Source organism: Castanea sativa, chromosome 8 (genome assembly GCF_040712315.1).
Source record: "Castanea sativa cultivar Marrone di Chiusa Pesio chromosome 8, ASM4071231v1".
NCBI classification, from domain to species: Eukaryota; Viridiplantae; Streptophyta; class Magnoliopsida; order Fagales; family Fagaceae; genus Castanea; species Castanea sativa.
Window position 1 is genome coordinate 43104485 of NC_134020.1, and position 108445 is coordinate 43212929.

General features: G+C 38.1%; 3 protein-coding genes across 5 annotated transcripts; 1 reads left to right on the forward strand and 2 right to left on the reverse strand.

The window, feature by feature from the left end:
- Positions 1-30190: 30190 nt before the first annotated feature.
- Positions 30191-30832, reverse strand: LOC142606369 (uncharacterized). Its single transcript, XM_075777733.1, has one exon. It carries the CDS (start codon positions 30830-30832, stop codon positions 30191-30193), a length of 642 nt encoding a protein of 213 aa, XP_075633848.1.
- An 8817-nt stretch (positions 30833-39649) lies between these two features.
- On the forward strand, positions 39650-46221 carry LOC142605601 (serine carboxypeptidase-like 51). The gene is made up of 13 exons (XM_075777021.1): positions 39650-39898; positions 40027-40121; positions 40270-40377; positions 40472-40712; positions 40911-40954; positions 41070-41137; positions 41232-41337; positions 41448-41644; positions 41729-41798; positions 42487-42537; positions 42799-42851; positions 43030-43165; positions 45876-46221. Exons 1-13 carry the CDS (start codon positions 39772-39774, stop codon positions 45948-45950), a joined length of 1371 nt encoding a protein of 456 aa, XP_075633136.1. The 5' UTR covers positions 39650-39771; the 3' UTR covers positions 45951-46221.
- A 950-nt stretch (positions 46222-47171) lies between these two features.
- On the reverse strand, positions 47172-103422 carry LOC142605602 (uncharacterized). 3 transcript variants are annotated; one of them, XM_075777023.1, is made up of 25 exons: positions 102884-103422; positions 92569-92739; positions 90824-90898; positions 90416-90494; positions 87773-87837; positions 87543-87632; positions 70699-70788; positions 70495-70581; positions 70160-70243; positions 60889-61008; positions 60363-60391; positions 60096-60228; positions 59336-59911; positions 56346-56893; positions 56162-56225; positions 55932-56034; positions 55572-55744; positions 53952-54077; positions 53114-53184; positions 50781-50843; positions 49007-49079; positions 48191-48310; positions 47998-48075; positions 47767-47817; positions 47172-47634 (listed from the first exon to the last, which is right to left on the reverse strand). In XM_075777023.1, exons 1-25 carry the CDS (start codon positions 103106-103108, stop codon positions 47533-47535), a joined length of 3396 nt encoding a protein of 1131 aa, XP_075633138.1. In that variant the 5' UTR covers positions 103109-103422; the 3' UTR covers positions 47172-47532. The 3 variants fall into 3 exon arrangements, with proteins under 3 accessions (XP_075633138.1, XP_075633140.1, XP_075633139.1); XM_075777025.1 differs by lacking the exons at positions 92569-92739; positions 102884-103422 and having other exon boundaries at positions 87773-87832; positions 90824-90841; XM_075777024.1 differs by lacking the exons at positions 47172-47634; positions 47767-47817; positions 47998-48075; positions 48191-48310 and adding an exon at positions 48470-48826.
- Between the last annotated feature and the right edge of the window lie 5023 nt (positions 103423-108445).

Sequence of the window (108445 nt, forward strand, 5' to 3'; positions counted from 1 at the left end):
AAACCTTATATTTTCAAAAATAACAAATTAAATCCTTTTTTTTTAAGTAACAAATTAATACATGTAGTTTAAATATTAAGAAATTAAATACTAAAATTAAAAAAGTAATAAATTAAACATCAACTCATTTAAATGGAATGATATTGTGTTGGGATTTTTTTTATGAGATAATAAATAGCCAGTTTGTGAAAAGATTTGTAAGAACAGTTGGGTCTCTTTGTAAACCGTAACGACAATTTGTAACACTGATTTTGAAATTTCTTGATTTAATTTATCACCTTCAAAACGAAAGGGTTTGATTGGTTACACCAAAAATTATAAAGAAATTAAAATCTAATTTTCCTAAGAGAAAATCTCCAACATAAAATAAGCACTTTTCAATGCAAGTCTCCATTTCAAAAAATAAATGTAAAGGATCATTTTACTAGCAATAATATATATGCATGCCCTGGACCAACACTGAGGCAACAAAGGGCTCACAATCTATTTGTTAGTGGGTATTATGCTCAATCCTACTAAGTAAGGCCCCAAACCAGTGATTGTATTCTCCCTCGCTTCCCCTGAACACCGCAATGTGGCACTCCTCACTCTTCCTTTCTGTGTTTCTCCTCTCTTCCCCTCTATATTTTTCTTCTCCCCCTTTCCCCCCAAAAGACCAACCCCCTTTAACCTTTGCTTAGGCCTCCTTTTATAACCCTTCAGTAAGTGGAGTGCCCATCATTTTTATTCCCCGTCACACACATATTTCCACATCTCTGAGAATCCCAAGGGATCACCACAAATTCAAAGGATTCCCTTAGAATCTGTTTCAGACACCAGATAGGGCTCGGTGGTGGATTCCTTTCATAATCGTTAACTCTCAGTTACCGACCTCTTAGGGACTGTATACAGACTTCTTTCATGATCGGTTTAGACCCCTTCCTTCTAAAGGACCCTTCGAGAAGAGCCGCACTAACTCCCGGTACCTGGCCAGTGATCGAGTCCATTATGATGAAACCCTAGGGTAACCTTTCCATTGTGTATTAGGCCCACATCACTTAATGGGCCTTGGGTTTTGTGTTGGGCTTTGCCTCGACGGTCGGTTTGGTTCATCAGACCCAATTCACCCATAATAGCCCCCCACGATCTTATTCTTGCGAAGTAGGGATAGGATCAGGGCTTAGTTGCTTCATGGTCGGTGCGCTAGCTCCCGTTCAATCCCTAGGGAAGGGGCGTGTGCATCTCGAGAAGTCCAATGAACCATCTTTTAATGCGATGAATTGGACAACCTGTCCCGTTTGGAAAAGATGTGGCAGGGCTTGGCACATCCAACGACCCAGATGATCTGACGCTTTGTTTACCGAAGTGCGCATGATGTGTAATTATGGCATGCATTTATTGCCATGTGACAGTTACCATTAATGGCTCTCCTGCCTCTATAAATACTGCTCCATAACTACTGTGTTCTTTTCTTCTCTCTTTCCCTTCTTCTTCTGTTTACTCTAGTGCTGTCATCTTCCCTACGTTCTCGAGCCCTCATCTTCCTTAAGAGACCTCACTCCTTCCTTCTCAAGAAAAAATTCTATAAATCTCTCTCTCTTCTCCCATTTCAACTTATATTTCAACAACATGCTTTTTTCTTATCTTTTAGAAACTAGGGAAAACGTGGCATCATTTAAGGCTAGGTTTAACATCCCTCAAGATGTAGAAATCTCATATTATGATGAGGGTGACATAGAAGACCAAAGGCGTCCACACATAGTGTTCTTCCCCCTCTATTCTAGAGGGTGGGTTTAGGTTCCCAGTAAACTCTTTATTACTTAGGACTCTTAGTTTCTACGGTTTAAGCCCCGACTAGTGCTTGCCTAACTTTTATAGGGTAGTGAACTGCATGGAGCGTCTTAACCATTTGTACGGCCTGAGCCTTACCCATCACGATATTAACTTCATGTACTCCATTCGGGGGAGTTTAGGCCTTGGGTATTACCTCCAAACCCGAAGCACCATGGTTCGACTGATATCTTGCCTCCTCGATTCCAATAGGAACTCGACATGGGAATTTGTGAAGGTAAGCGGCAATTGGCTAAACGGAGAGCTGACTTGCTCGACTTCACCCCCGCTAAATAGGTCGGTTTCTCCTTCTCTCGACTCCCGACCCTATTGTAACTTGCTCCCCTCCCGTAACTTGTATATTTAAACAGCATCGAACAATATCTTTTTTTTATACGTTCTGGCCAGATTTCAACGTCGTGCAGGTCAAAGAGCTTAACTTCATCCTCCACTCCGAGATATTCGTGCACTATGATGGGTAGTTGAGGGCTTCCCACCTGATTCTGGGCTGTGTACCCTCCTACACGAGCTACTAGGATTCGTCAAGCGCCTTCACGGTCGGTAGCCCATTACCGTCAAACTTAGATGTTCGGCTACCAGGTTTTTTGCCTCAAGGACTCACTTCTGGGGAAGCCAGGCAATCAGGTCCCCGACTAGTCAGATACAAATCTCTTGAACCCCGTCAAGATGATTCAAGAGACACCGTCTTTCAAGGTCGGGTAGACACATTCCTATAGAGGCCCCTCCCCGAGAAGATCCTAATGAAAAGGGTCCAACTACCGAAGAAACTGATCATGTACTCCCAGACCCTAGCAGTAGAAATGGTGAAAAAGCGGACAATGGCCTTAGACCGTTGGTTCCCGGCCACACCAACCTCAAGGGGCCCAACTTCCTCCAGTCTACCCTCCAGCAAACCACTCCCCCCACACCCAAACAACAAAGGAAACGCCACAAAGGTGCGGGCGGTGCTGTAACCCAAAAAAGTACCTCCCCGGCTGCTCATTTACCAATTCCTATTTAGGGTAGGTCGACAATTCCGCCGGCCAGTAAGACTCCCCAAGAGACATAGCCCCTGAACCAACTAGTCATAATCAGTTTGCAAGTCACGGCATCCTTCTCGGGCTCGGCTGCCCCATGGGAGTGCACCTTCCAACTGGGAGACAAAAGCACTACCCTCCAGCTCTTATATCTGAACCTGGAGAAGTGGGGAGGGGGGTCAAGTATTCAACAGTATAAGGCATGCCCTTCTGCTCCCAGCCAACATGGAGCACTACGCTAGTTGCCTAGATGATGACTTGGTGCTTAAGTTGAAGTGGCACACCATCGTGGTGAGTTCTATTTCCTCTCGAGCCTTTGTCAATATCATAAAAATTTGCAAATGTTACTAGTCCGTTCGGAATCATCTTAACTTTGTTTTTCGATCATTCAGGCTACCCAATTGACCCATATAGTGGAGGGTCAACTAAAGTATGCCCAAGAGGAGGTCGACAAGGAAAAAGCCCTCAAGCAGGTAGTCGAGGCAAGCCTCAAGGATGAATGTAGTGGAACGACATGCAACAACTGCCAAGAAAGTGCTGGAGTAAGCCAATGAAGCCCTCAGCAAGCTCGGGGAGGCCGAGTTTAAGCTTGCCGAAACCACCAGCGTCCTCTCCGCCCAGGATAAGGAATTTACTGATTATAAGGGGGGAGAAAAAGCTCTGAAGCAAACCTACTACAACATGGGCTTCAAGCATGCTGAGGACTCGGCGGGCCTTGTGATCTTTCAGGCCCGAAATTTCGAGTTTATGGAGGGATGAATGGTGGCAATTAATGCCATTCGACTCCCCAAAGAATCCCCGTTCAGGAAGGCCGACCAAGTGCCTTTGCCCGAGGACCCCGCAGTAGGAGTTTAAACTGAAGAGTAGGAGGAGGACAGTAGTGACGATATGAAGGCGGCGAGAGCCCAAATCCCGAGAGCTATCGTGGCAGATTGACTCTCACATTGTGGTACTCGATGATGAGCAGCTAAGAATCAGGGTTTCCATGTCCAAACAGACAGCTTAACCAATGGTGACCTCTGATCCCACGCCTAGCAACCCCCCGATTGACTAGGAAGCCCCTGTTGTGAATCCCGCAGCCACTATGACCCCAGCAGTTTAGCCTCGGAGATGTTTGGACTGTTTTTGTTTTGTTTTTTTTTTTTTGTTCTTTTTTTTTTTTTTAATATGTATAAGACCAACATCTTCAACTTTTCTATTTAATGTATTAAGTTTATGTGGTAAAAGACGAAGCTTTCCATTTATCTTCATCATGCTTCCATTGTTTAAGTGTAAACATTCGGTAACAGCTTGCGTATTCGGTAACTATACCAAACTTAAAATTTGCAATAAGAGTTTCGTTTAAGTTTTTTCATTCGGCAATATTTCATTACTGCTTAAGCAATATTTTCCGGGGTGTTTTCATTCGGTGTTAAGTTTTGAGATACTATCTAGGTGCATGCTATTTAACAGAAATTTAGGGTATTCCCCCATCATTCTTCAAAACATAATGTCACAGTAATTAAAGAAAAAATGCGAACTATTGCTTATATTCAATATTGAGCGTGGTCAGAACGCATCCTCATAGAAAGACTAAGATTTCCATTTGCCCTAAGGAGAAGAATAAGGTTTCTGTCTGGTTAGTGATTGGGGTTAGGCTGAGGCCAGAAGTCTGTCCTTAGAAAGTGCATAAGGTTTTCATCTGGTCTGTGACCGGGGTCAAGTCGAGGCCATATTTCTGTCCTTAGGAAAATTGACACAATAAATGCCCGGATGTTCCATCATTAACCACTACTTCACACAAGATCGGTTAGCTAGAATTTACTCAACTCCCTTGTTCTTGTTATCTCATAACTTATATCAGTCAATTCTTACAACAAATTACATTTACTGATAAAACTTCTTCAAATTGTAAACATTCCATGGTCGGGGCAAAGGTCTTTCCTCTAGGTCCTCTAGGTAATAAGCTCATGTCCCGGCCGCCGCAATAACTCGGTAGGGACCTTCCCAGTTTGGAGCCAGTTGCCGGCGCTGTGATCCTTTGCGCTTCCAACAACCTTCTGTAGAACAAGATCCCCGAGCATAAATTCTCAAGGCTTGACCTTCCTGTTGTATCCTCGCGCCAATCTCTGTTGATAATCAGCAAGTAGCACAACTATCGTGCTCCCTCGTTCTTCCATATCATCTAAGCTTCTAACCATGTGTTGCTCGTTCTCTCCCTGTCCGAAACTGGCAACCCTAGAGCTCATCAAACTGATGTCTACTGGTGCAATCGCTTCAACCCCGTAGGTCATGGAAAAGGGGGTCTCGCCTGTTGACCTTCTAGGCCTTGTTCGGTAAGCCCACAGTACATTTGGCAGCTCTTCAACCCAATTTCCCCATGCACCTTCAAGTCGTGTCTTGAGGCCGTTCACAATAGTCTTATTCGTCTCCTTGGTTTGGCCATTACTTTGCGAGTAGGCGGGGAATGAGTACTTGCTAATTATGCCAAGGTCGGCACAGTATTCTTGGAAAACCTTACTATCAAACTATAACTCATTATCAGATACTAGCGTCTGGGGGACCCCAAACCTCGTGACAATGTTCTTCCAAACAAACTTTTACACGTCGACATCCCTGATATTTGCCAAAGTCTTCGCTTCTACCCATTTAGTAAAATAATCTATGGCCACTATTACATATCTTTAGTTTCCCGAGGCCCGAGGAAAGGGTACGATTATGTCAATCCCCCACTATGCGAAAGGCCAGAGACTGAGAATAGGGTTAAGATTTCCTCCCGAAAGGTGGAGCATGGGCGCGTGTTTTTGACACCAATCACATCTTTTGACATACTCAACTACTTCTCGTTGCATACTTAGCCACTAAAATCCTAAGGTCATGGCCCAGTGCATGAGTGATCGGCCCCCTGTGTGGCCGCCACACAATCCCTCATGAAGCTCAACCAAAAGCTCGGCAGTTTTGCTGGGGTGAAGGCACAAGAGATACGGCCCACCGTACAAGCGCTCGAATAGCCTCCAAGTATCGAACAACCAAAAATATGCCGTCGTCCTTCACACCTTCTTGGCTTCTTTTACGTCATTTGAAAGGGTCTCATGTAATAGGAACACTATATAAGGTTCCATCCAGCTCGACTCCAATTCCGACAAAGCGACCACCATCAATTGCGATTTTATGATCGGTTGCTCCAGCATTTCTATGGTGATCATTCGGGGTATACAGTTGTCAAAGGAAGATGCCAAGGTGGCCAGGGAATCGGCGTGACTATTATGATTCCTGGGCACCCTTATCACTTTGACCTTTTGGAAACTCGCCCACAAGCTCTCAAACATCCACAAGTACTACGACATGCGGTGGTCCCTTGCCTCAAAGCTTCCCTCAATCTGACTCACCACAAACCTCGAATTCGAGTACAACTCCACATCTTGGGCCTTGAGGCTCTTTATTGCCCTGAGCCCCACAATAAGGACTTTATACTCCGCTTCGTTGTTTGATGTTCGGAAGTCTAATCTGAGGGACTTCTCCAGCTTAATGCCCTCGGGCGATATCATCACATTTCCAACCCCTAACCCCCTTACATCGGATGCTCCATCGACGAACACTTTCCATTGCCCTGTTTGGATCTGACACACTCCCACTACTCCCTAGGGAGGAGGGGTGAACTCGGCCACAAAGTCTGCAAGTACCTGTCCCTTAATAGAGTTCCTCAGCCTGTAACGTATGTCAAACACCCCCAACCTCGCACCCCATTTCACTATTCTTCCTGTGAAGTCTGATCTTCTCAACAAAGCTTGTAAAGGGTACTCGGTCGAAACCCACACTATGTGTGCTTAGAAGTCATAGGGCAGTTTTCTCGTGGCGTGCACCAGGGCCAGGGCCATTTTTTCCAATGGCAAGTACCGAGTTTTTGCATCCACCAGGGTCTTACTAAGTTAATACACGAGCCTTTGGACCCCCTCACACTGTTTGATTAACACCAAACTAATGGTGTGGTCAGACACCGCTAGGTATATGTACAAATCCTCCCTAGGATCGGGCCTAGTCATAACAGAAAGGCTGGCCATATAGGACTTCAGGTCCTTAAATGCCGAATCACATTCTTCAGTCCAACGAAATCCTTCCACTTCTTCAACAGCTAGTAGAACAGTCAGCACCTGTCCACAAATCTTGATACAAACCTCTCCAGTGCGACAATCATGCCCATGAGCTCTTGAATTTCCTTCGAGTTGCCAGGTAGGCGCAGCTATTGGATGGCTGTTATCTAATCGGGGTTTACTTCTATGCCTCGAGTAGTAATCATGTACCCTAAGAATTTGCCTAATCCCACCCCAAAGGCACACTTCTCGGCATTGAGGCATAACTTATGTTGCTTTAAGATATCGAACACACTCTGCAAGTCACATGCATGCTTCCCTTCCTCCTTAGTCTTTACCACCATGTCATCAATACAAACCTCCATTATCTTACTAATCAATTCACTAAACATACGTATCACCATCCGCTAGTACATGTCCCCCGCATTCTTCAATCCGAAAGGCATGATTGTGTAGTGATAATTCTCCTTGGGCGTTATAAAGGATGTCTTCTCTTGGTCCTTGAGGGCTAGGGTTATTTGGTGATAGCCTTGAAATGCATCCAGAAAGCTTAAGTATCAGTGCCCGACTATGGCGTCCACCAACTAATCAATCTTCGACACCGAGAAGGGGTTTTTCGGACATGCCCGATTCAAATCTGTAAAATCGACATAGAACCTCCAATTTCCATTCTTCTTTTTCACTACCACTATGTTAGCCAGTCATTCTGGAAAGAACACCTCTCTTATGGCTCCCAACCGATTCAACTTTTCCACCTCTTCTCTTATGGCATCCTCATGCGGTCTTGTAGACCTTCTCGGCCTCTGCTTCTTTGGCACAATTTTAGGGTCTACGTTAACTTGTGCATTATAAAATTCAGGTCTACCCCAAGTACGTCATACAAAATCCACGCGAACACATCCATGTTTTGTACTAATGCCAACAAAATCTCCACACAGTTTTCATCGGGCAGGCTTTTCCCAACCTGGAACCATTTGTCAGTGTATGGAAAGACGGGTACTTTAATTAGTTCTTCGGCGCTATCCACCGCAGCTGACCTGTCGAGCTCCAGTAATTGCTATAATGGCTTACAATCAATCTGTTCCTTCTGCTAAATTTCGCGGTTGATGGCTGCCACCAGGTACTGTCTGGCCATCTTCTGGTCAGCTCGGACTATTGCGACACCGTCTTCGGTGGGAAATTTAATCTTCTGATGTAGTGTCGACAAAACCGCCCCCATGGTGTGGAACCAAGGCCTCCCTAGGATAGCTGTGTAAGGTAAGAAGACATTGACCACAATAAAATTGACTTCCACTTCCTTCCCTTCGGTTACCACCAAAAGCTTTATCTGCCCCTTAGGCGTCACAACCTTCCCATCAAATCTCACTAATGGGGTATCATACCTGCTCAGGTCCTTGGGTTTCAGCCTCAATCCCTTATAAAGATCGGGGTACATTACTTCTACTCCACTCTCTTGATCTACTATTACCCTTTTCACAAGGAACCCCCTATTCTGCAGGTTACGACTAACACATCATCGTGCGGCTGAGACATTCCTTCCAAGTCTGTCTCCCAGAAAGTGATCAGTACGGTGGCCCTTCGAGGCCTTTTATCTGGTCGGTTTGCAGTCTCCACCTCAAATGGGGACGTCATGCTAAGTATTCCTTTCCAAGCACTATAGTTCACCCCCCGTAACGTTGCATGAATGACTTCGATAATCCCCAAAGAAGGGTGGGAGGCCTCAAACGTTTCTGCCTCTTAATCCTTGTCCCCCGTTGCCCCCTTCCTGATCGGCTAAAAATTCTTTAAGGTGCCCTGCCTTTACCAACTACTCCAAGTGATCCTTTAGCACCCGACACTACTCAGTAGTGTGCCCTTTCTAACTGTGGTACGTACAATATAAACTTTGATTTCTCTAGGTCGAATCTCCACCCATCTTCCCCGACCATCAAAAATAGGGCTCACTTTTTATGCGCTCGAGAATCTTGTACACTGGCTCCTTAAAGGTAACATTAACTCCCTTGGGGCCCCTTGGTTCTCTCGGACTCCTCTGCTGGAATTTTTCTAGGCAGAAATCCTTGTGGTACTGCGATAAGGTCGGGGCCTTGCCCTTGCCCTGTAAATGGTCATCCTCCAACCTCTTATATTCCTCAATCCTCCTCATTAATTGGTGCATGTCTTCAGGGGGCCACATGGTTAACGAATCCCTCAGCGCCGATTCTTCGGGAAGGCCTATTCGGAAAGTGCTAGCAACCACCTACTCATTCCCCCCTTTGACCTCATTGTACAACTCCTAGTACCGGTTCGTGTAGGCCCGGAGGGTTTCCCCGCTTCTCATCCTTATGAACAACAAGGAACCAATCAGTTAGGGGACTTTGCTGTATGTCATGAATCGGGCCTCGAACAATTGTATCAATTCTCTAAAATTACGAATAGATCCCTTTCTCAGACCATTAAACCAGCTCATGGCTATTGGCCCGAGACTCGATGGGAACACCTTTCACATTAACCAATCATTGTGTGAATACAGGGACATCATATGTATGTAATGGCTGACATGCTCTATTGGATCCGTTTTCTCGTCGTAAATGGTGAATGGCGGCCGTGTGAACCTTCTTGGCATTTCGATGCGCTCGATTTCATCGATGAAAGGTGAGCAGGAGGCCTTTCTCAATGCCAGGCTCATGGCATCCAGAGCGACGTCGCGATACTCGTGCCTTTCGTGAGGAGGGGATTCCCAATAACGACCTCTAGTCTCCTGCGATCGGTCTCTTGATCAACGCGACCCACTATCTCAGGATGATTCGTATGGGTCGTAATCCATGTCATTAGACGAGCCCTCCCGAACTATCCTACGATCTCGGCCTTTGAGCTCAATCTCCAAATCATTAACCTGCTTCCGAAGGTTCTCAAGTTCCCTCAAACAGTCACTGCGATGGGGACGCTTGGGAACGTACGACACGGTTCATTCCCCATGGGATGACCTTTCATCAGAATCTACTTTAGTCTCTTGGCCCTCCTGCATATGTTGTTGCTCCCTCCTACACTCTCTCTCACGCCTCTTATGACACCTAGAGGAGGCCCTTAACTAATTTCCAGCTGCAGATCCCTTTCCTTGATGTGGATCTTCCATGCTCAAGAGGCACCAAAAACATGTTCAAAGCCTCTGGTGGAGTAAGATTCCCATAGACGACGCCAATTGTACGTGCCCTAGGCCAACACTGAGGCAACAAAGGGCTCACAATCTATTTGTTAGTGGGTGTTGTGCTTAATCCTACTAAGCGAGGCCCCAAACCAGTGACTGTACTCTCCTTCGCTTCCCTTAAATACCCCAATGTGGTACTCCCCACTCTTCCTCTCAATGTTTCTCCTCTCTTCCCCTCTATTTTTTTCTTCTCCCCTTTTTCCGCCAAAGATCAACCCCCTTTAACCTTTGATTAGGCCTCCTTTTATAACCCTTTCGTGAGTGGAGTGCCCATCATTTTTATTCTCATTCACACACATATTCCCACATCTTTGAGAATCCCAAAGGATCCACACGAATTCAGATGATTCTCTTGGAACTTGTTTCAAATGCCGAATAAGGCTCGGTAGTGGATTCCTTTCATAATCGTTAACTCTCAGTTACTGACCTCTTAGGGACTGCATACAGACTTCTTTCATGATCGGTTCAAACCCCCTCCTTCTAAAGGACCCCTCAAGAAGGGCCACATTAACTCCCGGTACTCAGCCAGTGATCGGGTCCATTATGATGAAGCCTCGGGGTAACCTTTCCGTTGTGTATCGGGCCCACATCACCTAATAGGCCTTAGGCTTCGTGTTAGGCTTTGCCTCGAAGGTCGGTCTGGTTCGTCAGGCCCAATTCACCCACAATATACATTATCACTGATCAATGCATACCACGTCAATAGTTTCATATTATATGTGTGGTAGGTAAAAATAAGTCAAACTTGCTTTTTGACTCACACAATTAATTTATATAAATGGGATGCTAATCAACCTTTGATACCCTTGTTTAAACATGTTTGATTAACCAGAACTGAAAGGGTCAATATTAAGCATAAGAGAATAAGATAAAAATTGGTCAAAAATGATTTTGGAAGACTAATATTATGTTCCTCGGGTTTGATCCGAGGTATTGGTTACACTTGTTCTTGGCTTACAATTACACTTATAAATTCTTCTTTTTTCTCTAATTTTCCATCCCCTATTTTCTAAGGTCTTTCTGCCTTATATATAGCCTTCCAGATTGTATCTCAACCTTCCACTTAGAGAGTTTAGGTTTGTTTCCCTTGATACTTGTCCCATCAAGGCTGTAAGCTATGAGGACACTGTTCAGGGGTTATTTTCTCATTAATGCGGCCAGTTAAGTAAATTCGGAGTATTGAATGCGGAGGTGACGGATGCTTTATCTCTTCTCTTCTTTGCTCACCGATAAATCTTCCTCTTCCTTGGTTTGTGCTTGATGGTCTTTAGAACTAGTCCTTGACACTCCCGATAATATAAGAGTATCTTTGGGGTCCTCAGGCATTGTAGTCTCCCTAGACTTGTGACGAGTTGCTCATGTTTTTCCTGAGGACTCGCTATTAGTGCCTTCTGAGGTTTGTTCTTTTGACATCGGACTTCTCACTTCTGACCCTGTCCTCGGATTCTCATCCTCCCACAATATGTGATCAAGTATTTTATGAAACCAATAGGTTTTACATGAAACTTTTTTTATTTTTTATAATTTAATGATTATAATAGGAAAATGAGAGTTTGAATCCAGGTTTCTGTTGAAAACACCAAAAGATGTTAACTTATTAAGCTCCAAGGCTCTTGGCTACATTACACTTCTTGGTTTATAATCAAAACTACCCCTAAGTGCGGCATCTCCAGCATTTTTATAACGAATTATAAGAGTCTTACAAGTTACAACAATGTTGAGAGCAACAATTCTCATTTTCTGGGGGAAAAAAATCCCACTTATTTTTATGTATGTGTGCGTATATATATTAATATATATTCTTAATTAGACCCATTAATGTGTGTGAAGGTAATTATGAAACTACAGGAATTTGTTAGTTTTTCCGAGCTGTCGTTTAGGGTTGTTTAAAAAGTTTAGAATAATCTTGTCCCCTTGCATCAATGATTTGGTCTATCCTGTTAAATAGCTCATTGCTCCAAATATTCTCCATTGAAGAGTGTTTATAAATACTATTAGTATATAAAAAAGAGTAATGTGTTGTAATCTTGTTGTTTAATTACACATAAGGTTTAACGAAACATAGAGAGGGTTTGGATAGCGCGTCTGCGTCCAGCCCTCTACGTTTTTTTTTTTTTTTTTTTAAGACCAGCGCTTAGTGCACTGTTCATGGGACATGAACAGTGCACTAAGGCATATGAACAGTAAAAAAATAGTAAACAGTGTTTTTTTACACATTAAAAAATTATTTTGCTACAGTGTTTTCAGTTTTCAGTTTTCAGTTTTCAGCAATAAGTTCTATCCAAACAGACCCATAGTCTCGCAAGTTTCTTGGTTTGAGAAGTAATTTGCAAATGATGAATAGCTTAAATTCCCACGAGTCCCATGAGCATTGTTAATATACATTAATTATCAAGGAGAATAATATATGTTAGCTTAAATTCCCACGAGTCCCTAGAACTTGTTTTTTTCTTCTTTTTTAAAAAAAATGCAATGCTTGGGGTGTCTCATAACTGTTTGTGAATCAAATGATATTAAAAAAAAAATCTAAGAAAATCTTCGATAAGTTTTTAAGATGGAAGAGAAAGAAAGAGGAAAAGATCTAGATAACAAAACTTAATGGCGTGGTTAAGTGTTAACATGCTTTTGCTTTGCTTGTTTTACTTATGTTTGATAGATCCTTTATGCGAGGAAGATGCATATATGTGTGTAAAGCTAAGGACAGGGAATGGTATAAACTTTAAGATTAGAAATTCACATCAATTATATCATGCCCATTAGTCTCTTTGATTGAGATTGTACGGCTAATATAATCACATTTGTAATTTATTTATTTCTATCAATTTATATTTTAGCCCGGATTGACTATTACAAATTTACAATCAAATTTCTCACAAATCACAATGCTTTACAAATTTACAAATTTGCAATGCAGTTATTCCAGAAGGAATTCTCTATCAAATAGGCCCAAAGTCTCGGCCCAATATTCTGAAAATTGGGCTTACAAGATGCAGATACATACTAGCCACTAGGCATTGGGAGCTTATGGTAAACAACAGTGATGGCTGTTCTTCAGCGACTGTTGGTGAAAACCCAAAATTGGGCTGGTTTCAGAATTTTAGCAAGCCTTGAACTGAACTTTTTGGAACTTATTGGGCCATATTTTCTTTGGGATGGTTTTATTTTAGGGTTTAACTGTTTAAGAAGTAATTTCCTAACGTTGGATGGTGTGAGGCTCAAAACTACCTTTATTTCATTAATGCATTCCAGTTAACTTAATTGATAAAGTCTCTTATCTTTGAATAAAAGATTTGTAGTTCAATCCCGCCTACACCAAAAATCAAATTCAATAATTTTAAGAATTGACCATGTGATACATGTGATGAATTTATTCGTCTTGTAGGTTCTAGTTAGCTCAATTGGTAAAATTGCTGACAATTGTATAAGAGATCTGGGGTTTAATTTTCTACACCAAAAACTGATTGGTATCTTGATTTGATGATAAAGAGTTATTATTAGGAACGAATATCATAGGTTAAATCTCTCTCTAAAAAAAATATCTGTTCGACATAATCATCTAATATGATTATTGTACATTAATAAAGTAGTAAAATATGATTTTTTTTTTATTATTCACAAAGTTGGCCTTTATTTGTGATTAATTATGAAGTTGTCTACTTGTCTATCAGAGGCTACGAGACCCATAAATTATTGTGAACAACTAGGTCCACAATTATCATTTATAAAATAAAAAATTAAGAGTGACAGCTAATTGTGGGCAAAAAATGCTTCTTTGACCTTTGTACTTATAAGCCAAACCACAAGAATTTTTGCACAGCTGGGTTTTAATACTATGTAGGCCAATTGCATTGTAACGCATGTGTGTGAATTTTAATTTTTTTTTTTTTTTTGAAAATCTTGTTTAGCACAAGACTACAATGAGAATGATATCACTTTCATAGTTCCATTATATATTTATATGAAGTTTACGGCACGTCTTGGCAATTTAGAGAACTTAATTCTTGTAAGGATAATTGGATTTATTGTCTCAGACTAGATATATTCTCAATTTCTCAACAAAAACAAAAAAACAAAAACAAAACAAAACAAGAAACAAATACACTAACACCCACTGGTACACATGCAGTTGAGAAAGAAAGTGTTCAGTGTTCACATTGCATTATCCTTAAATTGATTTGTACTAGTTTATTTCGACGATGAAAGTATATTTAATAACAATTTGGGTTTCAGAAATAGTTTATATCATGTAAATAAAGTATGAAAATGACCATAAAAAAATTTCATACAATTTTTTTAATGAATAAATTCATTAATAGATTTAAATCTTACAAATCCCAAAAATTTTAAAATAATTAGGTTTTAAGGACTTAAATGTCATTTCAAATTCATAATATAAGTATTTTTGTTGGATCAAAAGTATTAAAACTTCAATTGATTATATATCCAACAAAATCATTAAAACTCAATTTATTATATTATTATTATTATATTATGTTGTTAAATTTATATTCGAACTTACTCTTCAAAACCCAGGATTAATTTAATTCCTCAAATCCAAAACATTATTGGTAATAATGGTTTATAATTCTGTAAGGCTTATAAATCTTTTTGTGTCAACTTTATCAACATTCCGACCATATCATAGCCTTATGGACCTTGTGATACTTTTCTTCCTTTTGAAATAGAACTGTAAAAATGAGATGCTTTATAAGAATATAGTGAAATAGACTTCTAGATACAAAACAATAATTGATGATGAGTATAGCTGGACCTACCCCTCGTTCTCATAATTTCCTCTCATGAAAATGTGGCTCATATAATTTATATAAGTAATAATATTTGTTGGATTCTAGTTATGAATCACATTTTAAGGGCACAGGCACTCTATGGTTGGTGGAGCCTAAAGCTGCATGACTTTGGAAATTTGTATTGATCATGTGTTAAGGCATGGGGAATAAAATTGCTTTCTTGGTTGTCCAGACTCCAAGTCTCCAAAAGCCCAAATAGAATGCCTAAAAAGTTTGAGAGTAACATTCCCCTAAAAAGATGTTCCCTAACAAGTCATGGAAATCTTGCTTCACTATCGGCTCTACAAAATACAAGGATGAAAAAATATTACTTTATTTGGTTGCTCAAACCGACACACCAAAAGAAAAAGAAAAAGAAAAAGAAAAGCATTCAGATCTTAATTATAATGGCGGCTGTACCCACCATGTTAAATACCTCTGGTATTATTGGAAGCCAATAATTTATGTTTGGAGAACAAAAAAACCACAGCAATAATTTTTTTTTTTTTCGTCCATATCATTATCTTCTTCCTCTTGTCTTTCTTTTTGCACTATACTTCCAAGCCTCCATCATCTCTCATCATCTAACAAGGGCCAGATTTTTGTAGTCAAACACTTCAGTGTTAACGTGTTTTAGTGTTGTGGCCTTTAGGCCCACCTAGATTACTTATATAGCAATACACTCTTACTTGTATTGCACATCTCTGCCTCCTATATAAAGGCACTCACTCATGTATATTCTTTTACTGTGATATACAATACTATTGAATTCAACATTTCTAACATGGTATCAGAGTCATTGCTCTGACATTTTCTTAACAGTGTTGTCTTTATTGGTGTTACTCCATTCTCAACATCGCTTCCGCCGTCACAGCAGCTGCAGCAGCCTTTTGTCGTTGAACCTCCGACGTCTTTCAGCTATCGTCCTTGGATTCCGGACCTGCAGCCGTCGCCGTTGAGGAGTTCCACACCGCAAAGAACACTACTCTTTTCATCACCGCCGCAAATATTGCTCTGATTAATCTTCTATAGGTACCACTGAGATTGTCTTGCGCCGATCTACACACTCGTGGAAGCCTTGAAGCCATCAGAGACCACATGCGCCCCACGCACCGTCAACTACTCCAGGCTGACGTCATTGGTGACGTCAGCTGTGCCACGTCAGCCCTAGCTTACGTCAGCATCCAGTCACCTACTGACGTCATTGCCTTTGACTGTTGACCGAGTGGACCATTGACTTTAACCGTTGACTTTTCTCCAGAGTTGACTTTTTGCAGTCCAAGTTCTCCTTACTCAATTTTTCGCGTAGATTTCCTCGCCCCATCAATACTATATTGGAGGGGAATAAGAATTACTTATCTTGGTCTCAAGCTATGCGCAGTTTTCTTAAGGGTTGCATGCTCTAGCAATATTGTACTGGTGCAATCACTATTCCTGTCACGGGGGCAAGTGAAGAAGATGCTGCCGTCCTCAGTCGCATGATTGAACGAGATAGTCACAACTACATGGTTCTCACATGGATTCGGAATACTTCCATTTCCTCCATCTCCAATCTGTTGGGCAACTTTGATGATGCAAAATCAGCATGGGATATGTTGGCCAAAAGATGCTCCACTACTCACAGATCCATGAAATATCAGTTAGTGGTTGAATTGCATCAACTCAAGCAAGAACCAGGGCAATCCATCAATGACTACTATGATCAGCTTCACTTCATTTGGGACCAAATTGACCTTTCTGATCCAACTTGGGCATGCTCAAAAGATGCTCAGCAATATGCTACCGTTAGAGATGAATTTCGTCTCTATCAATTCCTAATGTCACTTCACAGGGACTATGAGCCCATCCGAGGTCAGCTTCTTAATCGCAACCCTCCTCCCTCTCTTGATACTGTTGTAAATGAGTTGGTTGGAGAAGAAGCTCGTCTTGCAACCCTTCAAGCCCAGAATAAGCTTAATGTTTTGGCCATTGCTCCTTTTGCTCCACCCATAGAGCAACCTCCGCAATCAGGGTTTGATTCCTCTAGCTCTAGTAATCATCACAAGCAGACCAATAAAAAGTTTTGCAACTATTGCAAGCATCCTAGCCACACTATTGAGACTTATTACCATCGCAACAAATCTACCGGTGTTGTTACTAATACAGAGTCTACTCCGCCAATGCCTTCCATTTCAGCTGAGTCCTAATCTTCTAGATCCACTATCAACCTTTCCCCCACTAAACTACAGGACATCATAATTCAGGTTGTTCGTATGGCTGGTAATGCATCTCTTTCCACTGCTCTCTCAGTTTTACCTGGTAAGTCTCACACTTGATTTTTTTGATTCTACCTATTGCAATCACATGACACCTCACTCGTCCTTATTCTCCAAGCTTGACCCTGCACCACATCCTCTTAATATTCATATAGCCGATGGTTCCACATGCATGGAAATAGTCTAGGTTTTTTTTCTCAACCTCCAACCTCTCTGTTCCTGGGGTCTTCCAGGTACCTGACCTATCCTATAACTTATGCTCTGTGGGACAATTAGCTGAACTAGGATATCGCCTTATTTTTTACTATTCTGGGTGTATTGTGCAGGATCCGAGGACGAGGCAAGAGCTTGGGATCGGTCCTACAGTTGGGCATATGTTTCCCGTGGACAATCTTCATCTTCCACCAATTGTTCGTGTTTCTGTTGCTCCTGCAGTTGCTGCGGTTTCCTCTTTACCTACTCTCGCTCTTTGGCATTCTCGTCTTCGTCATGCACCCTCTTCTCGAGTACAACAGTTAGCTTCTAAAGGTCTATTAGGTTCTGTGTCCAAAGACAATTTTGATTGTACTTCATGCCAAGTAGGAAAACAACCAGCTTTGCCTTTCAATAATAGTGAATCTATCTCTAATAATATTTTTGAGTTAATTCATTCTGATGTTTTGGGTCCTTCTCCTGTTGCTAGTATTAGTGGATCTCGATATTTTTTTTTTTTTTTATTGATGATTATTCTCGTTATGGTTGGATTTTTCTTATGAAATCTCGTTCTAAAATTTTACCAATCTACAATGACTTTGCAAAAATGGTTGAAACACAATTCTCTAAACGTATCAAAAAATTTTGATCTAATAATACTCTTGAATATACTCAATATGCTTTTCAAGCTCTGTTGCATTCCTATGGAACTATACATCATCTAACTTGTCCAAGTATCTTTCAGCAAAATGGTCGAATCGAACGAAAACTTCGTCATATTCTTGACATTATTTATGCTCTTCTTCTCTCTGCCAAAGTTCCTACCCCATTTTGGGGTAAAGCTGCTCTTCATGCTATTAATCACATTCCGAGCACTGTCATCCATAATCAAACTCCATATGAACGCCTTTTTGGGTCACTCCCTGACTATTATCACATTCGCTCCTTCAGACCTGCTTGTTTCGTTCTTCTTTAGCCTCATGAGCACAACAAACTTGAGTCTCGATCTAGACTTTGTTGTTTCCTTGGCTATGGCAAAACTCAAAAGGGGTATCGATGTTATGATCTTGTTTCTCATCGTCTTCGTGTTTCTCATAATGTTGTCTTCTGGTAACACTGCTTGTTTGTTGAACTCTCTCACTTTGACTCTTCCCTGACTACCTCCTCTATTTTAGAAATATTTCCAGATGAGTCTCATGTTCCTTCTACAAATACTCTTGATCCTCCTTTGAACTTCTCTATCCAACCTCCAGATATTTTTTATGCTTGTCCTGGACAAGTGGAAGATGAACCAATTGATGACGAAATACCCCATTTTTAGTCTGGGTCCCCTGCTCCTGCTCCTCCTGAAGATCTTCCACAAAACATTCTACCTCGTCACTCAACCCGGGTAAGATCCATTCCTGCACATTTACTTGACTATCATTGTTACACTGCCCCTTACTACACTCCATGAGCCTCACACCTATCGTGAGACCTCCACTGACCCTTTATGGCAGATTGCAATGAAAGATGAACTTGATGCATTATCCAAAAACCATACTTGGGATTTGGTTACTCTCCCTTCTAGACAATCTGTGGTTGGTTGTAAGTGGATCTACAAGATCAAGACTCGCTCTGATGGGTCCATTAAGCGTTATAAGGCTCGTCTCGTTGCAAAAGGCTTTACACAGGAGTATGAGATTGATTATGAAGAGACATTTGCTCTGGTTGCTCATATCTCATCTGTTCGTGCCCTCTTAGCTGTTGCCGCTGCTAGTAAATGGTACCTTTTTCAAATGGATGTAAAAAATGTCTTCCTTAATGGGGATTTAAGTGAAGAAGTTTATATGCAACCTCCTTCTAGTCTCTCTATTGAATCAAACAAGGTTTGTCGCCTTCGACGTACACTTTATAGCCCTAAACAAGCTCCATCAGCTTGGTTTGCTAAGTTCAACTCCACCATTTTTCGCTTGGGTCACACTACCAGTCCTTATGATTCCACCTTATTTCTTCGTCGCACAAACAAAGGCACCATTTTGCTTCTCCTATATGTGGATGATATGATCATAACTGGTGATGATCTTAATGGCATTCAAGAACTCAAGGATTTTCTCAGTCAGCAATTTGAGATGAAAGATATTGGACATCTCAACTATTTCTTGGGTCTTGAAATCACTCATTCCACAGATGGTCTTTATATTACTCAAGCCAAGTATGCTTTTAAACTTTTGTCTCGAGCTGGATTCATTAACAGCAAGACTGTTGACACTCTAGTTAAACTTAATGCACATCTAACTCCCTCGGAGGTGAAACCATTGTCTAATCCCTCTCTTTATAGATGATTGGTTGGCAGCCTAGTTTATCTCACTGTTACTCATCCAGACATTTCCTATGTTGTTTATCAGGTGAGTCAGTATCTGTCTGCTCCACGATCGACTCACTATGCTGTTGTTCTGCACATTCTTCGATACTTGAAGGGCACACTCTTCCATGGCTTTTTCTACTTAGCTCAGCCTCCTCTTGTTCTCCGCGCATTCTCTGATGCTGATTGGGCAAGAGATCCCACTAATCACAGGTCCATTACTGGTTATTTCTTTCTCCTTAGTTCTTCTTTGATTTCTTGGCAAAGCAAGAAATAAACCCTTGTGGCCCGCTCCAGTACTGAAACAGAATATCATGCCTTTGTTGATACCACATCTGAGCTCCTTTGGCTACGATGGCTCCTTAAGGACTTAGGTGTGTCCACATCCTCTACTACTCCTCTTTATTGTGACAACCGGAGTTCCATTCATGTTGCTCACAATGATGTCTTCCATGAACGTACTAAACACATCGAGATTTCTTGTCATTTTATCCATTATAATCTTGTCCATAATGCTCTGAAGCTCTTCTCAGTCTCCTCCAAAGATCAACTTGCAAATATCTTCACCAAGTCACATCCTAAGGGATGCCTTCGTGCTTTGGTTAACAACTTCAAGTTGGCTTCACACCCACCTTGAGTTTGAGGGGGCTATTAACGTATTTTAGTGTTGTGGGCTTTAAGCACACCTAGATTACTTGTATAGCACTACACTCTTACTTGTAGTGCACACATCTGCCTCATATATAAAGGCACTGACTCATGCATATTCTTTTACTGTGAAATACAATACTATTGAATTTAGTATTTCTAACATTCAGATTTCTTGTATGTAGTGTGGAAAGTTCTCATCACGATTTAGCAAGCTTCTTTGCATAAGATATTTTGCAATTATTTAGTGGCATTTCACAGGAGATCAATTAGATTAGCTTGGGTCTCTTTTAGCCTTCTCTTGTGCAAAGAACTTATTTTGAATTTTTTTTCCCTACTTTGTAGTTCATAACCATGTAAAATCTTAGGGAAACTCTAGGGTTGTAGATCATATAGTTCCAATTGACATCAGTACAATGTCTAATGTTTGTTGATTTGAAAAAAAAATGGTTTAATTCAACAGATACTTGAAAAAAAAAAACTAATTAATACACCAGATGATTATTAAATGACTTCTAGGAAAATTTTAGAATAAGAAATACAAGAAAGAATCACAATGTACACCGCCTAAAGTTGAAGCACACAACTAGTCCCACAATGAACATAAGAAAATGGTTATAAGAGTCACATTTAGTTATTTGAGGGTTGAATGTGATATTATTTCTTTACCATCATATTGGCTACATAATACAAAGATGGACAAATAAATGAATTCCCAAAATAGTAATCATGTTTATTTAAACAAAATAAAGATAGCTTGTATTTACAATTTTATCTTGAGAATTTTATGAATGGTGGAGGCCTAAAAGTGTAGTGCAAAAAGAAAGACAAGAGGAAGAAGATGATAATATGAACGAAAAAAAAATAGTTAATGTTGTGGTTTTTTTTTTATTTAATAAGAAGAGTTAATGTCTAAATCACTAATTTATAGAGAGTAATAATAATACTACTATAAGTGTTTTTTGACCCTTAGATCTAATAGCAATCAATGGTTCACAAAAGGTATAACTCTTTTATATATATTAGTGTAAAAAAATCACAAATGGGTGGTTTAATTTAGTGGTTTCCAATGCTTTATGAGATCCATAATATCCTAAGTTAAAAAAAATAAATAAATAAAATTTGAGAAAATAAGTTCAAAAAATTTTAACTATTATTTTGGGGCCACTTCAAAGGATTTATTCTTCAATTATTTGGCCTATGTGAGCAAGGGGATTGTGCACAATTGGAAGAATCATAAGGGCTTTTGGACACCCACGTTAACAATAAAATAAAATAGTAGTGTAAAAAATTATAATCATTTCCAACTTGCTACTATTAAAAAAATTATAACAAAAAGTGTGTATCAAATCTAATAAATATGCGCTAAGATTTTAAAAAAAAACACTATTTACCAATCCTTGTTCCAATGAAAAGTATAAAATTAAAAATGAACTATCCTGCCTTAATTACCTAAGCGTAGTGTAAATAAAAAATGTGAATTTATTCAATTTTTTTGTTAAGTCATGAGAGAACTAGGTCATTTTAGTCTTATGTTATTTTAACTGGTTGAAAAGTTAAGAGTTTGAACAAGATTATAAGTTATAAACCATTATAAAAGAAAATTTAAAGAAATTGTAAGGACAAAAAATCATGCACAAGCCCAACAATATTAACGTTTAATAATTCAAGGTCCAAAACAATAAATTTGTAGAGAATGTATCAACAACAAAGTTCATGGCGTTCTGATTATATGCCTTTCTGATTATATGCCTTTGTCACCTTACTTTTTCCATCCCCATTCTCTTGCCCCTCCTCTCTTATTTATACTCCTTGCCCTTGTTATATCAGCCCTACCTTTCTCACCTAATCAACCTCATTTACTGACACTTGTTCATTCCCTTATAGTCGGTAATGGAGAAAAGCTCTTGCTCTATGCCTTGTACTATTCAGGTCATTTCCACATTAATGCAACGGATAAAACTGGTACTCCCTTCAATGCAGCCAGAAAGCTTGGTGCAGAACATTTAATGCAGCGTTCATAGTTATCTATCACAACCCAGATATTTGCAATATATCTCATACATCACAAATCTACCTTTCGTACTTTTTCGGACCATCCCACTTCATCCTCGGGCTCTTGACTTTTACTCTCCTTTATTCCTTATGCTTCACAGTATGTCTTCAGGTCTTTAAGTCTTCGGCTCCTCGGGTCCTCACAATAGCCCCTTAAAACTTAGGCTATTAACCACAGATTAATAGCCAAGTTTTAACTCCTCGGATAAACTTCTTACGTGCATTTTGCTTTCACACGTACAAACGTCTTTTCGCTGCCTGTGACACGCTCCTGACGCCTCGCAATCCATGATGGATCATTTATGGTGTCAGGCGGCTCCTTATCTCCGCATGTTCTACTGCTGGATCAACATCGTACGGTTCAGATTGCTCTCTCATTTATGAGAGGGAAAATTACCGCGCCTTTTTTACCCTTATGAAAGAAAAACTTGGGGCTGGCTAAGGTTCATTTTGGCGTTTTGAAGGATTAAAGGAAAATGACCTCCCGAGGAGCAGTTTCAAGCATTCTTCAGAGGTGTGTCAGTTCTCCTATTGCTTCTCCTTCATTGTTTATTTTTTCTTCTTCTTGTCATAAAGTTTAATGGGTAGATACACTAAATTAGTGAAAACGGATGAGGCAAAGGCCACTTTTAAGGCCCAATATAGGATTCCTGACGATGTTGATATTCAACATTGTGAGGAAGGAGATTGGCTAGTTTTACCCCGGCCACCCGAGTCAGTTATAATTCTCATGATCGCTTTTATTGAAGGCGGAATGGAAATTCCCATGGGTAGGGTGACCCGGGATTTTCTTATAAACTATAGACTTACCTCAGCCCAATGTTCCCCCAATGTCCTTAGGACCCTAGGATGTGTAGATGCCCTAAATCGAAAAATAGGGACTAACTTAACCTGGCATGATGTAAATTGGGTGTACAATTGCCAAAAAGGGGAAAAAACCAAATACTATATGAAGTGTAGGATCCCAACCGTTAGGCTGATCTCCTGCTTGCCTAACTCAAGCAAAGGCATGGACGAGGATTACCTCATCGTCTCGGGGAACTAGCACGACGGATTACACTACCCTACCCAAGATGGGGTGCCAGGTAGGGTTCCTAAGGACTGACGTGCTACTTAGGAATATCAATTATCTTCTTTTATAATCTTATATTGATTAACTCTTCCTAACAGTATTTATCCCTTATTGCAAACGACCACCACACCGCTCCAAAAAAACCCTCTGTAAACCGTTAGGACCTGAACAGAATTCTTAGGTCAGAAATATTTTTGCACAGGGACGGGCAACTTAGAGCGGCCCACGTCATTCTCGGTTACACCCCTTCCACCAAACATTTTCAAAGTCCAAAAAACGTAATCCGGGCCAGGGATCTTTGTTTAGCTTGTATTGACGTAGCGGTGCCTGGCTTTTTACTACCTATGCCCCCGCCAGCAGGAACACAGGACGCACAACTCCCAACCCCTCTTGCAACCAGACTAATTTACTCCCAAGAGCAATCCACTGATCCTGCGAACGAGGGAAAAAATTCAGCTTCCGAACCGTGTCGTCCTGAGGTAACGGATAAGGACTTTGAAGTCTTTTATCGTGAAGACGCCCCTCACAACTCACAAATTCCTTCAACAAGTAACATGGGCTTCCAAGAGAAAGAACCTAATCTCCTGGCTTTGCTACAAGCCCATGCCAGAAGTTCTTCCCCTGCTGTAACCATACCTCCTCGTCCTATCACCCCAGTAGTGACACGTACCCCTCCCCCCGAGGCCGTGGACAAACAAAGGAAAAGGTGTCAAGGTGGTAAGAATATCATAGAGATCGAGGAAGGAGAGAACCTCGACCCCCCTTCTAAGGATACTTGGGCGGGAAAAAACCACTCCAAGAAGCCCGTTCATGCTGGGTCTTCCAAGGAGACCAGTGGTGATCAATCAAGGAAAGTCTCCGTTTGGTGCCCCAACTTTACTTTAAGTTCAGGCAGCCCCGTATTTGATGATGCCAATCTAAGAGATTCAAAGAAGGGGAGCTCAAGTTTGGTGGCTGAGTGTTTGGAGAAGGCCCTATGCCTCCCCGAGGACATGGCTGAGCTGCGGTCTTTCCGCAAAAGAGAAGTCTTCTTGTCTTTGAAACAAGACTTAGCTAAGGTATCTTTCACAATTCTATATCATCTTATCTTTATTACTATTATATTAAAAGCGTTACTCATATGGCTTTTGTAATTGATGTACATTATAGGCTGTCCAGGCTTCTTTCATGGCTGAAGAATGGGTGGATCATTCCTTAGATTTGGCCAGAAAAGCTGAAAACAACGTAGAAGTTGCTGTGAGGGCTCAAAATGAAGTAGAACACAATCTGAAGGAGACCCTCCTTCGACTGGCCGAAGTGGAAAAAGCTCACAAGAATGCAGAATCTGCCTTGCAAAGGTATGAAACACAGACAAACATTGCCCTTGAAGCCCGGAAGCAAGCCCAAAACCAACTAGCCCTCACTGTGGTGGAGCTCAAGCAGGTGCAAAAGCAATTAGCATCTAAGGAGCAGGAAAAAGCTAATGCCGAGCAAGCAGCATATGACGCCGGCATGAAGAAAGCTGCTGACAGCCTTACAGCTCAACTCAAGGGTGTCGCCCGTGCATTCTGTCTGGAAGTTTGGGGTTGGGCCTTAGACGCTACGGGAGTATCCGCCGAATCTGAGCTCCGAAATCCAGACAGCGTGTATTACCCCTCTACTTTACAGCTGGCACCTGCTCCTCCCAAACCAACTAGTGACTCCAGTTCCATTCCTCCCTCATCTACAACCACTCCAGATCCAAACCCTTCCTCTATTCACTCCAAGGACAAAGAAATAGCTGAGAACCCTTCCCCCAGCACCGAATTGGTAAACGTAGAAAATGAAGCCGATACGAAGGAGGTGGGGCAGACAAAAAAGAAAAAGAAAGAGAAGGAACCAGAGAAAAGGAACACAAAAGAGAAATAAACAAATACTTGACATATAAGCTCAAGAGTTTGTTAAAAGTTGTTTAGAGTTTAGTACTGTTGTTTTTCTCTTTTTTTTTTTTTTTTTTGTTAAATTGATTTCAAGGAATTAATAGTAGTGTAAATGGTGCATGTTGTTTATTGCTAACATATCGCGAGATTCAAATATCAAATTTTTTTGCTCATTGTCGATAACAATTCTTCAATGCTAAAAATAATAACTTTCATATACACATAAAACACAACACGATCATCAACTTTGCAATCGTAAGCTAGAATAATACCTATGGTACACCTATTTGTTACCTTGACACATGGAATGCCTTATGTATGGTGTTAATTTCTCCTAGTCTTATGGCCCGAGAAGCCGGACAAGGACTAAGCTTGGTTCAACATTTTTCTTTTTTTACGATGTTAATTTTTCTTAGACTTGTGACCCGAGAAGCCGAACAAGAACTAAGGTCAGTTTAACACTTGACTTTTCCTTAGGGTATTAATTTTTCTTAGACTTGTGGCCCGAGGAGCCGAACAAGAACTAAGGTCAGTTTAACACTTGAATTTTCCTTAGGGTGTTAATTTTTTTTTGACTTGTGGCCCAAGGAGCCAAACAAGAACTAAGCTCAGTTAACACTTAGATTTTCCTTAGGGTGTTAATTTTTCTTAGACTTGTGGCCCAAGGAGCCAAACAAGAATTAAGGTCAGTTTAACACTTAGATTTTCCTTAGGGTGTTAATTTTTCTTAGACTTGTGGCTCGAGAAGCTGGACAAGAACTAAGGTCAGTTTAACACTTAGATTTTCCTTAGGGTGTTAATTTTTCTTAGACTTGTGGCCCGAGGAGCCGGACAAGAACTAAGGTCAGTTTAACACTTGGAAATAAGTTATTCCAATAAAGAAGCACAGACTAATAAAACAAAATAGGCCTACAACTTATACAAAAGAAGGCTCTTCTTTTAATAGTAATAACGTCGTAAATTGCTTACATTCCAGGGGCGATGGACTAATTTTCCATCTAAATCTTCTAAACGATAGGCCCCCACACCTACTACAAACATGATTCTATATGGTCCTTCCTAATTGGGCCCTAACTTACCCCAGGCAGAATACTTTGCTGTCCCCACCACTTTTATTAAAACCAAATCTCCTGGCACTAAAGGTCTCAGCTTCACTCCTTTGTCATATGTTTGCTTGAGTTTCTGTTGATAGCTACCCATCTACACACTAGCTACTTCTCTTCTTTCTTCAATAGTATCTAAACTATCGCATAGCATGTCATGATTGCCCTCAACATTATACTGGTCAGATCTCAAGGTGGGGAAGCTTGACTCCAACGGGATTACCACCTTCATTCCATATGTCATTGAAAAGGATGTCTCGCCCGTTGATCTTCGGGGGGTGGTGCGATAAGTCCACAACACATGAGGCAACTCCTCTACCCATCTTCCTTTAGCATCGTCTAATCGCTTCTTTAACCCCGTCAAAATGACCTTGTTTGTAGCCTCAGCTTGACCATTTTCTTGAGGGTAAGCCGGTGTTGAGTATCCATTCCTTATTCCCAGATCCCCAAAATATCTACGAAAAGCCTTGCTGTCAAACTGAAGTCCATTGTCGGAAATCAGAGTATGTGGGACTCCAAAGCGAGTTACAATATTCTTCCAAATAAACTTCTTAGCATCTGCATCCCTGATGTTAGCTAGTGGTTCGGCTTCTACCCACTTAGTAAAATAATCTGTGCTAACGAGGAGCCATCTTCTATTACCAGTTGCCCGAGGAAAAGGTCTGACGATATCCAAACCCCACTTAGCAAAAGGCCATGGACTAGATAATGGATTTAAGACTCCCCCTGGTTTATGAATGTTTGGTACAAACCTTTGACATTGATCACACTTCCTTGCATACTCCTGGGAGGCCTTTTGCATATTTGGCCACCAATACCCTTGAGTCATGGCCCTGTGGGCTAACGATCTTCCCCCAGTATGACTTCCACATATTCCCTCATGCAACTCTTCCAATAAAGGCTCAACAGCTTCAGGATGCACGCAGAGCAGATATGGCCCCGAGTAAGAACGTTTGTACAACTTATGCTTCTCAGAAAGCCAGTAACGGGGAGCACTTCTCCGTACCTTCTCTGCTTCCACTTTATCCTCGGGTAACATGCCATGTTTTAAGAAGGTCACAATCGGATCCATCCAACTCGGGCCAACGTGAATGCTGTGAACCCCAACTGCCAGGGTGCCAGTAAGACTAGAACTCATCAAATCCTCCACCATCACCGTCCATGGTAACTTCGATCCCAAGGATGTGGCTAACATGGCCAACGAATCAGCATGAGCATTCTGCCCTCTTGGAATTTGTCTTACTTTGAAGCTTTTAAACATGCCTAACACCCCTTTGACTCTATTGAGATATTTTTTCATCCTTTCATCTCTTGCCTCAAATTCTCCGTTAACTTGTCCAACAATTAATCTGGAATCACAATAGAGTTCGATTATTTCTCCTCCCAAATGCCTAACCATTTGAGCACCTGCCAGGAGACCTTCATACTCGGCCTCATTATTAGTGGCTACAAACCCTTGTCGTAATGACTTTTCCATGACTAATTTCTCAGAGGTGATCAACACAATTCCAATCCTTGCTCCCTTCCGGTTAGATGCCCCATCCGCATAAACTTCCCAAAGGAGAACACTCCCGGGCCCAATAGACATCACGGTTAGCATGACATCTTCCTACCTAATGCCACCCTCAGTAAATTCGGCCACAAAATCGGCAAGAACCTGTCCTTTGATTGCTGTCCGGGGCATATACTTAACATCATAGGCTCCAAGCCTCATTCTCCACTTAGCCACGCGACCAGTGTAATCTGACTTCCTCATGAGAGCTTGCAAAGGCAATTGGGTAAGTACCACTACCGTATGGGCTTGAAAATAATGGGGAAGCTTCCTCATTGCATGTACGATGGCTAGCATAGCCTTTTCCAAAGGTAAATACCGCTTCTCAGCCTCTTGCAAAGATTTACTAATGTAATACACCGGTTTTTGAATTCCATCATCATTCCGTATTAGGACAAGACTTACAGCATAATCTGTAACTGCCTAATAGGCATACAACACCTCTTCCTTCTCCGGCCGTGATAATATTGGCGGATTCGCCAAATATTGCTTCAAATCCTCAAAAGCCAAATCACACTCATCCATCCATTGAAAATCTCTCCATTTATGCCAAAGGTGATAAAAAGGCCGACACCTGTCTGCAGATCGCGAAATAAACCGATTCAATGCCGCAGACATACCAGTCAGCTTCTGTATCTCCTTAGGATTCCGAGGAGGATGCAACCCCAAGATAGCCTTAATCTGGTCAGGATTAACTTCAATCCCCTGATGCGTTATCATATACCTAAGAAACTTTCCTGAACTTACTCCGAAAGAACACTTGGAAGCATTCAAACGCAATATATACCTCCTAAGGACTGAGAAGGTTTCTTCCAAGTCCCTCAAATGGTCCTCTACTCTCTTACTTTTAATTACCATGTCATCAATATACGCTTCCATATTACGTCTTAACTGCAATTCAAACATTCTAGTCACCATTCTTTGATAAGTGGAGCCTGCATTCTTGAGACCAAAAGGCATTACTCGATAATGGTAACTGCCATTAGGAGCACGAAAAACGGTTTTCTCCTGATCACTCAATGACAGAGGTATCTGATGATAACCCTGAAAAGCATCTAGGAAACTCATCCGAGGATGCCCAACAGTTGCATCCACCAATTGATCAATTCTCGGAATAGGGAAAAGGTCCTTTGGACATACCTTATTCAGATCAATGAAATTAACACAAACTCTCCACTTTCCATTCTTCTTTTTAACCACGACAGTGTTAGCAAGCCATTTAGGATAAAAAATTTCCTTAATTGCCCCAGCTTGCTTTAACTTATTAACCTCCTCTTTTACTGGCTCGGCATGCTCTTGGGACGCACGCCGAGGAGGTTGCTTGCGGGGCACTGCGTCGGGACTAACATTCAAATGATGATAAATGAAATCTAGATCAATCCCCGGGACTTCATATGTTGTCCAGGCAAAAACATCAATGTTATCCTTTAAGAACTTAACTAATTTCCCCTTTTCCAATACTGGCAATTGGGATCCCACCTAAAAATATCTCTCCTTATCCTCCCCTATAAATACCTTGTCCAGCTCTTCAGCAGAATCTCCATCCACATCAATACCCATCCCCCAAGCAGATTTCTTTAATTGCTATAAAGTTTTCTGAGTTGCCCCTGTTGCTGAATTTTCACCTGTTTTAACACTTGCAGACATCAGACACTGCCTAGCTACCGATTGACTACCGTGTAATATTCCCACCCTTCCTCAGATAGGATACTTCACCTTTACGTGCAAAGTTGAAGAAACTGCCCCCATTGCATGGAGTCAGGGCCTAGCCAATATGGTCGTGTCAGGTGAATACGCTCTGACTACTATGAAGTTAACTTGGACTTTTGCGTCCTTAACCTATACAGGGAGCCTAATCATCCCCTGCGGAATCACCGGTTTCCCATCAAAGCCTACTAACAGAGAATCATACTTCTCCAAATCATCATCTTTCAATTTTAAACCATTAAACAAGTCTGGATACATAATTTTTGCTCCACTTCCATCATCCACCAAGACTCGTTTCACGTCATATCCCCCGATCCAAATAGTTACTACCAATGCATCATCATGGGGTTGACATGTTCCTTCCTTATCTTCCTCAGAAAAACCCAACACTGGCATTGTCGAGAACCTCATCCTTTTAGCCAATTGATTGCTTCCCTCCATGACTTCATTCCCAAAACTACTGTGCACGGACATGATCTAAGAAAGATCCTCGGCTCCTCTTCTCAGTTGCGTCAAAATGACGTTAATGGTGCCTAATGCTGGCCGAGGAGTATTTCCACGATACATTCTCGTACCTTGATGTCCAACTTGCCCATCCGGCCTAGACAAGAAATGATTGAGCTTTCTCGCCCTGGCCAATTGGTTCAAATGGTCACGCAACATCCGACACTCTTCTGTGGTATGTCCCTTGTCTTGATGATAATGACAATGAAGACTTTGATTCCTCAAGGATGCATCTCCACTCATTTTGTTAGGTTGTCTAAAGTATGGCTCGTCTCGTATTTTCTCCAATATTTGATGTATGGGTTCCTTGAACAGTGAATTAACCAAAGGAGTTCCAACTGGCAATGGACGACTTGGAAAATCTCGCCTAGGACGACTGCCTTGATACCCCATTCCCTGAAGATCTTTCTTCTCCGGAAATAGCTTTGCTTTTCCTTTGCTTTGAATCTGATCCTCCTCAACCCGCTTATACTTGTCTATACGATCCATAAGCTGGCGTATGTCTACAGCTGCTTTCATTGTCAAAGACTTCCTCAATCTGTGCTCCGTAGGGAGCCCCACCTTAAAAGTTCTTACAGCCACATCTTCAACATCTCCATCAATTCCATTATACATTTCTCAATACCGATCGGAATAAGTTTTAAGCGTTTCTCCTTCCCTCATTGCCATAGATAGTAATGCATCCAAGGGCTTCGGGACCCTACTACATGTTATGAACCGAGCCCCGAATGCCCTCGTCAACTCTTCAAAAGACTTTAGGGAACCTTCCTCCAAAGCATCAAACCATCGCATGGCCACCGGCCCCAAACTGGAAGGAAAAACTTTACACATCAACGCTTCATTATTCGAATAAACTGTCATCTTCTGATTAAAATGACTGACGTGTTCTACAGGATTAGTCCTGCCATTATAAATGGTAAATATAGGTTGAGAAAATCTATGGGGGAGCTTTGCCTTATTTATCCGAGCCACGAAAGGGGATTTAGAGATTTGCCTCAAGGATTTACCCATTGCATCATTCCCCTCACCTTGATATGACCCATTGCCACCTCACGTCTCCTCCCCCCTCTTTGCCCTGCCACCAGAAGAAGTAATCAAACAGGACTTACTAGGAAAAGACTTTGCTTGATGATCATCTCCTCCTCATTTTTTCTCGGAGCTATCACTAGACGAATAAGACGGGCTCCTCCTACCACGCTTCCTACGGTCTAAACGTTTGCGTAGATAATCTATCTCTGATTGCATTTGCTGCAACACATCATCGCGAGACCTTTGTCCCTCAGTCTGCGATCGTCGTCCAGCCACTCGATCACTATGATACGATTCTACCACCACACTTGGGGTGTGTTGCTTTCCATCTCTGCGTTGCATGTTTATAGTTTGGTTCCCCCTTTGTGAACCTACTGATTCTTCCCTTTCTTGATTCGCCTCTACCATTCACCTTCAAACCAGAACGTCACACTTTATTGTTCCCACAAATGGCGCAAATTGTAAGGACCAAAAATCATGCACAAGCCCAACAATATTAACGTTTAATAATTCAAGGTCCAAAACAATAAATTTGTAGAGAATGTATCAACAACAAAGTTCATGGCGTTCTGATTATATGCCTTTGTCACCTTACTTTTTCCATCCCCATTCTCTTGCCCCTCCTCTCTTATTTATACTCCTTGCCCTTGTTATCTTAGCTCTACATCTCTCACCTAATCAACCTCATTTACTGACACTTGTCCATTCCCTTGTAGTCGATAATGGAGAAAAGCTCTTGCTCTGTGCCTTGTACTGTTCAGGTCATTTCTACATTAATGCAACGGATAAAGCTGGTATTCCCTATTCAATGATGCCAGAAAGCTTGGTGCAGAACATTCAATGCAGCGTTCATAGTTATCTATCCCAACCCAGATATTTGCAATATATCTCATACATCACCAATCTACCTTTCGTACTTTTTCGGACCATCCCACTTCATCCTCGGGCTCTTGACTTTTACTCTCCTCAATTCCTTATGTTTCACAGTATGTCTTCAGGTCTTTAAGTCTTCGGGTCCTCAGGTCCTCACAGAAATCATTTGACAGTGAGAGTTCCAATACTAAAAATTATCTTCACACACATATATAATTCAGCATATGCGTATAATATTTAGAAGAAAAAAAATCACGAGTTTTTTAGTGTGAAATGCAACTATTGCCTAAAACCCTTTTCTAGAGTGAAATGCAACTATCTAAAAAATTTTGTTAAGAAAAATGGTCTCGTGTGGACAAACTCTTGTTGTAACAAATTCTTTTGATACTTTAAAATTCTTAAAACTTCATTTGATTATCAAACTAAGGTGATTTTCCTTCAAGTTTCATAATTGTTTGAAGATGTACTCAATGCCCAATGAATGGCATACAACAAAAGAGAGGGGGATTTGCAAAATACTGATATTTTTAGCATTTTTGGTAAAATAGCAAGACTTCAAAATTATTTATATGTGAGAATAGCTTGTTCTTAACATTTTGTCTTCAAAAAATGCCTTATTTTTTTGAATAGTGTATTAGCTGGAATTCTTTCTCAAAAAGATATATATATTAGCTGGAATTTGGGCCAAAGTGAAATAGGAGGCTATGCTTCATTGTTACGAAGTATTCCAAAGTGACTGACTTCGGATGAGACAATATGTAATTATTAATTTTCTAGTTATTGTCAACAAGGTGAAAAACTTTTCACAATAAAATTAGTATCATATCATACAATTTCGTCACCAAAATCGAGAATGACAACTTCCATCTTTTCCCTCAATTGTGTGCATGTGTAAATCTTTAAAAAATAGGAGAAATTACATAATTAATCTAAGTTTATTTTATGTGCGTAATTAATTCTTTAAGTTTTAAGTGAATGCAATTAATTTCATAAGTTTTTAAAATGAGCAATATAAGTTATTCGGTTAACTTTCGTTAGTGGTGTTACTTATGTGGCTAATGGAATAATGATCTAACATTTTTTTCAAATGACGCGACATTTTTTTTTATTAAAGAATTACAAAATTAAATTAACACATAAGAAAGAAATTAGACCATTCTAATTTAAATCTTTATCCTCGCCCAGTACAAAAGTGATTGACGGTGTCATGGCAATGTCAACGTAATGGAAAGAAAAACTTTATTGTTCGACGGTGCAACTGTTTTTAGAAAAACTTTATCCAGCGCCATCAATTATGTGCCTTGGCTTTAATCGGATTAAGACAATTGTAATTGTCTTAAAGAAAAACGTTATTGTTCAACGGTGCAACCTTTATGCAATTGTTTTAGAATGATTGACGGTGCCACGCCGGACGAAGACAAGGTGACTCCGGTGTACAAGCTCGAAGAGATCTACGAGCTTTGCAGAAATACCAGAGAAAGCCAGAGAGTAGGTAGACTAAAGTTACACCAAAGAGTAGTTAGACTAAAAATTTCCACCAATGTAGTTGCGGACCCATGTTTGGATGAAGTGGGGTAGTGGGTCCCACAGTGTCATTGATAAGAGACTCCCAAGAACAATGCGGTTGTAAAAGGTAGCCCCATCCATGAATAGTTGCAGATATGCACCACCATGGTCATCCATGTTTGGTGGAGGATGGTCCAATGATTTCTCGGTCGGGTTCCGATGATGGGCCGACGGAAATGTGGCCAGCAATTTGGAACTCCTCAGAGAGTGAGAGAGTAAAGTAGGGAGGTCTGAGTTGGAATAGAGTATTCCGAATATAACCGGTGTGTGTAAATAATATATGGAGTGTGATAACAAATGAATAGTGCGGTGGACAATTGTATTTGGGATGATCTAAATTAATCTAATTCAATAGCCATTGATGGTATTTAATAAAAATAAATGTCACATCATTTTAAAAAGAGAGATACTACGTCTATAATATTTTTACAATATTTTCACAACAAATCATAAATGATTAGTTATTATTGGTTTAAATTTGAACCTAACACTAAAATTACTTTTTTGTCCCAACAATAACAATCAGTAACAACCTGTCACTTAAGATTTGTTGTACAAATGTTATGGACATATCATTTCTCTTTAAAAAATATTAGGTCATTATTCAGTTAATCACGTAAGTAACACCATTAATAGAAGTTAATCAAAGGATTTATATTACTCATTTTAAAAACTTGAGGGACTAATTGTGCTCACTTGAAACTTGAGAGACCAATTGCACACATAGGGTAAATTTCAAGGACTAATAGTGTAGGTTCGCCTAAAAATAAAGGGAGCACAAGGGTTGGGGCGGAGGGGGGGGGGAAGCATGGACAGAGGTCACGGAGCCACTAAGACTTGGGCAATGGTCCCTCATTTTTTATATTTTTTTTTATGAAACCCCCCAACTTTTTTATATTAAAAAAAACATATTAATATATGTAGATACAAATTTTAGTAAAATTACATTTTTCTTTTAAAAAAAATATTATTATTAATTCTTTTAAGAGTAATACTGTAACCATAAACATTTTTATAACATTTTTACAAATTGTTAAGATAGTAAATTATTATTAGTTTGCATATGAGCTTACCACTTACAAAATTGTTTTACTTGCTAATTACAATTCGTTGCATCAATAATTTGTTAATAAGCTTGTAACTTTGGAATTTTTATCCTTCTAAAAGCAATAAATAATCTTATGATTTAAAATCTAAAATAAAATATACAAACTCAAAAAAATTAGCCTAGTAACAAAAATTATCAATAATAAAACTAAAAAAATTAAGTTCAACGAACCAATTTTATCCTAAACAAACAATTTAATAATTTTGTTCTTACCTAGCATCAAACCCATGCATCAAAGACACCCAAAAAAAAAAAAACATTTAGCGGCTTAGTTGCTGCAAGCTAAACTGTCCATCTAACTCTAGGTTTTGGCTATGTCATTCTTGGGGAAAGTCTAATTCTAAGCCTCTCTTCTAACTTCTAAGTTATAAATACGTTTAAGGGTAATTGTGCTCACAAATCTCAGATAAAATCACAAACTGAAAATCACTTTATTTATCGATTCTTTATTCAATCCAATTTTCAAAACTATAGCGTTCATCCCAAGCAATTGAAAAGATATTCACTTGGAAAAAGATGAAGTACTAAGTAATTATGCTTACAAATCTCGGATGAAATCATAAGCTGAAAATCACTTTATTTTTGGATTCTTTGTTCAATCCAATTTTGGAAACTATGGCGTTCATCTCAAGCAATTGAAAAGACATTCACAGGCAAAAAGATGAGGTATTATATATCTGAACCTGGATTATCAATTATCATAACCCAACAAATATGGTTTGTACTAATATTTGCTTTTTTGGGTATTCCAAATGTGCACTTCCAACTTCATAAATTCACCTAAAAATTATTCCTCTACGCATGTACTAGTGAATTAAATACCACCCACTATTTCTCTTTGGGTTTTTTTTTTTTTTTGATAGAAAGATAGAAGCTCTTTGAATTAACGTATTGTAACCACCGCTCTCTCTTGGTGTGGTGATCACTCTACAAGTATAAATGCTTGTGGGGTGTGGGGGAAGGGTCGAAGTTCAAGTTTTCAGGAGAGAACTTCACACACATATACAGTTAAATTAGGCTAAAGTATAAATTCTATCTTATATAAATATATATATATATATATATATATATATATATATATATTGTACAAAACCCACCAACTTTTACAAACTTTAAGTGTCCATTTAGTAAAGATTATTTTTGACAACTTATTTTATTATTCAGCTTATTTTTGCCACTATTCATGGGTTCCACTGCACTTTTTGGTACTATTCATGAGTCCAACTATACTATTTTAACTAACTTTTACTTTTATCTACAGTACTTTCGGTAAAAAATTTTCAATTTCAACAAAATAAGCGAATCTCAAACGGACCTTAACTATTCTCAATTTAACAACCAAGTTAGCTGAATATTGAAGATCGTGATGGTGGCTTCATGAGGAGTTCAACACTTCAATGAATCAATGGAACCAATGGGGTTGGTTAGGGATTTTCTTATGCACACCATGCATCCCATTAATTGTCTATATATATCAAATGAAAAAAAAAAAAAAAAATCTAATTTATACTTAGAGGGAATACTCAATTCTTTCATATTTAAATAGTGAAATACATTTATCCTATGTGACCTACTAATACCATTTTACTTAGCACAAGTTTTAACAAACTCTAAGAGAGGACAAGGCGGGAATAGATTTCACCCACCCTACTTTGCCCGTGTATATATGAAATTAATTTTTTAATACATATTATATATCATTTTAAAAACATGTCTCTATACTTTCAATATTTACACAAACAACTCTCATCCATTTCTCTCCCTCATCTCACTCCTATTTAGAGATGGTAAAATGTCTTTATTCCACCCATTGTGTGCGGCTTTTTCATCCCAAAAAGAGAATTAAGACACACATGATCTAGCATTCTAGCCTCCCTATCCGCCCACACATTTTTGACATATGCTCATTGCTCAGAACCTACCCATTTTTTTCACCTTTTTGAAAGGGCAGCAAAACACTAAACTTGCCTTATTTTATGGGATGTTTAAAGAATTCACAGTTGAAAGATTGATTGGTATATACTATTTGCTTGTATACCCCCCTTAGCTTATTACCTGTGAGGGTTTAACGTCCCGTTCACTGCAAGCAAAAACAATCTTCTCTCACGCAATCTCTATATGCATTTAGTGAGGCCCATCACTTGTTTTAATTGACTTGACCATATATCAAGTCATACAAGTACAGCTGTTTTTCCGATCCCAAAGAAAAACAAAAGTACAGCTGTTTTTTTTTTTTTTTTCTCCCTTTTTATCCTAAACCCAACACACAGCTTGCACAAGTAGACCATGCCTATGTCAAACCAATATTTCTACTAGAACTAAAACTTATTATAAAATTTTTACTAGTCGGAAATTATTTAAAGTATCTAAAAAGTTTAATAAAATATAATTTTTTGCCTTAAATGTAAATGAACTTGACAATTATTAACACGTATTAATTATGATTGTATTCATTTATAGAATTATCTCCTCTCTTTTTTACTGTTTATATGAAATATGATGAGGCAGAATTTTTTTTAGAGAGATATGTGGTAATATTCTAAATTTCTAATAAAGGGTTTGAACTTTAAATATAGAAATGAATATATGCCTCTTTTAGTGGTGGAGAGTAGGATACGATCCCATTCCAATAATGTTTTCTTTTTTTGACTTAAATATAAACTTGATAATTATGATAGTTATTTATAAATATTTATTATAATTGTATTGTATATAGAACTATCCTAATATATATATATATATATATATGAAAATTTTTTTTTTTAATAAGGGAAAAGAATACATATGATCAACTTTAACTAATCTATATATATAAAATATGATGTGGCAATATTTTCTAATGGAGGAAAAAAAAATACATGTAATCAACTTTAATCAATCTTCTGTTGTTGCTGTAATCTAAATATAGAATCGAATCTAAATACAATTAATATATATTATAGATATCATAGTACTTATTTTAAAAATATATTAGATTCTATGTTTATTACTGTCAATTTTTTTCCCTTTTTTTCTGAATATTATTGTCATTGTTTGAGTCTTTTGGGTAAATATTGCAAAAAATTGAGTTTTTTGTGGTTATAGGCACTGTTCCAAGTTATTTAGGTGAATGAGGAGAGAGAGTGAATTTCGGCAACACCGTTGCCGAAATTCTAAGAAAAGTATGAGAGAGAAAAAGAAAAAGTAGGAGAGAGAAATTTTGGAATTTCGGCAACACTGTTATTGAAATTCCTTCTACCCAGTCCCTGCCCGAGTGAGTAAGTGCTTAATGCCCGTGCGCGAGTGCCTAAAAGCAACCAAAAAAAAAATGTTTTGTGGCAATCCCACTGCCGAAAATGGAGGGAAAAAGTTTTTTTAAAAAAATGAATTGTGGCAATGGTATTGCCGAAATAAGGGGGAAAGAAAAAAAAAATTTATGGCAATGGTATTGCCGAAATATGGGGGAAAAGAGAAAAAAAAAAAAAAAAAGTGTGGCAATGTATTGCCGAAATAGGGGGAAAAAAAAAAAGAATTGTGGCAATGGTATTGTCGAAATAGGGGAAAAAAAAAAGAATTATGGCAATGGTATTGCCAAAATAGGGGAGAAGAGAGAAAAAAAAATTGTGGCAATGTATTGCCGAAATAGGAAAAAAAAGAAGAAGAGAATTATGGCAATGGTATTGCCAAAATAGGGGAGAAAGAGGAAAAAAAGAATTGTGGCAATGTATTGCCGAAATAGGGAAGAAAAAAAAAAAAAAAAAAGAATTGTGGCAATGATATTGCCGAAATAGAGGGGAAAGGAAAAAAAATTGTGGCAATGTATTGCCGAAATAGGAAGAAAAAAAAAATTGTAGCAATGGTATTGCCGAAATAGGAAAAAAAAAATTTGTGGCAATGGTATTGCCAAAATAGGGGGAAAGAGAAAAAAAAATTTTGTGGCAATGCCATTGCCAAAAATGGGAAAAAAATTTAAAAAATGAAAATCAATTGTGGCAATAGCATTGCTGAAATAGAGGGAACAAACGACATTCTTTTCCTCCCTATTTCGGCAAGACTATTGCCATAATTTTTTTTTTTTTTCTTTTCCCCCTATTTCGGCAATACCATTGCCACAATTCTTTTTTTTTTCCCTATTTCGACAATACATTGCCACAAAAATTTTTTTTTTCCTCTTTTCCCCCCTTTTTCAGCAATACCATTGCCATAATTCTCTTTTCTTTTCTTTCTTTCCCCCTATTTTGGCAATACCATTGTCACAAATTTTTTTTTTTTTTTACTTTTTCCCTCCATTTTCGGTAATGGGATTGCCACAAAACTTTTTTTTTTTGCTTTGGGGCACTCGCGCACGGGCATTGAGCACTCACGCACGGACATTGAGCACTCACTCACTTGGGCAGGGGTTGGGCAGAAGGAATTTTGGTAACAGTGTTGCCAAAATTCCAAAATTTCTCTTTCCTCCTTTTTCCTTTTTTCTCTCATACTTTTCTTAGAATTTCGGCAACAATGTTGCCGAAATTCACTTTCTCTTCTCATTCTCCTAAATAACTTGGAACAATGTTTATAACCACAAAAAACTCTATTTTTTACAATATTTAACCAAAAGACTCATCATGGTTTTCATACTCATCCCTTGTTTTCATTATATTTCTATAAATAGCACATAATTGACTGGGGTTTATTTAAGGAATTTCCACCAATAGATTTTTCTTTTTTTATGGGAATCAATAGATTATTTCAGTATCTATCTTATTTTACTGATCAGACAACCCCACCCACCCCCCAAAAAAAAAACAAAAAACAAAAATTACAGGTGTAGTGTGTAAAACTCCTTTGGCCTTTATGTTCAACGTTTAGAAGGACCTCATTCTCAAAAAAATTTAGGACCTACACTATTAAAGTCTCCGCCTCTATGCTATTTTTTCTGTATAATAAGCCTCGGTTCAGCTTTACAGTTTTTTGTGAAATAGAGTGGGTGTCTGACTCTGGTGTTGCCTTCTAAATGGGAAACTGGGGTATTATTGTTTTCTCTCTTCTGCTCTGTTCTCCTCTGTTTTATGGAGAAATAGCAGTAGCTGCAAAAGGCCATGAAGGAGCAGAAGAATGGGGATATGTTGAAGTCAGACCCAGTAAGGCATTTAAGTCATACTGATAAAAAAGTTTGGTTCTTTTTTGTGTTCTCTTTTTAATTTTCTCAAATGGAATTGTAACAAATGGATTTTGGCTTGTGTGTTTATGTGGTTTTTGAATTACACAGAAGCCCATATGTTCTGGTGGCTTTATAGAAGTCCATACAGAGTTGAGAATTCCACAAAGCCGTGGCCTATCATTCTTTGGCTGCAGGGTGGACCTGTAAGTATTGGTGTTTATTTATAGAAATGAATGAATGTGAAAAAACTCAGAAACTTGTGCTGTTGTCTAAAACATATATTTTTTGAGTTTCTTCATGCTTTCATTCATGAATATTTGTATTTGTTTATAATTCACTATCAAAATATAGGGTGCTTCAGGAGTTGGGATAGGGAATTTTGAAGAGGTTGGGCCTCTAGACACTGATTTGAAGTCACGGAATTCGACATGGTTGCGAAAAGCTGATCTTCTGTTTGTGGTAATTGATTGGAACTCTGTTATGAAGTATATGGTTTTGAATTTTAATGAATTTTTTGTTGGTTTTTTAAACCAAATCACTCGGTGTAACGTAGGATAATCCAGTTGGAACCGGATATAGTTTTGTTGAGGATGAAAAACTGTTTGTGACAACCGATGCGGAAGCAGGAAATGATTTAACAACATTGTTGGAGGAGTTATTCAATAAGAATGAGAACCTACAAAAGAGTCCCCTGTACATAGTAGCAGAGTCTTATGGTGGTAAATTTGCTGTCACTCTTGCACTGGCAGCTGTGAAAGCCATAGAAGCTGGGAAATTGAAGCTTAAACTGGGAGGTAATCTTCTTTCAAGCAGTTTTTCTCTGATTAGCAATATCAAGAATCTGAAAATATACTTAAGGAAAGTTGAAAAAGAAAATAGAGATGGGTCATTTTCATTGTGCCCAGGATATCAGTAATTCTGAATTTTTAGATTATTTTTTCCTTCTAAAAAGTGACTTATTTTGTGATTGTGGATGCTTCTTCCACATGTAGGAGTGGCATTAGGGGACAGCTGGATCTCCCCAGAAGATTATGTGGTACTTAGTCCTAATTTTTTATGTCCAATTCATATCCTATCACTTAATGATTGATTCTCTGAATTAAAAAGTGCAACTCATATATTTTAGTTAAGGTTTAAATTTGATAATGCAGTTATCATGGGGTCCTCTTCTCAAAGATGTGTCGAGAATTGATAACAATGGGCTTCAGGCATCAAACAGGTTTATGTTATGTACTTTTAATTAAAATGTAGAATAAAAACCATATGAGGATTGGAAATTTTCAGTCCACTAACAAACCCATTTCATTAAACAGTGTAGCTCAAAAAATTAAGAAACAAATTCAGCAAGGTCAATATGTTGAGGCAACCGATTCATGGTCAGAACTTGAGTCAGTGATTAGCAGGAGTAGCAATAATGTGGTATAGTATACTTTTGCCCCATAACATGTAACTATTTGTATCTAAAAGTCAATTATAGCCTAAAAATATTGCTTTCTTTGGTGGGGGGGGGGGGGATTTGCATTTTGCAGGACTTCTACAATTTTCTACAGGATTCTGGAAGTGACTTGATATCCATAACAGCCATGAAATTATCGACAGGGATTTCAGGAAGAAGATATTCAAGATATTTGAGTTCCTTGAGGTCCTCTCTTGCTGCTATTGGTGGTTTGGATGGTCTTATGAATGGTGTCATTAAAAAAAAGCTCAAGATTCCGGAAAATGTGACGTGAGTTTCCTTCTCTCTAAAAGGGGAAAAAAATTGCTGAAAGCACATAATTTATAAAGAAGTATATAAGTGTTTTATTTGCAGGTGGGGAGGACAGTCAGATTCTGTTTTTACAAAGCTTTCAGGGGATTTCATGAAACCAGTGATTAGTCAGGTAAGAAATTAAAGTAGGCACAAAGAAGTTAAAATGTTTCATATTTGTCTTAAAAAGTTTCAAATAGTTTTACTTAATTCATACATATGAACTAGTTATTGAGCGTCAACTAGTTGAATTTGAGCCTATTTGGTAGAAGAATTAATGTGAGGGACAGAAAACAGAATCTAATATAGTAATATCTTAAAATTCTCCTTTAGCCTAGTAAGATAAAAATATGGTGAAACTTGCTTGAGCTTTGGCATAACATGCATGCTTCATCCACATGGTATTCTCAATTTTGTTCTATTTTAATTAAGTTGTTAGATTGCTATATAAATTAAGGTTCTCTTTGTCTTCTTGTACCATTTTTTTTTAATGAATAAAATACGTGGATAACTCCGCTGCCTGGCAGTCATGCAAGAAATAGAATGATCAAAACTTGTATCGAAACTGATAAATACATTGAAAACGAAATTGATATTTTATGGCAGGAAGATTCCAAATTACTCTCTTTCAAACATTTATTTATTATTGCCTCTTGACTAAGCATATTGAGATTAAAAGCTAGTAATTTTTGTTAGGTTTGACTCTTCTATAAAGTTGACCCGAAAGACTTGCTTAGTCCTTACCTATGTGGCCTTGTTATGGTTTGCAATTTTTGTCTTAAAAAATCTTAAATTAGTGACCAATTCTTATTTTTTTACAGGTCGATGAGCTCCTTGCTAAAGGAGTAAATGTGACTGTATACAATGGACAAGTAAGATTTCTCAAAGTCCTTTTCAACAATGCGATAAAGTTATGGGATTTGAGAAGGGCTGGCAGCCCGTCTGGACCACCCACTATTATGAGATTTTTGTCTCTTAATTTCCAATATAATGTTGACTAGTCATTAGAAAAAACACAATTATTTGGTTGATTTTCTGATTGTAATGTCATTAATGGGTATTGTTAATCTTCCTAGCTAATTTAACCTTATTGATGTGGCTGATGTCATACTCTCGTTTGTTATTATTTGTAGATTGACCTTATTTGTGCAACGAAGGGGACAGAAGCATGGGTTGAGAAGCTCAAGTAACTCTCTCTATCTCTTTCATCCTTGTCTTTATTTCTTCTTCTTCTTCTTCTTCTTTTTCTCACTATAGTGTAATTTAGATTACCCTTTCATGTGAGATTATTATTGTTTTTTTAAAAGCTTATTCTCTTCAATTACATGGTAAGATAAGCCTAGCTGACGCAATCCTTGTATTAGGTGGGAAGGGCTACAAAATTTCTTGAGCACCGACAGAACCCCTCTCTATTGTGGGAGTAATAGAGGAAGTACCAAAGGGTTCAGGAAGTCATACAAAAACTTTCACTTTTATTGGATTCTTGGAGCAGGCCACTTTGTAAGTCAACAATTAACTGTACCTTCACAAGTCTTTTCTAATCTCATTATTGTCATAATTAACTTCATCATCCCAACTTCCCCCCCAAAAAAAAAAACGTAAAAGAAAAGTCATCCCTTTTTTTTTTCTTTTTTTTTTTTTGCCCTCTGCAAAAACCCAATATTTCCATGAAAAAGGTCGAATTGTCCGGGTTGCTATAATTTCTGTCGGTAGTGGATATGTTGTCATTGTTCCTTCACATTTTCGGGATTAACTAGTACAATTTTTAAAGGAGTACCACTGACACACATGGTCAAATCTAAAATAATTTTCTTATGATAAAATTGAGTGCCACTAGATTGGGGCACTAGCCTCTATAAAATTGCATTTACTCTGATATGCAACAGAGTACATGCAATGCTTATCAAAAAAAGAGTAGCTGCAATACTCCCTCCCTATTATATCAGAGAGTAATTAATGGTGATGACACAATTTCTTTATAATTCACTTCATAAGTTGTTCATGTGTCACCGGAACAATAAGTATTATCAAATATCACTGCACAAACTGTTATTGTGTATCCGCTTGTAAAGCAACGGTTTTGTTAACAGTTGCCGGCCAGCACCTGTTAATAAACCAGCCCCTGGGTCCCACTGCATAGGAAATGGGCAAAAATTTACTTTTCAGCTTTGGTTTGGTTTGTGTAAAACGTGTACCTTGGTTTCTTCGTTATGGGATAAAAATACCTCTTTAACACAATATTAACACATTTCCTTTCATTTCACTTTTTATTTTCTACTCAATTTACTTCTCAAAGATGAAAACCATTGATTGGTTTGTGATGTTTTTATAGTAGTCAGACATATTATTTTATTGTAGTAAATATATTATTTCATTGTGATGTTTATATTATTTTATTATTTTAAAAGTTAAAATAGATTTACTATTGCTAGACGTTTTGTAAAATGAATAGATAAAATATATAAAGTAGCTTTCTATAATGCCAAATAACTAAAAAAAATGCTCTAACACTATGAAATATATATCTATCATAGTCTCATAAATCATTATATTCAATTATATTTTTTAATTAAATAAAAGGTTATTTTTTATACCCTTACCCAACACCCATCCACGTATGACCCTTTGTTTTCTTTTTCTTTTTTAATTTTTTTTCCTTTTTTTTTCTCATCCACCCATTTCTTCTCAAATATCCACTTTCTTCATCTCCTTTATTTGCTTTCCTCCACACCTTTATCTTCTTTCTTCTTCTACATTTCTCCATTTTCCTTTCACGCACACACATCTTAAAAGAACCCACTCTCTCAAATTTCTCATCCATCCTTTAACCTACCAATTGAAAACATTAATAGTTAATTTTTCTCAATTTCACCCAAGACCCACTCCTCTCTCACTCTACAGCCCCAAAACCAAATTGGAATTGAAGCTACATGGATGCATCGGAGCTACTCTCATCATCTTGACCCAATGATGTTAGAAAATTCAAATCTGACATTGAGTGAGATCAGTGATGGTTTGATGGAGTTTCTTGTCCATACCTAGATTTTGCTATGATTTTCTCTATATGCATTTTCTATGTGTATTTTGTGGTTATAGAGTAGAGATAAATTTGAGAGTTCATAATAAGGCTGATGGTTAGAAATAAAAAACACGCTTTTTAGATTTTGAATTTACGGGCATTTTAGTCTGGTCACAAAATGATTTGACTTTCACCATCTAAACTGACACATGCCTAATATATATTCAGTTTTTTCCACATCTCTAAAAAATAAATATTTTATTTAAATCTTTACCACATTAACAGGTTTTGTACAACACCCGTTAACAGCACCCTTATTATAAAGTAGCCTATAACAAGTGACACGACACTAGAGGTATAGTCAGAATTTTGAATTTTAAAATTATTATAAAATTATTTTGTTTAAAAATTTTTTAAAAGCCAAAATTTTTAATTAGGTATGCATATTTTATTTTAGAATTTAACACCTAAGATTGGTTCTTTCCACATGTCACGGAATGGTTCCGTACCTGTCTGATCATTGCTGACCCATTGAGAAATAAGCAAAATAGCATAGCATGTCCTGTGAGGTTACATATAGATGTACCTTTTTTTATCTTTCAAAGAAACACACATGGGTGTACCACTGTACCTAGAACAGAAAAATAATGAAGAAAAAAGGACCACAAATGAATAAAGCATTTTTCATCTACCCCACGAACCCCCGTCCGTGTGGATGCTACTTCCCTAACATAAAGGTAAAAAAATAAAAATAAAAATCTCTAAATTATGTTAATGATTATCATAAAAGATTTCATCGGGAATTAGCATAATTTTCATATCTTTGTTAATATTTAAAAAATCGTTTTTCATGCTAGGTTTCATTTTGACAAACATGGGGATAGAAAAAAAGAAATAGGGTTAGTAAATCCCACGCGCTGGTAAAAAATGTGAGAGTGACATCTCAATTGCATGCATACATCGAAATTACGTACGTGAGGGATGACAAGGTAGTGCTAGCTTTTACATGGTGCAAGTACTAAAGATGATAGTGTCAGATTGTAATCAGAAATATCAGAAAGCTTTCTCCTGTGGAAAACAAAGTCACAGGAGACATAAGAGTCAGAAAAACCTGCCAAATTGAAGGGATGGGTGAATTTATTGGATTCTCACCATTCTAAGAAAAATTGTTTCAATGATTTTTTTTTGCAGGTACCTGTGGATCAGCCTTGCGTTGCATTAAACATGATAGGTGCCTTCACACAGTCACCAGCGGTTTCTATGTAGAAAGAAAATAAAAAAGCCATTCAAAAAAGTTACAAATAATCAAACCAAAAAAGAGGGTTGGTCGGATCAGATGGAAGCAATCATAGAGAGTTGAATACGCAAACAATCAAAGTAAAGACAAGAGAGTGGGAGGAACAATGACAAGATGATGAGATATGCAGATGGTGGAAATAAATCAAATGCTGTCTTATTTTTCAATTAACCAATCATTATCTTTAGCAAAAAAATAAACAATGTCTTGTCATTTAATTAAAAAAACTGAATTTCTCTCGATCTTTATTTAGTTGTTTTTTCTCCGGATCTAGTCTTTTTTTTTTTTTTTTTTTTTTTCTTTCTTTCTTTCTCTTGGGGTTGAGACTTGCATACATGGCAGCATACAGCCATAATAAAAATCATGGATAGATTGCCTTCTGAACTTTCATGCCTTCAAGTGCAAACAACAGTAACTTTCTTATACACAGGGAGCTCAAACATCGAGCTCCAAGATGCAAATGAATAACGAAAATACCTTCACTGAAATAAAGCACTATATTGTTCCCTTCCATGCAAATGAGACGTGTGATGAGCTAATGCCACCACTTAGTGTACATTCATTAAAGAAACCAAGAATTTATGAGCACAATGTAAGAATAAAACACGGTTAAATTATATTATTAGGTGTTTTAATTTTAGGTGTTTCCGAAACACATGACATTTTTAGGTGTTTCTAAAACACATGATGTGGTGTTCTTCTCATATTTATGATAGATCCCACTAATTAAATTCATAATGAGATCAATTATGAATGTAATGAACGAGCCTAAATTCATCATATTCCAGTAACAATTAATAATTTTCAATAAACCACATACTTAAAACATATAAGATCTTCAAATTAAAAAATAAATGGTCATCATGGTGTTGTCTAATTAGAACTAAACTGATAATTAAATACTTAGGCATTTAATACTTCTGAAATTTCTAGTAGTATATCATGAAGGAGAAAAAGAATAAACAAAATCATGGGGATCAGGATGCTATAAAAATAAAATTTAAGACTAATACGTGTCCTTAAAGCATATATTAATAAACCATTTTAGAAAAAATTTTATAAAAAAATAAAAAGTTACTAACTTTTTTTTATAGCTTTTTCAATTCTCCATAAAATATTTCCGGATGATTAATACTATAAAAAATAAAAATAAAATAGATCATAGGGATCAGCAACATGACAATCAGGCGTGCAGGAGGATCAACAATGTATATATATATATTTAGAACAGCAATAAAGTGATGCACAAAATTTTGTGTTCCATTCAATACAAATACAGAAAGGTACCTCTCTTTTGCAAGAGAACATTGAATCGAAACTTGACTATATCAATGTAAACTCATTATTTCAACTATTATGTGATCTAAAATTACATTTGATTTTCCCTTGAATAAGGGATGATCATATGTTACAAGCTCAGATATGTACTAAGAAATCTGAAGATACACAACCTCAAGATAAACTCTACATAATGAAGATCAGAATACCATCCAATATACATTAGTATAAAGAACCACAAAAAATACGGTGTAACTGAAGTTGCATGCCAGCTCACTCTATCTTTTCCAGTACATCCAACCTGTTTTTTCTCTTCCAACCTTTCATCGTCGCAACAAGGTTGACTAGCCCAACAATTTGACTTTTAGTGTATTCCTGCATGAAAAAAAGTATTTTCATATATGTAATGTAAAACAAGCAAACAATTACATAGCATATCAGAGAAATTTGCTTTTAAGAAAAAGCCTATCAGAGAAATTTCTCATTTTCAGTAGGGATAGAACTTACAGAATGAGTCCGTGCCCAGTATACATATTCAGTTTCAGGTAGGTAGTATGCCTGTATGAGAGAGAGAGAGAGAGAGAGAGAGAGAGTGGCAGTTAGTAATTTTTGAGATTTGTGTACACCATCTGTGTCATATAGGTAAAGCAGCAATAATCCTCAATTCCACATCAATCCAAAAATATTTCATCATTTTTTGCAACTCATTTTCAAAGAATAAACCATGATTATGCTTACCTTAATAAAGGTTTCGACCATCTGTAATTTAGGCTTTACATCTATAGGGACAAAATGATGCAAGCCATTAATTAAAACCTGAAAGGAATAAAGACAACACTCTTTAAATATACAAAGGGACAAAAAAGGGGGCAAAAAACAAAGGAAATGTTGCAATGCGCAGATTCTTGTCAGTTGACACTAAAAAAGGAACCTGAAGATCCAATGACATCAGAGCTCGTCCCTCATCAGTACATCTTTTCACTCGTGATAGACCTTCAATAAGAGTTTCCGCAACAATTTCAAGTCCGTATTCTAAGAGGAGGTCTTGAACCTAAACATACAGGATATAATATTCAAGTTGGTCAATTGGTCAATTGTATTCAGGGTTTTATTCAATTCATCACCTAAGGGAATGTTTGGTAGGCTATAAAAAATCTTGAAATGGAATGGTTATTCATGAGTAATAACTATTCAGTTGTTTGGTTTCATCTTTATTATAGGAAATAGTAATTCTTATTCATTTCTAAAATGGCTCAAATAACTATTCCTTAATACATTTTACAATTTTAAATTTAATATATTTCCAAAAAACACACTTTTCATAACAACCAAACTTTATGAACAGGAATAGTTATTCAATTACAACATCTAACATCTTTTATTTCCAATAATATTAAATTACTATTTCTAACACAATCTTTGTTTAGTGTACCAAACGTGGCATAAGCCTCCCACCCCCTGCACGTGCTGGAGGCCATAAACACATCACCTAATCAAAGCTTTTGCCCAAACAAAATGGAAGTCCAATATGGTACAAAGATCAAGATACCAATAACTTCACCAAATCCTGACATGATAGAAACCATCAATGCACAAATTTAATGACCTCACACTAAAATTAGCAATCACTATCAACAAGTCAAGTCAGCTTAAGGGTAAAAAATAAAGCAATTTACATTTTGAGGCACAAATTCTGCTTTCTTTAAAGTTTAAGGTGGTGCCTCAAATAATTGCAGCCAAGTATTACCTCTTTGCGTAGTCCCCCATGAGCAAGCCTTGTTTTAAAGTGCTTAAATTCTCCCAACAATAAATCAACGTATCTAATACCAACAAAATAATAATATTAATAAATCAACACACTTGTTGATAAAACACACTTCAGAGCACTAGTCAAATAATAGTGGTTTTCATATAAACGAGAACAAGAGTATTGGGGAGTTGAACATAAAAAATTATAAGACTTGAACAAAAACTTAAGCTGATAAAACACACTTCAGAGCACTAGTCAAATAATAGTGGTTTTCATATAAACGAGAACAAGAGTATTGGGGAGTTGAACATAAAAAATTATAAGACTTGAACAAAAACTTAAGCTGATAGGAAATAATGAATTTGATCACTTAAACGGTATTCTCGCACTCATTATCTTCAAACTCCTTTAAATGATAACAGCCTAATACACCATGTGTTACGAACTTTTAGCAATGGCCTTGTAGAGATGCATTCTTTCTTTTCTTCTTCTTTTTTTCTTTTTTTTTTTCCCCATAAGCAGAGATGCATTCTTTCTTTTCTTCTTCTTCAATTCCCCCTCCCCCCCCCCCCATAAGCAGAGATGCATTCTAATATTTGCATTTCAATAACATTGTATAGACGGAATCACAGAAGAATAGCTAAGCTCCCTGTTCTCAGGTGTCACAAGCAATTTCTTAGAGAATATGTTTACATAGTCCATAGGTTTCAAACATCAAAAGCTGACTGCTAGGAAGCACCGATATGGATACAGGATATAGATCAGATATATTTTTTTTGAAAAGTAAAGATATAGATCAGATATAATATGGACACAACGATACTTCAATTCTTAAAAATTTAGGATATGGTACAGTAATGAATACTTTAATTAATTAATAAATTTATAATTTTTAAGTAGCTAATTTTTAGTTGTATATAAAATTCTTTTGAGAAAAATAACAATGTAAGCTAAAGGCAACAAGCGACAAACAAACACTATATATTAGGGATTTTTTTTTTTAAGCACAGATACAACTGCTACTCTGAAATATCCATGCTTTCTAGGCTAACTGAAACATTAGCAAGAAGAAGCAACAGCAAAACAAAAATCATTTAAGTAAAATGGTTCAAGTAGAAGGCCTCAAAAGGACAAGACTAACAAGGTTAAGTTAACCAGCTAAATCTTTAGGAATTACTATTTAACATAAAATGGCCCTACCTAGACCCAACAAAAAGAACCCATGCACTAAGACCTCAAACTATTAATCTGAATTATGTTCACTATGGAAAGTTACAACTGAGGATATATAGTGAAGGGTAAAGTTAAATAATCCCCCTGGGCTTGACATAACCTTTACATCAAATTTCCCAACATGCAGCCTAAGTTACCCCTATAAAGCAAGAAAAAAGCATCTCTACCCACTGTAGAGTCACCATTGACTCTTAAGTAAATCAGACTATAAAGAAATGGGTCCCATTATAATTAACCAATCTTACCTACACTCACAATCCCAAGTTTGTCTAATGTAAATCAGACTATAATGAAATGGGTCCCATTATAATTAACCAATCTTACCTACACTCACAATCCCAATTATATGTCCATTATTAATATTGTTTGAGTAATACTGAGTAACCAAATAAAGCATTGCATACATAATAAGCATCCATGTATATATACACATACACAGCCTGATGCTATAAACATTAACGTCATTGTTTAATGAAAATCACAAGTTCATAAGCATTAAAATAGATATACATTAAAGGATAAGAATAAGTAAACAAACCCATTATGCTCTAGTCCAAGCTCTTTCACTTCCCACTTAGCATTGGCAACCCGATCAACATACCTGCAACAAGTAGTTACCCATTTAAGAATCAGTTCTAATAGCCAGATTAAAAAAAAAGGTGCTAGTTTAAAGTAGTAGCCCACTATATACTGACAAGAAGAGATGGCAATACCATTAATCTTGCAAGACTGTTTTAACATCATCTAAGAAATCACAACCACCACTAATGGCAAGGGGCAAAGGTGAGAAAGAGATAATTGTTTACGTTTGTCCTACTGGTATTATGCAGCAAAGATTCACACCGTCCCTCATAGCCTTTTACTTTTGACTGAAAGTTTCCTTTTTCCATTTTCATCAGACGATTTGCCTATAGAATTAGGGCAGTCAGTTTGGAGCTTTACAAAAGAACTTCACGGATTGAAAGTTGTTGGCCAGTACCCAGAAGCTGGGTGCATCTTAGAGCTCTGATTAGTTGCAACATCCAACCATCTACGATCACCAAATTCAGTAATAGCATGTCCTGTCAGATGATTCTGCTTAACATTATTGGCACTACCCTTTCCAAAAGACTCAACCTTGTGCATCCAGCAAATTCCCATTTACTTCGGGCTATTTGATTATAATTCATCAACTAGAGTTGGTTTGAATTTCCTCTCAGGTGCCTCGTTTCCCTAGTTCCATTTAAATTTCAAAAGGGTTTTTAATTTTTTTCCTAGTTTGAGAATTTTGTGTTGATAACCTTCTGGGGGAAGAAATTAACAAACTTTTATTTTTCTTGATAATTAAAAAGGCAAAAAAAACATTTTTAGAAAAACTAATGCAATAAATAATGGGGATGTACATTATTTATATGCTCATAAGCGGTTACCAATTACCATCAAAACTTCAGAAGAGAGAAAATCTAAAATAAATGACCCTGAATATTTCCTAAAGCATACATCCACTAAAGATCTAAGAAACGTATTTTTAAACAAGGTCCCATGAAGCTCCATGCTATTACACTTGATTATTCAATCATGCCAAAGTAGCCACATAACACAAAGCCGAACCACACCCCAAATCAAACCACTCTCATAACAACCAAACCTCTCCTTCCAACAAGCTGAAAGCCTGAAACCTTCAAAACTGTCCTAGGCATCACCTAATGCAATCCAAATGAGGATAAAACTAAAGACCACAACTTGCTTGCCAGTGTCCAATGTAGTAGGAGATGGTGAACTGTCTCACCATTATTCTTATATGTACGGCACCCATAGACTATAATTTTCCCCTTGTAGTGAGGTCGTCATTGACAAGAACTTACTCAAAGCTGTTGTCCACCCAAAAGAAAGAGTGAAAAAGAAGTTTCTTTTCATGGAACGTCACACACTAAATGGTCTTCCAAGAACAACTTGCAGTTATAGCCCCTCAAAGTGCCTCAAAGAAGGAACTAACCTCATAACTCCTGTCCCTAGAAGGCCACCAGCATATCCCATGCCCAATTCCAGTCCACCCAAGGAGAATTAGAGTAAATAATGAAAGAATTGACTGATTCCAACTCCCAATCCTAAAAAGATCACATCAATGTATGTTCCAGCATTGAACTCCCGCTCCAGACATTCCCAGTTGCTTACTTCAAGGCAACAGATCCTTCCATGTCCTATCCTCCGCAACTAGAAATATGTCCAGAAACTTATTCTTAAAAGCAATCACACTACACCAAATCTCAACCAAAACCAAATCTTAGCACCATCCCTTACCTTAACTTATTCTTAAAAGCAGTCACACTACACCAAATGTCAACCAAAACCAAAGCTTAGCACCATCCCTTACCTTAAAATAAAGAAACCTAACGAAGACTCCTTCAGTTTAAGAATCCATTGAAACCCTTAATTGGATTAAAGCTTTGTTGAGTGAAGGGACCAATCTTGTAACAACCCAAGGAAAACCGCTAGCCACATTTGCTCTATACTCCAAAACGACTAGTCTAGTAACAATTGAGACTACTTATAGTTTTTTTATAAACCCTAAATCAACCCAGTATATGCTCGATGTGGGACTCATCACACACCCACACAACACACATTTAATCAATATCCAATCAATTCGGGGCATCACAAATTTACCATTCAAGGTAGACAATAAAAAGTTTGAAATGTTCAAAAATATTAGCACTCCCACTATGTTTGAAAATATCCCAAAAGTTAAAATCGCAATAAACAATATGGAAACCATTAATTGATCAATAATATTAGATGCAAAATGCCAATGTAGATGGCAATTATATAGCACTGGACATAAAATTCTTCAACTTATATGCCAACGGGAACAGCAATATGTTTTCTACTCACCCATTAATGTGAAGAAGAAGTTTCACAGTTGTCCTATGAATTTGGTCTACAAGATCCGGCACAGCATCCACCTGATAACATATATAGGTAAGGTTATGCTCTTCTAAATAATGGAGGTTAAATAAAGAAAGAGTAATGAGATGTCCAAACATCTCACTCAATTAAACGAGAACCATAAAAGGAAAAGACATGAATTACTAATAGAAAAACACAACCATAAGTTCGTACTTGGCCACCCTCAGCAAATTTACTCATTAATGAGAAAACAGGAAGAGAGGGGGTAGAGCATATTTTTTCATAAACAAGTGTATATCAATAGAAATTCCAGCTACACAAGGATTGGTTAAGACTATTATCATACGCATATGCCAAGAAAAATTCCAGCTACATGAGGATTGGTTAAGACTATTGTCATCATTCTCAAAACTCAATACTCTAAAGCATCAGTATTACCTAATAGGCTTTTTTGAGCTAAGTTTAAATGAACCTCCGTATGAAAAGCACACATAAACAGAATAAGATGTATGCTTTAGTGTATGTTTTGTTTGTGCACATGCTTGTTTGTACACAAATAGGCAACTTCAATCATATATAAATACATCTAACGGATATTATTTATTTCATAAAAAAATAAAACTGATATTATTTAATAAGTTATGAGATTGAGGCAGAGAGTTTTATGATTTTTCTCTATAAATCTTTCAATGGTCTTTGCCAAATTTTAGAGCCTTTGATCATGTATTGACTAAAACTGAAAGCCACATCAAAGATTTGTGAGATCCCAAGTCACCATAACAAATACTGACCACACCAACAGACTTGTAAAGGAGAGACATACCACGTGCACATAAAAATCTTCAACTATAGTTGCATTATTTTGCAGAAGCATCACTTGGAGATGAGCTTTAGATTTATGCAGTATTCGAGCAACGAGAAACAAAGTATCAGCACCTGCACATCTTTCCTGTAAGATAATGGTCAATATATTACAAATGGCTTTGAAAGTAATTTAAGTAACCAATACATGTACAAGACATGGATGGGGAAACATTTTAAGCAGTTTAACCACTTGGGGTAAAGAAACCCTTTTGAATTTGATAGCAAGCTGAGCTTGACTACATATATTACAAACTTTTTCTTCTCTATTTCCTTCATAACCACAACGTTCATAATTATAAAAGGGGCATTTCTCCATCATGACCATTTCTTGTGATGCCTCTTCAGTCACCTATGTCAACTATGAAAGCAGCAGCAAATCTCACATATACTGGAGGTTGTATATTTGACTAAATCATATTACTGTGATACTCTTACAACCACACACAAACTAGAGATATACAACAAACTTGCAAAACACTTGAAAAGAAGCTTACTTGTGTGTTCATTTGGTATAGCTTATTTCATTGGTTTATTTTGCTTAAAAAATATGCCAGGCAAGAGTACAATTGTGCCTAGATAAAGAGGGGCTTTAAAAAGCTATAAATTCTAGGTCCCTTTGTGAGTGTATTATTTGTATGGACTGCTGCCTTGGGGAAAAGTCTGACAACTGACAATTTAAGGAAAAAAAAAAAGGTATGGATTATGGTTCGGTGTTTTATGTGCAAGAGTAATTGTGAATCAATTGACCATCTCTTACTTCATTGCCTAGCTGCTACGGATCAATGGTCTATGGTTTTGGGTTTATTTGGAGTAAGTTGGGTTATGCCAAAGTCGGTTATTGAGCTTCTAGCTTGTTGGCAAGGTCGGTTTGGTCGTCATTGAGATGGTCACATATAGATAGTTGTTCCCCATTGATGCGGTGTCTTTGGAGGCGGAAAAAAATAGCAAGTGTTTTGAAGATAATGAGAGAACTATGCCAGATCTCAAGTTATTCTTTTTTAGAACCTTAATAGACTGGTTGTCAGCATTCATAAATCGTTCTTTCTTTTCTATCTTGATTTACTTTATTTATGTAATTTATGTATTTGATTAAATAGCCTTGTATACCCCATGTGTACTCAGGTGTCTCTTTCTTTGATATTAAATATAAATCTTAATTACTTATCAAAAAAAAAAACTGTAAATTCTCTTTTAGGATGAGGATAAAAAACAAATAAATAAATAAAAGCTAAACCAAACAAACAATGTTCCATCTACCCAAGAATTCTAGAACTTCAAAATTGTGCATTTACTCAATTACCTCTTATAACCATGTGCATCTGCAGAAAATCAACACCACTAAAAATGACCAAATTTCTACTAGGATCTTTTTGAAAAGACATACATTTCTCCCAATGTTAACTTGGAGCAGAAAAATGAGCATTCCCCTAAAGGGAGTAACTCCAAAATAGCACAATCCAAATATGTTTTTGGAATTTCTAGATTGCATGAAGGTAATTATGAGAACAGGAAATACGTACAAAGTATAGTCATTTTATTCAAATTAGCACCCTTAATTATTAGATATTTGAATGAATACCTTGAGACCAAAACTTGTTCCTGGGAGGTGACCAAATTTTGTACTGGGAGGACTGGTAGGTGTAATATCTGCATGCATAAATGATGTGCTCAACGATGTGGGTGAAGAGGATGGGGGTTTTATCCACTGGTCACAATCTTGTGTTATTCTGGACAAGGCCGTCTTTAGCCGATCTGAGTATCACAAGATGATATATGATCTTTAAATATGTATCAGTTCAAACTTTTAAGTAGATCTCATCTAGATATTCATATTTGATCACCAAAAAAAAAAAAAAACAGAAAATAAAGACGAGTTAAAGAATGAATGGCAGATAAAACAACATAAAATAGGATGACAGAAAAATAAACAATTTCTTACAATTAAGAGACTCAGAGAAGCTCTTTCCACTTGAACTGGGGTTTTGCTGAACAAATGTTTCAAATAAAAAATAGAAAAAAATGCCAAACAACTGGCATATTCCCTGCAACAATATACTAAATGAGGAAAACCAATTTAGAGAAAAATTGAAAGCGTCAAGCTTTCCATCAATGAGCTTGACAAATAAAGGCAATGAAGCAAAAAGGAAAATGTCATGGAGAGGATTATACCCTGAAAAACTCAATATCGACTATTTCCAATTTCTGCATAAGCCTTGCATATTTATCCATTGACCTAATATGTAAAAGCACATACATCTTAATAAAATCATATAGAAAAATATTATTAAAGTTATAACTTATAATGCTTGCAGAGAGTGTATTCTTTATCTCAGCATTTAATAGAGTATTTCACCTTAGAAGACAAACAGAGGATCCAGTTTGAGCTGTAACCTCTACATCTTTCAAATGGGCAGGGTCACTTCTTGAAACATTGGGTTTAGAAACTCGACTAGGAAGTTGACTGTCCTCATCAATAAAGTCTGCAAGAAGATCTTCATTTTCATCTTCAGAAACAGAATTAGAGCCATTAGTATGATTTACATCGCTCTTTCGTGGAGAGAACTTCTCATCATGAGAATTTTCACTATTATTCCCATCAAAATCACTGCAGACAGCCCCATTAAGTAGGGAAGAATTGCGACCTTCTTTGGAATTGTGTGCTACTTTTAGCAAAAAGGGGTTTCCACATTTAAGCCAATGTAAAAATCCACTCTTCTTTGCATTGGCATCAACTAAGCTGGCTGATTTATCAGAAGAACGCACCCTGGCATTACTTGATTTTCCAACAGATGGAACAATTAGGGGTGCTCCATCACCTACAAGCCCCGCAAAACTAATCATTTGGACTGTATCTGGTGGCAATTTCAGCCAATTCTCCTTTTCCAAAACCATTTTCAGGGCCTGGAATAAACCAAAACAAATAAGAAATAGGTTTTGTCCTGCAGAGTACTATGGATAAATCTGGGGCAGAAACAAAACTAAATAATAAATAAACAAAATTTAGCAAGAGTTGGTGTCATTGTAAGTGGGACAATCTTGCCCCAGAAAAAATTACATATGGTATGAATTTTAAGAATAAGAGAATGTATTCATCATTGAAGTATTATCTTATTGTTCACATTCACTAACCAGTGCATTCTTAAAAAGGAAGTCACAGAGGAAACTTCTCCTGACATTCTTGAGAGCCCAAAAATCTAAGGGTATTAATTGAATACTTTAACCATTAAGTGTGTGTTTGGCACCAGCGTTCTGCTTTTTAACTTTTATGCTCATTTTTTTGAAACTTCACTTTTTCTTACTTTTCTCATTTTTTTTAAAATACAAGTATACTTTAGCACACTTCAACAAAAAAAGTTTTCAACAAAAAGCTTAATAAGTTAATTCCAAACAAACACCAATGTACTTTTGGAAACAACTTATCCAGCTTTTTGCTAAAAGTATTGTAGATAAAAGGTAAAAGCTAAAATAAACAAGTAGGTGACTCGCGTGGGACCTGCAAATAGGATAAAAAATAAGCAATAAGCTAGCTTATAAGTGCATTTCAACTGGGCACTAAGTTTTTTTTATAGGTAATAAGAGTAATATTATTAAAAAGAAAAAGGGAGAAAAATATAGGGAGTTCACAATGGTGAACAACAAAAGACAACAAAAAGCAAAGAAACATAGAAATCAAGAATCTATTTTAAGGGTAGAAGTAAACTCCATGATAGAAGAACAATCCAAGAGGCGCAACACCTAGACCAATCAAAGAGAGTCCACTAGCACAAATCTTGCAACTAAACCAACACTTTCTCAATATTTTTGAAAGAGCGACGACTCCATTCCATCTAAATGATCCACATCAAACATCTTGGGACCAAATTCCAAATATCCGAATTATGTTTCCCAATCCATTGCCACCAACAAAATAATAAACTAGCTACTAAACCTGGCATGTCCCAATGAATCCCAAAAATTTAAAGCATATGCATCCACAAAGCATGAGTTGTAAGAGAAGGAAGAAGGAGATGATTCATAGCTTCCTCATTGCAACCACACATGACACATACAACATCGATTCACTAAAGAGAGACCCCTACACATAAGATTATCCAATGTAAGAATCCGAGAATAAACTGCTATCCACATAAAGAAAGCCAACCTTTTAGGAAACTTTACTTTCCAAATGCCCTTCCAAGGAAATAAGGACACGGGATCATCTCAAATCTCCTGATAAAAAGACCGAGTATCAAAATTTCCACTTCCAATAAGGCACTAACGTAGACTATCACTCCCAACACCCCTAGAAATTCGAGATTGGATAAAATCAAGAAAAGAGAAAACATCCTCTAACTCCCAATCATGAAAATCCCTATAAAATCTCAAGTTCCAAAAGTCCCATCTGTCTGATGACCCAAAAGCTCAAAAATACAAGCTTTCTTATTATCAGAACACTCATATAACTAGGGATAGAGGATAATGAGTGCATTATCTCCAACCCACCTATCATGCCAAAACGAGTTCAAGTACCAGCACCCACCAGGAAAGCCATATGCTTAGAAAAACTCTCCCACCTTCCATTAATACTTCACCATAGACCACAACCATGTACCCTCCTGCATACGTTAGTACTCCACCCCCCTTTGCCCTTTCCATATTTAGTGGCAATAACCCTCTACCAAAGATGAGTAACTTCATTGCCAAACCTCTGTAACCATTTCCCTACTAATGCTTGATTAAAAGATACCAACTTCACTGCCAAACCTCCATAACCATTTACCTAATAATGCTTGATAGAAAAACACCAACTTCCTGATCCCCAACCCGCCCAACTCATAAGGTAAGCAGACAGGCACTGTGTGGAATAATAAAGAATTGTTCCAACTACAAGGATCAAAGGTACTGTGTGGAATGCATGTATATTATTTCTATATATTCGCTTCATTATTCAGACAGATTCAAAATCATTGTTCACCATAAGATACTGGGATGTGACCAATGTACAAAAATCTGGTTTCAAAACTGTTTCACAACCATTAAGAGGTGCATTCTTCAAAAGGCGGTCATATGGAGATAACTGAAAATCTCTCATGTCATTCTTGAAATCCCAAAATTCTAAAAGAATATTAATTTAATGCTTTAACTATTAGGTGAAATTGACTTTGATGATTAATAATGCAGCAATTTCAAAAGAGTCAAACTTAAGGGATCAAATGAACAGTTTTTTTTTTTTTTTTTTTGCATTCTATATATATAATTCACAAGGCTTAACATTTAAGGTGCATGGCATGCAGTACCGAACAATACATCTAGCAGAATGATACTAAACAACGTAGAGAACAAGAGCCAGTAGAACAAACTTACATAAATATTTTGCCGATGAAATGCTACAAAATAATTTTCACAAACACCCTTTAACTTCTGCCTGAACTCAACCGCTTCAACACCACAGAAGGCTTCCCCAACCAAGATGAAGACATTCAGATCTTCATAATTTTTCAAAAATTGGTGGATGCTTGTTGAACAAACAGCAGTAGAAGAAAGCAAGACAGATACACGACTAGTTGTGAGTTGCCAAAGATTCTTCCGACCTCTCTGAAGCATTTGTGAAACATATTCTGTAGCATCTTTCCGCAGTTGATACTGTGGGGATCCACTACTAGATGCTGTACTGTCATCCCTTCTAGTCTCATCAACTACATCTTGAGAATCCAAACTAGACAATTGAGTAGTTCTATTAAACTCAACCAAACAGCCGTTGGTTGTAGATTCCTCCATAGATGAACCAGGCTTTCTGTCTACAGATACAGAGAGAGAGCCATTGACTCCTTGGCAGTTGGAAGAATTTCTAGCATCTGAATCAATTTGTTGAACCTCTCCAGAACTCCAAAGGAAATCATTTTCCTTCTGCTTCATACTTGAAGTTTGGTCTGCTGAATCCTGAAACAAAGATGAAAAAGTTTCACCCATAAACAAAACCAAAGGCAACAAGCCCAATAAATTTTTTTCTTAATCTTTATAAAGGAGGATCTAAGTAGAACATATGTCAAAAAATTCTGCTGTAAATTACAATGGCATACACACACACTAATAGATTGAATAAGTTATAAGAAATGGAGTTTACCTTATCGTCCAGCTGAAAGCCCATAATTTCATAATAAGAACACATCAACCCAAATAGGACAGCTAGTGTTGTTAACAAACACTGCCTAAACATAGATTCAGGTATCCGAAGGCATAGATCACTGTAGGTAAGTCTGTAATTCGTATGAAATAAATTAGGATGCATACCTTCTTTCTTTTCTTTCCTTTTTTGCTGCAAAAATTAGGAAGCATACAAGAAAAACAAGATGAAGTTATATAAAAGGGCACTAAAAACGTAGAAACATACCTAGAATTTTGCAATAGTACTTCCTGATCCTGCAAAGGATAAGCAATCATCAAAAATTTTCTTTTTTTGAAGGTGCGGGAAAAATGCCAGAGTAACAAAAGAAAAAGGCACAAAGTTAAGGTTTTGTTTGGGTATTTTGGTATATCCAAACTTATAAGCCTCAAAGAGCTTATTCAAAGAGAATGATTCTTTCAGTTAATTCATACGTGTATCCATATAACAAAAACAGGAGTAACAAAACCTTAAGCTGCAGTTCTTCCCATATGTTTATGTAAAGATTTTTTTTAGTAACAGAGAGCATCAAGCTATAAGTGTTTTGAACTAGTTACCCAGATATCATCCTGAATTTTTTATTGTAACATGTACCAATAGAAGTGGGGAAAAGAAAAGGGTGGAAGAAGAGAAACTGGAAATCATGGAGGCATAAATTAACAATGATGCAAAGGCATCTAACATTCCTTTTCTTTCTAGGTTATTTGGAGCAACAAAGCTCATGCACTGCTATTTCTTAATTATGCCAGCGTACCTCTTGCACTATATTCTTCAACACAGTCTGTGTTTCTGAAAGAACCTCCTGCATAAAGAAGCTTTGTATCTTTTCAGCAAGACCAGAGACATCCCCAATTAATGCATAAGCATCAACTACCTGCAAAAAGATGTAATAACCTATCAACCTAGCATTAAATTTGCACAGAGCTGAAACATAATATTATCTAGTCCTTCCACTGTTCCTTGAATACAATGCGAATGATAACGCTGATCACCAAGTGCATTATACATGATGCAGGCAACCCCAACACCAGATGAAAGATGTAGTTTTGACAACTGTCTTAGATAAGGAATTGCTAAGGTTCTGATTATAAAACAGGGTAGAGGATGAAAGAGCATGCATGAGAAACTAAACTCTTCAAAAATCTGAATGAAAAGTCTAGAGAATAGGCCAGATTTACTGAAATCTTATCTTATTTTTGGGATTATTTTGGGTTCTGCCTCTATCAACTGTTCTATATCATAAGAAATAGCCAGACACAGCATTTCCTTGCTGTATCAATTTTTTTAAAACAGAATCCACCCAAGGTTTCACATAAAAGGAGATCACAAAGCATGAATGAATTAAAGTTTAATGTCAGTGTAACTAAGAGGCTCTCTTGGAAATCCACAAAATTAACTCTTCAATTCTTGCACTTTCAAGGAAGAGCAAGAAGTGAAGCCAATGAGCTTTAGCTCAACTGTCACCTCCTCCCCCTTGCAAGTGCTAGGTGGAGGGTGTGGTTGCAAGTTCAAGACCCAGTAACCAATTGCAGTTGTTGGTGGGTGGGTGGGTTTTTTTTGGGGGGGGGGGGGGGGGGGAGTGTAAGGAAGAGCCAGAAGCTAAGAGTATAAAATCCTAATTTACATTTTTCCAGAACAAAAAATATTCTTGATTTGTGTTTGTCTCCTAAACCAGAAATTGATTGGCATCCATACTTCTTAAAATAATGAGCAATGAATTGTTTAAAATCAGTCCAAATGATGGATCTCATAAATTGGGAAGTGAAGACCCAGAAGTAGTATGCGAAATGGTGGAGGTGAAAATGATTAACGGCTTTCAGTGATACAGCTTGCAAAGAGTTTATGGAGAAACAAGATCAAAATCCAAAAGACTCAAATTGTGCTCTAGTGTTAACGTAGGGCCTTCTTGGCACCTTTCACTTTCACAGCTTATCTTAGGGTTTTTTTTTTTTTTTTTAAGTACAATGGCTTACTTTAATTATTATTAAGTCTTATTATTATGCATATTTAGGTCCAAAAGTTGATGGTTTAGTTTTAACTAAGTTTGAAATTTTCAAAATTTTCAGGAATGAATTATAACGGGCACTACCAGAGGATCACAAGTCTTATTTATGTTTTGAGTCCTTTTTTTTCCCCAATTTTTAGTAGCTCTTTAATTATTCTTCTATCACTTAAGAGTAGTCTTGAGTAGTCTTTCTAGGAAGATGATTGTAAAGGCCTGTAAAAAGACTTTCATGTAATCACCAATGAGATCTTGCTCATCTGGCATCTCCTCCCATTAGGTACAAGTGCAACTTACCAATAATATATATATATATATAGGGGAGAGAGAGAGAGAGAGAGAGAGAGATTAAAATTAATTAAATTTCAGCAGCTTGTTAAGCTTCAAGGGTGTGATTGCCTTTGCCTTACCAAGTGCGTTGCTTAGGGAAACAAGGTATGATTCCCTCCAATTTATCTTTCTTTGGTTCAACAACACACAATCGTCAAATTTCTTCAATCAAGATTCGGTTAAAATTCTTTTTATTACCTAACCATTTCAAAATCTTTAAACATCAAACCCTATTCAAGAATCCTCCAAGAACTTATCAAGAGACCTAATTTAGTGTGGATTCAGTGTTGGATGTCTAAAAATCTTACTTCAAATAGGTATCAAACCCTCTAAAACTTCTATCCTGCATCGTTGAGACTTGTCCAACAATGATTTTTCACAAATAAGGATGATCCAAATAATAAATTGAAGGACAACTTCTCAAGTGATATTAAAATTTAGCAGTTAACCTTTATATTTAATGTAGAGAATTTGGAGAGAAATAAATGCATGTACTATTGAGGGAAGTTGTCAGTAGTGAAATTAAATTTTTTTTTCCCCTTGTTAAGATCGCTCAATGATTGGACAACAGCTACTAGTTCACTCTTCCACCAACTTCTTGGATTTCTTTGACCTTTTGAATTTCAGATATTAATGATATTTATTTTCGCATTTTCTTCTTGTATATACATGCACCTCTTTTTGCGCTTCTTAATGAACCTTAATAATTTTTATAATAAAAAGAAAAGAGAGAGGCTACAATGGTAGTGGTACTAATAGTTTTTTGATAATTTGATAGCTAGGAGTAGGGGGATTTGAATTATGAATATCTCTATTGGAAACACCAAGAGGTGCCAACCAGTTGAGCTACAAGGCTCTTGACAAAATGATACTAATTGTATAAATAAATATATGAAAATAGAATGTGTGTGTGTGGATTAATCTAAACTTCCAACAATGTCTCAATAAATCCAATGAATAAATAAACATTAAAAAAAAAACTAGACACTGGGCAAGAAAGCATATCAACTTAATATGAACATAATTGCGTACAAGCATGTAAGAATATGGGAGGGCAATGTCGTAAATTTTTAGTGCATTTTTATGCCTCTTTTGCTGATTTCTTTTTCAATATGGGAGGCTCTGTTTTTTTCTTCGTTGAATCAAAAACATTTGAGTTTTCAGTTGAGGAAGGTGGTATGTTTTACCAGCTGCGTATTTATGAGATAGGCAGAGATTCTTTAAGATCAATTTTTATGGGAAAAGGAAGTGCAAAGAGATTGCTATTCAATGTGGAAGAACTGATCTCTGGGAAGTCTCGTGGTCAGTTTGCAAAATCTTTCCATGAGGGTGACAAATGCTTTATTCTTCAGTTGGGATCCAACACTTACGGCTCTTTCTTATTAATTTCTGAACTCATTCATGGTCGTCGTAAGGGTTCTATAAAGGTGCCAAAAGGGAAGTCGGGGAGTGGCTGGAGAGGTTTTGGTTTACACCTAAGAAAGGCGATAGACCTGGACTCTAGCTCCTAAGCAAGCAATCACAGGTATCCCCAAAAGAGATGCCTCAAAATCCTTTGTGTTGGTGGTGGCGGGGTAACGGAAAACCAACGGTGGGGGAGGAGATGAAGGAAAGAATAAAACTGTATTGGTTCAAAACACAAATCTTGAGCAACCTGGGGTAAAGATTTTGTCAGTTTCAAGTCGTAATAACCGTGATACCCTCAAGGAAAGTATTCTAGGACAGAGGGAGCATCCTGGGGCGAAGATTTTGTCAGATTTCAACCATAAAAACCGTGATACCTGCAAGGAAAGTATTCTAGGATAGAGAGAGCAACTTGGGGCAAAGATTTTGTCAACAATAAATGGGATTGAAAGTAAAGGTATAAAATCTGAGTTGACCTTGGATCTGTTTATGCGTATGGAGCGTGGGAAAGATGGGAGATGGGCTATAGTGTGGTCTGAGGTTTAATGAAATGGGCCCAAAGTGGTGCAACCCATAAAGCCCACTGTTCATACTATTAGTACCTCTAGCCCAGTTAATACCGCCAAGCCCAAACCTGTTTGGAGGCCACGCCAAAGCCAAAATTTGGTAAACCCAGTCCACAGGCAGTGTTTTAATTCTGAACCTGTAGCCCAACTGGTGTATATGCTGGGGTCTCAAGTTCTAAAGCCGATAGAGAATCCGTTGGGCGAGAGTGAGTCTCGGGCTCTGCCTACGGTAGAGAGACAAGTGGGTGCGAGCACAAGTAGCGATGGGTTGATGCCGATGAGAGTGTCTGGTGATCCACTGACCGGAAAAGAATCGGTGTCATGCAGCTCTGATATAGTCAATCTCGACTCCAGCAAGGCTGTATTTTCTGGGTTCACGGGCTCAAGTGCCGAGGTAACTCATGGATTAGGTAGTTGGGACTATGGGTTCACCGGTGATATGGTGATTAGCTCAGCAATGGCAATGATTGAGCCTCCAATTTTGAAGGAGGCGTCGCCGATCCTTTGTCGACAACCATGGGTGGTTCAAAATAGATTTTCTCCTCTCTCAGACTTGGGTAATGAAATGGAAGCTGAGGTTGGGGAAGGGGAAGCTCATGAAGAAGAACAGAGTAGTCCTCATGATGATACGACGCAACAGAGTTTAGTGGATCCTGTTGGGGAATCTCAGACAAATTTTGGGCTTCACCTTTTATCGTGGGAAACCAGTGGGGTGGATGACAGTGGTTGCGGCAGTGGAGAGAAATATAATTGTGTGTTGGATAGTGAACCTTTGTCTCAGTGGGAACCTAATGATCTTAGTGAGAGTTTGCTGGTTCTGGACTCTATAGAGGGAACACCGGTGACAGAGTCTGGGCCACCTTCGAATTGGGTGTCACAATTGATGAAAAATTTGTGTAAAATGGTGGGTTTCCCTATTGTGAAACATGAAGCTCAATGTTTGGCTCTTTTTCGCATTTGAAACAGGAATGTCTCAAGGTGAATGATGATGGGGTGTCTAAGCGACTTGCAAACTCAAGGACACGAGGTCTCAAGGAGCTTAAGGAGCTTATTTCTTATGTTAATTACGACGGTGTCTCTGCTAGGAGTACGAGCAGAGCTTCTACGACTGCTATGGGGGTTGTTGGTAGTTTTAAATGACTCTACGACTTCTTTCTTGGAATGTAAGGGGGCTTAACAATCCCTGAAAGAGAGTGGTTTGTAAGAATCTTCTAAAAGAGTGGAAATGTGATATTGTATGTTTTCAAGAAACGAAAGTATCTTCTAGCGATGTTGCTTTTGTTCGGAGTTTATGGGGTACTCCTTTCATTGATTGGGCTGTTTTGGATGCTATGCAGACTTCAGGAGGGGTTTTGCTGATTTGGGATAAGAGGGTCTTTGAGAAATTGGATGTCATTGTTGGACAGTTTTCTATCAGTGTATTATTGAGAGGAGTGGTGAATGACTTTGTTTGGGCTTGTACAGGTGTGTATGGCCCAAATGACAATGGACAGCAGTCTACTTTATGGGAGGAGTTATCACAAGTGCGTGCCAGGTGGCCCATGGCATGGTGTCTAGTAGGTGATTTCAATATTATCAGGTACCCAAGTGAAAGGTTTTGTTGTGAGTCTTTTAGCCCTGCTATGTTCGCATTCTCGGATTTTATTGAGAATAATTCTTTAGTCGATTTACCATTAGAGGGGGCCTCCTTCACTTGGTATAGAGATTCTGGTCTTCCCTCTATGTCAAGAATTGATAGGGCTTTGGTTTCTCTTGATTGGATGGAGCACTTTGTGAATGTATCCCAATGGGTACTTCCCCGCATTCTTTCAGACCACTGCTCACTTTTGTTGGAAGCTAGTGTTGTTCGGCATGGTCGAAGTGCCTTTAAATTTGAGAATATGTGGCTGAAAGTAGAGGGTTTTGTTGATAGAGTTAAGCAATGGTGGGATGAGTACAGTTTTGTGGACTCTCGAAGCTTCATTTTGGCACAAAAATTGAAGGCTCTGAAAGCAGATTTAAAAAAGTGGAACAAGGAGGAGTTTGGTGATTTGGCTTTTAGAAAGAAGAACTTGCTGACTGAGCTGATGGGTTTAGATGAGAGAGAGGAGTTGGTGGGTCTTTCAAATCAGGATCAGATTCGTCACCTTCAACTCAAAGGAGACATAGAACAGTTGGCTTCTCTTAAGGAGATTTCCTGAAGGCAAAAGTCTCGTGCCTTGTATGTGAAGGAGGGCGATAATAATACTCGGTTTTTTTATAGATTAGCAAACTCACATAGAAATGCTAATCAAATTAAAAGGATTGAGGTGGATGGTGTTCTTTATGAGGGTGAGTCTGATGTTCGCTCTCAATTAGTTCTCTTCTATCACCAGTTGTATAAGGAAACTGAGGTGGGGCGTCCCACTATGGATGGGTTAGATTTTGCTTATATTGGAGAGGATGAGCAATTATCTTTAGAGAAGGAGTTCACGAAGGTTGTTTAGAGAGAGCAATTATCTCTAGGGAACAGTTTTTGTCCATAAGGTTGGTGTTGTCTTGTTTTCCGGCTTATACGGGTTTGAAGTTCAATGTTGGGAAAAGTGAGATCGCCCCCATGGGGAAGGTGAATAATCTAGATGCACTGGCTAATATTCTTCAATGTAGAGTGGGCAGGTTGCCTAAGAAATATTTGGGGATGCCGTTGGGAACTTCTTTTAAGACAACTGCGATTTGGAATCCTATTTTGGAGAAAATGGAGAAGAAGTTATCTGGGTGGAAGCGCCTCTATTTATCTAAGGGTGGCAGGCTCATGTTACTAAAGAGTACTCTCTCAAGTTTCTCGACGTACTTTTTATCTCTTTTTACTATTCCTAAAGTTGTAGCTGCTAGATTGGAAAGTACTCAGAGGAATTTTCTATAGGGGTCTTTTGAGGGGAGTTTCAAGTATCATTGGTGGCTTGGGATAAGGTGTGTTTACCTGTTGAGATGGGCAGTTTAGGCGTAAAAAGTGTGGTGTCATTTAATCAAGCTTTATTAGGGAAATGGCTGTGGAGATTTGGTCATGAAGTTACCCATCTTTGGCGGAGAGTTATCTCCACAAAATATGGTGAGGGTCAAAAGGGGTGGAGCACTAAAGTCTGCAGGAGGTCTCATGGGTGTGGCTTTTGGAGAAGCATTAATGAAGGGTGGGAAAGCTTTTCTAAGCATCTGTCTTTTGTTGTGGGTGAAGGCACTCATATCCGCTTTTGGCATGATAGGTGGATTAGTGATAATAATCTAAAAGATCTCTATCCTGAGCTCTATGTGTGTTCAGCGGTCAAGGATGCTTACATCTCTGAGGTTTTGTGGATTCCAAAAGGGGGTACTGTTAGAGTGTGGAATTTAAGGTTTTATAGAGCCTTTGAAGATTGGGAGTTGGCTGCATCTTATTCTCTATTTCAGCTTATCCAAACCTGTATTCCTTAGGCTGCTAGGAGAGATACTCTTTGCTAGCGGCTAAAAAGTGATGGTCAGTTTGACACCCGGTCTTACTACCATGCAATTCGAGGTGTTTCGAATTCTTTGTTTCCTTGGAAAGGTGTTTGGAAACCAAAGATTCCTAAGCGAATGGCGTTCTTTTTGTGGACAGTTGCACATGATCGGATCCTTACTTTGGATAATCTAATGCTTAAGGGTCGCCCTTTGGCAAATTGGTGTTGCATGTGTTGCTATGATGGGGAGTCGGTAGACCACCTTCTTCTTCATTGTCCTGTTACTCATTCCTTATGGACTTTTATGCTTCAAGCTTTTGGTATTCATTGGGTAATGCCAAAATCGGTGGCGGGTTTGTTATTTTGTTGGCATCAGTGGCTTGGGAAGCATAATTCGAACATTTGGAATTTGGTTCTAGGGTGCTTAATGTGGATTGTGCGGTTGGAACGAAATCATCGTTCTATTGAGGACAATGAGAAGACATTGGATGAGTTAAAGATTTTATGCCAACACAGTCTATTGGAGTGGTCTCATTGTTGGAGTTTTACTAATTGTTCTTCTCTCTCTGAGTTTATGTCTTCCCTTAGCTTAGTTTTCTGACTACCCTCCTTTTGTTGTGATGTTTGTTCTTTATTTCTTGTTGTTCATCATCAGGTATGCCATTGGGAACCTTGTACAAAACAGCCTCTATTTGGAATCCGATCCTTGAGAGGATGGAAAAGAAGCTTTCTAGCTGGAAGCGGCCTTATTTGTCAAAGGGTGGAAGACTCACTTTGTGAAAAGTACCCTTTCAAGCCTTCCGCCTTATTACCATTCCCTTTTTACTATCCCTAAAGCTATGGCTACTAGATTGGAACGCATTCAGAGGAACTTCTTATGGGGTTTATCAGTTGAGTGTTTCAAATATCCTTTGGTGGCTTGGGAAAAAGTTTGCCTACCGCGCGAGTTGGGTCGGCTAGGAATTCGGAATTTGGCGTCTTTTAATCAAGCCCTACTTGGGAAATGGCTCTGGAGGTTTGGTCATAAAACCACCCATCTGTGGCGAAGGGTCATAGCCATGAAATATGGGGAGGGAAAAGGGGGTTGGTGCACTAGAGCTAGTAGAAGGGCTCATGGTTGTAGGTTATGGCAGAGTATTAGTGAAGGGTGGGATACTTTCGCTAAGCATTTCTCTTTTGTGGTGGGAGATGGTTCTCGTATTCTTTTTTGGCATAATAAGTGGACTAGGGATGTTCCTCTTAAAATTCTTTATCCTCAGTTATTTTGGTGCTCAGCCAATAAGGAAGCTTGTATTTCAAAAGTGTTAAGCCCTCCAGTGGGTGATAATGACAGAGTGTGGAGTTTAAGATTTTATAGGGAATTCAATGATTGGGAGTTAGCGGCTTCCTACTCCCTTCTTCATTTCATCCAAACCCGTATCCCTAGGGGTGGAGGGTGTGACAGGCTTTGTTGGGATCTTAATGGAAGTGGGAGATTCGATATTCGGTCTTTTCATCATAAGATTCGAAATGCAACTCCTTCCACTTTCCCTTGGAAGGGCATTTGGAAAGCTAAGGTTCTTAAAAGGGTGGCTTTTTTCACTTGAACAGCAGCTCATGGTCAGATTCTTACTTTGGATAACCTTATGCTTCGTGGTCGCCCTTTGGCAAATCGTTGTTGTATGTGCTGCTGTAATACGGAATCTATGGATCACCTATTACTTTTTTGTCTGATAGCTCATTCTTTGTGGATGTATATGCTTCGGCTGTTTGGGATCGATTAGGTCATGTCAGGTTCAGTGGCGAACTTATTATTTTGTTGGTATAATTGGTTTGGGAAGCATAGTTCTGATATTTGGAATTTGGTTCCAGACTGTTTATTGTGGACCATTTGGACCAAAAGAAATCGACGGTCTTTTAAGGATGAGGGGAAAACTGTGGTTCAGTTATTAGAGCTTTGCCAACAGACCCTCTTTGATTGGTCTCGTCGTTGGGGTTTCTTGAATTGTTCTACCCTTATGGATTTTTTTTAGTCTATTAGAATAGATTAGGGGCTGCTTCTGTCTTTCTAATTCTTTTTTTTCTTTGTTCACTACCATGAACTCCTTGTATTTTTCTTGCTTTTCTTTTATTAATATATTTCTCTTCTTACTTATCAAAAAACATCTTGTACTATTCATTTTTTTTTTCTCTTTAATTTAAGCCTTCTGATTACCTATCAAAAAAAAAAGATTTTTAAAATTGACAACTTCATGCATACACTGTTTGCAGGAAAATAATGGTTCAAGCATTTCAAAAGATTAAGGCACTCACCGTTATATAGCCCTCCTGTTTGAACTCCTGGCAAACTCCTAGTAAAAGGGAATCCAGCTTTTGAAGCGTTTTTTCAAGCCAAACCTGCATCATTATGAAAAAATAAAAATCAAATTGTAGTTAACACCAGTCACCCATATAAGCAATGAGTAAGCATAAAACCAAAAACATATTTCTTGCACGGTGAAATAATCAGGCACCATAAAAAACTTCATCAGAGGTTAATTCAAAATAAAATTTGATCAAATTTTTAGAATGTAATAAAAAAATGGAAACAAAAATAGTACTAAATATGGCTAATATAACTGCTTCCTAATCGTAATTTTAGCATATACCTCTACGCCACGGCTCATCTCTTGTACTGCCAACAGCTCTGAAAAACTATCCAAGAGCTGCAAATACTCAGATAGAACTTGGAATGCCTTACAATGATGACCATTAAGCAAATAAGAACATGTAAGTAACAAGAATATAAAGTCAAACTAGAAAAATAAACTGTAGAACTGTACACCATATACCAAACATATGTATAAACCCACCTTGCAATAATCTCCTTCCTCCACAAGTGATTCAAGTGCTGCTTGCATGTTTAGTGCATGACAAAGCTCATTTAAAATTGGAAGCATGTCCTGCAATTAGAAGCAATCACTGCAATTAGAAGCAATCATATATGTATATTAACAAGTTAGCCGCATAAAGAATATGCAGCCCATTCTGTCAAAAAAAAATTTCCAAATTTTTTTTTTTTTTCTTTTTCCTGATAAGTAATAAAGCTTTATTGAAATCAAAGAGAGAAAGACACCCAAGTACACAGGGAGTATACCGGGGGGGGGAAACAAATCCAAGACGAACATTACAAACATCAAGCAAATCCAAAATGGAAGAACAAGGATGGTTTCTCCACACGGAGAACCAGTCCAATAAGGTTCTGAAAATAGAAGCTTGAGATCAGGCACAGAATGCTCAATGTCTTCAAAATACCTACTATTTCTCTCCTTTTTTTTTTGATAAGTAAGAATGATATATATACGAAAGGTTACTCTATGTCTGAAAAAGAACACAAAGCAACGAAGGAGATACAAGAAGAAGAAAACAAAGAGAAACAAAGACAACAAGAAAATTACTAAAGGAAAAGGGAGAAAAGAAAAGAAGGGAGGGAATCACTAGACGTGAGTCCCCACGCGCGAGACCAATCAAAGAGAGATCCACTAAAAAAAACAAGCAACTGATCACAAGAGCTATCCAAATCCTCAAAAGTCCTCCGGTTTCACTCCTTCCAAATACACCAAAGGATGCACAGCGGGACCAAATTCCAGATCTGAGATGAATGCTTCCCCAGCCAATTCCACCAACCAAAAAGCAATTCAGGAATCGATCTAGGCATAACCCAGGCCAAGCCAAAAGTTATAAAAACAAAGCTCCATAACCGGTAGGCCATTTCACAATGAAGAAGAAGGTGATCAACCGTCTCTCCACAATGACGGCACATAATGCACCAATCCACAAAATTCAATCTCCTCAATCTCAGATTGTCTCCTGTTAGGATCTTATTCCAAGCTACACACCAAACAAAAAAAGAAACTCGCCTAGGGGCCTTTACTCTCCAAATAGCTTTCCAAGGAAAGATAGTTGAAGGAGAATTTCTTAATTTGTTATAGTACGACCGGATGTCAAAAGCTCCATTAGGCTTCAATTTCCATCTCATCCGATCTCCAACATCCATAGAAGGGGTTATAGCACCCAACATACGAAGAAACCTTAGCCCTTCATCCATCTCCCAATCATTAAAAAATCTACTAAACCGAACATTCCAAAATCTTCTATCCTCCGCCCCCTGCCTATGCAAAGAAGCTTCAACAGAAGCCTCCTTCGCAATGGCAATGCCATACAGCCTTGGAAAGGCCAATTGAAAAGGTTGATCCACATGCCACCCATCCTGCCAAAACCTCACCCTATTCCCCAATCCAACCACAAACTGACAATTTTTGCTGAAATCCTCCCAACACATGCAGATGCCAAAACCTACTATTTCTCTCCTTCCAAATACACCACATCAAACAATGAGGAACAACCATCCAAATATCTCCATTACGATGGCGACCAAATCGACCTCGTCAGCAAGCAAATAGCCCAACAATAGACATTGGCATAACCCAACAAACTCCAAATAAACCAAAAACCATATCCCACAACTCCAAAGCAACCAGGCAATGAAGGAATAGATGGTCAACAGTTTCACTATTACTCTTGCACATATAACACCAATCCAAAATGCAAACCTTTCTTTTCCTTAAATTGTCAACCGTTAGACATTTCCCCAAGGCAGCGGTCCATACAAAGAAAGCCACCCTAGAGGGAATCTTCTGCTTCCAAATGCTTTTCCAAGGAAAAAACTGCTCACTATGGCCAACTAGAAGATGGTAGTACGCACTGACCGTGAACTCCTTACTCTTACTAGGCAGCCAACAGATGATAATTGTAAAATGAAAAGGGTCCATTTCAATTTGAAGATTCAGTCATTCATATATCTAAAGGTGTACATGATACCATGCCATTTTAAAACCGATGTCACCAATAAGGAGTGATAACTGATTTTAAATGACATGGCACTATATTTTTTTTTGATAAGTAAGATGTTTATTGATATCAAAAATGAAACACCCTAGTACACAGGGAGTGTACAAGGGTTAAACAGTCAAGAGCACAAATTACAAGAATCTAAGAAATCAAGAAAAGATAAAGATGATTGGTTCTGCAGAGCAGTCAACCAATCTCTAAGGGTTCTAAAGAAAAATAGCTTCAAGTCTGAAATTGATCTCTCCTTATCTTCAAAGCACCTGCTATTTCTCTCTCTCCAAAGACACCACAATAAGCAATGTAGAACAGTCATCCATATATGCCCATTTCGATGGCAACCAAATTTGCCTTGCCAACATGCTAATAGCCCCACTACAGATTGCGGCATCACCCAGCTAACTCCAAACAATCCAAACACCATTGCCCACATATCCATTGCAACCGGACAATGGAGAAAAAGATGATCAACCGATTCACCATTGCACTTGCACATGTAACACCAATCCAATATCCAAATCTTCCTTTTACGTAAATTGTCAATCGTTAAGCACTTCCCCAAAGCAGCAGTCCAAACAAAGAAAGCAACACGAGAAGGAATTTTCTGTTTCCAAATACTCTTCCAAGGAAAGCAACAATCATTGGAGCCCACTAAGAGACTGTAATATTCCTTAACCATAAAACCCTTCTTCCTATCAAGTTTCCAGCACATCTTATCCTCACCAAATCCTTTCACCGAAGCACCATAAATGGTATCCATAAAACCAGCCAATGCCTCTAATTCCCGAGCATGCACACCCCTAAAGAAACTTACATCCCAAAAGAGAACTCCATTATCAAGCTTCATAAGCTCAGCCACACTAGCCTCCTTGTCTCTGCAAAATCTATACAATTCCGGATAACTGACTACAAGGGAAGTCTCACCACACCAATGGTCTTGCCAGAATTTCACTCTTGACCCATCCCCAACATCATATAGAATGTGGCGAGAAAAAGAAGGCCATCCCTGACGAATATTTTTCCACAAACCCACACCATATTCATGTTTAGATTCATGAAATGCTAAATCTGCACCTTCAAATGCTCTCCCTCCCACCACCACCACTGCTGCTTTCACAGCCACCACCTTTCCCTCCACTTAACTCTTTACCTGCATCTGTCCCTCTACCCCATCCATACACAATCCCACCTTACACCCCCTTCTCTTTCCCAGCCTTGCAGCCTCAATTTCCTTATGCCCCTTTCTTTTGGCTGAATCCTTTTGGTAAATCATTCCAACAAGCATGCCCTATTTCCACAACTGTCAAAAACAACCCCCACCACTCAGTCACCATCCCTTTACCACCCCCCCCCCCCCCCCAAAAAAACCACTCAGTCACCAACCCTTTACCACCCCCCTCTACAAAGCCTCCCACTCTTTCTCTACCCCTCACTGCCAAGCCTTTTCCTAAACCAGAGGTGTTGAAGGGGAATTCAAACTTTTTTCGGATAGATTCAAAAACTTTTTCTTTGGTTTTTGATGGAAGCAGATTTGATTCTTTCTCCATTACAGAACGCCGGGGTCAGTTTCATGGTTCTATTCAAATGGGTTGATTGGGTTTGGACTGGATTATTGCTTGCTTAACCAAATTAAGCCATTGGGATTTTAGGAAAAAACATTTTTACAAATGTTTTAAGGAGAGCTATAAGAGTTTGGAGATTGCCAGTAGATCAAATAAGGGTGGCTTGTTTGTGGAAATCTCTGAATATTATAATGGAGCAAGACAGGGTTGTTTGCGAGTTCCGGAGGGTGTTAAGAAGGCTGGTTGGGCTCTTCTTCATCTGCTTTACGTGAGTATTTTTTGGGAAAATCTGCTTCTAGGCTGGGGAAAGAGGCGGTGGCTGGTGGTGGGGCAAGCTTTAATTCCACCGGCGATCTAAGGCCTACAGGTTGGCAAAAGATTAATGAGAATAACAAGAAATCAGGAAGGGATTTAAGTTTTCAGAAACTGTTTCCAAAACTAACTGGTAATTTCAAACAAAAGGAGAGATTTGGGGGATTTGATTTTAAAAAAAAAAGTCAAAACGAATCTGCTCTTTTAAACTATGGCAGGCCCAGCTTTAAAAGTTAAATGGACTCCGGCCCATTTTTCTTTAAAAATATCTACTGATTTGGAAGGTGCTGAAAAACATAAAGTGAATTGGGCTGAGAAAGCCCAGCCCATAGTTGCACAAGAAGAAGTAGGCCCATAACCCACGGTTTCTTTGAATGGGCTTATTCAAGGTAGTCAAGACCCACCTAAGAGCTCTGTTTCAAGAATTCACCAGTTGGACGATATTTTGGGGTCCTAAGATGACAAGTCTATCTTGTGGGAGGTGGGTGAAGGGTCAGGCGATCATGCGAAGGTGTCGCAGGGTTTTCCGAGTGCAGTAGCAGACTCAGGCATGGTTTTGGAGGGGTCTTCAAGTGCCGAAAAGTTTGTGGGGCTGGTTCTGGATGTGTCGCCAAGTGCTGGTATAGGTGTGGGTCAGCTTTCAGAGGTGCCACCAAGTGTCAAGAAAGTGGTGGATCTGGTTCCGGAAGGGCCACCAAGGACTGACGAAACTTCTGGTCTGGGTTCTGGTGAAGCTTCCTCTCCGGTTGAAGATTTCCGAGTGTGGGTGTTAATTCTCCGGCGAAATAGGTGGGTGAGGAGTTTGTTGACATGCTTCAATGTAATAATTTAATAGGTCCTAATCATTCTTCTCCTCTTACTGCTCTGGTTTCTAACCCAAGTGGAGATTTGTTGAACAGTGGGGAGTTTAGAGTTTTTGGGTTTTGGAGATGAGGATAGTCATTCTTGGGAAGGTGGTCCTTTGGCTCAGTGGGATCCAAATGAAGCTTTGGTTTTCGTTGCGGAGGGGTGTGTAACAAATGATGGTATTGTGGAGGAGGATTTAGAACCATTGGCATGGGTGAGTAGTTTCGGCAAGTATGTGAGTTTTCCAATTGACTCTTGTGAGAGTCAGTGCATTGTTTTTTCTCAAAAATTAGAGAAAGCGTGGGAAGAAAAAATTGTTGTCGTCAATTCTAGGCGGACAGGGAACAACAGCAAGAAAGGTATGAGGGAATTAAGAAGTTTAGTTTCTTCTATTAATTATGACAGGAAGACAGGTAGGAATTCAAGAGGTAGTTGGAAATCCATTGGGTTGGACTCAGATCAGTATCCATGAAATTAAAAATCCTATCTCAGAATGTGAGGGGTTTAAATAATTTTCATAAGAGGGTTGTTGTGAAAAATTTGCTTAAGGAGTGGCAGGGAGATGTTGTGTGTTTATAGGAAACCAAACTGGATAGTACAAACTCTGCCATTGTGAAAAGTTTATGGGGCAGCCCTTTTATAGATTTTTTTTTTTTTGATAAGTAAGATGTTTATTAATATCAAAAATATAACACCCTAGTACACAGGGAGTGTACAAGGGTTAAACAGTCAAGAACAAAAATTACAAGAATCTAAGAAATCAAGAAATGATAAAAATGTTTGGTTCTGGAAAGCAGTCAACCAATCTCTAAGGGTTCTAAAGAAAAATAGCTTCAAGTCTGAAATTGATCTCTCCTTATCTTCAAAGCACCTGCTATTCTCTCTCTCCAAAGACACCACAATAAGCAATGTGGAACAATCATCCATATATGCCCATTTCGATGACTACCAAACCTGCCTTGCCAACACGCTAATAGCCCCACTACAGATTGTGGCATCACCCAGCTAACTCCAAACAATCCAAACACCATTGCCCACATATCCATTGCAACCGGACAATGGAGAAAAAGATGATCAACTGATTCACCATTGCACTTGCACATGTAACACCAATCCAAAATCCAAATCTTCCTTTTTCGTAAATTGTCAATCGTTAAGCACTTCCCCAAAGCCGTTACCGGTCAAACAAAGAAAGCAACACGAGAAGGAATTTTCTGTTTCCATATACTCTTCCAAGGAAAGCAACAATCATTGGAGCCCACTAAGAGACAATAATAATTTTTAACCATAAAACCCTTCTTTCTATCAAGTTTCCAGCACATCTTATCCTCACCAAATCCTTTCACCGAAGCACCATAAATAGTATCCATAAAACCAGCCAATGCCTCTGATTCCCGAGCATGCACACCCCTAAAGAAACTTACATCCCAAAAGAGAACTCCATTATCAAGCTTCATAAGCTCAGCCACACTAGCCTCCTTGTCTCTGCAAAATCTATACAATTCTGGATAACGGACTGCAAGGGAAGTCTCACCACACCAATGGTCTTGCCAGAATTTCACTCTTGACCCATCCCCAACATCAAATAGAATATAGCGAGAAAAAGAAGGCCATCCCTGACGAATATTTTTCCATAAACCCACACCATATGGACCATTAACAGGCCTAGTACACCAGCCACCCCCTTCACAGCCATATTTCACCTCTATCACTTGCCTCCAAAAGGCAGTCCTCTCCATCCCAAATCTCCATAGCCACTTTCCAAGCAAAGCTTCATTAAAAAGTCTTATCTTCCTTATCCCAAGGCCCCCTGAAGCAATGGGACTGCATACATTAGCCCATTTAACTAAATGGAATTTTGGTTCATCTCCAATGCCACCCCATAAGAAATTTCTCTGTAGTTTCTCAATTCGGTTAGCCACAAAGAACAGAATAGGGAATAGAGATAGGAAATAAGTAGGTAAGTTAGATAGAGTGCTTTCAATTAAAGTGACTCTACCTCCCTTTGATAAGTACGTACGTTTCCATCCCTGCTAATCTCCGTTCCATCTTTTCCAATTGGATTCCGCATTGCCTTATCCTTACATTTGGCTCCTAAAGGAAGACCCAAATACTTCATTGGAAGAGTACCTTGTTTACGGCCAAGAATGAACGATCAACAATAAGTCCAAATTATGCACCATACCAACAGGAACCAATTCTGACTTGCCCAAATTTATCCTTAAGCCAGAAACCACCTCGAACCAAATGAGGATCATACGGAGAAACAGAATCTGGTCCAAATCAGCACCACAAAAAATCAAAGTATCATCTGCAAAGAGAAGGTGAGACACCACCAAAGATCTTCCCTCTACGTAACCCACCCTAAAGCCTGACATGTGACCATCATGGGCAAACCTTTTCCAACATCCTCCCCAGGGCTTCCATAACCAATACAAATAACAAAGGGATAATGGATCTCCTTGTCGTAACCCCCTGGAACTCTCAAAAAACCCACAGGGAGAGCCATTTATCAGAATAGAGAAACGAACTGTAGATATACAAAAGAAAATCCACTGACGCCATTTAGCAGAGAAACCACCCTTTTCTAACAACTGCATAAGAAATCTCCAAGTTTACATGATCAAAGGCCTTCTCTCAACATCTAATTTGCAAAGTAATCCCGGCAAATCAGATTTCAATCTACCGTCAAGGCTCTCATTAGCAATAAGTACAGTGGTCAAGAATCCTGCCTCGTTTCTCACAAAAGCATTTTGAGATGCCGAGATTATATCTTCCATGACCGTGCGAAGCCTATTGGCTAAGACCTTAGCAATGATTTTATAAACGCCCCCAACAAGACTAATGGGACGAAAATCTTTAACTTCAATTGCCGCATTTTTTTTAGGGATGAGGGTAATGAATGTTGCATTCAAACTCTTCTCAAACCGACCTTTAACATAAAAGTGATTAAAAACAGCCATAAGATCAAGATCGTTTAAGAATTCCCCAACAAGCTTGGAAGAAAGCCATAGGAAACCCATCTGGACCAGGCGATTTGTCACCATTAAAATTCTTGATTACCTCAAAAATTTCTGCCTCATCAAAGGGTCTATCCAACCAATCTGCATTATCACCAGATATCCTTGGAAATATCAATACTTCTGGAAATGGTCTATCAACTTGCTCCTCAGAGTATAGTTTCTGATAGAATTGAGTAATACAATTAGCAATCATGCCTTGATCGGAAGACAAATTTCCATCTACCATAAGGCTCTCAATGCCATTATTTCTTCTATGGGAATTAGCCATTCTATGGAAAAATTTGGTATTTGCATCCCCCTCCCTCAAATGCAACATCCTAGACTTCTGCCTCCAACTAATTTCTTCTAAGAGAGTGAGCTTTTCAATATCTGTACGGAGATTATTTTGTTCTATCTTTTCCTCAGCTGTTAAAGGTTGAATCTCTTCTCTAACATCCAAATCATTTAATTTGTTCCATAGATGCTGTTTCTTAATAGTGACATTACCAAACTCCTCTTCGTTCCACTTTTTTAGATCCAATTTCAAAGCTGCCAACTTCTTAGCTAGAATAAAACTAGGATTGCCTTGGAACAAGTAAGATGCCCACCAAACCTTCACTTTATCAACAAAATTCTCCAGCTTCAACCACATAATCTCAAAACGAAAAGGGGTTTTACCTCTCCGATGACTTCCCCCCTCCAACAAAATTGGAAAATGATCTGAAAGTACTCTTGAAAGCCTTTTTTGGGAGAACAACGTGAAGTGATCTCGCCAAAAGTGGAGAGAAAAGAAATCGGTCTATTCTAGAAGCGGAGGAAGTATTAGACCAAGTATAGAGGCCCCCATCCATGGCTATATCCATCAACCCATGGAGAGAGATAAAAATCCGTAAAACTCATACATAGCCCGAGTACTTTTCAGCCCCTAATCTTTCCGAAGGGAAGCGGATTATATTGAAGTCGCCTCCAAGACACCATGGCACATCCCACCAACTAATTAGCCCCGCCAACTCCTCCCACATTTTCCTCCGCCTCTTATTTAAATTAGGCCCGCATAGGACACCCGTAAACGCCCACTCAAATTGATCCCCAACATTTTTAAATTTACACGAAACAGAAAAATACCCCACTCGCTTCCTCTACTTTTTCCACCACCCTTCGATCCCACATCAAAACAATACCCCCGTAAGCACCTTCGAACCTGTGTAAAGCCAATCAACATATGGACAGCCCATAAACTTCGAACAATTCCTCTAGTGATCCACTCAAGTTTGGTCTCCCTGCAAACATACTATATCACCCTCCATGATCGCAATAAATTACGAATCCGAAGCCTCTTCTCAACCCGATTCGTACCTGCGACATTCCAAGTAATTATCTTCAACTTCATTTAGAAACAAGATAGTGCCCGCACCCTACTAGTACCAATCCGCCTAGAAGAAGTAGAACCATAATTAACCGAACCGAATAGACCTTTTAGCTCTCCGATACCTCTCACTCCCGAACTCTTAAATTCACGTGCTTTAGTCTCCAAAGCAGCCCTACGTTGCAATTCGGCCTAACACCTAGCAAGAAATTTGTTGCTTGATTTTCCAACCCTTTTAATGATACGCCCAGAAATTATCAAACCCATTGAATTTACTTTGAAACCAGTTTCGAGTACGATTCCTCTTTCTTGGACTCTTCGGTCCTACAAATTCCTTTTCTTCCATGCCCAATGGTAAAGAAAGGCCAGCCGGTTCCACCGCTATAGGTGACAAACCCCCTTCATTAGGCAACTCGGCAACCTCCGAATATGTGTCCGAAACCCAGCCCTCCACAATTACTTCATCCCCTTCAAACCAAGCCGATGACATCTCCAAAGGGTCTCGAATACTTCAATGGAACCAAAGCTAGCTGTTTCGCACTTCTAGAACCTCCGTGACTTCACTCGGTGGCGAGAAATTTGTATCGGAACCGCCACTCTCCTTCCATCTCTCAATTCAAGCACCCACCGATCCGAATTCCCCCCATTTCTTGATAACATTGCCGAATGCTCCCCGAAGTAGCAATCGGATGTCTCGCCGCAAAGTGTCTTCGCCATCGAGGTGGTTGCTTGCTCATCGGCCTCGTCGGAGCTGGTGGACTCGCATCGGCCCCGTCGTAGTCGAAATCCCCGTATCGGCATCAATATCGGCGTCATCGGCGAGCTTCAATGACCGGGCTATCGTCGGAAAGCTACAGTGGATCAACTTGAGGGTGCATCGGCGAAGCAAGCACTGCGGATACCGCTTCGGGATTCTCTCTCATTACTTACCGTAACCGAAGGTACGTAACTCCCGCAGTGTCGGGTCTCTCCGAGTTGATAAAGAACGAAGATGGGTTTGTATCGGTTTGGGCCGCCGACTTGTATGGGTTTGGGCTTGGGCTTTGGTTTGAAGGGAGCTATAGACTTCATAGAAGGGTTGGGCTTTATAACCTCCCCGAACGTTGGACCACCGAACCCGCCATCTACCATCCGGCCCACACTCCAAACCCATGGAGATCTCCGGCGATACGGCTCGCCATTTATATCGTGGACTTCAAACGGAAGTTTAGCCTCAGAACTCGCAAGATCTTTTTCAGCATTCAATTCACGAGAATCATGGGTATGATTGCGCAATTTTGTTGTGTTTCAATTTTGAAAATTTGGCAATAATGACTTTCCTTTCTTGCTACCACCATGCCCTCTCCGATCGCCTCCGCCGTTGCCATCAAGAGACTTGGACTTCTCCACCGTCCGCTTCAAGACGGCCTTCGTGGTCAGTGCTGATTTTCGACTCAGAACAATGACTTTCCGCAAGTGTAGCCCAAACCCTCTCCACCCACTACCCAATTTACCTTCTGGCACCACAATAAAGCCTTTCCGCCGGCCATGGACAAGTTCCGAGATCATAAAAAATCTGCCATGAGGATTGGAACCTAATTGCAAGATAAATACCTTGACACCCTCTCTAAATGTTCGTGCAAAATTTCCAGTAGTTACATTAGAGATGAGATCCTCCACAATAGTTAGCAGACGTTTTGCACCCTCTTTGCCCATGAAAACTGATCGGAGAGAATCTCGGTTTCTCTCAAAAATGCGTAACATAAAATAAGTTCCTCCCTCCTCAACAGAGAACTCAAAGGTCTTGGACTCCACGAAAAAGAAAATGGAACCTCCCATATCAACAGAGTAAAAACCACAATTTTGTGACTAATCCGAGGTAGCCAGGCAATTAGCACAATGATGGATAAGGTGGTGACGGAAGGTCGATTGTCTAGATTTAGTGTGGGTACCTCCATTAGAAGCTAGGTGGTCAAGCCTAGGGTTTGCCCCATTCTTTCTATTTTCTACCCATTCCTTTCTGCATCAGACTATGGCTTAAGAAAACCGATCTAAATGAAATGGATCACTGCTGGCAGCAGCTAATTGATATGATGAAGAAGTCCTAATGGATAAGGGACTTATCTAGATAAGGATAAAAAATATGATTGGCTGGGAAGAAGGTTAACTTTCAATACAATTCTACCATCCCAGAACTATAATTAAGAGAGCTATATTTCAGAAAAGGGAGTAAATTCTGTGTGAAGAGATGGCAGAAACTCTGCTGGAGTTTTGTGAGAAAATTCTGCTATTACAAGAGGAAAGTTGTAAAAAGAGCATGAAGAGAGAGAAAAATATGATGGGAGAGGGAGCCCTTTTATAGATTGGGCAGTTTAAAATGCAATTCGCACTGCTAGGGGTATTTTGTTGGCATGGGATAGGTGGGTGCTTGAGAAAGTTGATTCTTTTGTAAGCAGATTATCTGTTTCTATTTTGTTGAAGGGAGTGGTTGACGGTTTTGAATAGGTTTGTTCAAGGGTGTACGGTCCATCTAATGACAAGTGCTAGGAATGCAATGTGGGTGGAACTTGATTCTGTGAGATTGCAGTGGAGCTCGGCTTGGTTTTTGAATGGTTATTTCAACATCATCAGACATCCAGTTGAGAGACTTCGTTGTAACTCTTTTAGCTCAGCCATGTTTAAATTCTCTGACTTTATTGAGAAACATAATCTGGTTGATTTGCCTTTGGAGGGAGGTGATTACACCTAGTTTCATGATTCTGTTAATCCCTCCATGTCCAGAATTGATAGGGCTCTGACTTCAGCTGATTGGGAGGAACATTTTTTGGATGCGACCTAGAAGACTCTTGCTCGAGTGGTATTGGATCATTGTCCTATTTTAGTAGAGGCAGGAGGTATGTTGAGGGGGAAGAGTGCTTTTAAATTTGAAAATATGTGGATGAGAGTTGAGAGTTTTGTGGATCGAGTTCAGCAGTGATTGAGCAGTTATCACTTTGTGGGACCTCCAAGTTATGTTTTAGCTTGTAAATTGAAGGCTTTGACAGGTGACTTGAAGCATTGGAATAAACATGAGTTTGAGGATGTGGCTTTTAGGAAGAAATGTCTTTTGACTGAGTTGTTAGATCTTGATATGAGAGAAGAGCTGCAAGTTTTGTCTCTAGAAGATAGATCTAGAAGAACTATGATCAAAGCTGATATTGAGCTTTTAGCTTCTTTGGAGGAGATTTCTTGGAGACAAAAATCCAAGGCCTTGTTCTTAAAAGAGGGGGATAATAATAATCAGTTTTTCCATAGGTTGGCTAACTCGCACAGGCAAACCAATCACATCAGGGGAGTGGAGGTGGAGGGAGTGCTTTATGAGGATGACAGGGAGGTTCAAGATCAGGTAGTGGACTTTTATAGGAATTTATATCAACAGCCTGAATCTTGGAGGCCAACTATTGATGGCCTTGAGTTTGTTTACTTAGATGAATTTGAAAGGTTATCCTTAGAGAGGGAGTTCGATAAGGAGGAGATTCTTGCAGTTTTAAAGTAGACTGAAGGTGATAAGGCACTTGGGCCAAATGGTTTTTCTATGGGTTTTTTCCAAAAGTGTTAGCGTGTGTTAGGAGAGGATGTTATGGCTTTTTTTGTGAATTTTCATAGAACTTGCATCTTTGAAAAATCCCTTAATGCCACTTTCATATGTCTGATTCCCAACAAGACCAATGCTATCAACATTAAGGAATTCCATCCGATTAGCCTTATGGGTAGTTTGTATAAGCTGTTATCAAAAGTGTTGGCACATAGGCTTCGTTGTGTTTTGGATAAACTCATTTCTAATTCTCCGAATTCTTTTGTTGGAGGGAGACAGATTCTTGATTCCATTCTCATGGCAAATGAATGTGTGGATGGTAGAATGAAGAGTCAAATTCCCAGTGTGATTATCAAGTTGGATATTGAGAAGACTTATGATCGTGTGAATTGGGATGCTTTGTTTTATCCCATGGAGAGGATAGGCTTTGGAAAGAAGTGGAGGAGGTGGATGAAGTTTTGTATTTCTACGATCCATTTTTCAGTTCTTGTTAATGGCTCTCCAGTGGATTTCTTTGGTAGTACTTGGGGCCTTTGCCAAGGGGACTCTTTGTCTCCTCTTCTTTTCCTATTGGTAATGGAAGTTTTGAGTAGGCTGTTGAAAAGAACGGAAGAGGGAGGCTTTCTTAGGGGTTTTCAAGTGAATTGTCATTCACAAAGAGGTTTGCATATTTCTCATCTTCTTTTTGTTGATGACACTATCCTTTTTTGTGATGCATCTAGGGAGCAATTTTTTTTTTTCCTGATAAGTAATAGAATCATATTAATCATGAAGAAAAATCGAAAACAGCAAAAACAAGGTGTTCATGATGGTGAACACAAGAAACAGCAACAATAAACAACAAAGATAGGAAAAGCAACTTTAGGGGCAATACTAAGGGAAGTAAGAAACTCTAGAGTAGAAGAACAATTTGAAGAACCCCAGCACCTAGCCCAATCAAAAAGAGTACTCTGGCAAAGAGCTTGTAACTGAACAAGCAATTTCTCTTTACCCTCAAAAGAGCGTCAATTTCTTTCCATCCAAACAACCCACATTAAACAGCCAAGAACCATATTCCATACGTCCGAAGAAAATTTCCCCACCCAATTACTCCAACAAAACACCAAACTCTCCATTGAACTTGGCATGACCCATTGGATCCCGAAAACTTGTAACATTTGCACCCACAAAGAATGAGCTACAGAACAATGTAGGAGAAGATGGTCCACAAATTCCTCATTATAGCAGCACATACAGCACCTATTCGCCAAAGGGAGACCCCGGAGCATCAAATTATCCAAGATAAGTATCCAACCATGAGTTGCAGTCCACATGAAGAAAACCACCCTTTTAGGAACCTTTGACTTTCCAAATCCCCTTCCCAGGGAAGCTGGAGAGAGAGGTCCCCTGATCTTACCATAAAAGGACCAAATATCGAACTTACCATTCCCATTAAGACACCAATGGGGACTATCACACCCAATGCCTCTTGGAATCCAAGACTAAATGAAAGATTTTTTTTTTTTGCATTTAGCTTTATTTTTATAATATTTTAGATAGTTGTCTAGTTTGCAAAAATACTGAACAAACTAGCATCTTAAGTGTCTAAAACTCGAGTTTCAAAATAGAAATTAAGTTTTTAAAACTCGAGTTGTAAGTGGTGGCAGCTAATATGGAAAAAAATCTACGTCAAACTCGAGTTTTTAAGACTCAAGTTCCACCGTTTACTTTCCCAACGCCTGTGCTGCTTCTTCTTCCCTTGTTCTTCTTTCCTTCAACCCGTGATTCTTCTTTGTCGGATCAGCCCGTGATTCTTCTTCGTCGGATCTGGTACTTCTGCTTCTTCTTCCCCTGTTCTGCTTCTTCTTCCCATTTCTAATTCTTCGTCTTCATCGTCACCTTCGTTCCTCTTCTTCTTTGGAAATCGAGTCTTTAAGACTCGAGTTCCATGTGGCAAAAACTTGTCCATCTCAACAATCAGAACTCGAGTTTTGGAGGCTCAATTTTTCCACTGAACTCAAGCCTCACAAGCTCGAGATGTTATTTTCCTCATTTCTTTCCAGTTCTTGCTAACTATATAGTGTGGACAAACTCATGCTATTCTGAAAATTACCTCATGAATGAAATCCAAGAAAGAGAAGGCAGCTTCTAATTCCCTCTCATGAAAATTCCTATAAAATCTCAAGTTCCAAAATCTATTATTCCCATCCTCCTGATGACACAATAAAACAGAAATGCAAGCTTCCTTGTCATTTGAACACGCATATAACTGAGGATAAAGCATTTTAAGTGAGGTATCCCCAACCCACCTATAATGCCAAGAAAGAATGCAAGAGCCATCACCCACCACAAGGCCAAATGTTTGGAGAACCTCTCCCAACCGTCATTAATACCACAAGGGAGCAACTTTTAAATATTCAAATGGTGATGATTTCCTTTGAGGCTATCACAGGGTTGAAAGTTAATATTGGTAAGAGTGAGATTGTTCCCATAGGGGTGGTAGGGAATTTGAATGCTTTGGCTAGTGTTTTAGGTTGCAATATTGGTAGGCTGCCCATGACTTACTTGGGTATGCCTCTTGGGTCCCATTTTATGGATCCATCAATGTGGAATCCTATTATAGAAAAAATGGAGAAGAAGCTATTTGGTTGGAAACGTCTTTATTTGTCTAAAGGGGGCAAATTAACTTTATTGAAAAGTACCCTTTCAAGCCTTCCCACCTATTTCTTATCCTTGTTTACTATCCCTCAAGTTGTGGCAGATAAATTAGAACGGATCCAAAGAATTACTTGGGGGGAAGTTCTGAGTAAGCTTTCAAATATCCACTTGTTACTTGGAATAAGGTGTGTTGGCTAGTTGAAGCAAGAGGTTTGGGGATACGAAGGATTGGCTTGTTTAATCAAGCCTTGCTTGGAAAATGGTTATGGCGATTTGGATGTGAAACCAATCGTTATGGCGTCAGGTTATAGCTACCAAGTATGGAGAGACTAGTGGAGGTTGGTGCACTAGAGTTGGTAGAGTTTCGCAAGGGTGTGTAATGTGGAAGAATATTAGAAAAGGGGCAGAGTTTCTTTAGTCATGTGTTGTATGTGGTGGGAGAGGGTCTTCATATTCGATTCTAGTTTGACCTTTGGTGTGGACACATTCCCTTAAAAGATCTTTACCCTGATCTGTTCTCTCGTGCTTTGAGTAAAGACGCCTGGATTTTTGAGTTGATTACTATTACATCAGATGGTGGTAGTAGGAGTTGGAATATTCAATTCCACCGGGCTCCTGTTGATTGGGAGGTGGAGAGAGTGGATGCTTTTTACAAGCATATTTATTCCAAAATTCCAAGGGGTGTGGGGGTTGATAGTTTGTTTTGGAAGCTAACCCAAATGGTGTCTTTGATGTGCGCTCGTTTTATAATTCCTTATTTGCTCCTCCTACCATTTCTTTCCCTTGGAAGTGTATTTGGAGTTCTAAGGGACCTAGAAGAGTTTCTTTTTATGGACAACAACTCAGGATAGTATTCTTACTATTGATAACCTTGTAAAAAGGAACCTACCCTTGGTTAATTGGTGTTGTTTGTGCTGCTGTGATGGAGAAACAGTGGATCATCTTCTACTTTATTGTAAGTTTGCAAATGCCTTATGGAGTGAAATTTTTTTGATGTTTGGTATACAGTGGGTGATGCCAAGGACAGTTATTTCTCTTCTTTGTGCATGGGAGAATTATTTGGGGATACACTCTTCCTCAATTTGGAATATGGTGCCAGCTTGTTTGATGTGGCTAATTTGGAGGGAATGAAATACCCGCACTTTTGAAGATGTTGAGAAACCTATTGATTTTTTGAAGTCTTTGCTAGTTGGGACATTGTTTGGGTGGTCTTGTATTTGGGGTTTTACGCAATGTATTTCCATATTTGTTTTCCTGCAATCTGTTTCTGTTTCTTTGTGATTTTGTTTTTCTTGTATTTTTTTCAAGTACAGTTTGTTCATCATCGTGAACGTGATGTACTTTTTTATTAATAAAATATCTATTACCTATCAAGAAAAAAAGGAAAGAAAGATGAAAGATGTTATGAAACAAGTCACTACAATGTTCCCAAACAATATGACAGGTTCACAGTAATCTTCCAAAACAAAACCAGAAAGATAAAGTCAAATATTAAGATCAGTGTTGCCAAGGTGTAGAGGGAGAGGAATACCAGAAGAGCTTGTTTCTTTTTGGAATTAGAATTTACAATGAGATCCCTTGAAACCTCATTCACTGATGAGTTCAGGTGCCTTCTTCCATTCTGTAAATACCATAAGAACAACTATAATAAAAGCCATATCCATCAAGGATGTAATAATAATATATTCAAATAATCACAGAGAGCACACACATAAGGTAAATATTCATTACATGCAGAGAACAAGCCATATAAATGCTTACCATGCAGATGACATTTGCAATCTTTAAATCTTTCTCCAATTCCCTGACTAGATTCATCCCCTTCACTGGCCAAAAGCAAGTATCAATATCTCATTTACAACTAATGGTCTGACACAATTTGCAATTTAAACTTCCAAGTAAACTATGACTTACCTAGAAATTGCAACTAGAACCAGGTTTGATTATGATACAATAGATTTAGAATACACACACTACTAAGAAAGAAATAGAAATTTATGGTGATTCAAGCAATTTAAAGCATCCACGCCTAGGCAGTATGATACAGGAAGTATATCTTTAAAATTCCAAGTTTTTTTTCTTTTCTTTTTTATTATTAATTTACACACACCCAATGGGTTTTTGAACCCATGACCTTACCCTCCAACCATTCTTATGGAAGGTGGAAATGCCATTTGATGTCAATGGGGTGGAGGAATTCCTTGATACCAATGGGCACAACACAAGTACTCAAGAAGCATGCAAAGGAAAGCCACAATTGACAGTGGAAATGAAAAACACAATTATAAAATCAATAAATGAAGAAATATAGGGTGAGAATCTGACACTCAGATCAGTAATAAAGTATATAAAAGTGTAACTTTACTATCCAGCACAGATCATTCCACCCCTCAAAATAATATGTCTGCTTTTCCTAACATTTGTAACGAAAAAAATTATTAATATACTATGGGAACAATACAATCAAGATTCCAAGTAACAATGATCCACAAGATCAGAGATAGAAAGACATAAAAAATAAGAACAAGATTTAAAGCTATACTCCACTCGAGCAAAGTATCAAAGAAAGATCAAGCACAAAGGAGCCACTCTCCTTGCATGGTAATCATCTTTTCTAACAATTCACCCACACCAAACCCAGAAATCCTACTTTTTGGAGCTGAAGAGAGTACTTTTATTCTTCAGTGGTTAGTCAAACAACTCTTGAGATTTGTATTGTTGGGTTCTTTCTTCTTTTCTTTCTTTTTATTTTTGGAAGGAGGGGTTGGGGTGAGGGGGGCTGTTGAAACTGCAGTGACACTGCTGGTGGTTTTATGGTAATTTTAAAGCTCTCAATCAGTAACCAATCAACAAAATGGAGGACTCAACCTGAACAGGATGCCAGGGCTAGGAAAATAAATTTTTATCAATCCAAATATACAGAAAACTGCAGACATAAACTGATGTTAATGAGAAGATGAAAAAGAAACATAAGGGAGATGTGTTTAATCTGAGATGCACATAAATTTCGAGACTGACAGTGTTAACGCTCTGTTTGTTTCGAAGTAAAATATTTGCAAATGTAAAATATTTTCAGTAAAACATTTTCATTTTACCGTGTTTGATTGTCAACTTTGAAAATACAATGAAATCATTTTTCAATGTTTATTTCGCTGTAAAATCAATATATTTTCATAGTTCTCAAACCCACCAAATGCAAGCACAGTTATACAAACCACCACAACCCAAAACTCCACATCAGAAGGAAACACAGCCACCAAAACACCACCAGCCATTCAAAGACAGCCACCAAAATTGCCACCAACCACCAAACCACCCAAGAAAAAAGAAAACACCAACAACCAAAAATCCAAATCAGAAAGCCAAAAAAAACCTCCATGAACCCAGATCGGAAAACCCAAAAAACAAACCCACAAACAAAGAACCTAATCTTAAAATACAACCCAACGGAGGCGAGATCGGGGCAGCCACCAAAAACCCAAGACTGCTGCCACTCATCAATTGAACCCAAGGGATGGTGCAAGAGAGATGGGAAGTTGAGTTTGTGCAAGGAAGAAAGGTGATGAAGGTTGGTAGCACCGATGATGGTGGTTGGTGTTGGTAGGTGGCATCGGGGTGGGTGGGCATTGGTGCGAGATGGGTTGTGCGGGATGGGGGATGGGTAAGGTAGATGAGAGGGTTGTGGCCTTGTGAGTGAAAAAAGTTGAGAGATGGAGAAGGAGAGAAGAACCAAGAGATGGAGGGTGATGAGCAACGGGAGAGTGACTAACTGCTTTGTGGGAGAGAGCAATCACCTGGGTTATGGGAGAGAGGAACTGAGAACATGAGAGGGGGGAGATAAAAAACTAAGAAATTGTTGAGTGCGAGGGGAGAAGAAAGTGTAAAATGTTTTACCGATTTTTCAGGTGTAAAACATTTTACACTTTTTGCCTTTGATTTTTCCTTTGATTGAAAATATTTTACATTTGACCAATTATTTTACTGCAAAACAAACACCGTAAAATATCACCCACGTAGCATAAGTGATATAATCACATAGCATTCCAAAAAGATATCATCCCCATATTAAAGAATTCAATTCCTCTTTTAAGTATCTCAAGTTAAATAGACCACGTCATAGAATGAATTAGTAACAAAGAAAACAACTTTATACAAATTACAAATCTAACAAATAAGCCATAGCCAATATCATAGTGCCATATCAGATATGCATCAGCATCACACTTACATAATTTGGAACACATCACAATTGAAACAGAAGTAAATTATATGGTATGTAGAATGTAAGAATTAACACTACAGTCATTGATAGGATATGTATAATTAAACAAGGATATAAATACAGAATTATAATTTCAATTCAATTACAAAATCGGTTGACAACAATCTAAATGAAAAACTTACCCATTACTTCATGATGCTCCATAACATGGTGGGACAAACGTTCTGCTACTTTATCCAGTTGTGCTAATCTAAGAGCTGCCTATGAAAGAGAAGAGAAATCTCATTGACTTGCAGTTAAGAAACTCAAAGAACCTTTTAGATATAAAACAGTACTGTTAAGTGACAAATTGCAAACACCTAATCAATACAATTAATTATAGAGCACAAAAATTTCCATCCTTTACCCCATCTTTGAAGTAATCAGTTAACAGGCTTAAAACATAAAACTATCACTTGAATATGATCCAGGAGTCCACAAATGAAGTAATGGAATCTTTACAATTAATTTTGAACACATCTACATGAAGAACAAGATACAGAATATAAAATATATTCACTGAAGAAAAATATAAAGAACTAGAATAATACCTGTTTCTCAAAAAATGTCAGGTCATTTTCATCAGATGGAATATGTTCTAAAATATGCCTAACTGGATCAAAGTCCTGCAGATAGGCATTTATAACAACTCTTCAGGAGAACAGCTCAAAATTTTAGTCATCTCATTGGCATTAACAACAGCAAGATTGCTCATAGTCAGCAAAGAAGCTGTTATAATATCTGATATTCACTAAACTAAAGAGAAGTAGAAAAGGTTTCTAAAAACTAGCATGCCGATTGAAAACGATTTCATGATTTTTTTGCACAAATTTAATAAATGATTTCCAGGGTTGGCAGACAGAAATGGTGATGAAGAACGAGAAATTTTTAATAAGTAAAAAAAGTCTCTATATAAGGATTTCAAAGGAGGCTGCCAAGTTACCCTGATAAACTTCCAGCCAACCTAATTACGCTCTCTGGAACATTAAACCCATACATGAGCTTAAGTGTTAACTATAACAAAAGTATTCTAGGCAATACAAAGAATAAACTTATTGCTTGAAAACCCATCAACAAATGACAGGTTGGTCTTTAGAGGAGGCTGCTGAGTAACAATGATCATTCATCATATTGGAATAAACTTGTTGCATATTCATATTCAGTGTCACCTAACACGGTGCATAAAATAATTATTCGATATGCTTAATACTGGAGTGCCAGAAACATGTGCCATAAGACACCAAGGAAGCACCTCACCTAATAGCCTAGGCAACAATACTTGTAAAGCAAGTTATTGAATTCATTAATATTGTACTTGAGTTCACAACATAGAAATTTCTTTCGACTGCTTATATCATGCGTACCAGACAACTTGGTCAGCAACATCCTATATATGCTAGCAAATAGGGAAGATACCCTCCCAATAGCAAAGCCAATGGAGGAGCTATTTCAAATTCACCATTTGTACATTTTTAATTGAGATACCAGTATTTTGGCAAATGCAAAAAATCTTAATTCCATTAATGTAAAACTATGTAATAGCTTCTCCAATTTCTCAAAAGGAAAGATCAACCATCAGTCCTATCACATTCTAAGGCAACTTTTAGATTTAGCAAGTGACACCAAATAATGAGAACACCTCACACCAGATATGCTGAGTGATCAATGATATATCTTTCTTTCAAAAAAGAGAAGACCAAAGATTAAAACACACACGTATACACACAATCAATATCCTAAAGCATTTTTTGGGCTACCTCTGGGGAAAAAAAAAAAAAAAAAGCTTTAAACAGCTTTGCAGGCCACTTTTACATATCTAATCCTGATAAACTCAACTACAGAGCATTAAGACATTGAATTTCCGAGCAATATAGAATTCAGGAGTGTATAATCTCATGCCTCCAAAATGTAATTATTGATAGCACTCTTTTGTAAACTCAGAACCTTTTACAAGCAGATTACTCACAGTTTCCTATTAATGATTTTTTCAATTGGTAATTACACTCACATTCAGTGGGTCTTGTACCCTCAACCACACCATCGTCTTACCCTTAACAAGGGGAGAAAATGTCATGTGGGCAAGAGCTCATTGGCACCTCTAAATGATTATCGTTAAATACTTTAATTATATAAAGATAGGATCCATGTATATGGGCATTAGAAACCTTTCCACAACTTGAACAATGTCAGTGAAACGTCAACGCCAGATAAAATGCTTAAAGTATTGTAAAATCAAAACACAGTACAAACAAAAGCACTCCCAAATTGGGACCATAGAGATATAAGCAAGTAGCACCTCTTCATAGAAGTCTTCCTCTAACTCTACAACTTGACCTTGAGATCTGGTTCCAATTCCATATATTGATCTCAGCTCTTCAGAACTTGATGACAAATTAAACCTTTGATGTGGAGGCAGCCCTGCAAGAGCATGAGCAACAGCTGCTGCTGCTGCAGCTCGAGGAGGAACCTGCATAAGGTGATAGACAGCATGTGAATTGAACTCCCACACTTAATGACTCATTTTCAATATTTTAAAATAAAAATTCATGAAAAAGCACAAATGCAGCCAAAAATAAAGATGTTTGTGGTAATGTACTTTCAAATTTTGTCAAATTTTTCTAGTGATGTGCATGCACATTTCATTTGATTCATCAAAGGGATCATTCAATTTCTATAAACATCAATAAAGTTACACCCAGAAACTACAGTTGAAAATACTTGAGAACCATCCAGGTCATACCATGCAAGTTAGCTCAAAGGCATCGAGCACAATTTACTTTCTTCATGTTGTTATTCATTTAAGGTGAACAACAAGATTAGAAAGCATAGGAAGCATGGTTCCCAAATTAGTCCCCCACAGAGATGACCTAGCTTCGATATTTTAAAATCTAGCATTCTATCTTCAGGTTCAACAACTAAAGCGCATGACTGTGTCAAAAAATTTCAAAACAAAATGCACAACAAATTGTCAAAAGAAGTGAATGTAACTAGAAGATCAGAAGCACATGTATGAAAAAAAGGAAAAAGAATTCACTTAAAGCCACTAACCTACAACAATTGTCAACAAAAAGTCAAAACCATGACAAATGAAATAAAATAAAGTTGACATGTAAGGCAGACCAGTTCAATAGGGTCCACTGCAACAATTTCCATCAAAATAATAATTACAGAGTAAAAGCTTAAAAATATCAATTAATACAAAACTCAAAACAAGCATGCCCCTTCTTTGTAATTTAAGCTTCATCAAAGAGTCACTCTTTTTTGCTTAAGCCGCACCTGATTAATAGCACATTAGGATTATGCATGGCTCTGTAATTTTATTTTATTTTATTTTTGATAGGTAATATAAGAATTATTATTGATGAAAATGGAAAAAGAAACATACAATATGTTCATGACACGGCAAAGTACAAAACAGAACACCATAAAAAACAATCAAGACACTAAACTAAGAGAAGAAAAAAAATTAAACAATAGAAGAACATTCGGTAAAACCCCAGCACCGAGACCAATCAAAAAAACTTCTTTGGCACAGGCCTATTAACTCAACCAAAAACTTCTCAGAATCTTCAAAGGACCAATGATTACGCTCCATCCATATAGTCCACATCCACATCAAACATCCTGGAATTAAATTCCAAATATCTGAATCATGTTTCCCAAGCCGATGAGTCCAACAAAATAATAATTCTACCACAAAACTATGTAAGACCCACTAAATACCGAAAGCCTGAAGCATAAAAACTCATAAAGAATTCGTGATCCACAGATTCCCCATTGCACCGGCACACACAATACCGATTTGCCAAAGGGCAACCTCTTTAATATGTAATATGGTACCGGGTTGTTTGGTGTGGATTGTGCGGAAGAAGCGGAATTGTCGCCCATTTGAGGACAACATAATTTCATTGGACCAATTAAAATAGGCATTTCAATACACTCTTTTTGATTGGGCATAGTGTTGGGGTTTTTCTAATTTGTTCATTTGTTTTTGAGTTCCTAGCTTCACTTAGACCTACTTTATAATTTTTTGTATATTCTTCTGTTCCTTTGTGTTCATCATTGCGAACTAAAAGTTTTATTTATTTATCTGATTAATAAAATTGCACTACTTACCTATCAATATATATATATATATATATATATATATATATATATATATATATATATATATATATATATATATATATTAAGGCACCTCATGTGAGCCTCACTGGACTTCAAGCTTAAGTATCTTGAGGAGACAAGAAGGGGTACGGCCTCACATCCAGTTTAGATGTAATTTTAAAGGGAGGGGAAGAGGATCTAGAGAGGCATTATACCCCCTCAAGACTCCTTTTTAGCAATTCCCCTAACTTAAGGAAATATGAAGGGAGACAATAGTAAATTCAATGATAGTAGTTCCCTTTTAACCTTTAACAATCTATATATAAATATATATATATGTATATAACAGAAGCCTTTGACCTTTTTTTAGAGCTCCCGCATTTTTACACATCAACATTATTTAAATAACATTTTTTTTTTAAAAAAAAACAAAAAAACAAAAACAAAAATTCTGAGACTAAGTCAGTATAGGAATTGAATTCCTAAATCCTAATAGACTCAAATTAAAATAAATAAATAAAAATTAGTAGTAGTATGATAGGACTCTTTTAACCTAAGTCAGTATAAATTAGTTAGTGTGTTCTATGATTCTATCAAAATAGTCAGGCGAATTTGGGTTTAGAGTTTACTTTCTTTTATATTGAAAAAAGAAAGCTTTACCGTCTACAATAATACGCTTTCTAACGACGATACCAAGATTATGGCTACTCCAATATTTGGTAAACAATTTTTGGTTATTTTGACGGTTAACAGCTTAACATATATATATATATATATAACGTTGATGGTTAATACATATATTTCAGGAACCAAGAGCAACATTCTTTTTAGGATCTCAAGCATTCGCTCCAACTGGTAAGGTTTTGTTAATGTCACTTTGTCTTGAATCTTTAAGGTGGCTGTGTGTAGAATCGTAAGTATGTAATTTTTTTTTGTTTGATGGTCTTATATATATATATATATATATATATATATATATATATATATATATATATATATAAACTGAAGCCTTTAACTTTGTTTAAAGTTCCCACATTTTTACACATTAGCATTATTTAAATAAATAAAAAATTATTTAAAAAAAAAACAAAACAAAAACAAAAATTCTGAGACTAAGTCAGTATAGGACTCGAATTCCTAAATCCTGATAGACTCGAATTTATAAAAAAATTAAAAAATTTTAAAAAAAAAATAGTAGTAGTAGTAGTAGTATGATAGGACTCTTAACCTAAGTCAGTATAAATTGATTAGTGTGTTCTATGATTCTATCAAAATAGTCAGTCGAATTTGGGTTTAGAGTTTACGCTCCTTTTTATTGAAAAAACAAAGCTCTACCGTCTACACTAATACACTCTCTACTGACGATACCAAGATTATACCATCTACACACACACACACACACTGTGTCACTTTGTCTTGAATCTTCAAGGTTGCTATGTGTAGAGCTATAAGTATGTAATTTTTTTTCAAGCCAGATGATAAAGCAAGACTTAGAGGAGTGAATCATCTTCGTTAGTAAGACAAAGTAATACTTCTTTCACATTGTAGATGCATTAAAAGTCATGTTCGTATATGGTCAAATATTCAAGATACGAATTTTATAGTTCATGATGAATTTGAATTTCAAATTGAATAATTAGGTTTCAATTTTAGAGTTATTGCATATGTTGCAAATCTATATTTAAATAGAAAGATTTATTTATTTATTTTTATCTAAAATAAATTGATCTATTTTTCATTACGTAAATTAATGTTAATATAGATCATATCAAGAATAGAAAACTATAATACTGGAATCCTAATGTACAATCAAAGAGGAAGAAAAAAAGAATAGTTTACCTCTTTATACACTACAATCTTTCCCGTGCATCGCACAGGTTAGCTCATGTTTAAGTTGGCACTTTAGGACTCAACTTATCTGAAAGCTCAATAGTATAAAATACTAAAGCTTGTTTAGACCCCCAATTTTAAACTTACAGCTAAATTGCTTATAAACTACTCACCTAAGTGCAGAATAAGAGTAGATTAAGTGCAATTAACCAGAACTACACTCTAGTGCATAGGCATACATAGTAAACAATATTTGTAAAGCACAAAAGAATAAGGAAAGAGAGATGCAAACACGAGATAACACCCAGACATGTTATCGAAGAGGAAAATTGAAATATTCAGCGTAAAAACCTCTCCACGGCCCTCCAAGCCAAAATTATCCACTAGTGAATAAAGTTTGAGTATATGATATCAAAAAGACCCTCTAAGTCTAATCTACCCACTGTACTTGAACCCTCCGAGTTCCAACTCCCAACAAACTTCACCAAGTCTAATCTACAACCAAAGTCCTATTATTCACCTCTCCCTATTGACAATTTACATGAGACCTTATCCTTTCATTTTTTTTCCACTTTGAAACCAAAAAAAGTAGAAATATCTACTCCCTCTCCATCCCTTTTTATAACATTCAAACAAAGAACAAGAACCTTTTTTTTTATTGGTAAGTTACACACGCCCAATAAGTCTTGAACCCATGATATCACTATTATGGGAGGAGGAAGCACTAACTGAGCTATAGCTCATTGGCGAGAACATTTTTAATATGTAGAAAGCAAACTTATATTTAGTCCTCTCCTCTACCTCTTTGCCTTTATCCTCTCCTTTCCTCTTTTGGAAAACTTCCAAAAATAGCGTAAAGCATGTATAACCTCACTAGAATAACAATCTCATATCTGAACCCCTTACTAATGAGATATACATTATTTGCATCTTTCCTAATAAAACTATCATAGAGAGGGGGAAAAGAAAAGGCCACCTTTGAGGGAATTGCATAACATCAAATGCTATTATGAGGAAACCCTATAATAGGAGTTAGCCTTGAACTTTTGACTATGCAATAAAAATCATCCAAATTTGACCATTTTCAGCACCATAAACCTTTGCTGAATGCAATATGTGAATAAAGCAGACTCAAGGGTAAAGGAAACCCTTTTATTGACTAAGAGTAGTGCGTTCTTGGTCATGAAGTGCATTTCTTATTAAAGTTAGTGCCATGTTCTTGAGATCTTTTTAACCCCAAGAGGAGGAGAAAGGGATATCCTAGTGACCTTTTCTTACTACTCTTCAACAGCGGTCTCAATTTTATCAATTTCACTCCATTCCAGCTGGAAAAGTCGAAATATTTTGTTCCAGTCAGTTCAAATTGTATTTAAATTCTGGCCAGTATGACTTCACACACCACCACTAAACTCACCACCACTTTTTTTCCCTTTCTCTTTCTTCCTAATATTTTCTCTTATGGGTAACGATCTACTCATACATAGAGCATAAAAAAAAGTTCTAATTCCAAAGGCAATTGTTCTGTCCCCAAATGTGCAGTTGTCAATTCCAAATATCTACACTCCGATATCAACCAAAAACTCCTTTCCAACAAGCTAATAAATCCAAAACTCTCTTTAGCATAACCCATTGAATTCCAAACAAAGAAAAAACCAACAACCATAGATTTTATGCAAAATCATACACAGGTATTTCATTTTTTATCAATAATTCAGTTACTTGTCAAAAAAATAAATAAATGCAAAAGCACGATGGAGGAGCAAGTGATCTATGAACTCCTCATTCTTCTTGCATATACAACACCACTAAACAAATATTCTTCTTTCAAAGACTATCCATGGTAAGGATTTTCCCTCTAGTGGTCATCCAAGTAAAAAAAAATGCTATTTTTGTGGGAACCTTAAACCTCCAAATACTTTTCCATGGAAATTGTTAAAAATTTCCACAAGAAAGAACCTTTTAAAAAGATTTTACCTCAAACACACTGCTCATTGTTGGTATCTAGCACATTCAACCTTCTCCATTCCTTTTGATCTTGATAGAATAAATAAGATCAGCGAAAGACATTAGAATCTCCATCTCCCAATCATGAACAGCTCTAATAAATGTAATATCCAAAATGAATAGCACTCCTATTCCAGTGCAAATACTCCGCCACATAGGTCTCTTTTGAACAGGCTACGCAAAAAAAAGTTCCTGAAACACAACATTCTTCTTCTCTTCTTCTATGAATTGGATCCTTATTTCTATATTTTTGAGCATTTCTATATTTTTTTCACTTGGGCTAAGAGCCATGTAGCTCAACTAACACCTCCTGATGTTTTCAACGGAGACATCAAGCATTCAATTCTCCCCAACCCCAACTATTGAATTATCAAAAAAATATTTTGTTTTCCTCCATTTGGTGTTTTGGGATTTTCTATGTGATGATGTTAATAATGTTTCTTATTTGATTTTAAATTGATAAGGTATAAAACCATATGTAATGGAGAAAGATAATCTATTTTGTATTTGAATAGATACTACCCTTTTTTTTATTGGATAGGTAATGACAGATTTATTTCATAAAAAGGACATCATGTTCACATTGGTGAACACTCATAACTTAAAACGAATACCAGTACCTCAGGAAAAGATACGAATAGAAAGAAGAAATTCAAAAATGGAAATATATTGTGTAAAACCCCAAATTTCACCCCACTGAAATAAGGTCCCAACTAGTATAGGCTTCAAAAGATCTTTTTTTTTTTTTTATAAGTAATAAAGATTCATTGATATTAAAAAGAGAAAGTCACCCAAGTACACAGAGAGTATACAAGGAGAACAAATCAAAGACGAACATTACAAAAGTCAAGTAAACCCAAAATAGAAGAAAAAGAATGGCTTCTCCACACTAAGAACCAGTCAAGTAAGGTTCGGAAAAAAAAGAAGCTTGAGATTAGGCATGGAACTCTCGATGTCTTCAAAACACCTACTATTTCTCTCCTTCCAAATACACCACAACAAACAATGAGGAACGGCCTTCCATATATCTCCATTACGATGACGATCAAAACAACCTTGTCAACAAGCCAATAGCCCAACAACAGACCTTGGCATAACCCAACAAACTCCAAATAAACCAAAAACCATACCCCACAACTACATGGCAACCAGGCAATGAAGGAAAAGATGGTCAACACTTTCACAATTGCACTTGCACATATAACACCAATTTAGAATGCAAACCTTTCTTTTCCTTAAATTGTCAATAGTCAGACATTTCCCCAAAGCTGCAGCCCAAACAAGGAAAGCCACTCTAGAGGGGATCTTCTGCTTCCAAATGCTTTTCCAAGGGAAAAACTGCTCACTATGGCCAACTAGAAGATGGTAATAAGCACTAACCGTGAACCCCTTACTCTTACAAGGCAGCCAACAACTCTTGTCCTCCTTGATCCCCCTTACAGGAGTGCTATAAATGGAATTGATGAAGCTCCTGAAAGCTTCCAATTCACGATTATGCACCTCCCTACAAAACTAAAACTCCCAATGGAGGACTCCATTGGTGTACCTCATTAGATCCGCCACAGTTGCCTCTTTTCTACGACAAATCCTATATAATTCTAGATAGCAGTCTGCGAGAGAAGAAGATCCACACCAATGATCTAGCCCAAACTGCACTTTTGATCCATCTCCAATATCATACATAATAAAATGAGATAAAGAGTGTCACCCCCGTCTAATATTTTTCCACAAACTAAGTCCATATGGACCAGAGATAGAGCTAGAACATCAGCCACCCCAATCACACCATCAAGAAATGGGGGAATTTTGAGCAATGGCTTCTTGAATTATGAGATGGGAAGAGGGTGGCAGTCCCAATTCATATTTCTTTGCCACCGGGAGATGTCGTTGTTGGAGTGGATGAGTTGAACCAGTTGGCAATGGTACCAAGGGTGTCTTCGGAACCTATGGAGATAAATTCAGAACTGGAAAAAGGGGTTGATGTTAGTGTGAAGGATTGGGTATCAGATATTTGTTCTGAGGATGCTTCTCAATCTACTGATTTTTCACCTCCTCTAAGTGTCGAACCACTGGCCTTCTCTTTGCCTATGGGAGTCAGGGAAATTTCTGAAGGGTCGGCAACTCTGGTTGTGGAGAGTTTGTTGGGAAAGGACAAGTACTCAGAATGGTTTCAGGAAAAATTCAGTGGCTTTGATGATTTCCTTGGGACATCCCTCAAAGGTTTGGAAGAGCCAGCTACCAAATTCCTGTTGGCTGTTGAAGCTGAATTACAGCAGAGGGATATTAAGGAAAAAACTGACAAAGCCGTGAAGAGCTCAAGGAGGAAAGGGATAAGGGAATTAAGGGGTTTATTTAGTTCTGTCAATTACGGTTCAGCTTCTTCTAGGCGCATTGATAATGGTAAGGACAGGGCTCTATTTATCTCCCAATGAATTTGAAGATTTTATCTTGGAATGAGGTTTGAATGACAAGGAAAAAAAGCTCAAGGTTCGTAATTTTTTATGCTCTTGGAGGGCTGATATCGTTTGTTTGCAAGAGACAAAATTGGAATGGGTTACAAGAGGACTCGTTAGAAGTATTTGGAGTTATCCTTACATAAATTGGTTATATTTGGGTTCTGAGGGTGCTTCCGGTGGAATTCTGCTCTTGTGGGACAAAAGGGTTGTTGAAAAAATAGAGGAAGGGGCATTTTTCAATTTCATGTAGGTTGATCTCACAATATCTTCAAAAGTATGATTGTTACGCTCCCGCCAAATTAACCACATCAAACAAGCTAGAACCATATTCCAAATATTAGAAGAATGCTTCCCCCGGCCAATTCCACCAGCCAAAAAAAAGAGAGGCTACTATCTTCGGCATCACCCATTGTATTCCAAATATCAAAAAAAACTTCACTCCACAGGGCATAAGCAAACTTACAGTGGAGTAAAAGATGTTCCATAGTTTCGTCACCACACCGGCACATGCAACACCAATTAACCAGTAATAAATGCCTAAGAACAAAATTATCAATGGCAAGAATAGTAGAATACTACCCCTAGCTATTGGCCATAAAATGAAAGACACCCTTTTAAGTACCTTTGTACTGTAAATGCACTTCCAGGGAAAAGAGATAGAAGAAGAGCCATCCGGATCAGCTAGCAAGTTATAATAAGAGTGAACATCAAAGACACTAGAACAATTCAACTTCCAAGTCAACGTATCATCTCCATCGCCCCTTGGCATATTAGAATAAAGATGCTTAAGCAGAGAACGTGCTCTCTCTACCTCCCTTTCACAAAAAGCTCGATAGAAATGTAAATTCCAGCTTCTATTACCCCCTTCTAAATTAGAAACAACCAAATCAGAAATCCAAGCTTCTTTGGAAACCGCACAAGCAAAAAGATCTAGATAGAGATCCTTTAGAGGGATAGGCCCACTCCAAGGGTCATACCAAAAAAGAATACGATGACCTTCCCCCATAGCATACTCTACCTATATAAAGAAACTCTGAGCTCTTGCTCTAATATTCTTCCACAACCACAGCCATGGGAAGAATGCATATATACTATACATATGGGAAGAATATATATATACTATACATATACTTGCAAACCCCATAACAATATGCTAGAATAGACCATGACCGAATTATTTACTTCTTCATTGTCCCATAGCGTATGCGATGTGGTCCATGGTCTTTGGTTTGTTTGGTATTAATTGGGTTATGCTGCGAAGGATTATTGCATTGTTTGCTTCTAGGCCAGATAAGTTCAATCAACACTGAAATGTAGCTCTCTGGAGGCTTGTGCCTCATTTACTAATTTTGGTGTCTTTGGCGGGAAAAGAATGTTAGATGCTTTGAGGATTGTGAACAGTCAATTTCCGATATCAAGTCTCTTTTCTTTCTTACTCTCCTTGAATGGAGTCTAGTTTTACCTGTTTTTTCCTGTATTTGTTTTTTCCTATATTTCTCTTCTAGTCTTATGTTATTTTTGTAATTTGGACTCTTGATGCTCTACGCTTGTAGTACATTTCCAGTGTACATGGGTGGTTCTATTTATGTAAGTTTCAAGTTACTTATCAAAAAATAATAATAATGGTTACTAGAACAATTGTGCAAAATTAAAAATTTTAATTAATCTCCCAAAACATAAACAGGGTGCAACCAATCCTTCTAAATTTCTTTAGACTAAAAGAGTAGTGGACTCTGCACATGCTTCTTTTAATTGGATCAATATATCTAGTAACATAGCGACTAGCAATCTAGTCCTAGACTACATTCTAGATATCAAGACCAAACAACCTCAGGTGACATGGTCTTCTTGAATAACTAAAAACAAGGGAGTAGCATTGAGATTCTAGCATCGGTCAATCCAATTATCAGTTACTGTAAACTATCACACGCGCTCCGTTTCTTGCTAATGCACTTAAAATCCTCTTTCCCGTGATATAACAATGGAACTAATGCGATTTGACTCCTAGTACTAATTACTGTAGCAAAAGCCAACAATTAAAAGAGGCTTCCGTTTTGCCTAAGTAACACACATAGAAAGTATAAATAAGAGTAAAGATTCATTTACTTTCCCGCATTTTCTCGACAGCCAAACAGAATTTAGCAAGTTCGATTCAAAAAAATAGCATTGAAATCTGGAATTCGAACTTCACCAAAAAAAAGCTACACATTTTACCTCGGGTCGATCGGAAGTAGAAGGAAGAAGTCCAAGCGATCTGGCGGACCTAACGGAACTGAGAATCTTCTCGCCGACCTTGGACAAATCCATTCCGCCTCCTTGGAACAACAAAAAGGGGACCAAGAAGAAAACCCTAGAGCTATCGAGCCCTTCGCTCAAATCGCCATTGAACAAGTACGGATTTCCCAAAACGGTGCCGAACGGGAACAGATTCGGCTGCATTTCAATTCAAATCCCAAAGAAGATCGAGATCAAGATCGAACCCTTCTTCAAGTTCAAAGCCCATTTCATGAAAGAATAACAGAAACCGCTTTTTTTTTTGGTTTGAGATCTAATTTATTGAAGTGGTTTTTTGGAGCGAGATAGGGAGATTTTGGGAGTGAGATTTGGCTCTAGGCAGGTGTGCCGTGATGTGCTGTTTGATGAATAATAATGAGAGGTGTTATGTAAATTGCGCATGCGTTGTGTTTTGGTGGAATTTTCGTGCGTAGAATATGAATAATTAATAGACTTATAGTTACTGCTTTGTAGACTTCGGAGCTCAGTCTGTGACCTCACCGCTACATGTCGTTGTGGAGGTGGTACTTGTGGGACCATATCATGTGACTGAGAGGATGTATAGGTGTTAAATACTGATTCTATCATGTATGTGGCTACGGGGATAAATAATCACATGATAATTACTGACTCAATTTCTTTCTCAATAAATTTCCATGGTTTTAAGAATCGAATACGATACAACTCTATTAAGGGCTTGTTGTGTATCTATAAGCACTTGTTAAGTGTAGGGACAATAGTTGAAGTTCAAGTCTTTAGGATAAAACTTTATAGATATATACATTTAAATTATATTAGAGTATGATCTTATCTCATAAATATAGATACAATCAAAAAACCAAAAAAACTCTCAATTCCTAGTTTTAGATGTTTTATTGGACCATATTAGGGTCCGGTTCTCAGTTGAATTGGTTGAACTAGTTGATCCGGTTCAATTTTTAAAATTATGTAAATTTAATAATTGCTAAAATATTCTATTGCGAGTAAGAAAAAAAATGTGAATCCATGAGTGGAAAATTGTCAAAAGGTGCTACATGCAATATGTTACTGGTTTTCATATAAATCCATCAATCATATCACTTTTTTTATTTACCACTATCAAATTGCCACCTAAATTTGTTGTAAACAAATGTTGTGTCTTACTATTACTCCAAACGTTTTCTCTCATTTTACCATTTGAGTTGGCTAGAAGCATAATATATATATATATAATAGGTAAAACTGAAAGAAACTTAATTTAGAATTCCAAATTAGAGTTCTAATTTTGCGTCATGTGTCCTAAATTATTTATTCTTAAAGAGAGAATTAAATATGGGGACCACATCATAAATATTCATCCAAGTAAATTATTAAATACAAAAACTAAAGAGTTTAGAATAAATGAATCGTAAAAAACAAATTTAAAAAGTGTTTCACAATAATTTAAAAAAAAAAATGGACAGTTTACATTTTATATCTAATAATACCCTTACAAATATTTTCAAAGAGTTAACAAAATATAAAAATGACTTTCAATGGTATTTAAATTATATATGTGGGGTATAGGAATTCTAATAAGGTAATTGTGCCACGTGTCATACGCATGGCCGAGAAGGGCCATTATCCTGCTGAGGAGGCCACGCCCTCAAACGATAAGATCACATCAATGGCACGTCATCTGAGGAGGTCATACTGTAGAGAAAAAGTTTCAGGGAAGGGGCTAGCCCTGACATGACTGAAGGGATGATGACTGCTACCATATTTAATGCATCTCATCAAACCTCCTAGCTGCATTTATATAGAGAATACCCTGAACAATGCTGTATTGGCTACCACAACTTATAAGGGGTCTGGGAAGGTGTCTAATGGGACAGGCACTCAAGTAGTGGCCTGAATGATTAACAAATAGAATGTCAAGATCATCTTATGGGAGATATATAATGTAAGGAACCCTTTAGGGAAGAGGGGGGAGAGAGAAAAAAAGAAAACACTATAGCAACAAGAACTAAACTTGTAATCAACTTCAAAAAAGAAATATATAGAAGATTCAGTCTCCTTGGATTGTGTTGATAGCGATTTACTTTGAGCAAAACCATTTTATTTTTGTTTACTTATCATCTGGGCTCATTATCACCGTTATCTGATTTATTAGAGCCTAGTTTTCCAGCCTACTCTTTAGAAATTCATTGTATTGGGTTCTTTGGGCCAAGATCATTTTCCCTTTAGGCCACAACATCAAATTGTGCCCTTACAATATATATAGGAATTATATTATGCATCTTATTGTATATCTTTAAGTGTATCAATGCATATACATGGGGTTACAAGCTAGTAAATAAATAAATTTAGGGACGCAAATCATAACATTGGTTGTTGTGATTTAAATAATATCACTTTTAGTTAAGCATCATCCTAATTTCAATTTAGGAGAACGAGATTTGAAGCAAAATTAATCCCACAAATATTATCAACATTAATAAAAATAAATAAATAAACTAATTGCATTAAAATGTAATTGTTATACATTTTTTTTAGAGAGTTTTAACGTATAGCGTATGCTCCTGATAATAGTTCTTTATCATCATACCAAGACATTAATCAGTTTTTTGTGTAGGCGGAGATTGAACCTTAGATAACTTATACAATTATCAGAGACTTTACCAGTTGAGCTTTTAATTGTCATACATAGTGTGGGGAGTAAAAGGGCCCAAATGGGCATGTGGGCCTTTGGGCTATAACATGAAGGGCCGACCTGCTCCAGGGTTAAACTCTATGAGTCGGCCCATACGCCGAGTGTCTGAGGATACAGCCGAAGACGAGATTCTCCTCGGAAAAGCCCTGGAGAGTTCAAAGTTTCATTATTAAAGTCAAAGCACAACTCTAGAGAGACCAGTGGTTAAAAGGGGACATTCTGAATCTTCTAGATGCACTGGTATTAAAGAAAATACCAAGAATAAAGGCTGCCACCTCCGCATTAAAGGCTCTGCACCTACCTCCCTGGCCGCATTAATGGGGAGGTGACCCCTGAACAGTGAGGTGGAAACTTTTAGTCACTGTTCAAAAAGTATCAGGGAAAGCAGTATAAAAGGGGGGTAAAGGCCAAAGAAAAAAGGGAGAGGGAGGAGAAAAACTAAGAAAGAAATTAAGAACTTGTAATTGTGAAGGAAGAAAGAGAAATAATAAAGAAATAGTTCTCGGCTTGAGTCCGAGGAGACCCATTTGTCATTACCGTTCTTTATTTACTTGTGTTTGCTTATAAAAGCCTGTTATCAAGATCCCAACATTTCTAACATAGGTTTCAAGCCCACACTCTACAAATCTTATTGTTTAAGGCTCATTGGGCCTGAGCCTGTAACTGTTCTTGGGGCCAGGTGCAATTGTGCACTTACAATTGGCGCCGTCTGTAGGGAATCTAGTCTAGAAGAGGTAGGGATACTATGGCAGGCTTAGGTGCTCACCATGCAGAGTCACAGGGATCACAGCAGGAAGATCATTTCGAACGTCTTGAACATCGAAGGGATCGTGAGGTAAGTGTCCATACAGAATACCCAGGCGCTAGCCATATTCATGAGGGGGGTAACACCACCCACGATGAGGGTTCTAAATCCATGCAGAAGGAAATTAATCGTTTGAAGAGAAGGTTACGTCGTGCTAAGCGTAGGTTTTCACCGTCCTCATCTAATTCTTCCTCAGAGGAGGATAGGGGAGCTGGCTACAGCTCAAGGTCGCGCTCTCCCACCAGTGCAACATCCTCCGGTGAGGAAGACGACCAGCCAACTCGCAGACGTAAGAAGCCTCATTCTAGGGGCTTAGGCAACGATGCTATGAGTAGGGCGTTGCACCAGCTCTCCAAATCTCCATTTGCACGGAGGATTGAGAAAGGAAGGCTTCCCAGAAAGTTTACCCAGCCCACTTTCACCATCTATAATGGTCGGACTGATCCGGTGGAGCATGTGAGCCACTTTAACCAGAGGATGGCGGTGCACTCTCACAACGAGACCTTGATGTGTAAAGTTTTCCCCTCTAGCCTGGGACCTGTTGCTATGAGGTGATTCAACGGCCTTAAGTCGGGGTCTATAAGTTCGTTTGGAGAGCTTACTAGAGCATTCACTTCACGGTTCATTACGTGTAGCAAAGTACCTCGGCCATTGGACTCGCTGTTATCCATGACCATGAGGGAAGGGGAGACGTTGAAAGCATACTCCGACCGTTACTGGGAGATGTTTAATGAAATAGATGGCGACTTTGATGAGGTGACGCTTAATACCTTTAAGGTAAGTCTTCCCTGCGATCACGACACGAGAAAGTCTTTGACTAAAAAGCATTCGCGGTGTACGTCGCCTCATGGACCGTATTGACGAGTATAAGAGAGTGGAGGAAGACCAACGGCAAGGAAAGGGAAAGGAGAAGGTTATCCGCGGAAGAGAAGGGATTTCGGGTCGGACGGATACCACAATAACAGGCCTAGGAGAGATTACGTAGGACAGACCGCATCGGCAGCACCTCAGGCCGTGAACACTGTATTTTGGGAACCACTACATCAGATCTTGGAGAAAGTTCGTAAGGAACCCTACTTTAAATGGCATGATAAGATGGCGGGAGACCACGAAGAGGAATCGAGAACCTCTTTTGCCGAGTACCACGGGATGTGGGCCATACTGCGAGAGCGTCGGACCACTTTGGAACCACTTGCGAGCGGCTTGTCGGTGAAGGAAAGCGAAGCGGCACCTGTGCCAACCTGGCGGGCGAGGGCGTCGATGCGGTTCAAACAGCCGGAGGAACAATACATCTCGGCCGGCATTGGGAACAATTAATGTTATCTTCGGCGCACACGGTAGTACCGGCTCAGGTCCCACTAGGTTTATGGGGGTTTCACATCCTCAGGCCTAGGATGTGGGTCGCAGGCCGAAGAGGTTGAAGGGCACTTTGCCCGTCTTAGGTTTCTCCGAGGAGGATAAGGTAGGGACTATCCAGCCCCATAACGATGCTCTTGTGGTCACCCTCAGGATAGGGAACTATGATGTGAGAAGGGTGATGATAGATCAGGGCAGCGGTGCAGATATCATGTACCCTGATCTATTTAAGGGGTTAAGGTTGAAGTTAGAAGACCTTACTCCTTATGATTCGCCGCTTATAAGCTTTGAAGGGAGAGCCGTTGTGCTGAAGGGACAGATTCGTTTGCCCGTTCAATCCGGCCCAGAAACGGTTGAGGTGGACTTCATCGTGGTTGATGCGTACTCTCCATACACAACCATCCTCGCCAGGCCTTGGCTGCACGCTCTGGGAGCTGTCTCCTCTACTTTGCATGTTAAAGTTAAATTCCCCTCAGGAGAATGTGTTGAGGAAATTCTCGGCAGCCAATCGGTAGCCAGGCAGTGCATATCGGCTGCAGTACTGCATCAGACAGAAGCCGAGTCTTCGGCTTTAATCACCAAAGACTTATAGCAGTTAACAACTCCTGGTTCATCTGGGATGGTGACAGGAGAGGAGACACATTGTGAGGAGTTAGAGAAGTTTCCAGTA

What these genes read in the sequence shown, in the direction of transcription:
- LOC142605602 (XM_075777023.1), bottom strand. Translation starts at nt 103,108, where the DNA reads ATGCAGCCGAATCTGTTCCCGTTCGGCACCGTTTTGGGAAATCCGTAC. An exon ending in TGACATTTTTTGAGAAACAG is followed by an intron (nt 90,495 to 90,823) that starts GTATTATTCTAG and finishes TCTCTTTCATAG; the next exon opens with GCAGCTCTTAGATTAGCACA. An exon ending in AAGATTTTTATGTGCACGTG is followed by an intron (nt 53,185 to 53,951) that starts GTATGTCTCTCC and finishes ATATGTTATCAG; the next exon opens with GTGGATGCTGTGCCGGATCT.
- LOC142606369 (XM_075777733.1), bottom strand. Translation starts at nt 30,832, where the DNA reads ATGTATAATGGAATTGATGGAGATGTTGAAGATGTGGCTGTAAGAACT.
- LOC142605601 (XM_075777021.1), top strand. Translation starts at nt 39,772, where the DNA reads ATGGGAAACTGGGGTATTATTGTTTTCTCTCTTCTGCTCTGTTCTCCT. An exon ending in GCAGGAGTAGCAATAATGTG is followed by an intron (nt 41,338 to 41,447) that starts GTATAGTATACT and finishes TGCATTTTGCAG; the next exon opens with GACTTCTACAATTTTCTACA. An exon ending in TGACTGTATACAATGGACAA is followed by an intron (nt 42,538 to 42,798) that starts GTAAGATTTCTC and finishes TATTATTTGTAG; the next exon opens with ATTGACCTTATTTGTGCAAC.